This window comes from Daucus carota, chromosome 7, assembly GCF_001625215.2.
Source record: "Daucus carota subsp. sativus chromosome 7, DH1 v3.0, whole genome shotgun sequence".
In the NCBI taxonomy this organism is placed as follows: Eukaryota; Viridiplantae; Streptophyta; class Magnoliopsida; order Apiales; family Apiaceae; genus Daucus; species Daucus carota.
This window is the reverse complement of record NC_030387.2, coordinates 13,390,483-13,532,301: the sequence shown is the minus strand read 5'-3', so window position 1 is coordinate 13,532,301 and position 141,819 is coordinate 13,390,483. Positions and strand designations below refer to the sequence as shown.

Below are 141,819 nucleotides of genomic sequence, written 5' to 3'. Positions count from 1 at the left end.
GGAAAACAGAAAGAGAAGTGCTATTGAAGTGAATACCATGATCTTTTAAGCACTTCTGAATGCCATATTATCATTGTTGCTTTCTTAAGAATTGTGCATTGCATATATCAGTCGTGTCAAGTATGCTTAATAGATCATGGATTTACATTTGTTAATACTTTTGCTTGTTTTAATGGTTTATACTCACATGCATCATAAAGTTACCCCTACACTATCTAGACAGTTTTTTCATTTCTGTGCAGAGATTATTATAATAAATACACAGCTAGATAAGAATCTGAAGTTATGAAGTATTGAAGTCCATATGCTGAATTGAGTTAGTCTGAAATTGGTTTATAAATTTAGATAAAGTATTGGCTCAGGCTTTAACTGAACTCCTATACTGAAATGAAAGACTTATTGACTATTGAGGATAATAGGTTTGAGTCACCTTACCAAAAGTGTCACAATTGTTGAACAACCTGAGAGCGGAGCTTATTATATATATGTTCTAATGCGGAACTAATGTAGTAGGCATTAACTATGAGGTCATCCATACAATTATAACTTTGGTACAAGTATATGTAATTTGAAGCAAACTTCACGAGTGAGCCCCCGGCTGTGAACAGCCTACTAGACCCGATCCCAGGTAAATCAGTGTTTCCGGTGGCCCCCAATAAATTATCTTGCAAATCATGCCCCTGTTATATCATTTAGCTGCCCCTGCACCCAACTTCTTTGGAATGGATGGTTGAGAGGCTGTAACCTTTGTTTTGCGAGGTTATGCAAATGGCTATTTCTGACTAGTATTGCTATACATTGCAATTCATATCAATCCTCATGGTAGGTTCATGATCACATATATGATCACTCCTTGCTAATCTGAATTTTGCAAGTGCAATGATATTCTGATTGGAGGGATGATTTGAACCTATGACTGTTGGGGGAAGAAATACTCCTTTGCTTAGGCTGTGAGCCCAAACTTAAAAGTTGTTTTAACTTAAAGCTGAAAAATGGTTGTTTCTGACTTAAAGTCAAAAGTCAAGTTAGTTTGAGATAACCCATAAATTATTAATAAGTCAAAATTACTCAAACATGTATTTTAAATTCTCAACTTATCACATTAAGTTATGTTAAGTTATAAGTCACAATTTTAAACACAGCCAACAAGTTTAGACAGATCCGTTGCAGAGAGGTACTTCATTTTTTCTTGTCAAAATCAAATATCAATTGCGGATATTAAAATATTTGGACCAAGGCAATAACCTTTTGCTAGGGTAGTCAATTTTGTCATTGGTAAATACTGTCAGAATTCTTAGTCACTGCCACACTGGGATCTGGAAAATCATAATCCACATGCCAAAGACATGGAAAGCTTATAAATGAAAAACATATAATATAAATATTGAGAAATCAAACAAGTTGAACATAATCATTTCAATCAATCTGATTGTTGCATATATTTCTGAAAAACTAAAAAAGTCAATAAGAAATTCAAAAAAGAGTAGGATATAGGGAGAAGAGAAAGGGCAGCAAGATAAGCTGTTTCAGGGCCAAATATCCTTTCTTTCCATAATCTCCTCTGCTACACAGATCGACTGAAACAAGGAAAAGATAACTTAAGCCATATAGGTCCAATACAAGGAAATTTAGTTATTCATTTTATGTGCTATATCCATATATTACCTGCAAATGCCAATTAACTAGTTCAGTAGCTTTTAAAGTCTAACTTTCACATAAACAGAGTCTAAACATAGAAATCTGTTCTTCAAAGTTTATCTCGAAACTAGCAACACAAATATCTGCCAGCTTGTGAACTGGAAACTTTTGTCCTCCCTCCAGTCGTTTGTTTCTACAAAAATTTAAACAACTACGAGATCAGACCTATTTCACAAATGAAACAGGAGAGTCCAAGTAACACAGGATTAGACAAGGATAAAATTATAAAAGCTTTTTATTAAAAGTCATTTATATTTGCATATAAATTGAACACGAGTTTTAACATATAGCTTTCTAATTCAATTCTAAACTCCAAAGTATCATGCTTCAGCATAAGAGTAGCTGCTTTACTGTATATCAGATTTGCTGCTAAAGGAGCTATGATTAGTTGACACAACACTTAATTTGACAAAAAAAGAAGAGAATATCGTACAATCAGACGTCTTTAGATATTGTAATTAGAAAATGAGACCCAGAAGTAGAAGCATAATACAAACAGAGATTCAAGGCAAATAATATTTATTATAAAGGAGTTTATAAGCCTGGAACAATTGGTAATCTTTTGCAGAACTCTAATTAAACAACATATGACACATTTTAGAACAGAATATAGGGGAAGTTAGATGGAAAGGTGGAAGGTGGCAAGTAACTGTGCAGTTATGTTTGCTTTAATACAGAACCTAGGAACATGCTACTCATTTAACAGTAATAAGTAACTACATGGCCTGTGATTAATAATATCTCTTTTTAAATCCAACAAAAAAAGTTCCAATCTTACCTGCTCAAGAACAGAGATAAGGTCCATCGCAGAAGCTTTGAACTGGAGGAACAGTGCTATGAAATCTGGATCTTGCTCTACTAGCTCCATCTCTATTTATGAGAAGAATAACAGTATAACTGAGTCATCAGAGATCAGAGACAATATAATACGGTGTTGTTATTACAAAATCACCATGAGCACTATATAATTACGTAGTAAAAACAGAAATAAGGTTAGACCATAGGCATGACCTCGAGATATTTGTGATTCTAGGTGTTCCTTATATAAATGAAATCAACAATTGAATTTTCAGTTTTCTGTACATAGTTGGTTTTTCCTCTATCCTGAAGTAGAAATAGCTACCAGAAACTAGCTTTCATTGTTTCGTTTCATGTTTCATAAGAACATGTTGTAAGCATTTGGAGGGCCAAAACAGTTAATTTTGCAACAATTAACCAAGTGTATACGTCTAGTTCTGACCTCCACCTTCCCATATAGGATATACTTTATCAACTATAAAAAAAGATACTGATTGACATATAAATAATAGAAAGAAAATAAGATTGACATATAAAGAATAGATAGAACATAAGACTGACCAGGCTTTGTCATATCCAGAGAAGTAATTTGTGCAGTATATAACTGTCTGCTATGTCATGGGACCAAAGGTTTGCTGTCCCAAGCCTCCCGTGCTTCAGTTAGTTCTGGACGGTATCGCTTTGCCAGAACTTCAACTTGCTCAGAAAAAGACTTGACCCCATGTAAGCCTATGTGAAGCACCATTTGGTCCCAACGCTTCCTACATACATCACCAGACCTATGATCCATCAGGTCATCCCAATCTACATCCTCTATGCAGCATGCATCTAAGTTAAAAAGTGCATCAAGCAGACGGTAATCATCAGAATCAGCCCATATACCCTGAGCAACCATAGGAGATGTTAACTGATTGTACCATTTCATACAGCAAAGTGAGTCGGCTCTAGTTGACAATTTGTCACTGATTGCAGTCCAACATATATTATCTCGTAACATTCCATGCTTCGATTTCTTCTCTTCATCAAGCTTAGCTCGCAAATCAATATTCACGTTGTCAAACAAGGTTTGGTATTCTTCTTGGGACCAATGTCCTCTATTTCGTTCCCTTTTTATTCTACGATATGTATCCTTCACCTGAAGTCTATGTCTCTTAAATTCTTTAGCCATCAGCTTCCAATTGTTACCATGCTTTTTATACTGTTCCAGAAGCATTTCTTTTTCTTCTTCAGTCCATTCATGTGTCTCACCTCTCTCAAACAATGTATGAGCACGGCAATATATCGCTGATTTAGGCCTATATGGTAACGCTTTATTTATTTCATTCCAACAGTTCCTTACTTGTCGGTGAGAAATACAATTCATGACCATTTCCACACCTTTTTCACCTAAGCAATGTGACTGTATATACTCTTTAACAGCTGCTCTCAACTTCTCATCTTCTTCCGGAGTGAATCTCTTACCTTGAACTAGGCTATTAGATGGAAAAACCTCTAAATCATTAGAAAACCTAACTTTCTTCTTTACTTTTGATTTAGGATTTTCAGGATCCTTATTTACTGACTTGGTCTTATCCTTTCCTGAAACATTCGTGGTTTCATTATCTTTTGCCTTACTTAAAAGCCCGTCCTTTTCCGTTATTTCCTCATTCTTCCTCTGCCGCTTCTTCTTCTTCTCCATCATCTTAACCTTCCCTATAGTAACCATACCATTGTCATCAGGTAAAGAATTTACATGATCTTCTCCATAGCAACCATTCGTCTGTCCTTTGTCATTATCATCTTCTTCTTCCACCGTCCTTTTCCTCTTCTTTTTCTTCTTCTCCACATTCCCTGCAATGTTGTTCCTCTCTTTAGCTTCAGTTTCAGTCTTCTTATTTAATGCATCTTGATTCTCAAAGGTTTTTGTTTTCTTCTTCTTCTTCCGTTTTTCAACTTTATATTCTTTATCTTGAGGATCAGTCATTGATTCCCCGCCAGCAACCATGTCATTTCCCTTATTCTTCTTTTTCTTATTTTCTACTGTAGATTCCAAGTTTCGATCGTTTTCCACATTAGTCTGATCATTCATCTCTTCCGCCCCATCCTTCTCTTTACTTTTCTCCCCCTTCTTCCTACTCTTTCCAATTCCATCTTCTTCCACATCCATACAATCAGTTACCTCTCCCACCCCATCCATCTCTTTATTCTTACTTTTCCTCCCCTTCTTCCTACTATTTTCAATTCCATCTTCTTCCATATCCAGACAATCCATTACCTCTCCCACCCCATCCATCTCTTTCTTCTTCCCCTTCTTCCTACTATTTCCAATTCCATCTTCTACCACATCCATACGATCAGTTTCCTCTTCCACCCCATCCATCTCTTTCTTCTTACTTCTCTTCCCCTTCTTCCCACTCTTTACAATTCCACCTTCTTCCACATCCAGATGATCACGTACCTCTTCCTCCCCGCCTTTCTCAATCTTCTGACTTCTCTTACCCTTCTTCCCACTCTTCCCAACCACATCACTCTCTCCCACCCACACACTCATGTTCACTTGCCCTCTGTCCACTTCTCCCTTCTGCCAAAACATCAAAAATACAAACACGTCAGTAGCAACAAACAAATTCACCAGCACCGACAAAAATTCAACACCAACATTCTCCCCGAAAAACTAAATCCCAAACATCAACCTCTAACAAACATTTCACACCACACTAACTCAAAAACAACACATAGCCCCTTTACATTAACTCCCATTCTATCCTAACTTAAACCACATCGAAAAATTCGAACCCAAAAAAGTACTAATTCACCCACCAACACACCCACATAAAATTTCATATCCTACTTACATACAACTAACTAATTACATGTTAATACTCTAATACCCTTAAATAAAACACAAATGTGCAAGATTAATTAAGCTAGAACGCATATTATGAAAATGCTCAAGATTCAAGTAATTACAACATAAATATGAAATTGATTGCACAGAAACATAAACAAGAGCATAAAGAACGCACAAAACATAAAAAGTTAGTACCTTGATGAGAATCAAATCAGATTGAAACGCAATGTGAGGGTTTTAAATTAGGGTTTTGTTTGGGGGAAGAACTAGCGCTTATATATAAGCAGCGGCATTTAAAATTAAGAAATAAACCTAAAAAGCTTAGTTAGAGAGAAGAAAAAATCATAATTAAATGATTCGTTTCAAAGTTATTATTTTTGATTCGTTTCTGGCTTAAGTTGCACCAAATTTTAGTAAAATTCAATGTCAAATTTTCGATTAAGATTTTTAAACTTCTCTTACGTAGAGTTTCTTACGTTTTTCGTTTGATGATAAGATTAATGTTTAATCCGATAAAATCGAAGATTTGGCATGTGTTTGATCGAGTTTATCTATAAAAAAATAATACAAAACAATTTATTATTCTATTATTATTAGTGATATATATATATATATATAATAAAATTGAAATTACTGCTATATTTATCTAAATCAATTAAAAGTTAACTTTTAAATTAAATTAGTTGTTTTAAATGCTAATTAAAAAAAAATATAAACCAACATGTTAAACGACATTGAAACTGATGATTTCCATGCTTTCAACTTGATCCGCTGTGGAAGAAATGGTCATTGAAATGACGTAATAGAAGTCATGACCATGTTTAATACTACCATTCACACAAATAACTTCAAATTTGGGAAAACTGATCGTATTGTCACTCAAATTTGGGAAAACTGATCTTATTGAATGTTATATTTTGAGTAAAATAATCTAAACCTTGAGATATAAACTCAGTAAAAACGTAAAACACTTTTAACAAAAGTGGGAGACTTGAAAAAAGATAAAATCGTTTGAAAATCCAACTCGTATTGTTGAGGAAATTAATTTTGAAAACTTGTTCTATGAAAAACTCGAGCTCTAATAATCATATACTGCATATAACTATATTAGAGTCTTTACAAATAAATTTCCCATAAAATCTCTATCTTGATCTTTCGATATAGTGGCCGTTTGACTGAGCTTAAAATAAATGCTTTTTGCTTACAATAAAAAAATGAAGTAGAAGTCAGAAGCAAGGTAAGACTTATAAGTGATTAAACTGTTTGGGAAATAAGCAGAAGTCCTGAAACAAAAGCTAGCAATCCTAACTTCTTTTAAGTGCTTCTTAACTTTTTACACAAACGGTACAAATAAGTGCTTATAACTTATAAGCCCAGAATATTCCATAAATTTTGAGCATTACTTTAAGATAAATGTAGTACCAGATATAAAATGTTGAGAAATTTGTAATACCTACGCAAAAATTGTAGTTGCAATCAAGTTGTGGGAGAATCAATAAGAATGAATTAGAAAAAGAAAGAAGAGAGAAAATTACAGTTAAAGTTTGTAGAAGTTAAGGATTGATAAGAATCGAATTTTTTTGTTAATCATCAACATTATTATGTATAACTATAAACAAGAAAATTCTTAATATTAAGATTAGAGGCCCTTGATTTTTTTTTGATTTTTTTTTTTTGGGGTGGGGATGCTCCTGCCCAAGAGAAAATAAACCCATGGTAAATCTCTGCCACCTAGAAATCACGAACATATATGATGCAAAACTATGGGTTATGCTTGTTTTGGTGCCTCATTTAGTGGCTTAGGCTGAATGACAGTCCTACATGTAGAGCATCTTTAAAATGCCAACTTCCAGTGGTATCTATAGCTGCTATTATGATGGAACTGTAGATTCCAGGACGTTTTTTGTTTTTGTTTTAAAATCTTGATCACACTTTCATGTTATTTCAGGTACCACGCAGATTATGTGTTACTTTGTGAATTAGAAGTAATGACACATCTTTTATGTAACTTATCTTATCTGTATTCATCGCGTAGTCTGAATGACAGTCCTATGTGTAGAGAATCTTTGAAAAGCCAATGTCCAGTGGTATCTATAGCTGTTGGCTACGATGCAAGGGTAGTTTCCAGGACGTAGTTTTATGTTTTGTTAGGAAATCTTGATCACCTACCTCATGTTCTTTAAGATATCATGCAAATTATGTGCTACTTTGTAATTTAGAACTAATTATACATTTTTGTAACATATGATTTGTTTGGGAACTTGGATTTCATTTTGAATCCTGAATTTGGACAAATGACATGATTGGATAATCAAGAGAACTTTGGATTTTGATTTGATCAAATTTTACATTCATTCTTTTAAATTCAAGCATAAATTTGAGAATTTAAAATGACAAATCAATTCATGTCACTCAAAAAAATTCTATATTCCCAAACACAGTCTTAGGTTATTTATATAAAGTGTTTTTTATTAATATTTATCAGTAGTAAGTAAAGGAAATAATTGAATTGCTCCTTATGAAAGCAGTAGTAAGAGTGTAGACACAAAAAATCAGGGCACCTCATCTCCAAGGCATTCAAGCGATTAGTGACAATTGTAAAATACTGGGCACCGTAACATCTATGACAGTATACTGTTTAATGGCCAAACATTTGTGGACAATAATCATAATGTATACTGGTAAACTATATTTCATTTGATCTCATGTAACAAGCAAAGCATAACTTAACAGAAATATTAATCTACAAGTGGACAGAAAACCTAGAACAGTGACAGGACACTCTTAAATGTTACAACTATATAGATCTGTTATGCCTCCAAAACATTATGTTAAAGTTGATTATTTATAGATTACTAACCACAACTTCGGAGCTGGTGTATTCGCAAGGATATTGATCAAAAGATGGCACGGCGCAGTGCTTTTCTAAAAAGCTTCCATGTTGGCACAAGTGAGCCTTGCGTATAAGTTCTTTAAGATGCTTAAGAAGTGAGTGATACCTGGTTGACCAAACATTCAATCAAACAAAAGTGTTAATATAGAAAGATTGATAACAGATCCAGTGCATTCTGCTTCATATATACTATTCCTTCTATAAGCATTTTATATCACAGAAGATGAGTAAAATTGACCTTTTAGATCGTAGTCAGGTACTAAAGTATTGATAAAGAGCAAAGGCAACTGCATGTTATTACACTTAGTTACTGTATATTAAGTTATTAACATAGAACACACACTTTTATGATATGATATAATATTATTGTAGTCTTCTTTTCTTTCAACCTTTGCAAATAATGTTTCTGATCAAACACTCATAAAAATTAAAGAGAATATTTGAATGTTTTGTAAAACGTATCGACAAGGAGAATAATAAATATAGATGATACGAATAGTGAAAGCCCTGCTTCTATGTCTAATATCATAGGTAAATTAAATTCTTTACTAGAACACCTCTTTAAGGAATATATACAATAGCATTAGTTAATTAATATGCACCAATTATGGATATTTTAGGGAGTTGATCAATAATATATGATCCATTTAAGGACGCCCTCTAACACACCTCAAAAATTTAGATGAGTTGGTTACTTAACATGGTATTAGAGCTCAGTCTCGAGTTCGACCATTTCTTTAATTTGGTCAATAATGAGGGGGGACTTTGAATAATAAATGATCCATTTAAGGCCTCCCTCTAACACTAGAAATCAATCAAGATGTCATCAGATGTCAAACCAAAATACATCACTCCAAAAGAAAGCTTTTATTAGAAAAAGTTTACAGGATCTATAGGTTTTGACAGAAACAAGTACAGGCTTTTATAGTGAAGTGTATGCTAGAAAGTTGTTGCACTTACAAACATTTGGATCCAGTGATACAACTATGATTGCTGTGGAAGCAGCACGTTGCTTGAGAATTGATATTGGCATCGGATACCCCAAATATATTCTTGAATAGAATATTTGCATCATATAGATTGGGTTTCAAGGAATTCAACATGTCTACAGATAGATAAGGACTTAAGGGTAGATATACTTGTGTTTTCTGTGTAGAAAGAAGCCCATATAAAATGAATCATGACATCTAAAGTTAGCATCTTTTTTGTGGGGGGGGATGGGGAATAGAAAACATGTTTTAAAGGTCTACTTACCTCCAAATCACAACATGGGTGGACACATTTTGCATTGTACTTTATTAATATCACATCAGGATTTTCGTATCATTTTGTAAAATTATAATCATAAACTAATAGGAATGATACAATTAATCAAATTTTATGTTTACTACGTAATGTCAAAAAGCTTCATCTGATATGAACTGACGAAACAAAAAAAAAATCAGTAAAGAAGGATACATTTGCTCGGAAAACCTGATGCATTTTCCAACTTATAGAACATTGATTGCCTGTCAATTTGAGATCTACGGACTTTATGCATGCATTGGAAGACGGAACAACAAGAGCACGTAACCTGCATTTGTGATATAAACCATGTGAATATATGCAAGTGTGTTCCCAACTCCCCTTCCCCAAAACCCAATATCGATAGGGAACTCTGACATGGAGTATTCATAACCAACCTTGGGTAAAGTTCACACTAAGCACGTCGCTATTCTATATGCTGGACTTCCAACATAATCATGGAGGTCGAGATCAAGCATTTTGCAGTGATGAAAACGTGTGTTATTAGTGACAGTGAATTCCAAATTTAATATATTCATTTTATCTCTAACTTGCACTGGATCCATGCGGTTGGATTTCCAAATTTAATATACACAAGGTAAAACTCTCACTTTATCAAGAAATAAAAATATCTTATGAATTCAAAGCACTAAAATAATGTAATATGATTTCGGCTTGGCATATAAAATACTTAAAATATGTGTGACACCTAAACATAAAGATGAGACAAATGCACTACATCCTTGTAGATTCTTCAATAGAAATACCTTTTTAGGATCTGTGAGCAGATCACCGTTTGTGTTCTGTTTGGGGCATTGAGACAGATTCGATGCCTCTTGAGAGGACTCTAATCTACGTTTTTGGTGGCGCTGCCACCTGTATTGCCTTGACCGCTTCCCATTATTATCTTTGTTGCTAAAGGACTTGACTTCTGGGCATACATTACAGGCCTCATCCGAAGCCAACAACTTACGTCTTTTTTCCCGCTGCCACTTAGATGCCTTTGAATGCTTCTTCTTATTTGGCATGCTGGTGGTTGTTGTTGCTGGACATTCACCAATCGACAACCCTCCATTATATGTGTAAGCTGCACCGGCTGTAGTTTGAGTTCCATGTACACTTGTCTCACTGCGACATTCAGCGTGAGGGGGGCTGGAGGGAGTAGAATAAGTTGGACGAGCACATCCAAAACAGCTTGAGAAAGCATGAGCATCCAAAGAATCAGCATTAGATGTCATCAATGTTGAATCAACATCAATCCTTTTCCTCTTTTTTGAGGAAACTGAGGAAAAGCTCAAAGCAATTGTTATTTCATAAGGTATATAAAAAAGCATAGTTAAAGATTACTGGAAAAAATGAGTAAAGTAGAAGCAGGATAGCCATACCTGGCGGGTCATGGGTACGCTTGGGACACTTAAAGACTGACTGAGTCATGGGAAAGCCAGTAACATGATGGTATTTATTACGTCCAAGAGGCAGAAAGATACAAGTCGATTTGAGTAAATAAAACATGATAGCATCTCCGAGCTGCAGCATATATTATTATATATATCATATGATGATGATGACGACAGTGTTTTAAAATTTAAGAAAGAAGAGCAGTCGTAAGTAAGTAAGTTGCTAACTAACCCTTTGGGAAAGAAGAGTCCAAGTGGGAGATGTTAATAAGCTTATGACTGGACTTGAATGTGTATACTGTGAGTGAATTTTGGTGAGAGACAGACAGACAATGTGAGGAAAGAGGTTAAATTAACGGATTTTCTAGTATGTGCCCAATAAACAACCACTTTTTAATTAGGTGGTGGATTTTTATTGGCTCTCATCCCATTAATAATGATGCCTCTTGCACGCACAAAAATCTCCACTAATCAAAATCTCCCACCTAACTAAAAAGTAGTTGTTAATACACACTAGAAAATCCTTAAATTAAACTATTTGACGAAGAATAATAAGATAGACAATGTGGCGTGGCGTGCCTTGTCGTAGTCATAGCATAAAACATTTTGCTGACGATCAAGTCGATGTTGAGATAACATGGTTTCAACACTCATCCGCACAATCTGAAACAAGAATCAAGTTGAATAACAATACTAGCACTAAACTGAGAGAGAAATAAAAAAATAGCTAATTGAAGAATGTTGCCTGAGATTGAGACCAGCGAGAGATGTAGGGAGGAGGAGGAGAAGGAGAGGCATTGTCGGAGATGACGACGAAGCAGTGGTTCAAAAGGTAGCGATAGTCAGGGGGGTCATCAGCGGCGAGCAGAGGCAGAGACTGGTGGTTGGGGCTTAGGAGTCTCGAGATAGTACGGCGGAGAGTGGAAGCTTTGCTGCCGTATTTCCTCCACAACACCTCAGGGACCCTTTTCTTCTTCCCCATTCTACTCCTTTTCTCCTCGACGCTTTCCAAATTTCAAACCACGCCAGGATCCGTTTGGATTGCTTTTTAAAGAGGGAAGTGCATACGGGTTTCCTTCAAAAACGATTATCTCATAATTTTGAATAATTTAAATCTTATTCGGTTGTTTCGATCCATTAAAAAAAATTTGTATAAATCGGTTTCATTTAACCTTAGAAATCGAGGATCAACATGATAGTAAAACAAAATATAGTTGAAACTTGATTAATAATCGATAAAGTTATCCTCATTAAAATAATATTTTTTTCTCGTCCCAACATAATGTACACAGTGTATTTTTACTCTCAATAAAGTAATAAACTCGACAAAGTAATATTTTTCGTTGGTCTTAGCGTTATTACTTTAAAGAGGTTTAACTGTAAGCGATGATTTCTTTATTATTATATATATTATAAATTAGATCTACTTTTAAAAAAATAAATGACATTAATCAGGAAATGTTACGTTTTGTTTTCAAAATTTACAAGTTTATAGTTTGAAGTTACATAAATTTTAATTCTTTTTACACAATTTCAACTTGTTTAATATATTTAATTAATGTAAGAAAATTGAGGTATCATTTATGAGAATAATTAAATAATTTATCATCTTTTTGAAAGATTTTATAATGTAAATTTTCAACATTTTTTATATAATTTTTTTAATAAAAATAAATAGTAATATGTGTGTATATAAAAAGCAGTTAAAATTTTTGGAGCCTTTGTATGTTTGAAACCCTCAGCGACCATTAGTTTTGCTTTACTGTTAAGCAGGTCCTCAATTTTTAACGTTAACGGCACGAATTAATGCAAAATTGACAGAAGGGGTGCAAACTGAATTAGGGGCTTTTTTCGTAATTGCCTAACTTTTAAAATTATTTACAAAAATATTGTAGCCAAGTTTCAATTTTTAAAAATACCATTTTTTTTAAATTATTTACAAAAATACGACTAGCAACTTCTGCGACCCCATTTGCAACAGTTACAAACTGCTGTTCAAAAATGAGTTCGCAGAAGTTGCAAGTCGTATTTTTTGTAAATAGTTTGTAAAGAAAATAGTTTTAAAAAAATCAACTTGACAATATTTTATAAATAATTTGTAAAAAGGTGGTATTTTTATAAAAAAAAATCCCTGAAGTAATGGGGTGCAATTTGAATTATTCAAAATATATAAAATCATTTTTGAATGAAAGTAATGGGAAACGATATAAATGAAAGTAATGGGAAAATCTAGGTGAATTTCGATATAGTAACACACTTGGTCACAGGAAAAATGTTGAAGGAGTTAATTTGTTTACATATCAATAAATGAACATATTCTTTGTTATACATCAAAGAAGAATTTTTGATTTCAAGTGTGTATATTGTTATCTCTTGTAAGAAAGAAGAAGACGACCAATGTTTACAGTTGAATAGGGTCCATGCCCATGCAAAGGCCTTTCATGATAGAATAGCCAGTTATGTTAGCAAAACTAATAGCAAGAGAGCCACCGGCCAACTCAACTTTGCCCATGTGACCCAAGTACATCATCGATATTATGGACTTGGAGAACATAAATAGAGTTGTCATTGCTAAAAAGATATACGCCCTTTAGTTGCGCCAAAGGTCAAGTACTTTCAATGTTTATCACAAAGCAGAACTGTATTTAGGAGTAGTATTCAAAGTTATTTTGATGGATCATGCTGATAAGGTTACAATTTAGTATCCAGCGGCAGTGTTGCTGCGTAGTTGTAGAAATCGAGAATCAGAAATAATTGCTTGATCTATCGATACTCGCCAAGTAGTTTTGTTGTCATAAGATTAGGTGCAAGTAAAATTTAGTGGTTTTGTGAGATTAATTATATATATATTATAAAAATTAATAATTTATCATATATTATCAAGATTTTTCATTATTACGATATTAAAAACGAAATTTTATAATTTTAACTCAAATTTATGAAATAAATGATAATAATATTATATACATCTCGATGTGAAACCAAAATTAATATAGTAGTCGTACAAAATTTTGGTACAAAATTTTGGTTTCGTCATCTCCTTTATAACTACAAGTCTGTTACATATAGACTTCTTTTACTCTTACAATATTAAAGAGTTTTATACCGTTTAAATTACAAACACTTGAGATGTAGTACAAGATAAAAACTCCACCATTATTCTTTTAAATATAATTTATATACTATTTATATACTATATAATAATAAACCGATTAAAACGCGTTAATTAATTCACACGGTTATAAATTAAATCCGAAATCAAATTGAATTAATTTAAAACCAAACAATTAAATTCAGCAAAACTAGTCCGTAATTCTTCGGGCCCAGATTTTGCTGCATTCGTGTCCGCAGGTCGCACACGCGGAAAAGCCCGAGGCTTGCGAAGCCACGAAAAATGTAAGACTCACACCATATATGGAATATATAACAAATTGGTGGATAATACAATCTCTCCGTAGTTTCAGATGTGCATGCTGCATTAACAGATATATCAATAGACTTGAACGTAAATCAACTGCCAGGAACTGGGAATGGAAACATTGCAAGTAAAAGCTACACTTTAAGGAATATGATGATAGTACTTGATGTACATAGCACCAGATTAACAAAAATACTTGTGTTGATTGCAATATTTTGAAGAACACTAAATAAGGTAACTAAAAGAATATTCTTATTTAGGATAGTTTTTATTTTAAATTTATGAATTCAGAATTGGACGTGTAACTAAATCTATTTTAAAAAAAATATAGATATAAGAATATTGTCAAAGACATCAAATTTGATATCAGAATATATATTTAAATGATGTAATTTTAATGATATATGAATTTGAAATATTATAACTTGTGATTTAAAGTTTTTTTTTATCAAACTTGTGATATAAAGTTGATTTTAGGGAAATTCTATATTGTTAAATCATTGTTTGAGATCTAATTTATAAAAATTATATGAAAAATCATTTAAATATATATTCTGATATACATGCATCAACTAAGTATACACGAGGAAGATCATGAGGCAGCATATGAGGAAGACACCCCTTCTGTTGTAATTCCAGATCACCTGCAAGTACAGAGTGCCGACTGCTCACACTTGAGTTTTGGTAGCTTTGGATCTGCTCTTACAGGCTATTCTGACCCTTTTGCATCTAGGTCCTCTAGAGGTAACATTGAAGAGACACATTTAGAGACAGATGCTCCAGCAACTGGGCACTCAGATACTAGGTGTTTACTATCTTCATGAATAGTTGTTCATTTATGTCATAATTTTTATATGATGTCTCCCTAAACGAGCTTTTCTGTGCAGAAATTCTGAATATTATGGAGATGAGTCTATTAGAGCGGCTGCAGATGCAAATTTAGTTCTGTTTTGCAAGAGTTAGGGGAATATGTATACACCAAGCAAATGTCGAAAAATCAGCAAGAACAGGAAAACAAAGGTTGCTTAGATAAGTGGTACTGTCTAACTAGTGTCTGAACTGTCTATTTACCGTCCAAGAACCTAGCATGTTGGGTCATTGTTGCAGGGCTTAGGGATAGAACCTTGAGGTTCCAGGCGAATTGGTCATTTAACATAATATCAGAGTTCAGACTCGCCGGAGACTCAAGTTCGACTTTCTTCTGCCCCCTAATATTCACTAGACTCTCGAAATCTCTTTTCGAGTGAGGGAGAATGTAATGGATAGAATGGTCAAATTGACCCCAAACATGAGATCTAGCTGTGTTGTCTATGCGAAAAGATTCTTCGTCTAAATAACACTACTTATTCTTTAAGACCTTATATGACATATTTTTTTGTTTCTCAATATTCTTTCATTTATTAAATAAATTGTAACGGGAGAGTTAACTGTAAACTATTTTCTTATGATTTATGGGACTATGTGACTACGAGAATCTGTTATAGCTTGCATATTTGCTGTAATTTACATAATTTTTCTTAATATAGTTTGTTTATTTAATTGCACATCTGTTTTATATGGGCCAGTGGTAATAGAGAAGATACCGATGATTGCTTCCATGAAAAAAATTGGGTCCAGGAGATATCTGATCTGATAAAGAAAGTAGTTATAGATGTTGAATAAGAGCAGCCGCTGCTCCTGTAGACGCCAACAAAGCAGCTACTCAATTTGTTTTGTGTTTCCTCATGTAACCTACATGTTAATGCAGCCTAATAACATTTTACACAAGCATTCTTTTTATTATTGAGATTATTACAAATCTCTCGCCAAGTAGTTTTGTTGTCATAAGATTAGGTGCAAGTAAAATTTAGTGGTTTTGTGAGATTAATTATATATATATTATAAAAATTAATAATTTATCATATATTATCAAGATTTTTCATTATTACGATATTAAAAACGAAATTTTATAATTTTAACTCAAATTTATGAAATAAATGATTCCACTCAAAGGCCAATTAAACCAGTAAAGTGGAAATGATTGTATATTTATGTATATTATATTGCATATATTGGAGCAGCCGTTGTAATAACAGTATTAACAACATTCGAGTAGCCTTTCTACTAACAGTGTTTGTCTGAGTGGATGTTGATGAATCTTAAGGTATTTCCGTAAAAACAACTCCCACTAGATATCTTTTTCCACGTTCTTATTAAACACGGGTATAGAATCCGTAATTTATTAATTACAATTTAAATTTTAACATCATCTTATTAGTATTTTAGTATTGATGGATTGGATTTTAACAAGATTATATTTACCAACTAATTATATTTTTTGTTCGACTACAAATTATACCAATGTCGGTTTATTATTATATAGTATATAAATAGTATATAAATTATATTTAAAAGAATAATGGTGGAGTTTTTATCTTGTACTACATCTCAAGTGTTTGTAATTTAAACGGTATAAAACTCTTTAATATTGTAAGAGTAAAAGAAGTCTATATGTAACAGACTTGTAGTTATAAAGGAGATGACGAAACCACTGTTGGATTCAGATATGGATAATATCCACTTTTTCTCGGATATGGATGCGGATATTTCGAACTGATGTCGGATATTTTTTATGGCTCTACTGTATTGACTATGATTTTGCAACAATTTTTTTACGACTAAGCTCAAATAATATATTTATATATGTATGTATAAAATATTTGAGTATTTGTACAATTATGTAAATTTATATAAATGTATTATTTAATGCATATACACACAATACAAGCTAATAAATTAAACTTTTAATTACATATAATTATATAATAAAAAAATAGTGTGGACATCATTTTGATATATCCTTGGTCTTTTTTACATCAAGAGGCATCTGAGCATCTATCCTGCTTTTTGCATCTTCCATCGATGTATATCTGACAATTTATTTAGAGCCTTTTTAGATGAACTTGAAAAAAAATTCGCATGACTTGAAGTTGATCAAGTCAAAAGTGAAAAAACTAATTTTAAGTTAGTATTAATTTGGACAACGTTGTTGTTCTGTGTAACTTGTGAATTATTAAAAGAATAAATATAAAATTAAAGTAACCCGCAAAGATTTTTTTGTACACACTACTCGATGAAACTTTTCCAAAAGATATTTATCACTTGAGAAGAAATCTTCCATCACACTAAGCAACTTATCTTGATTTACTGATTCATAAGCTTTCGATACATCAGCAACAACTATAAATAACCTAGGCATGATGAACAGCCATTTGATTTCATCTAATATTGCAACTCGTTCACCCACAAGTTATGTATCTATATATTCGATGCATCTAATTTTTAATAATCATAACATATAACAACGTCACACTGATAACATCATATAAAATGGAAGCATATATCATCTAAAGTCTTCTATGTCCGCAAAAAAAACTTTAAATCACAAGTTATAATATTTCAAATTCATATATCATTAAAATTACATCATTTAAATATATATTCTGATATCAAATTTGATGTCTTTGACAATATTCTTATATCTATATTTTTTTTAAAATAGATTTAGTTACACGTCCAATTCTGAATTCATAAATTTAAAATAAAAACTATCCTAAATAAGAATATTCTTTTAGTTACCTTATTTAGTGTTCTTCAAAATATTGCAATTTGATTGATGAAAAAGGGAATAAGAACCTCCAAAATATACCCTATACATCATGTGATTGAGATCAGAAATTTGTTTTCTATATGTATTTTTTTCTAATTATATGTTGTCTAAGTTTCACCTTGCCCACATTCTAAGAAATTATGCATTTATTTTCAGATTTTGTTCGTTTTAGCTAAACAATCTGGTATGATCCATTAGAGCGTGTAAGGTGCTAGAATAGCTGAACTGATTTATTTGATTTGCAGAGAATTCTATTCTTCACTCGATGTCCATATCGGTTACCACTCACACTAAAAATTTGAAGCCACAGACATGGAAAGAGATGGCTTTGTACACTACCGCGCTCGAGTGAGGTATGTTCTTTCACATGCTTTCTTAATACTCATACATGATGCATGTCATCCATGATGCTATGTAATTTGTATATAATCATACTGATTGTGTGATATATTTCACTCTGTGATTGTAGACTTAAAGCCCGAGCTAGCAATATTACATGAGCCTCTATGGTGGCAGATGTTAATTTTCTAGCTAGCCGGATGACGGGCCAAATCACACCACATCTCCTAGATATCGGTTTGCCTCTCTGCATACAGTTTAGCAGATATCTCCAAGTGCAGAAAAAGAAGCATATCAGTGTCGCTATTTTCGCAGTTCTTCCAAGTTGCACTTTTTTTTTTTTGGACAGAAAAGCACTTGCCCGTAATGAGATACACCAATACTCCGAGGAGTTTAATTCATTCAAAAAGCTTATTATATAACCCAAAGACATGAAAATGTCTCCGGAAGTTTAGACAATAAAACTTAATGTCCGAAAAGAAAACGTCCTAACTTGTAAGACCACGCTACCTGAAACAAATACAATCCATTAATAACAAGAAAATAATAATAATCCAAGTTGCACCTTTGATTTAGATTAGCGTAAATAATGTATATAAATTAAAAGGGTTAATTATCAAGTTGGTCACTGAAGTGGGCTTAATGTATCAAGTTGGTCACCGAACTCAAAACGGTATCAAGATGAAGATACCGATGATTGCTTCCATGAAAAAAATTGGGTCCAGGAGATATCTGATCTGATAAAGAAAGTAGTTATAGATGTTGAATAAGAGCAGCCGCTGCTCCTGTAGACGCCAACAAAGCAGCTACTCAATTTGTTTTGTGTTTCCTCATGTAACCTACATGTTAATGCAGCCTAATAACATTTTACACATTCACTTTTGTCAAGTTTGAACATAATGGGCTCGAAAATAAATATAAACCGATTTTATTTAACGGAATCGAATTCTTTTCTGTGATTTAAGTTAACGAGTTATGTACCAGAATTTTGAATTACTTTCATCTGAGACAGTTTGGCCGAGTGGTCTAAGGCGCCAGATTTAGGCTCTGGTCCGAAAGGGCGTGGGTTCATTTTAAGAATTTGGGCCTTCATGCTCTCCTTAAAGCGTATTTCGCCCTCACCGTGTGTGATGAACGATCGCCTCCCAGGATAAAACGGATTGAACGATGCAACAAGCACCTTCGACGAACAAGAACAAGACTGAGAACTATCACCGACGCGGCTAATATAATCTGGTTAAAATCTAATTCATTAATACTAAAATACAAATAAGATGATGTTAAAATTTAAAGTGGTAGGGGTGATCGCGGTGCGGGCGGTGCGGTTTTTCGCTAAAACCGCGAACCAAACCGCGCATGCGGTTTGGTTGAAAACTCAAACCGCAACCGCACCACGCTAGCATAAAAACCGCGTAAACCGCACCACAAAAATGCGGTGTGGTGCGGTTTGTGCGGTTTGTATTCTTAAAAATAAATATATTAATATTAAAAAATACTTATAAATAAATGTATAACTAATTATAAATATGCAATTTTGAATATCTTTTGTCTAAAATACATATAAATAATTGAAAACGCTACTTTTTAATTATAACAAGTCATAAGTTACCCGTAAATCATTTTAACTTTAGGGTTAAATCATTAATAAGTTAAAAATATTTAAACAAACATTTTAAACTCTCAACTTATCACAGTCAAGTTAGTTCATAAGTCACGATTTTAAACTCGGCCAAACAGGCGCACACCATCTTATGGTCTTTTAGTTTATAACAGTGGTGTTTGTGTTTCATGTTTTCAGTTGAAGATAGATATGGAAAGGTTTCTTATCCTGGGCATAAGTTGTAATTTAGTAATTTAGTGGTGTTGTTATCTAAATTTGATTGCAACTCAAGCTGGTGTGTATCATTTGAAACCCTAATTTTGATTAATTTAATGTTAATTAGAGTGATTTTTGGATTTGCGGATGTTTCAATTGTTGATGTATGCATCTTTTTTGTTCGGTTTGATAATTTTTTTGATGTGTAAGGCTGGTTTGATCATGTATTGATTGGTTAGAGGTCATAGTAGATCGGATAAGTTAAGGTGTTGTTAGGGATGTATTCGAGTTCATGAGCATTGTGATAAGTCTATGTAGTGTGAGGTGTGTGCTTGTGTGTGGTAATATCATACCTTTTAATTGTTTAAATTTTATTTTATATTTCATAAGCAAGCATAAGGATGCGAAAATGTGTCTCCTCTATCAACAAATTGGCGCTAGAAGGAGGGGCTATTCAAGATCATCATCTTAAGAGGAAGAGATGTCACACGACGGAGATTCGCACGTAGAGGAGGATCGTTTTCCGGCAGGGCGATGGCTAGAGCACAAGAGAAGAGGAGACCTTCATCGGGAGTTTGAAGGAGGACGATCATCAACGAAATTCTAGGAGGTAACCTAATATGCGAACAAGGTATTCTGGACCGGGGAGTCGGTGAAGGATGTGATTTTCGGAGACCTAACACTTACGAAGAGGGTACACCTCCCCCGAACAGGGTACGCCTCCCCCGGACAGAGTACACCTCCCCCCGACAGGGTACGCCTCCAGGTGATGTGGTGTCCGTCGACCACCGTGAGGAATGCATCCCTTGACACCTACGAAGAGGGTACGCCTCCCCCGGACCGAAGAACCTAGGTGGAGGGAGTATGGACTTTTCCAAGCTTATACGGTGGCTTGGAAGTTTTTAAATACTTGAAAACGATTTAGGTTGTGTATCTAGAGCCTGGTCAGAGCTTTGAAATGGCAGCAAGTGATGGTTCTCGGGTCAAAGTCAAGGCTACAGCCGGGCCGGTTTTGGGTCCACCTTGGCAGCGTCCTGAGAATGGGTATGTACATTACACTCGATCTTGCGTCTTAACCAGTTCTTTTAAGTGCTGACAATTTGGTTTCCTTTGTATGTAAATACATTACAGGTATCTTGTCACTTCTCCACAAGGACAACTGACACTATATCTTGAACCTCACTGTGTCTACGACTGCCACTGAGGTTTTGGCATCTTCCACTGTAAATAAGTCACACGAACGATTTCTATTAGACTATATAATTGAACAAGCTAGCAGCGAGTAACCCATGGAAATAAAAACTAATACACAGCGGAAGTGAAACTATTATCGCAGAACTGAATCAACACTATTCACATAATCTAACAACATTAATCAATTTAAACTAATATTATATCCAAAGTTATTCAAATAAAAACACCAATCTTTTGATAATCTACAACTATATCAATATTAAAACAATACGCAATCCCTGTTAAACCCTAAAATCCCCTAAATCACTAAAACCCTCAATACACAATCACAACCCCATTAAAAACCCTAGAAACTCAATCAATCCAACCAAACAATCAAAAACACACAAAACCTACACACGCATGCACAAAACATAGATAAAGATTGAGAGAGAGAGAGAGAGAGATAGAGGCCGAGAGAGAAACAGAGACAGACAGAGATAGATAGATAGAAAGGGGGGGGGGACCTTGAGAGAGAAGCCTATTAACCGCTTCATCTGGGTCCATATGAGAGTCCTTGAGAGTGGCGTAGATCTCCAATTCAGGCGACATGTTATATATCATTACAAATATGAACCATTACATAGCATATGAAGATATATGATATATGAAAATTTTGATTTAAAATTAATTGAATAATAAACTGTCACATATCAATATCAGAAAAATATTTATAGATAGATAATAAATTGTGAAAGCTAAATTTCTGTTAGAAGATATAATCAGTTGGTTAATATAATTTAATTAGAATTCAATTCATTAATACTAAAATACTAATAAAATGGGGTTATGATTTAAATTATAATTAATAATTAATAATTTAAGAATTATATACACGCCCGTGCTGCCTCCACAATGCTATAAAATATCTCATGCTTTAAGAGTCAATGGAGTTTCACAAGCATTTCAGCGAAGTTCATCCCAACCTTCATTTGCCTTTGAATCTCTGATATTTGCTTCAGCATTTCCTGACTTCATCTATGAGCCTTAAAATGCGTGCCATGCCCTCCACAACTTATTTTTAAAGTTTTCTTTTTCTGAATAAAAGTTTAATGTTTAAATTTTATTCAGAATTTTTTAAAAAATCAAATTATGGAACTATACTTTATATGAGCCTTAAAATGCGTGCCATGCCCTCCATCGCCAAACGTAAACAATTGGATGGGACAGAGGGAGTAGCAGAAACCGTAATTTATTAATTACAATTTAAATTTTAACATCATCTTATTAGTATTTTAGTATTGATGGATTGGATTTTAACAAGATTATATTTACCAACTAATTATATTTTTTGTTCGACTACAAATTATACCAATGTCGGTTTATTATTATATAGTATATAAATAGTATATAAATTATATTTAAAAGAATAATGGTGGAGTTTTTATCTTGTACTACATCTCAAGTGTTTGTAATTTAAACGGTATAAAACTCTTTAATATTGTAAGAGTAAAAGAAGTCTATATGTAACAGACTTGTAGTTATAAAGGAGATGACGAAACCAAAATTTTGTACCAAAATTTTGTACGACTACAAATTATACCTATGTTGGCTTCAGAAGCGTTTGTAGCCAGTGATTTCGCAACTGATGGTGCCACAGAAACACGACTTTCTCGCATTTTTCAGATACTTGCTTCCAGAACCAAACACACTCGGAAATAGGGCGTGATTTAACTCTGCATCAAGATATGTTAGTAAAATATCACACACACATATATAATTAAAATATTTAAAGAAACCGGTAACCGGTAATATAGAACATATCTGCTGAAAATGTGGAAAATATTAAATTTGTACCTAACTCATTAAGTTGGATTTGAATTTTTCTAATCTATTATTCATAATGTGATTAACTAGTTGAAAAGAGGGCCGAATTGGTCTGCTTTGATCAATTTTGGTAATATGGTTTGAATATAATTTGAGAGTGTAGAAGAGAGATAGTTCTGTAACTTAGATATTTGTTCAATTTTAAAAGCTCAAAGATATTTAATACATCCACAGATATTCAGATTTATTGAATGAAATTTTACGTGTGCATCTTTAATTCTAAAATTTGATTATATGTATCAGATTTTCTATCAATTTATGAGATTTTGCATAAATTTAATACACCGTTTCTTATGATTTGTAATCATATCTGAAATTTGGGTTGATATCCTTCTAAACACTCACAACGAGAGGGCTTATCAATGTTACAGCTACCATATGCTCCACAGTGTGCATAAACATCACAGTTATCTGCCTGGAGAAATATAGACTGCTCCCACAAATTACTTTGGTCAATCCATGTATAACGTATTACTCGTCCATCAGGCTCTATAGTTGCCCTTGTAAGCATCGTACTACTAACAAGTTCATACTTATAATATATTTCATCCTCATTAAAAACAAAATCGCTCATAATTGTGTCATTTTGACCGGAAGTAGGAACACCGCTGAGTCTAACACCATTCCAGGGACCAGTGCGGAAATATCTGGCAGAACCATTTAATAAAAATACTTGCGGGTAACCACTGATATCAAGCTCAAAATGGAAATTGCCTGGAGAAGGGTCATCAAAGCTTTTCCATGACCTGCAGGACCAATCTCGGACAGTTGATGAGTTCTTTGCTATCTTTTTTCCTAGCTTCATGCCTGGTAGGAGAGTATTGTCAGGAAAGTCAAAACTTTGCCAAAGAAAATTACCTGCATCAGGATCATCACCTGCCCTGATTACAAGATTTCCTGTCTTCAATAACTGTGCCACGGGATTCTTTATAGATTTTGACGAGTTTGATGACCAAATTGTGCTGTTTGTGCCATTGGAAATTTTGAGAGTGCCCTCACTACTTAAAGCTAGAGTCCCTGATGCATCAGCAAGGGGAGCATCTCGATTGGCAACCCACACGATTGCCTCACCTGCCTTCTTGTATCGTATGCTCAAGTACCGATTCTTTGAACTCCCCGGACTAAAGAAACCAAGTTCAAACTCATCACCAGCTGAAACAATGGTTTCATCATTTTTTAATGTCTGATTTGCACGAAGAACGTCTCCTGCACTGGATGTTACTATAAACGAGCACAAAAAGCAGCAGAACAAGACTAGCATAAAGCCTTTCGTCATTTTATTCATGCTTACAAGCACTTTGAACTTCAAGGCTATAATGCTTACCTTCATAAAAGAATGGAAGTACTTCAAGACTTAATGTTGCATTAGCATTCTATTTTAATCCTCTGAAATTTCCTTCATATATGGTGAGGTAAGGTTGTGAAAAGATTCTATCTGCCACAAATTATTAAACTATCCCAAGGGTTGAATCCATAACTCATTTAAGATTCTTATGTTCAATTAGACAATTTTCAAAAAGAAAAAAAAATAGTTATGACCTTAGTATGAACTTCCTCGATGCTTCGCTGATAGAGATATTAGTATAAGATACCATATTGAACCGTTCTTCTGATACTCGAGCTTGAGAGACCTGGTAACTTAACACAATGCAATGATATATTCGACCAAATATTAAAGTGCTCTAATCTACAAAGAGTAAACTTCGTCAGGACTTCGTGTAAGATTATTTATGCTACTGCAGGATTATTTTGTTATCAGGTAAGATGACTTGACTCCAGAGGATTACAAAATAAGATCACATGTATCAGGGAATGACAGACAACTTGTTTTACTTTGTGTAAATCATACTTAAATGTGAACTAGAATATATGGGGGCTTATTTAGACATTTTAACAATATTTAGTCAGATTAGAGCAGATAATACATTCTTTCTAGTTGAAAAGGGAGGTGATAATATGGAAAGGATATAATCCCTGATAAAAATCCATTGTTCTCGGAAATTTGATTTCGAATTTGACAGACAACATTTTGCGATTTTTTTAGCAATTCATTGTCTATCGTCTTTTTTTACCATATTTCGACCATGTAATTAGTAGATTTTACAATGTAGCCATAATTTTTATGAAATTATAAAAATCGGAAATCGCAGTGGTATTTTTGAAATCCAAGTACTCGGTCGATTTCCGAGTAATCGTTGAAGTCGGCTAAATTTGACTCGGTTGACTTCCGATTTCTAAGTACTCGGCCGAGTCAACTGCCGAGTCAACCGACTTCTACGACACTAGTTTTTTCTAACACAAACTATTTTGAAATTCTTCCGCCATTCATGATAATCTTAGTGGACTAATGGATGGACAAAGGAAAGAAACAGTCTGAACCTCAAGATATGAATTACATTTGTTTCTGAAACATTCTATGCCAGCCAAATAAATAAAAATTATATCTAGGATATATGAGATGTTCCAGATAGAACAACTGATAAATCGCGTCATCAGGTAATTTCTGCTGCTTTCCTCACTTGCTACTAATAAGGCTTCTGGAACTCAGCTGATCCACATTGTTATAATTCTCCGTGATCACGATCTTTTGAATGTTTTTAGGTGCCTAGTAATTATTAGGTATTTAGATCCTTTGTTTCTGTAAACTTACGATTGATTGCAGAAAATGATCATCTCATTGGAGGGCAAGGCATGATATATTTCAATGGTAGAACCAAAATGAGCGAAAAGAAAATTGGCTGTCTATGCAAGGCAAATCATTTCCTAATTAAAACAAAGCAGTTGGTCTGCTAATTGAAAAAAAAAAACCAGAATTCCATATTGCTTGTGAATTCTAGCGAGGTGCAACAATTGTAATGGTTTGGTTCAATGAAGACAAACAAAGCGTGCTATGGGAAGTATCTGCTTCGTCAAGTTTTCTTTCATTGAAGAAACCAGGCTGTTTCGGATGAGGCAGCGTGGCCTTACTTGTCAACATCATTAGTACTGATGACATGTTCGGTCTGTCCTCTGGATATTGTTGAACGCATAGTAATCCTATTAGAATAACTCGAAACACTTCATCTTGGTCACTTGACAGGACTGATACATCAATGAGTTCTGAAAGCCTGTTTTCTTTATAACTCTTCCATGCCTGGACAAGTAAAAATTGCCGTTTTGTAGTAAGCTTTTGAAGGTAGTATTGTACTGAAAGGTACAAAGGGAGTTGCCAGATTTTTACTTACATGGCCCATAAGATTAAGGTTGTGGTCCGGATGAGTGAAGAATCTGTTTTTCTTCCCACTAATGATCTCTATCACCAGTACACCAAAGCTATAGACATCGGATTTAATTGAAAATGCTCCATCCATGGCATACTCAGGGGACATGTAGCCGCTGCAGGTTGGATGAAGATATTATTTAATGACTTGAAAAAATAAAGAAAAGAAATTAAATATTAACACTGTTGTAGAAAGTCTTACTATGTTCCGACCACCCTTGCTGTGTTTGATTCAGTTTCACCATCTCCAAAACTTCTAGCCATACCAAAATCTGAGATTTTGGGATTCATATTGTAGTCAAGAAGGATGTTGCTAGCTTTAAGATCTCGATGAATAACTCTTAGTCTGGAGTCTTCGTGAAGGTAAAGTAGTCCCTTGGCAATGCCGTTTATTATGTTGTAACGCTGAGGCCAATCTAGTAATGCTTTATTTGCATTATCTGCCATGTTTGACAAGTTCATTGTTTGTTTGAAATATCTTCATGAAAAAAGGTGAAAAGAGTGTGCAAATATTGGTACTCCAGATAATGGACTAAGAAAGTCAAGATAATTATACCTCCAAATATAAAGTAATCTAAGCTTTTGTTGGGCATATATTCATAGACTAACATCCTTTCTCCTTCCTCAGTGGTGGACCAACCAAGCAGCCGAACCAGATTCCGGTGTTGAAGCTTGGCAATGCAAGATACTTCATTTCTGAACTCTTCTACTCCTTGCATTGAACATGCTGAGCGCTTCTTTACTGCTATTTCTTTCCCGTCTTCCAGAGTACCCTGCAATTCATGATTATGGTGCATATACTAATATCATAATATGTTCATCTTTTTCTCCTTTTTTATTTAAAAAAATCCCATAAAATTTTAAATTGTGATTGTGTTTAAGGTATCTTCATTAGGTAAAGACACATAAGGGTTTATAAATCAGAAATTCATAAACAGCTTGCACTTAAAAGTTGGAACAGTATGATTACCTTGTAGACAGGTCCAAAGCCACCTTCCCCGAGTTTACAATTGTTAGAGAAGTTGTTGGTGGCATTAGAAATAGTTCTGAAGTCAAAGAACGGTAAATCTTCCTTCTCATAATCCACTTCATTTTCAAGCATTTCTCCTGTAAATTAATGAGAAAATACATACTGGTGAAACCAAGGCCTCTGAAGCGAGTAATCTCATAATATGTTTATATCTACCTTCTGTAATTTGCTTTCTGTGCTTGCATACACGCCACATGTAGAAGCCAAGTACAACTGTTGTAATTAATATTATGGATAAAAATACAATTAGTGCAATTCGCCTTGCTCTGGAACTATTATTTGCACCTGAAAAACCAAAAGCGGTACTAAGTTTTCCATAACTTTTAACAATGACCTGCAAGTATAAGGCTATAGTTACTGGTCATATATGTTTTACCTGATCCAGATGCAGCAAATCGTACATAAAAATCTTGAGCAACCTCTCCTTGATCTCTGATATCAATTAGGTCACCGAACCAAAGCAAACATCCACTACCTTTTCCAGTAATATTTGTATTTGCATATGCTGTACAAGAGCAGTCTTCAAGGCACTTCTTCTCGCAAGCCTTGAGGTCCAGGCTGAAATTATACTGCGAGGTGTGTGTATCTGGTAAGTTCTTCTTTAGTTGTTTCACAAAAGTATCCTTGCTACTACAGTTTAATTTTGTCTTTGGTTCACACCCCTCTGCAAAATTTAAATGACTCCAAGCAGTAAGATTTTTGGGATGAAATCCCTTTAAACACTCGCAGCGAGAGGTGGTATATATATTACAGCTACCAAATGGCCCACAGTGTGCATAAACATCACAGAGATCTGCCTGGAGAAATATATACTGCTCCCACTTATTACTTTGATCAGTCCATGTATAACGTATTACTCGCCCGTCAGGCTCTACAGTTACCCTTGTCAGCACTGAACTACTAACAAGTTCATCTTTATAATATATCTCATCCTCGTTGAAGACAAAATCAAACACAAATATGCCATTTGGACCCGAAGTACGAATACCACTAAATCTGACACCATTCCAGGGACCACTTCGGAAATATTTGGTAGAACCATTCAACAGAAATAGTTGGGGGTAACCACTGATATCAATCTCAACCTGGAAGGTTCCTGGAGAAGGATCATCACTGCTTTTCCATGACCTGCAGGACCAATCTCGGCCAGCTGATGAGTTCTTTGCTATCTTTTTTCCTAGCTTCATGCCTGGTAGGAGAGTATTGTCAGGAAAGTCAAAACTTTGCCAAAGAAAATTACCTGTATCAGGGTCATCACCTGCCCTGATAACAAGATTTCCTGTCTTTAGTAACTGTGCCACAGGATTCTTTATAGATTTTGATTTTGACGAGTTTGATGACCAAATTGTGCTGTTTGTGCCATTTAAAATATTGAGAGTGCCCTCGCTACTCAAAACCAGCGTCCCTGATGCGTCAGTAAGGGGAGCCTCTCGATTGGCAACCCACACGATTGCCTCACCTGCCTTCTTGTATCGTATGCTCAAGTATCGATTCTTTGAACTGCCTGGACTAAAGAAACCAAGTTCAAACTCATCACCAGCTGAAACAATGGTTTTTGGTAAGAATGAAATTGGGAGGGAATACAAATTAAGTTTGTGCAATTTTATAATGATCACTACGCAGTTATGATATTTTTCATCACATTCCTAACAAAAATCATCAAGTAGAGGTGAAGTTGACGCATTCTTAATCTTTGTTATCAAAATGGATATCAGATGATTAGGTGGAAATGCATATTCAAATTCCGACAACTAATAACTTTTCTTGATTGAACGGATTGGAGATTTGAATCAATCGGGAGCTCAAGCTCTAGGCACAAAACTGTTCAGCCACCATTCAACAGGCTTACATAGTGTATCGCAAACACAAACATTACCTTTAAAGTATTAAACAGAGTGTCTCAAAGAGAACCCTTGCTCAGAAAAGTAAGCCTACTGCTGTAGTATGAGTTTAGAGGATGAGACTTGCCAAGGAACCTTCTCTGGTGAAGGAGCAATTTTACTGTATCATGATAACACAACAAACAAGCTTTTCACAATGTATAGTAATCAATTATTTTGACCAGTATCTTCTTTCAGATTATTATACATGGGAAATTCTCATCAATTTGAAGAAAACCACTTATGGTGTGAGTAGTTTGGCAATACTTGGTGAAAGAAGTGGGCTATAAGATGTAGGATTTTGATATGAAAAGAATATAGTGTGCATTTTCTTTGTGTAAATGATTATGTCTTTTGTTTAAATGAATATATTTTAGCAGTACAAACATTCTCAGTTTGTAAATATGTTCATTACTTCAGTTTTTACAAATGGGAAGGGATTAATGATATAAATTTTTTTAATGAGAATAATATTTACCAGCTTTTTGTTAATTGAAATATATTCCCTTTGTTAGGATTCGTTTGTTTCTCAATTTTTTCACGTATTTTTAAAAACAATAAAAAAATGACACTAATATTTTTATTCATATATTGTTTTATATAAATTTATTAAAAATAGAACTGTTAAATTTTATTTATTAATTAATTAAAATTAAACATTTGTTAAAGGGGTTATATATCAAACTGGCCACCCATTACGTCAAAATGTCTCACTTTACCCATCCATCTCATCGGGGACTCGTTTAAGCCACTATAAACCAAATATATATCATTTTACTCACAACCCTATTTATATCTATTTACTTAATCATTTATAAAAAATTAACCGTTTGTTTTTTTACTACAAAACCACCTTGAGTACCTTCATAATTGTCTCTATTATTTATCAAAATAATTTAGAAATTTCTAAGGCAACATACTCAGGGTGATCACATAAATACATATATTTATTTCTAAATATTTTTTTTAATAAATAGCTATGTGGCTTTATTAATTTCCAAATTATTTTGATAAATACTAGAGACAATTATGAAGGTACTCGAGGTGGTTTTGTAGCAAAAAAACAAATGGTTAATTTTTGATAAATGATTAAATAAAAAAGTATGAATAGTATTGTGGGTAAAATGATATATATTTTGTTTACAGTGGCTCAAACGAGTCCCCGATGAGATAGGTGGGTAAATTGAGACATTTTGACGTAACGGGTGACCAGTTTGATATAAAACCCTTTGTTTAAAGGTACTATTATATTGCGACAATGCTGGCCGAAAATGGCAGGAGAAAGACAAAACGGTACAATTCAAATTCCGGCCCGCTAAAACACACCTCCGCCGCTGAGAACCACCGATTCGAAGGGGCTTATTCTACGGCAGTTTTATCACTAATTGACAAGTATGTTTTGTCTTTTGTTTTCTTCGTACTTTACTCCATTCCATTTGAATTGGGAATCAGCGTTAGGGTTAGGCTGTTAATTAGAATTGGTGGTTAGGGTAATGCTTTAAATTGTTCAAATTGACAAATTGTGTGTGCTTATTTGTGCCTGTTTGATGCATTTCTTGTTCTGTAATTGTTAATAAGCATTGTTAGTGTATATTCTAGACACACTAGAGTTGCGGTGATGGCAGATTTTTTTTGGAGAGACTCGATGATATAAAAGTTCTGCAAACGTTTTTGCCACATAATTTATTTACAGCTCACCAGAAGCTGAAAATAGAATTAAGGGTGTTCGCGGTGCGGGCGGTGCGGTTTTTTCCGCGAACCAACCCGCGCATGCGGTTTGGGAAAATTCGCAAACCACAACCGCACCGCGTGATATAAAAACCGCGTAAACCACACGACAAAATCGCGGTGCGGTGTGGTATGGTTTATGCGGTTTGCGTGGTTTATACATTCAAGAAATTTATACTTTTGAACGACAATATAAATATAATTTTAAGTTGTATGTACTTAAAAATAATTTTCATAATATAAACATATATACAAATTTCAGAATTACGATGCTTACCAAAAGAAATATAAACTAAAATATGAGTATGATAATGATGAAGATTGAATAGATTTGAACACTAACAAGTTATTTTATAGAAAACGAATATAATTATAATATTTAATTTGTCGTCTTAAAACTAACCTTATTTTATTGTAAAATTATTAAGATTAAGTTGAGTAACTTGAATATATATATGGAAGATAACATATAATATAAATATTTGTAATTATATGTGATATATTTTTATATATTAGAAAGTAGCGGTGCGGTGCGGTTTGAACCGCATTTGTATAGTGTTAAACCGCAACCCGCACCGCACCGCGCGGTTTGTTAAAATTTCAACCCGCAACCGCACCACGAAAAAGAAAAACCACATTTTGCGGTGTGGTGTGGAGCGGTGCGGGCGGTTTATGCGGTGTGGGCGGTTTGATGAACACCCCTAAATAGAATGGTTCTGAACTCCTGAATATTTACTGGTGTGTTAATTCCTGCAGGAACTCCAAGATAAAAATATCAGAAGTATATGGCTCCGAATTCTCGGTCCTGTATATTATTAAATCTTTGTGAAACCGTTATAACTTTAGTCTTGAGTCTGAACATAAATCCTCAATATATTGTCTGATTTATATTGAAATATAACTGTCATACTTGGTCATTTGCAAGACAGTAGCATTATGTTAATATTGTTTGATTTCAGGCATTTAGACAGAAGCATTACTAGTAGTTTGATTATGGTCTTTAAAATCATAGCTATTGGAGAAAACTGTAAAATCATATTGTTTGATAATGTAAGTCTAGTGTACAAATACTTCGATCAACAGACTGTTACTAATTAGGCATATAGTTCAGTGTGAGGTGCATTAACAAACAGTTTACGCTTACATTTCTTCAATTACATTGCATCTTATTTGTGCATCCAGTCCCTTCAGTTACATAATATATTTGAGTTTCTTTTAATCTGCTTATGGATTTTAAAATAGCCTTACCTGCTATAGTTTGTAGTTTGAAGCATTAAACTCTTTTCTACAAGAACTTCACCAGAAAATCTTGTACTTTTTGTTCTTTTATAGTACGTCAGAGGCAGAAATTTGAAATTAACCTACCCGCTATTTTTAGGAGCAGGAAGGCAATCTTCCAGCTAAACAGTAGATTGTCTTCCAGCTATGTAACTAGTAGCCGGGAACAAAATCTTTATCTCAGCCGTTGGAACAAAAAGTAGCCGGAAGCTGATGTCTGGTTAAAATGTCCCTGGCCATCAATGACCAGGAACCAGGACCCAATAAATATTAGCTATGTTGTTATTGTATCTTGTAGCTGAAAGTATAATACTCATGTAATTGAATGTGTAGCTTTACAGGGATTGTTATAAATATAACAAGGTGAAGATACGAGTTTTGCTAGTGCTAAACAAAATTGTGATTTTGCTAGGTAATCTATAATAGTTAGTGTTGATCAAGGGCGTTGTTATGATAGGCCTGGATGGCTGATTGAATTTAGTTTTCATCATTGGGTGTTGCTTTTGACCCTGTCCTTTATGTATGATATAATTAACATGCCTGCTTATGCTGTTCAGCGAATGTGTATGGTGCAATTTGTGAGAATTTCTAAATATGCGAGACCTCTATTGCATTTTTACATTTTTACTTGAAACCAATTGCTTAGATGGCAAGTAGTATCAGTGATGAGCTCTATTCCGACATTTTGGAGCCGTCAAGTGCTGTGATGGGTTCGAAGTCGACTTCTGTAGCTAATCATTTGAATTCAAGTGGTATGCGTCTTTGATTATTAATTCAGCATAGTAAATAACTCCTGTGAATGTTTCTATTGATTGAAGATAAACATCCCTATCTTACATTATATATTGAGAAAATGTATGTATGCATGCTGAAATTATGGTACTTAATTATGATATATGTGTACTAACACTTTGGTTCTCGAAATTTGTTATTCAATTGTTTCCCTCTAGTGATTTGTATGGCTCCTATGCTTTAATTATGTTCATTATTATCCTTGTAATCCTTGATTCTTTGTTATGTGCTTTATCTACAAGTTTATTATAATTTATAGAGCACATATTTCTGTTGTTTCAGATAGTCTTGGAGATGTGTTGTCGAATGAAGATGGATCGTCATGGAATGGTTCTGACAACGATGTAGAAAAACCATCTGATATGGATAGGGAATGGTGGAGGAGGAGAGACCAATTCCATACAGTAACTTTACAAACTGAAATTGATTGAGTATTACTAATTGAGTTTATGCATAGGGACTTTTTTGATAATTCCCTTTCAGTATCAAATGATGACATATTGACTGGCACATTAAATTCTTGAGTAAAGTACAAATTGGTTGCCGGACTTCTATTCATTTTTTTCATTTTGTTGGCCGGAATTTCAAATTTGCAATATGGCGGCCATATATTGTTTTAATTCATCAAAACAGTGGTTAAGGGCCACTTTTTGAGAAGAAAAAAAAGATTAGTTTGTTTCTCAGGAAAGTGGCCCTAAACCAATTGTTTAAAACAAAAAAAATATCTGGCCGTCCATTTGTAAATTTGAAATTATGGCCACTAAAGTGCAAAAGCGGATAAAGTTCAGTCACCACTTTGCATTTTACTCTAAATTTCTTAATTCTTTAATAATGTACCAGATAGGGTACAGAGATGGTCTCATTGCTGGGAAAGAAGCTTCTGCACAAGAAGGGTTCAATACCGGCTTCAGTGAATCCGTGTTTGTTGGATACAAGTGGGGTCTTGTTAGAGGTGTAACCAGGTAACCAGATATATGTCCTCTAAATTCTAATGCTAAAAAGACAGCCTCATATTCCTCTAATGTGTATGCATTAAATAGTTTGCATTCAGCATCTTTTAATCTGGTTTTCCATGTGTCGTGTTGATGAAGTGCTCTAGCTAGCCTTCCTGGTGCAGCAGGGAAAATGTTGGTAAAATCCGAGGAAAAGCAAAATAAATTTCTTCAACTGCACAAGTCTGTTGATTCTATATCTACCTCTGATGCACTAAAGCTTTTCCATGATGATATGTGCAACAAATTGGAGAAAGAAAGAGCGCCTTCCGTGCCCACTTCACAAAAGGACAAAGAGTCTGTTACAGGTTCAAATGACAACCTCTTAGAAACTCTTTTTGAAGATATTGAGGCACTAATTTTTGGATCTGCTTTAGAAGTAAATCTTGAGACATCCAAGTAGATAGTTTGTAGCTCTTCATAGTACTGTACAAAATGGGTTTGGGTTGATTTTTTAATATATTCATGGCTTGTGGAATCTGTTGTATTTAAACAGTTAAATATTTGATGTTCGCCTGGAGCATAGACTTCAATATATACATATTGAAGTGTAGGCTATTTATGGTTCAAAATTGCTCAGTCGTGAATCGTCCTGTACTGCAACTGTATAACGACTATTATAAATAAACTGTAATCGAAGGTCATGAAATTTGATTACAACAGCACTTGAATATCCTCCAAGTGAGTTTATATCAATCTCCCTGATGATCTTGTTAGTACCAAATAACACAACTTAAAAGTTAAAACTGAGAAATAATAGAGCAGATTTAGCAATAATGAAATATATAACTTAAAAAAGTCGACACAAACAAGTCATTTTTATTTAACCTACAGGCCACAAGGAATAGGATCAACTCTTAGGTGTTGTAAATTTACGCTAGCTAGTAGCTAATGAACAATAAAAAGGGCGGACCAAGTAAAAAAGTGTAAAATCATGTGGTGCCATTGGGACACGAGGCAACAAGGTCATCTGTACTCCTAACTCCTACCAACATTATTTTAGAGTCATTTAATTCCTCACAAGAGTTGCCATGTGACAATGCGAGCTAGAGCAAGACTCAACACATATATTTATTTTCTGTTCTGTACTCTGTCTATGCTTACAGCCCGGTTAATTAAACCACTTCAACTTGTGTTAGCCACAAGCTAGAGAATGTGATCATACTGACACATTCTGCGCAAAAGATCAACAAAAGTACACTTCATTTTTTGCTCTAAGGTCAAACTTATTATGGGGTAAATTTCTTCACGGCTTTGCTTAATCTCTCTTTTCCCTCTGGGAGATTGGGACATTTCCATGGCAAAATAATAAATGTAACAAGTAACCATCAAATAAATACACAATCAAATTCATTCCTAATCACAAACAGAAACACGTGTAATGCTGGTATGAGCGCCCGCGGAGCCACTCAGTAGCTAAGGTGGGCCATGTGTTACGCTGAGTTATGGACTAATTTGTTGCAATATAGTATCACATAAAAACAGGCCCAGTAATATTACGATTAGAACTCATCGTAAAGCCCAAGACCAGTTTAGTATAAATCTATTCGAACCCCGAAATGTGAGTCAGAAACCCTAAGATAAACAAGCCGCAAGGTACTGCACAACGAAGATTGGAGTTTGGAGAAGGAAGCTTATGTCATCTTTCAGTGTGCTTGCCCGACGAACGTGACAGAGGTTCTATTCTTGGCTTCTTAAATACTACCCTAGATTCATATATGATTCTCACATTCATATGCAGAAATAGTATTATACACAAAGCATATATGGTTATCATCATCAATCATACTATTACTGCCCGATATGATTCAATTAGATGTATAATTACAATAGATTGAACTATCAGCATTTGGAAATATTATATATTATAGCATAATACCAAATCTACATGACAAATTTCAATGTTTGTTTCTGTTCACTTGTGTAATTGTCATTAGATTATCGTTCACTCTCAATTACCCTATGTATTTGCAATTAGGACCCTACCATACTGATTTGCCTAAGATTTTTCTACCTATGCTCAGGACTTGAAACTGAGCTGTCCAGCAGCTTTTATTAGAATAGATAATTGATAAGGGTGCGCCCTATTCCTGGGCAAAAAACTTTTGAATTGGCAAAATACCTGATAGCATAATGCAAAATATGTCATTAATTTTCATCTCCGGCTTCCCCTTTTTATAATAGCATTCCTCTGCTCACCTTTTCTTACAACTGAAGTTTTCAAGACCCGGGTAGAAGATGGAAGTGAGCTGTGACCAGGGTAAATTCCGAACTCGGAAATTGGTTCAAATTTACCCAATTTAAATGTAATCTTTGCTTTCTGGATGTTATGTTTTAGCAACTGGAAGTCCTCCATATATTCATACAAAAGTAAAATGTGATTCTTCCAAGTAGTTTAAAATCCAAATACACATTACAATTTACATAATACATGATTGGCTAGTCCATTTTGTTTTGCTTCAATATTATCTAGCCATCGACATAGCATGTTAACAATGTGTATTGCACATACTTCTTATATACATAACCATCAACTTTTGTGCAGTAGCAGGCTAGCAGCAGCTCCAGTGTCGCTTCACATTGAACAATTTGCAATTAAGTGTTTATAAGGAGAATAGGCGCTGGGAGAAAAGGTGTGTTCCCCTAATTTGTCTAATAACATTCACCATCTTTTCTATATCGTTGTTGTGGACTTTAATTTTACTGCTACATGTAATCTTAACGTCAGTTCAGTCATTTCTTTGTTAATAGCCATTGTTGCTTAAAATCCAGTCATTTTCTCTTGTTTTACTGCTCCTCTTTCGTTTTGTTTTCAGTTCTGTTGTGCCTGTCTGTCTTATTGTTTCTAAGGGGCCTTGTTTATTTTCAGTTAATAAACATTTAAAGTTTTAAACTACAAAATAACTTAAAATTTTACCACCAGGTCTCGATTTTGGCTGCTCAAACCAAAATTTTCAACAACTCAAAGAAACCCAAAATTCATGTACACTTGAACTTCGATTAGGCTTACAGAATTCGATTAATCTCAAACAAGATGACATGCCCACCAAGAAATAATAACAAAAATAACAAAACCCTAACAAACCACCAAGTAACAATAAGAAACACACTATAAGCAGATATGAAAGGAAAACAAAAAAACATAACACATAACAAATTTATACAAACAAATATACACAACATGATATTAAAGCAAAAGGGTGACCAAAGATTGAATCTTTTTTGAATTTACCTTCACCATCTTCACGGCTCTGAATCTTCAGTCCCTCTATACTATAATATAATAAGGCAACATAGGTATAATTGGTAGTCGTACAAAATTTTGGTTTGGTCATCTCCTTTGTAACTACAAGTCTGTCACGGGTAGACTTCTCTTGCTCTTATAATATTGGAGAGTTTTATACCATTTAAATAAGATAAAAACTCCTTTTTATTCTTTTAAATATAATTTATATACTATTTTATAATAAATCGACATTGGTATAATTTGTAGTCGTCAAAAAAATATAAACTCCCCTGTATTCTTTTAAATATAATTTATATACCATATTATAATAAATCGATATTGGTATAATTTGTAGTCGTCCAAAAAATATAATCAGTTGGTAAATATAATTTGGTTAAAATCCAATCCATCATTACTAAAATACTAATAAGATGATGTTAAAATTTAAATTATAATTAATAAATTATGAATTTTATATCCGCCCGTGCTTCGCACGGGTTAAAGGCTAGTATATATAATAAGACAACCAAAGGCAAAAGTTGTCAAGAAAATGGTCGCGAAAAGTCGAATATGCCCCTATTTATCTCATAATTACAGGAAAGCAATCGATTAATGCATTTATTACATTTAAACTATTAAATACTATTGAATAATTATATTCCTTTCTTATGTTAATTATATTTATTACATTCATACTCACCCATTTATAACAGCGTCATTATTTAATTATTTTTAACACATGGTTAAATAGTCCTGATTAATTACTTTGCGCAAAAAAAATTCTTTTTGAATTAGAATCATGTCATTGAACTCTACAGTGTGCACTCCTATGTACGAGACCTAAAATAGACCATAAAATGAGAGTGAAAAAGTTCATCTATATACAGTTGATCAGTAAATAATTTAGTGATTTTGAATTGCACATTAAATTTATTTAGCTTAATAAGCGAGAATAAGTACTTAGACTTGAGAACTACAAGAACCAGAATGAGATGTATCAAACTTGACAAATATGGCCAAGTTTTGTTCAAGTGGCCAAGAGTTAGACTTAAAATCAAGTTACGTGTCATGCAAATAATGTAAAAAATCAATTTGGAGAATGATCTGTATTTGAATATCGACTGAGTAATTTCGTAACACCAAATCTAATAAATGAATGATAGATAAATAATCTGTCATAAAATTTTCTTAAAAAAGCATGTAATATATAGATACGTTTTCATTAATAATAGAGTAATAGATGATCAATTAAAGGTGATGAATGTATCTTCCAGTCGACGAGTGACAAACTGTAAGTATATATTAAGGAGTTTAAAATTAGTGCCGACTATGCACGTTCCCTATATAAAGCTCAATTAATTGTCATCTGTCATATGATTGTATCAAATCAATTTTAACTATCGAATTTTGATTAAACAATCTACTGGACAAATTAATATCAGTATAAACGTCTTTGTATACAAATTATGTTGTGTTAATTCAAGTTGAATAAAAATATTATTAACATTATTAGTTGAATTTTAAAATAAATTTATATTTATAAAATTATAAATGAAATATATTATACAAAAATTAAATTAAAATCAAAATACATAATTTTAAAATAAATATTTATTATAAACTGCGGGCCCGTGCCTCGCACGGGCTTTTATGCTAGTTATCATAAATACCAGAATTTCACTCACCTTATCGTCGACCCACAAAACTCCGGTTAAAACACTTCTTATCTCAATTACACATCTAAATACTAACATCCGTGATTTATATAAACTTACGATTAATTTCAGAAAATGATCATCTCATTGGCGGGCAAGAGATGATTTATTCCAAAAGTGAAATCAAAACACTTAAATATGTGCTCAGAACTATATCTGACAATTTATTTAGAGCCTTTTTAGATGAACTTGAAAAAAAATTCGCATGACTTGAAGTTGATCAAGTCAAAAGTGAAAAAACTAATTTTAAGTTAGTATTAATTTGGACAACGTTGTTGTTCTGTGTAACTTGTGAATTATTAAAAGAATAAATATAAAATTAAAGTTCAAAATATTAGGTTTCTTGAACTTAAAACTAAACAAAGATTTAAATAACTAAATATCAAGTAGGCTGGAGATAAAAAAAAAACCAAAACATAGTATAGATAAATGCAGTAAATGTTTGTGCTTGATCAATCTACAAGCCTCGCTGGGAGCCCTGCTATATCTTACCCTGATCTTGGTATTGAAACTTTAGCGATTGACATGAACTCCGAGCCTACTAAGGCAATTGTGCCTGAGATTACCGTTTTAAAAGAAGAGGCAAGAGATGGAAGCTTGTCTGATTAAAATTTAATATTTAAATTATTATTAAGAAATTTTTTAAAATATAAGTTTTGAAAAAATATATGTTTTAGAAAATGTATCAAGTAATATAAAAAGATGTTGACAATTCAAATGAACAAATTTTTATTAATTTCTACTTTATTACTAATAATATTCTCGCACAAAAATTTCGACCAACTAAAAACCTTTCATCTAAATAAAAATTAGCTATTATACATTTTTGCTAGCGTATTAGAGCATCTCCAAAGATAATCCCTATATTGATTACTTAAAAAATAATAAAATAATGGTTACCTAAAATATAAGTAAGCAAAAAGTTGTTTTACTCCGATGATATTACCTATACTTGTTACCTATAATTTAAAAATTAATATTTATTCAATATTTAAGGTAATATATGTGAGAAGAGATAGAGTTGGAGTAAATATATGTTATATTATACTAGCCTTTAACCCGTGCGAAGCACGGGCGGGTATAGAATTCGTAATTTATTAATTATAATTTAAATTTTAACATCATCTTATTAGTATTTTAGTATTAATGAATTAGATTCTAACCAGATTATATTTACCAACTTATTACATTTTTTGGAGTTTATTATAATATAGTATATAAATAATATAAAATTATATTTAAAAGAATAATGGTGGAGTTTTTTATCTTGTATTACATCACAAGTGTTTGTAATTTATTGCTGAATCATCTTAAATCATTTCTTCCTGTATGATTTTAAGGCCAGAAACAAATCTCTCTCATGACATTGTCTCCTTCTCCTGGCAAGAATGATTTGCCTAATACCTTTCATAAAATTTCATGTTTTTGAAGTATTCACGTGTGTGATATATTTCACTCTGTGATTGTAGACTTAAAGCCCGAGCTAGCAATATTACATGAGCCTCTATGGTGGCAGATGTTAATTTTCTAGCTAGCCGGATGACGGGCCAGACAAATATAATTTAAAGTCAACCATCCAAAATTTTTAGTCAACCCATAATTAGGATTCCGTGTATATATGTTTCAAGTTTCAATTATGTAGCGGTACTATCCGAAACTGGATCAGTTGGAAATGTACACCCTGCATCCCAACTTTCATTCTTAATCGCTGTTTTCTTACCTAAATTGTGTCTAGTGAATACAGATATGCCTTAAATGTCATGTTCGAGTGTTTTTTTGCAAAACATGTATGGGAAGCTTTTGGCCTTCTAAATTATGCTCAAATCTTTTCAAATGAGACGGTTGTAGATATGTTCAAACGGCTGTTCAGAAATGAAACAATGGAGCAGAATGTTTTAGTAGCATTGTTTTGCTGGAGCATGTGGAACCGATGAAATAAGTGGGTGCGAGAGATATCCAAAGATCAAATTTCTATACAGACTAACCCCCGCGCAACACACAGTCCCTCACAACAATATGCAAACATGAGGGCAAAAAAAAAAAAGTGAATTCAGAAAGATAACCTTGATACTCCCTAATGAACTTGCCCAGAAGCTTTTCACTCTGGCCATTCAACTTCCCAGTTCCAGGATATCAAAGAAATATAGAGAGATGAAGAGAGAAGGTCGAGCGAAACAGAGATGTGAAGATGAAGAGAGATCGATAGAGTAGACAGAGAGAGATAGGACATACCTGAGTGAAAATGACGGCTGATATACAATAAGTTGTGAGGAAGTAGTTTATAACTTATAAAGATATAAGTAGTTTTTTTTTAACCTAAGGGTATTTCAAACCTTCTATACTTTTGCGAGTTTTTGCGCTTTTTATTGCGAGTTTTGGCGAGTTTTTGCGAGTAATCGCGAGTTAAACGCGATTTTTGGACAAATTATGAATTTTATCTCACAAACTCTCAAAACTAATATATGGCTACACCAATTTACAGACAATATTAGACTTTTATGCCATATGAACTAGATTACTGGTGATCATGTCATATTTCATGTTATGCTATACCCTCAGCAGGAGTTCTTGCCTTTTTATTGATAATAAGTTGCATCTTATCTCTAGTGATTTTGTGGCTGATGAAAAGAAAGCATCAACACTAAGCATTATTTATAAAATTTTACACATTATTTTTTAATGTTACCAAAACCAAGTAAAAAGTTATGATTTCTAATATTTATGATAATATATTTAGATTTTATCAAGTTTATTTATTATTTATTTTTAATTAAAACAAAAAAAATAACTATATAATAAAATATAAATAATAAATAAACTTGATAAAATATAAATATATTATTTTAAATACTAGAAGTCATAACCTTTTAGTTGGTTGCGGTAACATTTAAAAATAATGTGTAAAACTTTATAAATAATATTTTTACTACTTGAACTCATATTTAAAGGTACTTGTTTGATATTTATGATGACTTTAGCGACCATCTTGATACCGTTTTGAGTTCGGTGACCAACTTGATACATTAAGCCCACTTCAGTGACCAACTTGATAATAAAATGCCGAACAATATAATTAATCATATCATCGAGAAAATTAAAAATTATATACGTCTGTTATTTTCCATGTGCGAAGCACGGGCAATATTTATAGATGGTTTTACTTCGCAGCATATAGTTATATAGTTTTCTTGCGCTTTTACTAGCTGTTTGAATGAACTTTGCGTGTTTGAATGAAGAGATTATGATTAAAAAGTAGCGTCTCTAATTATTTATATGTATTTTAGACAAAAGATATTCAAAATTGTATATTTATAATTAGTTATACATTTATCTATAATTTTTTTTAATATTAATATATGTCATTAACAGTAGTTTTATCTTTTTCAACTAATTATAAATTATATTTAAAAAAATATTAATATACATAAGTAGTGTTTTTAGTAGGTATTGACAGAGTTACTTATTTTGTTCCTTGTACGCTCATCCTTGACCATCTTCTCAAACACATCATTAAAGTCTTCTCTTATTCGGGAAGCATAGGCAGGATTTGTTTCAAGAAGTTCAAAATATTTTCCCGGACTGAGAAACAAGGTAGATTATTTCAACGATCCCCAATGATCTTCACTGCTTTATTTCTAATTGCATTTTTTCCACTTACAATATTTTCTTGATTTGAACTTTTACATACTTGAACAACATTTTTCTCACCAATTTTCTTGACATTGCTTTTAAGTAAGTTCGCCAACATTTGTGCATCATGTGATTCGGTTGAATCATTAATCAAAACCAAAATGAAATTACCTTGAGGACTATTAGTAAGGAAGTTTATGAGACCACTCCTTTGTCTATCCGTCCATCCATCTGACATAAGTGCGCAACCATACATCTTCCAAGTTTTCTCTTGTTTCTCCTTCAATTCACAAGTTAGGACGTTTTCTTTTCGGACATTAAGTTTTATTGTCTAAACTTCCGGAGACATTTTCATGTCTTTGGGTTATATAATAAGCTTTTTGAATGAATTAAACTCCTCGGAGTATTGGTGTATCTCATTACGGGCAAGTGCTTTTCTGTCCAAAAAAAAAAAAGTGCAACTTGGAAGAACTGCGAAAATAGCGACACTGATATGCTTCTTTTTCTGCACTTGGAGATATCTGCTAAACTGTATGCAGAGAGGCAATTACTGAACAAAGAAACAGCCAGCAGGAGCCAATTACTAAAGAGTCCCAGGGTGAAGGAGTTGGAAAGAGTTAGTGATGGATGAAGGTCAGGGTAATTTCAGTGCACTGCCTCCATTTATAGCCAAGACTTATGAAATGGTGGATGATTTTTCAACGGATCTCATTGTATCTTGGAGTATGAACAATAGAAGTTTTGTTGTGTGGAATCCGCCAGTCAAAAGATCCAGTGTTGTCAATCACTATATCTGCCTTGGTCTTTTTTACATCAAGAGGCATCTGAGCATCTATCCTGCTTTTTGCATCTTCCATCGATGTACCATCTCTTTCCATAAGCCGTGTAAGCTGAGTTTCTGGATCAACCCATACAACAATAGTGGGACTTGTCCACTTGTCCATCTTAACCTCGAACAACAAGGGGATGTCGAGGACGATAACCTTGTAACCCTTCAGCCATAATTTTATAATTTCTTGAAAAATACCCTGTGATATATAAGGTGCAAGTAACCTACAAAATGGAGTAAAATCCTCGAATCAAAACATAAATGCATATTAAACGCAGAATTTTTGCGAATCGTCATTAAGAGAAGCATAAATGCAATAAAATATTAAATTAAAATGAGAAGGTAATTCAAAAAACTCCACCAACAAAATCTGTTTTAAATATTTATTTTAATTGTTTAAAGTATACTTCGGGCTTGCAGAAAAGGTAATCATCTGTGGATGGTTTAATTGCATATTCGTACTTATTCGTACTATTCGTATAATAAAATTATAAATCAACATTTGACTTATAAATCAGAATCTAAAAAGTTGAAAATCTAAAATTTTTTAGTGACTTATTTTTACTTTTGAAATTTGACTTTACAAAAATATATAGCATCACCTCCAAAGATAATTTATAATATTTTATTATTATATCTAATAAGTTATAAATATCAAAACTATTATTTTCTTTTCATTTTTACGTAACTTCTCCATAATAAGCAATAAGGACTTAAACAAGCCAAATGTCCACGTAAAATACTGGACGACTTTACATTAACTAGGTTTTTTTATGCACACATGGCTTTTCCTTTTTACTTCCCTAAATAGCTTTTATTGATTTTAGTGTTTTATAACTAGAAGGAAATTAAATTCATGGGCATGCGTAGACTTCTGGAACAATAAAAATTACTTTTTGTAATTTGTTTATGGATTTCAGATTAATGGGTATCGTAATTCGTAACGGAGGTTCTTTGAATGCAAATCATAATGATTACTCAGACATTTAAACAAAAAGTTTGCTAAAAGCGTCTAGTTGTGCGTATATACTAGTAATCAGAAACAAAAAGGCATATATCAGGATTCCTGGATTCCTACAATATAAAATGGCAATCCACAAGTATGCGTGTTATAGAGTTCAAAACTACCTAATACATTGAACCATCAACAACATTATGTACCTAAAATCACAAGCCTTTACGAATCGATGGTAGTGCACAATCATTTCTAAGCTAGCTAACTTTAACCATCAACAAGAGCACTAGAAGCGTATTACCCTATAGGATGACAGTTGATACTATCCCGAGGAGGCCTGCTAAGGATGCTTAGAATGAATAGACTCGACAGGAGAAAACCCATTCATGTTAGAAGGTAGTATATCAGTATCGACAGAGTTTGAAATTAAATTGTTGAAATACACGGAGGCTACTTGAAAGTACATAAACCTTGCAGCACAATGGAATGTCTCAACTAAAAATGCATTAAATCCACTAGATTTATACTTTTATGTCATGTCTAAGATCCCCTCAAATTCCAAGTCATGTTTAAGATCTCCAACATTCAAACTGAATGATACAGTTTATAGAGTAATATCTTAGGAATCCAATGATAAAATGGCAATCTAAAAGTATCCAAAGTATATATTTCCATATTACCCGATCCATCAAGCCATAAAGTACTCGTTAAACCTTGAATAACAAGCCTTTACATATTAACAAGACTGCACAATCATCTCTAAGCTAACTTACCATCATCTCAAGACAACAATAGGAGCACTAGATATACTAAACCCGTGAGCAGAAGGCTGATACTATAAAAGAGGCCTATAATTGCCAAGGATACTTAGAACTACTAGACTCCCCATTCTTATTAGGAGGTAGTATATCAACTTGAATAGACTTTAAACTAGTAAACACAGAGAAGCTACTTGAAGGTTAATATGCTTTCTAGGCTCCTTAATGTATACCTACTTATCAAATCGAGCAACCTATTAGGCTTTTTTCAAATATAGCCAAGTTGCGAATTTTTTTTCAAAAATACGATGCAACCTCAATTGCAACTCCCGTAATTTGAAAATCAACTGATTTCAACCAAAATTGCAACCAAGTATGCAATTTGGACCGTATATTTGCAAATTTCCCTAAGTTGTTTTAGAATGGAATCACTAACAACTAGCAAACAATCCAACACATTAATTACGTGGGGAAAAACTATCAGCACAAAGCAATATACATTCTAAATCCGATGACAGTGAAATTAGCACAAACAATCACTAGCCAATTGTTAACAAGAATAAAACGTCGAATTACAACACTTACATACAAGTCAAAGATGTAATATACAAACATATACTTATATTACATACAACAATTACATACCAAAGAAAACTTTACCTCGAAGAGCGGATTCTCTCGTGTTGATCGAACCCCACACTCGCAAGTAGGAGGTAAGTTTGGGCGTTTCGCTATACCAAACAACCAAACAAAAAACAAACAGCATTTACTACTGTATCTCATTTCTAACTTTAAATTTAAAACAAAACAAAGTAATTATGATTTATAAAATTATTCGATAACTTACTAACTTATAATATTAATAAAATTTAACTAAAATCCAATTTATTAATACTAAAATATTAATAAAATGGTGTTAAAAATTAAATTATAATTAATAAATTATGAATCATATATCCGCCCGTGCTTTGCACGGGGTTATGGATTTTAGTTAAATTTTATTAATATTATAAGTTAGTAAGTTATCGAATAATTTTATAAATCATAATTACTTTGTTTTGTTTTAAATTTAAAGTTAGAAATGAGATACAGTAGTAAATGCTGTTTGTTTTTTGTTTGGTTGTTTGGTATAGCGAAACGCCCAAACTTACCTCCTACTTGCGAGTGTGGGGTTCGATCAACACGAGAGAATCCGCTCTTCGAGGTAAAGTTTTCTTTGGTATGTAATTGTTGTATGTAATATAAGTATATGTTTGTATATTACATCTTTGACTTGTATGTAAGTGTTGTAATTCGACGTTTTATTCTTGTTAACAATTGGCTAGTGATTGTTTGTGCTAATTTCACTGTCATCGGATTTAGAATGTATATTGCTTTGTGCTGATAGTTTTTCCCCACGTAATTAATGTGTTGGATTGTTTGCTAGTTGTTAGTGATTCCATTCTAAAACAACTTAGGGAAATTTGCAAATATACGGTCCAAATTGCATACTTGGTTGCAATTTTGGTTGAAATCAGTTGATTTTCAAATTACGGGAGTTGCAATTGAGGTTGCATCGTATTTTTGAAAAAAAATTCGCAACTTGGCTATATTTGAAAAAAGCCTAATAGGTTGCTCGATTTGATAAGTAGGTATACATTAAGGAGCCTAGAAAGCATATTAACCTTCAAGTAGCTTCTCTGTGTTTACTAGTTTAAAGTCTATTCAAGTTGATATACTACCTCCTAATAAGAATGGGGAGTCTAGTAGTTCTAAGTATCCTTGGCAATTATAGGCCTCTTTTATAGTATCAGCCTTCTGCTCACGGGTTTAGTATATCTAGTGCTCCTATTGTTGTCTTGAGATGATGGTAAGTTAGCTTAGAGATGATTGTGCAGTCTTGTTAATATGTAAAGGCTTGTTATTCAAGGTTTAACGAGTACTTTATGGCTTGATGGATCGGGTAATATGGAAATATATACTTTGGATACTTTTAGATTGCCATTTTATCATTGGATTCCTAAGATATTACTCTATAAACTGTATCATTCAGTTTGAATGTTGGAGATCTTAAACATGACTTGGAATTTGAGGGGATCTTAGACATGACATAAAAGTATAAATCTAGTGGATTTAATGCATTTTTAGTTGAGACATTCCATTGTGCTGCAAGGTTTATGTACTTTCAAGTAGCCTCCGTGTATTTCAACAATTTAATTTCAAACTCTGTCGATACTGATATACTACCTTCTAACATGAATGGGTTTTCTCCTGTCGAGTCTATTCATTCTAAGCATCCTTAGCAGGCCTCCTCGGGATAGTATCAACTGTCATCCTATAGGGTAATACGCTTCTAGTGCTCTTGTTGATGGTTAAAGTTAGCTAGCTTAGAAATGATTGTGCACTACCATCGATTCGTAAAGGCTTGTGATTTTAGGTACATAATGTTGTTGATGGTTCAATGTATTAGGTAGTTTTGAACTCTATAACACGCATACTTGTGGATTGCCATTTTATATTGTAGGAATCCAGGAATCCTGATATATGCCTTTTTGTTTCTGATTACTAGTATATACGCACAACTAGACGCTTTTAGCAAACTTTTTGTTTAAATGTCTGAGTAATCATTATGATTTGCATTCAAAGAACCTCCGTTACGAATTACGATACCCATTAATCTGAAATCCATAAACAAATTACAAATAGTAATTTTTATTGTTCCAGAAGTCTACGCATGCCCATGAATTTAATTTCCTTCTAGTTATAAAACACTAAAATCAATAAAAGCTATTTAGGGAAGTAAAAAGGAAAAGCCATGTGTGCATAAAAAAACCTAGTTAATGTAAAGTCGTCCAGTATTTTACGTGGACATTTGGCTTGTTTAAGTCCTTATTGCTTATTATGGAGAAGTTACGTAAAAATGAAAAGAAAATAATAGTTTTGATATTTATAACTTATTAGATATAATAATAAAATATTATAAATTATCTTTGGAGGTGATGCTATATATTTTTGTAAAGTCAAATTTCAAAAGTAAAAATAAGTCACTAAAAAATTTTAGATTTTCAACTTTTTAGATTCTGATTTATAAGTCAAATGTTGATTTATAATTTTATTATACAAATAGTACGAATAAGTATGAATTAACTAATTTTTAGTTATAAGTAAGAAATCCGGGTATTTTAAGCCCATCCAAACAACCACTAAATTAGTATCACAATTTTACTTATTTTTTAACTATTTTATTTACTACTCTACACCAGCTTTATAAACAGGTAATTAAGATTTCAAATTAGTCATGTAACACTGTCCTGATCAATTCCATTTTAAAAAAACAATATGAATTTGAAAATTGTACTTCGAACTCGAACATAATTTCATGTAAATGAAATTTAAACATAAGCTGAATGATCAGATTTTCCTTTTGAGTTGAATTTATCAAAAAATGAAGATATATTTTAAATTTAATTTTAAAAATAATGGACTTGAAATCTGAACATGCGAATTTAGCTATAACATATATATAATACACAATGTAATTAAAAAAATAAAAATAAAAATAAAAATTATTATATCGATTTAAAAAAAACAACTTCCAAAGTGTTGAAGTGAGAGAGTAACTTCTAATTTTTTGCCAAATGCCCAGACATACTTCCAACTAGTTCCAATCGTTGGGTTGGATCAAGAAGAGAGGATCCCATTCTTCGAGGTAAAGTTTTTCTTGTATGTAATCTATATTGTATTAATTTGATTGTAGTGTTTTGATAAAATGACTACTAGCATAGAGCAGGATTTGTGGTACACTGGTAGTAACTTGTTGACAAAAATCGAGATCATAATTTCATAAATTTTGGACACAACCCTTATTATGTTTTAGAGACGCTGACATGCTTATGTGTACATATTTGATTAAGTTGCTAGTATGATTGTCATAGTTAAGGTCTTACTTTCAACTCTTGTAAGTTGTAAGTCAAAATGCAAAATTTCTTTCTACCAGTCTAAGGTCCTTATGTTATCTTAATTGTGTAGTGATCTGGAGATTTGAAATTTGTTGCCTGTAGGAAGGAGAGATCAAGAAGCAAAAAGGCAATTATGAGGATTGTCGGATTGACAGGTGGAATCGGATCGGGGAAGAGTACTGTTTCTAATCTCTTCAAGTCTCACTCAATCCCAGTCGTGGATGCAGATCTTGTTGCTCGTGTATGCTCTTGTTCTCGCTTGTTTCAATGTGTTTATACATATAACCTGTGAAGATTTACTTAAAAATTCAATAATATATTTGCCTGTTTTCCATTTTTATTCTGTTGCTGATTTATGTGCGTATATTAAGAGATACGAAAGGATTTACTTGTTTCTCTTGACAAAAAAAAGGAAGAAGAACGGTTATACTTGATATTCGATAAATAGATTTTCTGCTGTATTGTTTATGCTTTCACTTGGTTTTGAAATTTTGGAACCTTAATTCAATTTCTTCATCTCGTAGAGGTTTAGAATTAGAAACTTTTTTAATGTCTGTTTGTAAAGCATTGTTTTTAGTTCTCTATATATTTTTCTCGTACAAATTGATTTTTGGCTCAAATCCATAACTACAACATAAAAAAGAAAATTCTCTGATGGATATATTTTGCAACTACATACTGATACCTATTAAGATTGTATTTTTCAGATATGTTTACAAGTTGTCAGAATGTAATTCTTCATGGAACTTTTTATTGGAGCAAAATATTATGATTCATAATTTTGGTTAGCATGTTTCATAATTTGCTTCACAGGATGTTTTGAAGAAGGGAACTGGTGGTTGGAAAAAGGTAGTTGAAGCATTTGGCGAGGACATACTTCAGGCCAATGGTGAGGTTGATAGGCCAAAGCTAGGCCAAATTGTGTTTACTGATCAAGGGAAACGCCAGGTCCTTAATAGGTAAGTTGTGACTTGTGAATATGCAATTAAACCATCCACAGATGATTACCTTTTCTGCAAGCCCGAAGTATACTTTAAACAATTAAAATAAATATTTAAAACAGATTTTGTTGGTGGAGTTTTTTGAATTACCTTCTCATTTTAATTTAATATTTTATTGCATTTATGCTTCTCTTAATGACGATTCGCAAAAATTCTGCGTTTAATATGCATTTATGTTTTGATTCGAGGATTTTACTCCATTTTGTAGGTTACTTGCACCTTATATATCACAGGGTATTTTTCAAGAAATTATAAAATTATGGCTGAAGGGTTACAAGGTTATCGTCCTCGACATCCCCTTGTTGTTCGAGGTTAAGATGGACAAGTGGACAAGTCCCACTATTGTTGTATGGGTTGATCCAGAAACTCAGCTTACACGGCTTATGGAAAGAGATGGTACATCGATGGAAGATGCAAAAAGCAGGATAGATGCTCAGATGCCTCTTGATGTAAAAAAGACCAAGGCAGATATAGTGATTGACAACACTGGATCTTTTGAAGAGCTAAAGGAACATTTTTTGAGGGTACTAAAACAGGTCACAAAGCCATTGACATGGACTGAGTTTTGGCTTTCCAGACAGGGAGCTTTTCTAGCATTTGGGTCGATTTTTATCGGGGTTTTAGTATGTAGGAAAGCTTTATAAATGAAATGCTTTTTGACAAAAAGTTGCGCTGAAGTTCATAGTGGTTGTGATTATTTCCTCCCACATGGAAGCATGCATTCTATACTGCTAAACCAAGTAGACAATTATTTCTAGTTATAACACTTTATTACTGTAGTATAATACACTCTTTGTTTATGAAGTTGATTGTGAATGGATATATGAAATGAACACATTGCCATTGAGGTGAAAGTTGCCAAGGAGATAACACATTGAACTAATAAACTGTAATAAGCCTTCACAATTCACAGTTTTAGGTAATGAAACCAAATCTAGCTGGTAGTAGATACTAATTGGGCGCTCTCACCACTACCATATATCATATGTGAGACCGTGTTGACGTTTAGTAAAATAAACCAACTTTTCATAGTCTCAGTAAAATAGACCAACTTTTCATAACTATCAACTAATATGAAGGTGATGAGTGGGGGAGAAAAGGCCCTGCATGTCACAAAACCCACAAGTAATGCGCAAAATAACAGAGTTGAGAAAAATAACTCCAAAGTAATGCCCAAAATAATAGAGTTGGAAAAAATTACTCCAAATACCATTTATTAACGCTAGATAATCTAGCGAAGGTTTTTGGCTAGATTTCCAACCATCAGCGCAAAATCTGGTACAGATAGATTTCCAACCATCAGCGCAAAATCTGGTACAAATACAACTTATTGTCCAAACGAAATAGAATAAAAATTGTCAACTGGGAAATGTTAATCTTTAAAACTTGTAGTGCTAGTCTGCTACTACACAGGGAACTTCAAGGGAAGATGTTTAAACAGTTCTTCGCTGTCATTTAGCTAAAAAAAAGAAGAAAGAAAGAACTTTTTTGTCACTGTAGCCACCCAGTGCAGGACTACATGGAATTTAAAAGTTTCTCTAAGATTCAAGAGGCCTTCGATTATTACTGCTGCGGGTGTTTCGGACCATAAGTAAGCACCATGACAAATTCTTCAGCATAGTCTCCCACCACTGTTGGAAATTTTACTGAATCTGACATTGTTTGCGACCACATATCAATTAATTGATGCAGCTTCAAGTCATGGGGAAGACGCATGCCCCATAAGCTAATCTCCACCTATGTACACCGCAGTTTGAAAACAATCAGTAATGCTAATTGACAGTTCGTTCCAGCATTATATCTATATTACACTTTAGCCGATATATACAACATTTATGTTATCATCAACTGGACAGTGTTTGGGAAAATATATAACAGAAGTACAATATAAGATGATTTAAGTTACCTCATCTTCTCTGTTAAGTCCCAGTTTCTGCACAAGGTACTTATTGATAAATGAAATACTCTGAGTACCATTCCTGGGACACGAAAATAAAGTTAGAACAATAGTCACTGGTTTGCAAGATGCTAATTAAACAGAAAACACAATCAGTGGAGAGTGTCACATCTAAACTCATCAGCACACAGGTATAAATGCATATTCATGCCAATTAGACAATTGCAGTGCTAAAGGAACACCGAAGCCTCAAAGGGTTGTTGCAATACATTAGGTGACAAATATTTTTCTGAAAAACTAGTGCATACAAGCTCATCAGATACTTGACAAGATAGAAACCTTCTTGAATGAGGTGGCATAGTGCCTAACAATCAGCTAGGCAATTGACATCTACTAAATACCATATATGTCAATATATTTGTGACTTACTAACATAATAAATGAAAATATTGTTCATCTATCAAGCATAGTATTGTGAGGAAATCAATTTTTCTTTACAAAGCCACTACTAAATATGCGTTTTAGGCATATTAAAGAAGAAGCATGGCAGGAAAATTATATAACTAGTCAAGCCATTCACATTGTAACTTGATAATGGGATCTGAGGACTATTAGTAACTCACTTTATCATCAAATAGCCGGGAGGAATCTGTGGCAGCGGTTCAACTCCTTCCCTACAAACATAAATAAGCATTAACAGAGCTATATCACTGAACTAAACCAAATTACCTTCTGTAGATTTTTTTTAGCACAAGTATAAGCTCACTGGTTAACAGAAGAAACCAAGGAAAGCCAAACTGGAGCTACTCCTCTGGCATGACTGCCAACAGCATCAACGATGGTTTGTGCAGAAACCAATCCTTGAGGCTCGACTGCCTTTTTGGGCCGACCACGATTCTTCCTTACTGGTCTTAGTGTCGGAAGTGATGGTGGAGTAGATTTAGTTGCTCCCTCAGCATTGTAGCTTTTCAAGTTCTTTTCGGAGCTCTTGCCTTCACTATCCGATATGTCTATAACCTTACTTGACAAATCTCCCTCTGAAAACGTCTTATTAATATTCATGACTTTTCCTGCTTCTGCTATATCATCTAGAGGTTTCAACAAATTATTCACCAACTCAACTTTTTTGTCACTTCTTTGAGTTTTCTCTCTGCCTATTGGAGGAATTTGTTGCTCAGAGGACTTCACAGCAGAAGAATTCTGCACAATCAAAATATATATGTAAGCAGTTCATCAACTAGAGGTCTATATAAAATGTAGAAAGGTCGGACTTCAGAATTGGAAACTGTTTGTATTAAAAATATTTGCATTTATACCAAAACTTCAGTACCTAGTAAGTTGAATACTTGTATCACTAATTTTACCTGAGAATACCGTTACAATCAAGAGAGAATAATGCAAATACACACACACTAAATATCAAATTCACATAAATGTTAACCTGCTTATCATCTTCAATACAGTTTTTCAGATCCATGGAAATCTTTTTGCTCTGTGAGTGTGCTTCCGCTGATTTTTTTGGGTTCTGAATGCGGATAGCTGATCCTGCAGATGAAAATGCCTTTCTGGCAATGGATTTTCTTCGTCTACCCACTAATTTCTGTGGGTTCTGAATGCGGGTAGCTGATCCTGCAGATACATTTATTTTGTTCTCCAGAGAAGAGAGAGACTTCTGTTTCCTTCTACCAGGCAATGAGTTAGGTTGCTCAGCTTCTCCATTTGAGGGCTCACTTTCCTTGTATTCTTGTTCATCATCTTGTTGTTCTGCTTTTCCTAGAGAAGGAAAGAGCGCCTCTCTAATGGAATTCCAGTTGTGGTCTGGCCTGAAATTAAAGTTTGATGTACATTGACAGGTTTTATTAGACCTTTAATCGCCTCATACTATTTTAGACAATTTGCTTTAATTTATATCTTGTACTCTTTCATTTCTATGCACACAATCACAAGATATGAATAAATAAGAATGCTGTTATATATTATATGCATGTGTAGCCAGCATAGACAAAATTCATTCAGTTGCTTCATTGCATGCAATACTTATCTGGAATTTTGATCTGTCACATTTGAATTAAATGAAAAATGTACTTTGTTTTCTGCTTTGGATTAATATGAAAAGAATTCTGCTAACCTTATTTTATCTAAAGGCACACAACCAAGATAAACTTTGCACTCAGGGCAGCTGTTGAGATCTTCTTCTTGTATCTTCTTGGTTATGCATCTGTTGCAAACTGTCGAGCAGACTTAATGAGAATCAGCAATTCATTATATTTATACAGATAACAGGATCAATCAAGAACAGAAAAGAGCTGAGAAAATACACACTCACTATCTTGTAATCATCATGCACATTCTACCTGACAGTAAACTCTATTATAGCCGAACAATCATCATAAAATTTACATCAATTTAACCCTTATCAACTCTCTTTTCCATAAAATTAAAATAAAATAAAATAATCTACTACCTATTACCCTTCAAATCCCAAAAACAAAAGAAAAACTTAATCACAGGATCATGAACAGATACAAGGCAATTCACAAACTAATTATTTAAACACAATCAACATATATGTCCCCCTCATAATCCATAACCCGGGCCTGGAACAAAAATCTGTTTCCCTCAGGCATGAGCTAATGAAACCGAAAACACCCCACTCGGGGCATGGCAGGCATACAATGTAAAACCTAACATAATCTACAAACAAATTTTCCTTACATAACATTCGAAAAACACACACTGAAAAAAACACACACACACACACACTCACATATGTGAAGACACTCAGTGATGTTAACAGGGTCCTTGCAAATGTTGTCGCAGATGCGGCATGTCAACAGCTCAACAAAAGTTCTCTTCTTAACTGCAGCATCTCCTGGACCAATCTCCTTGAAACTCATCACCATCTTCACAAAATTCAATTGTTAGCAACCCCTCTTAAACAAATCTATCTATCTCTACACGTACCAACAAAATTTATTGCATGTTGATCCAAAAATTTGTAACACAACATAATAAAATAAAATAAAATAAAAAAATTGTGCAATGAAGTCTCCGCCAGAACATATACCATGAAATAAAAACATCGTCGTTCATCAAACAAATCAAGAATATTTCAAGAAACTGCAACAAATAATTATATACTCCACACATACCTGTTCTTTTCAAGAAATCCAGGGGGGTCTAGTAGATTTTATTTATGTGGGTGCCTCTATATGTATGTAAGTAGTGAAGGGGTTGAAGAGGTGATGGGGGATTAGAGAAGCGACATGAATTGAATTGGGATGTATATACTAAGCATGGCTTCTCATGTCCTGGCTTATATAATATATTTTGCTTTTGGTGAACTCAGCCTCTTGAGTCTCGACTGATGCAGCAATTATTTTATTTATAAAAATTTATAAATTTCTGAATTTTAATTTTCCAATCTTTATTTAGTTTTTATTATTATATTAGGAAAAAATGGTATATATTTTTTGAATGTAATACTAAGTAGATATGGAAAATATTTTTAATTATATCGTTCCGATGACAATATTTTTGAACCGGATTGATCAATTAAGCGTGTATGATTTTGGGTGAGTAAAAACTGGTTCAACTACACGTGTTTGTACACAATAAGGCGAGTATGCGTGTATATTATACGACAAGATTGCATAAATATATGCGACAAGTTGCATAAATACAATCAATTGCAAGTTTGACGTTACTGAAAAACTGAGATACGTTACATGCGGTTTTATTAAATATTATTTAATAAGGGCCAACTATATATTTTTTATAATTTATTCTAATCGTACATTATAATAATTTTATACAAAATGTTTGTGATGTATACTTATAATATCAATAATATATATATTAATAACAATTTAGACACAAAAATAAATAAAAAATATCCATTTATAATGTATAATTATTTTATGAATAGAAAAAGTATATATATTTGAAAAGCAATAATTAAAGACAAAATGTGGCATAAAGGTATAAGATTATACTGGTATGTGTGTATAATATATATACATATAGGGATATGATTAAATAAATATTTTTTTTTAAGTTACAAACTTACAAACTTTTTTTTGAATTTATTTTATTCTCCCAACCTGTTAATCCTTAGTTATAGACTGTATCTACGCTGAAAATTATTGAAAAAACATCACAATTTTAAAAACAACGCATAGATAAATTGTGCATTCAACACATTTGTATTAATTATCATTGTGTTGAATATATTTATGGAGATGCTTAAATTATACCTGTGGGGTTTGAGTAGGGTCTAGAAAGATAAATATTGATTATATGTAATACGTTTAACTTAGTTCTTACATTCCTGACAAAAAAAAACTTAGCTCTTACATTGAAAAATTAGTTTATTTACTTCTTCAGCACAATTTAATCGATGTTTAACAAAATATCTTAGAACAATGTTGAACTCAAGTTATATATGTGTTAAACAAAAAAAGTTTGTAAGTTTGTAAATTTGTACCTGAACCCTTCCTATATGTGTGTGTGTATGACAGCTGCTCTAGAGTATACAAATGTTACCAACATACGTCCAACAGAAAAAAAAAAAGGCGCTTCACGTGAAAAATTCCAGAATGAAACAATTTTTCTCTAGATGATAATATAGAACAAGTTGTATATACATAAAATTCTTAAAGTTAAGATGTCCCTTTGTAATCTTGCCAGTCTACACAATTCGTTAATAATTGCATTTTGAGCATTTTTTTTAAGGGTTAAATAGCTAATACATAACTAAGCTGGTTAAAAACTTGCAGTTTGGTCATGTTGTTGAAAAAACTTTCAAACACATAACTTTGCTTCATATAATTTTCAATCGAACGATCTTGCTAACAGAAACTTACACGAACGTTAAAATTCATTGACTTTTAACGTTCTCCGTTAAAAAACCCGTTTACCCGACCCGACCCAATCTTAATTAAATTTAAATTCAAAATAAAACATAAAATCACGTTTCATTAGCCGCCGTGAATCGAGAGAGTTTTGATTTTGTGTATATGTTGTTGTTGCGTGGGGGGTTGGGTTTGACAACAAAGGTGTGGCTGATGGCGGTGGAGCTCGGATTAGTCGAGATGGCGCGGCGGATTCCACCATTACAAATGATGATGAGATGGGATTGGAAAGAGATAGAGAGGTGGAGGAGATGAAGGACGGCTGTGTATGCATAATAGTGGCGGTGATAGTTGTTGTTTGGGCTGCTCTTAATCGAAGTTGAGGCGGGGTCGACTGTTGGTAGCCGGAGGCTTGCAGTCGACGGCGGGGGAGTCCATGGCCGTAGGAGATGATGGAGGTTGGTGTTTGTATAAAAGAGCTGCTATTAGATGTTGTAACTGGAGAGGGTGATGCTTATTATTTTTGGGTGATGTTTTTGTATTATTGTTCTTGTTATAGTGATCTTTTTTAAAGATGGCTTATTTCCGTTAATGTTTTTAACGGAGTTAACAGCGATGACTGATATGTAAGTTTTTAAATACTTCATTAGTTGACTGTGAGCTTTTTTAACAACATGATCAAACTGCAAGTTTTTAACTAACTTAGTTATGAATTAGCCATTTAACCCTTTTTTTTAAATTAAAAAATACTATTATATTAATGGATTATAAATTATTAATAATTTGTTTATTATTTAGTGTATAATTAATAATATTTATTTTACAATTTTTTGTATTTGCATTTTTATAAGGTGATTTACAGTTTTTTTTGGTAAAAATAGTGATGGTATTAGTTTTAAATGAGGAATTGATCATTGATAGTATAATATTGAAACTTAATTTTTTATATTCCATTTTTACTTTAGCACTGGTAAAAAGAAACTATAACCGTGACTGACTGATATGTTTAGTCTTTGAATATTCATGATTTATAATAAAAAATAAATTACAAGTCAATTTGATATTATCCAAATAATGATAAAGGATCCTTATGAATAACTAATATATATATGTGTGTGTGAGAGAGAGAGAGAGAGAGATTCTATTCTAAATTCTATAATAATTCATAATAATAATTTGGATAGTTTGTTAGAATTTATATAGCAAGTTTATTTGTATTTAACTATGTATTATAATCTTAACGAATTATCTTTTTTATAACAAATGAAGTGTTATGCAATGTTCTGTGTTGTTCTTTTTTTTTAAATGTTCTATGTGAAGTGCAACCCATATAGGACTCATGTCATGCACATGTGATTTATACTATTTTTCATTCTATAATATATATTTTAATATTTATTTATTTTGTTAATGTAAAAATATATTTGAATAATAAGCATTTTTTTCATCAAAATATATTTTTAAATAATTTAAAAACGAGTTTGGGTTAATATAATTTTATTGGATGTGTTAAATAAGGTTTGTATTTAACATATTGAATAAGGGTTTATAATCAAATGAGTCGCCAAAATGGGCTTGATATATCAAGTTGGTCACCAAAGTCAAAATGGTCTCAAATCGATCACTTAAGTCAGTCACATGTAACTCTAAATACGAGTTCAAGAAGTAACAATATTATTTAGAGATACACATTATTCTTGATTGTTAACACAACTAAGTACAAGATTATGATTTCTAGTATTTACGATAACATATTTAGATTTTATCAAGTTTATTTACTATATATTTTTAATTAAAACAAAGAAAATAATTATATAATAAAAAAATATAATATGCATGGCTTCTCATGTCCTGGCTTATAGGGATTGAGGAGCTCTAACATGAATTGAATTGGGATGTATATACTATGCATGGCTTCTCATGTCCTGGCTAGTGGCTTATATATAATATATTTGGTTTTGGTTATCTCAGTCTCTTGAGTCTTGACTGATATAATAATATTTACTTATAAATTTTTGATTATACTTCTAAGCAGATATGAAAAATATTTTTAATTATATTATTTTGATGATAATATTTTTAGACAAGAATGATTTAACTGAACGCTATAATTTTAAGTGAGTAAGAACCGTTTCAGTTACACATGTTTATACATCATAAGACGGGTATACGTGTATACTATTCGACAAAGTTACATAAATACAATTCAATTGCATGTTTGAGGTTAGTGGAAAATTGAGATAAATCTTATTTAATAAGGACCAAATATATATTTTGTGACTTATTCTAATCGTGCAATGTAATAATTTTACACAAAAAATTTGTGATGTATACTAATAATATCAATATTATTATATTTGTAAGACTAAAAAATAGATAATAAAAAAGTTATCTTTTTATCATATTTCTGTTCTAACAAAAGCAAAGTACTTAGATTTGTATGTATATCACATGTCTCAAGTCCATTTATATCAGAGATGTAATGACGAGATTAATATCCTACCGATGAATCTCAATAAGCATCTCAGGAAATCACTAAAGGATTAAGAAGTCGATGTCTTCACCTCCTCTTCGTCACCATCATCCAATATTTTCCACAATTTTCCAGTCTTGTTGGAAAACATAATGATCAACACCTAATTGTGATACAAAAACATAAAAAACATGTTTGAATGATCTATGATTTTTATTTTATGACAGAGAAGATATCACATCAACAACAAGTAAGGCTGTCAAACGGATAATTCGGATACGGATATGCCTATATTCGTATTCGTATCCGCAATGGTCGGATTCAGATACGGATAATATCCGCTTTATTTCGGATACGGATAATATCCGCTTTTTCTCGAATATGAATGCGGATATTTCGGACGGATGTCGGATATTTTTGATGACTCTACCGTATTAACGATGATTTTCGAACAATTTTTTTATGACTAAGCTCAAATAATATTTTTATATATGTATAAAGTGTTTGAGTATTTGTACAATTATATTATATTAAATTTTTGTAAATGTATTATTTAATGCATATACACACACTACAAGCTAAATAAAATAAAATTTAATTACATATACTTATATATTATATAATTTAAATATCAAATATGTATATAATTTCGGATTCGAATATCACGGATTCAGATACGAACAATATCCACTTTATTTCAGATACGAATAATATCCGCTTTTTCTCAGATACAGTCGTGGATTTTTCGAACGGATATCGGATCTTTCGAATTTTTTTGACAGCCCTCTCAACAAGGATACCTAAATTCATGTTTATAACCAATAGTTTTAAACTTGAACTAAGTTTTGTATTTTCTTTTAGCTGTTTTTCTAAATTTTCACTGCATAAAAATTTAAACCTAATCAAATATGTATATAATTTCGGATTCGAATATCACGGATTCAGATACGAACAATATCCACTTTATTTCAGATACGAATAATATCCGCTTTTTCTCAGATACAGTCGTGGATTTTTCGAACGGATATCGGATCTTTCGAATTTTTTTGACAGCCCTCTCAACAAGGATACCTAAATCCATGTTTATAACCAATAGTTTTAAACTTGAACTAAGTTTTGTATTTTCTTTTAGCTGTTTTTCTAAATTTTCACTGCATAAAAATTTAAACCTAATGAGACAAATTATGAATCAAAAGAAGAACATATGACGATCTCTTAAAAGAATTACCCTTGAATATTTCCCATCATTAATCGTCTCCATAAAAAAACTTCAAGGTTTTGAAGTGAAACTGAAAAAAAATATGAGAATAATGATGGAAACAATTGATATTTAATATATAAAATAAGTAAAGTGAAAAAAATAATGAGATAGTTGATTTTTATATTATAAAATTTTATAATATTCAATAAATTTTGGAATAAAAAAATTGAATGTGACATTAAAAAAGAAAGTTTAAATAAATGATTAGGAGGGAATATTTATAGACTTTGTGCTTGATAGTCTAGAGGGCTATCATCTACACTTTTCCATAACACTTCAAATATGTCCAATAATAAATTAAGGTGTATCATTAAAGATAAATGTGCTAATCTGTTGTAGAAAAGACTTGCAAGGATTTCAAAACTCTTCCTTGCATATCAATTTTTCAGTCTATCTTGAACCTGCATAAGGTAATGTATCATTGATCTAAACAATATTAATTAAATTTTAGCAGTATCTTCATTCTGTTGAAAGTCAGGAGTGGAATGTCACCGACTGAAATTCTGCTCATTGTTATATCCTCTGCTCGATTTTATTGTTTAAGATCCAACTAAACCTTTGAGGCGGGCGTATGATATTATAAGTAGGAAAAGTACTGCTGAAGCAATCCCTGATAAACTGACTACCTGTGGACAAGTAAAAATTAATTAAAACGACTTAGCAAAGAATTCTTTTAAGGTTCTGCATATACTGAGACTTCTAGGCTTACCCATTTGAACATATAACCATGATTATCGTTCCAAGTATATGGGATATTCATGCCAAATATTGCAGCCACCAAGGAATATATCGACAAACAGACAGTACCTGAACTTAAAAAGAGTTCTAGCTGCAGTATCATGCAAAGGACATGTATTAGCAGCTAATGAATGGCATAGTAGCAAAATACAAACACACATAGGTTTGAGTGCAGTAACAGTGTTTGCAATAACAAGAGACAGCAACATTGACTAAATATATATGGTAAAAGTTTAGTACAAAAACCAGTAAATGCGTCAATGAGAAATTAAAGAAGAGATTCACGCGGCACCTGGATCAGCTGATTACGATGATTGTCAAGCTGCAATTAAATTGCAGAAGTTGTTAGACCAGTAAGTACTGGACAATAGCAAATAACTATATTTGCATGCAAGTTACCTGGATGTTGATATAATCTTCTGTATCATCAATATACTCGCGCAGCTGCATTGTTATGGCACAAAAGTTAATAAGAATGCACAAAAGTTAATAGGAATGAAACAACCCATGTAGCTGTATATAAAATGATGTGAGAAATATTCATGCAAGTAACATATTATATATAATAGAGTGAACGTGGATGGATGCCTATCACACTCATGTTGTTGATACTAAAAAGTTACATTTTCATGTAAACTTGATCAAGTATTACACGGCAATTTAAAGTTTCAAGCTATACATCAGCTTCGGTACAATGTTAGATATATTAATGAGATAAATCATCATGTCTCTCTGCTCGTACTTCTAGGAATGGAGTATGTAATTAAAAACTGACAAGTAGGACAAGCAAACAGCATTCTTATGGGCACAAAAAAGCTCTAAAATACTCGATTGAAGTCCAAATGATATAATTTTGTAATATACCAAGTGAAACAAGAATATAAATGCACCAACCAATGGTCAATCCCATTCACAACCTCATTCAGCACAATTATTCTCAGCTGCATATAATATTTACAAACGCCCTTCAAATAAAGCACTCTGTTCTGCGGAAACGGTTACAAGTTAGCTATGGCTTATGACCCAATTGGCATATCCTTATTCCATGTTATTTTGATGATAGACACCAATAAATAAACTTAAATGATTTACAAAAGACTTCTACAAAAATTAGATGTGCAAAACTACTGAACATTTTATTTATTTAGGTAATCAAGCTCAAGCAACATGTGCGGACTCCTTAAAAAAGCTAAACTGACTAGTCTTTCATATATAATTCAAATTAGAAACCAAACCTACTATTACAACCCTATCTACAATGTATACTTTTGAGTAGAAACCATGAAATAATTATGGACATGGCACGCAGTTGGTTCACACATCAAAATTTTATCAACTAAAAAAGATGACAACTTGTTATCATCTCCTTTTGTTGGGGACGCGTATAAAAATGAAGCAGTCACACAGTTAGTTGGAAATTAGAGTTTATAGCCACTGCAACAATAAAGTTAACTTTCACAAAGGGAAACCTCTGCAAAGTAGGATAATTCCATGAACACAAAACAAACATTATCATTCATTGATTTACAAAAACTTACTTTTGGAGGCTTCTTATATATTGATGCAAATTAGAGATCTGATCAGTGATCACCAAGGAAGTACACTATTTCAATATACAGTGGAATAATGCCATTCTAGAACAGGAAAATTCAACCCCACTAAAGAATATATATATATATATGGCTTAATTACTTTTTAACCCTCAATGTTTGGGGGTATATACCGATGCGGCCTCGATGTTTTAACTCGGCCGATTCAACCCTCCAAGTTTCACAAATGTTCCTTTTAGCCCTCATATACCGGTATGAAGTCAAAAAACGGTATATAATGGAGGGTAAACTTAACACTACTATTGAAGGTAAAGTTTGCGCGTTCCTTTTAAACCCTAAAGTATATATCTCGTTCCTTTTAACCCCTAAAGAATACATTAGATGTTTCTTTTAACCCTCAATTTTTAATGCACCTTTTAACCCTCACGTGTGAAATGTCATGATTGTCCATCCATTATATACCGTTTTTTTCATTCATACCGGTATGAGGGTTAAAAGGAACATTTGTGAAACTTGAAGGGTTGAATCGGCCAAGTTAAAACATCGAGGCCGCATCAGGACAACCCCCAAACTTTGAGGGTTAAAGGGTCATTAAGCCTATATGTGTGTGTGTGTGATCAAATACAAACCAAAAATAAAATTTAAACTACAAACTAATCTAAGCCATTAGATCAATCTAATCTAATGGCCCCCCCTAGCATTCACCACACACAATAAACCTGTACCCTCCCACACATGATTCCACAGAATCCATTCGTTTTTAATATGATTTTTCACATCAATCGGTTCACTTTAATTGAAATCCGACTTCACTGTATTTTTTTTCATCTCCCAACAATCAATTTCCATATACCATATTTGATATATTTTGATGTGAGTTATAAATTTTTTATTTTGGTTTTTAGTTTTTATTCTAAGAGAGGTTTGTAAGGGAGTAGCACCTTATATATATATATATATATATATATATATATATATATATATATAATATATACATACAAACTTATCAGGTCACAGAAATTTCGTATTCTTTTCAATTTTAGAATCTGTCAAAATACATTCATAATTTGATATATAGGGTACATCTATATAATCAATATTGAATCAGAACAAAGCTAACATCAAAAAGATGATGAACAAACTACTAATAAACATCAGCATTTGCACCATACTTACCGTCGTCAGTTTGTTTAATGTCCCATCAATTTGCATAAAGTAAGCCTGAAAGAGAACTACCATGTTATTAAAAATTAGTGTGGCTTTAAATGGTAGATAGCAAATAAGTTAGCATCTGACCTCAAGTAACATCTCAAGCTCCTCAACATCATTTTCATCTCCACGTATAGTTGCCATGCTTGCCCTACTAGCTCTAGATATTTTTGAGCTTATGTTAGGAGAAGAAATAAACCAACTTGCAGCCGCTGAGCCGCTCAAAGGGGATGCACTAGACAACTTTCGGGACAAATAAAGATCAGCCATATCATCGTCATCATCCAATAGTTGTTCAAGTTCATCCCTCACCTACAACTCGTGAACAGAAAAAGTAAAGCCAATGCATGCCCAAATACAGAGAGTTATGAATATCAAGAATATGACCGATACATGGATCTGCTTCTAGAAGTCAGCTTTTTAACCAAATTATCAATTAACTATAGCCAAAAAATAATCACCGACTGATTTTTATGGTAAGAAATTTTGGTTGAACTACAACATGACCGGTGAGCATAGACTTTAGGTGGCACAAATGCCTTTGAGGAATAAAGTGTATAAACTACCTTGATAAGAACGTCCAGCTCTTACTATCAAATAAACAAGATCCTCAAAAAAAACAAGGCAGTATCAAGTGTTCAATTTGCCAGTATGAAATGCAATGAAAACACGGCAGTATCAAGTGTTCAATTTGCCAGTATAAAATGCAATATATAGCTCTTAATACTTCTATCATGTAGTAGACTGCAGAACAGATCAGCAGCCACAGCAGATTATAGACAAGCTTAAAAGAAGTGCCCACACCAATAAATTTTGTTAGAACAACAGAGTTAAGAAAAATGATCAACAAGCACCAGAAGCTTCTCATATTCAGCTATAGGCATAGTGTTTTTTAAAAAAAAATTAGAAAGTTAATGCTTTACTTAATATCAAACTTTTAAAAGTATGAAACAAGGAGTCAACACCTTTTGAACACGAGCAGTCAACCTTGTCATTCCACTCTTCAATTTACGAACTCTGTCCAAGTTACGGCTGCTAATCTGCATTTATCAACAACCGTAAGAACATAAAAGGCAAGAACAATCGCACTTATAACAAATGAATATCAAATTTACAAAACAGATACACCAAATGTAATTCTAGGAACCGTCCTCGCTCCCAGCGACAAAATCAGAGTGCACATGACGTAGAATCCATTTTATAATGATCAATTATGAATATACATATACATATAAGAATCCAAAATATCAGAATAAATGTATACTCCCTCCGTTTTTGAATATCTGCATTTTCAATTTTTAGCACACATTTTAAGGTACTTTGACCACATAGTTAGAAATGTAATTTTCAAGTATATCTTTTTGTGAAAAAAAAAATTGCTATAATATTTTTATTCAGAAAAGGAAAATTTCAAAAACAATATTTCTAACTATATAGTCAAAACACTTTAACATGCGTGCCAAAATGTCAAAAAGCAAATATTTAAGAACGGAGGGAGTATTGTCTCAGAAAATGATATTACATTAATCAACCAAACATGAATAGCTGTAAGAACATAAAGAAGGGACACATATAACTGGGATATCATAATTACAAATATAGAATAAAACAAAAATGATGTGAACTTGAAAAATTTCAGAAGTTGTCATTGCTCCAGGTGGCAAATCCAGACCACATGGGCCGCAGGGTCCAATCAACAATTCTCATCACGGACGATAATGCAATATTTTAGAGGACACCCTAAATATATGGTATATATAACTTAAGCTGAAAATTTTGCAATAGCCCCTTCTGATTAATGTACCCTTCTGATTTGGTGAAGCAATCACTTCACCAGATATCTCAAATATCATTAACAACTATACTTCTTATCCAAAAAATGTATGTGATGACAATGTCCCCTTTCTGATTTATAATATAGTTATTATGTATCCAGATATACACGCATAACCACAAATAATACCGTTTGTTGGGTCCAGTTACACACAAAACTATGAATAACATTGTTTTTGGGGTATAGTTTCCACACGAGGCCACTCTCCTTTAGCCAATACCTTCCACTTTGCAAGTTTTAATGAATCCTCTGAAATCGTTGCAGCATGTCTGGCATTCAAACACATCCTATTTGTATTAAAAAAGCAGATTTTTGAAGTGGCTGTGAACTGAATAAGATTCGAAGGTGTCTTTTTTCTTTTACTAATAAGAGTATAACCAAGTATAAACCATAGAATGGTAAGTGTTATTGGAATAGAAATGCTATAAAGCATGGTGCGGTGAAAACATGCATCTTGAATCTTGATGCTGATAAAGCCTATCCTTTATAAATTGTTTCGGACAATGTACAAATCGATAAGGGCCTATCGGTTAAGATTTATCCCATATAACAATTCAAGTTTCATATATGTATTTTCTTGAGCCACTAATGTAATAATTGATGTATATATAATGTGTAAAAGTTGTGATTCAACCTTAGACGTAAGCTCATCCAAGGCAGGATAAGCAGAAGTCTCCAGTTCAGTTGTTCGGGCAGCTAGAAAACTACATATGGCTTCCAAAGCAACTTCAAGGGCCCGGAATTCAAAAGGAGATTCTGTTGCATTGTCATTCAGAATGTCAGACATAAGATTTAATTAAGCTAAATTAAGAACATTGAGATTGTTAATTGTAAGGCCTATAGAAAAATTCATCTTAGATTTATCATCTAAAGATAGAACTTACCATCTTCTTCACCTGCTTCCCCATCATTCTGCCCCCCCAACTCCTTTCCTTCTCCATGATCTTCCCGCGTATTGTTTAGTAAAGGCAACCGCCTCCGTAATTCTTCAACGACAGGGATGACGTTATCGTCAGATGGATCTCGAAGTAAAACCTATCAGTAGTAGATAATGTATTGGACTAATCATTAAAAAACAAAAAAAAAAAAAAAAGAATGACGAATACTACTTTATCTCAATTTCAAAACACATTAACCTCACAGGTCCACCCTAACCATCAAATATTATGGGAAGTAGTACAGACTAAGGTGAGGAGCATTATATAAATTAGAATTTATATGGTAGCCAAGAAAAAAATATGTTTGTACTTTCAGATTGGCCAATACACAGTTCAATGTGTCTGACTGAGACACATATTGCAAGCTAGTACTGTATCAAATAACTCCGAAAGAATAACAAGCATGAATATCATTGACATGAATATTATTGACTAACATTTTCAATTTTTACATTGTTACATTTCAATATGTATTTAGTTTGGTTACAAGCAATTCCATATGAACTTACTAAGTAACAAAGGATTAGTTCCAAAAAAAATTTCACGGGTCACCTTTTTGTTAATCAAACTCCAAGAATGCAATTTTTAAATGTGTGCAATATCCCCTTACCATTGATTCTAAAGACAAAGTTGAGTACCACATGCCATTAATCCACATAAGGAATAAAGTCAACAAAAAAACAGAGACAAAGCATGTCAAATTACAACATAAGATGTTTTTGACCTAGTATCTATTGTGATCATACTGTCTTCCTACATTGACAATTTAAACAAACCAGGCAGCCATTAAATTTGTCACCAATACCTAAAACACTTAATCATATTCCAATTCCGATTTCAATTTAAATCACAGCACCCAATTCCCATACTTTTAACTTATCTAAGAACTTCAGACCACAAAAAAACAAAGAACAAGACAGAATCCAATACACACGAATCAAATTCAGACACATACCTCCTCCGCAGTAATAATAGCTTTAATATGCTGCCAACACAAAAACACAAACATAAGTCCAAACACAACCTTAAGTATTCGAACAAAAACAAAGACACCCACATAATAAAATGAGAAAAGAAGAAAAGGGGTACCTCAAGATTAACAACAATAGCATTCTCACGACCCAGAATAGTAGAAGGGTAAGACAAAAGGGGATCAAGAATACGAAGATCTCTCGCATGAATATGAACTCTATGCATAATAGCATACTTATCAACATCTAGAATCGTGTCCTGGCCCGAAGAATCCAAGCGAATCCAGCCCCGAGCTTTGGTTTTCTTGAGCCCAACAGCAGGCTGTGATGGATCCACAGGCACCACATCGCGACCCATCTTCAACCATTCCAGACTCAACTATACAAATACAAACACATATGCATATATAATAAGGGATTATATATGCATATATGAATAGAGGGGGCTGGAGAGTAAGTAGCTTAAGGTGTAGTCTGTGTAGACAAAAGTAGCGGAGATCTGTGATTACTGAGTAGTTATTGTTTGATGTTTAGGTTAATTGGTTGCATGGGTTTTGCTTTCTACCGTCCTCTTCCTGTACAAACAAGCCCGACTCACTTTTTCTCTCGGCCTATGACCCATATCACTACGGGTAATAATATCAACACCTATGGTAATAACCAAAACTTAACAATAATAATCGTCACTTTCCTTTTTCAGAAGATCTTTTTTTATTAATTTTATTTTATTTTCATATATTTCATTACATTATGATCCTTTAGAAAATATGAGAATAATGAAGTTGATATATTCTTTTCTTTTTATTCCGAATAATTTTGATATACTTCATTTCTCAATAGTAATAAAATTTTTATTTTCTTTTCAGAGTCTGAGCACGCATTCCCTAATTTTATAAATATTTTAAATTTAATGTTGTGAATTTTTAGAATTGACTTATACCAAAAGCTATCATTGATGATATTTAGGGAATTTATCAAATATTCTAACTTTTAAATCTTATTTGCACATATGTTACCTCCTCTAAAATCTTGCAAATATACTATTTTTTTATAATATACAATCAATTAAATTGCCAAAATAATACCTTCACTTTGCCTCCACACTGAGCCCCCACATGTGTTAAACAAACAACGCATGTTAAATCAACAGCGCACGTTCTAATGTTTAAATCCGAAATATCTTCTTCTATATATAATGCACGATGACTAATTCATTTCTCTCCTCGCCGATTTTTACTTCGACCCATTTCTTGACGAAATTCTATCTCCTTTACCTTTCTTCCCTGGCATCCATCAACATCTTTTATTTATCCATTTTTTCATATTAATCGGTTGCTTTTAGTTGATTTCATGATTGCTTTTAGTTGATTTCATGGTTACTTTTGTGATTTTAGTATCGGCCCTACAAGGGCACCCACTTTCACCATTTGCAACCACTTGCAATTTATTATGCAAATAAATGTAATTTTTAACAGATTTTTTTAAAGTTACATTTCTGCTTGCATATATGGTTGCTAGCAGTTGCAAATGTGGTTGCATATGCAACCACCGTATTTTTGCAAATATTTTTTGGAACATAATATTTTTATAATTTATTTTAAAAAGTGACAGTTTTTTACAAAAATTCTTTTAAACTTGGCTATTTATGGGAAAAAAATCCCTAATATTTAAAGATATTATCGATAATATTTAAAGAGAGGGGTTAAAGTTCTAACACCAATTAATTATCAGAATTAATTTAATCGATATTGTAAGAATTGCTAAGAGTTAATTCAGAGCGGAAGATATCACTGATGATTTCTAAAACATGGAAGAAATATTCTACATCAATAAATATAAGTTGGTTTGCACGATCTTTATTTTATAACTAGCGTAAAAGCCCGTGCGAGGCACGGGCCCGTCATTTATAAATTATTTTTCATATAATATATTTTGATTAATATTTCAAATTTTGAATTTTTTTTATAAAATATTAATTTTATTGAATTTTTAGATATATTTTTTACAATAAATTAATAATATCCATGATAACTGATTCAACATAACTGACAAATTTCCATATAGCTCGAATTGACACTTTAAAATTGCATATGAAAGAGGTTTATATTGCAATTTTTCAGCGTGTTTTTAAATCAAACATAATTAAATATGTTTATGAACGATAAAAATTATAGGCGCATTTGAGTGAATCATATAAGCAAACCCATGAAATAGTAGGATAATTAAAATTGATTTAATATGTTCATGTGCTACGATCATTAAAAAGAGATAAGTTCGAAAACTGATGGACATACTATATAAAACATGCTTATTATAAGAGGCAACCATATAGTTAATATAAACATAATACTTGTTGATACTTTTTATTTTTCCCTCCCTCTGTCTTTCCTACTCCCCTTCTTTTTCAAGTAAATCTTTATATATTTATATATCTTACTCATCAGCGTGTTTTACTAATTATCAATCAATTATCAGTTAGTGATACATGGATTATTAGTCGGTCGTATTAGGGATAATAAATACGAGATTCACATTCGTATCAATAATACAATCAATCAAATTATGCTGATCAAGCCTTACATACTCAAGCATTCGCTCTCAGGTAATACCAAAGTCTACATCTTGAAGACACATAGTAAAGAAAATATGATCATATATATATATAGTCATCTTAAATTTATCTAAATCACAATCTATTTCTAAAATACCTAACTCCAATTCCGAAATCTCTAATTCAAATCAGAATACGATTATTATTCATATATATATTTAATATTTAATACCATCCAAGTCCATGCTATTATTATAATGAGTAGATATCTAACACGTCGATAGACTGTTAAATACTCTGTTGTTACCTTATGATCGGAGTTTATCGATATCTAACGGACTTTTTTTATATAATAGTTTATATATGATTATTTCTTTAATAGTTAACTTTTTGAATATATTAACTAAAATTCGATTAATTTGATTGGTAACTCGACCGAGTAGCTGCACACCGAGTTGGACATAGTTGGATCATAACTCGATTTTGAATTTAACTCGGATAAAGCTCAACATAACTCGAGTCAAAAGCTTCTTTTCTCCGTTGGAAATTTTGTTATTTTAGTTTCCATTGACACTCCCTCTTTGAGATGTGTTCGTCGAGATTTTAACTTGAGAGAAGTCCTCTGGTTGTAAATTCTCTTTTCTTTGGTATAAAATTTTACAAGGTGTAGCCCTCATTTACCAAAATAAATAAATAAATCAGGGCAACTTGGATTATACATTAAATTGAAAAATAAAGAACAAGCAAAAAACGGATAAAATCTCACATGATAACATAATTATCTAACATTTGTAAAATTTTATATAATATTATAACATAAACTACAAATTATTATATAATTTATATATATTAATGATTTAATATCTAAAATCAATTTATAAATATATCCATTCTTTTAAATAAGTAATTTTCAACTAATACGAGTATTTGTTACTCAATAGGCTTATCAAGTCAAATCGAAATTCAAATTTTAGAACATTAGTTAGCTGTTAATTGACTTGCCACTTGAGTGTTAGAGTTTTATTGAACACCATCACCAATCATATTTTTTAGATCACAAGATATATGCCTAAAACAAAAAGATTTTGTACTCCCGCTGTTTAACACAAGACGTAACAAATCTACTATTTGTTATGAAATTTAGTGTCAATAATTAATATAAAACTCTAAATTAATAAATATGATCTGTGTGTGAGATTGAAAATAACAAAATAACTCCATTCAATATAAAAACTAATTAATTATAATATTTGAACCAACACTAAGTTAAATCGAAATTAATTTGAGGTATCCGCACATGTAAAAAAAATTATAATTTTTTTGATAAAATGAGAATGAAGATATCTTAATTTAATAAATATCTCAATTCTCAATTTCAATTCAAATATTTCATTTTTTTAATGAGCGGTCATAAATAAGTGACAACTGTAATTAAATGGATATTTATTATGTAAATGTATTAATTACTAATACTTAATATTTCAAGTATAATAAATGGATCATCTATCGGTAATTTTGTAGTTACAATTAACATAGGGGTATAATAGATATTTCACAGCCATTTTATTTGCTTTTTTTGCCCTTAGTTTTCATTTAATATATAGAAGTAGATAAAATTTTGTAATTAATACAGATGTCTAATAGGTTATGTGTAATATTGTAATTATTACAATTGTGCAATAGAGAAAATTAATATTTTAGTTTTGAGTACAATCTCATTTAGTATATATTTATCGTATCATATTTTTAACTTTGCTATTTTAATTTTTTTTATCATTATTAACCTCCATATATGTTTTGCCAAGTCATGATAGGAGTATATATTTAATAGGTGTATCCCGGTTAATTTTGGCTAACATCGTTAACTTTATTAAGAAATTTTCACAATACCTAGGCCGTGACCAAGTCTTCACGGATTTTTTTTGACTCCTCCAAAAAATCTTATACTAATGAAGTTTTTTGATTGTTTATATTCAGGACAAATCTTCTTTTATCCATGTGAGTTTTTTGATTGTTTATATTCATGACAAATCTTCTTTTATCCATGTGTGACAGTGACTTGGGTTGACTCTCACACAATAATTTGGACTAGGGTCACACTTATTGGCTAAAATAGTTTGGTTGACAGTGACATGTACAACATAATTATGATATTATTAATTATTTTTTGTCAGATTATGATATTATTAATTGTTCTAACTTATGTGTTTGAAGTTATCAGATTAGATGTTTAAAATAATCAAATTAGGTGTTTTCATTTACCCGATTACTCCTACTCTTTACAAATAGAAATTCTTGTAAGTAAGATGATTATAAATGAAATAATATTATTTATCCTCAATTAATAATATAATACATCCATCTCACCTTATCATAATCATAGACAATTGATATACTTACAAAATATATCAAAAAATCTGATAATAAAAGAAATGAAATGAAAGGACATATCAGAACAAAGAGGCGCAAGAAAAGAAAGAAGATGCGACTAAACTAGTAATATTAGGTGCAGAAAAATGTGTATATAAAATTTATATATAATGAAGTGGCAATTGATACAGTAGATTTTAATTGGGGGTTGTTGATATAAATAAAGGAGGGTCATTCCAATTAAAAATCCACCGTAAACAAGAAAACAAAAGAGAGCACCGCATCTTCTTCAATCTCTTAATACTCGTTTTCTGTATATGGAAGAACGCCAATCCGAAGACGAAGAAGAAGACGACGTCGTTCTCATCCATCTCCTCCCTCTAATCTCCTAGATGTACAAAATTTTTTACACAATTATTCACACCAAGAATTTTCCTTAAACTAACCTGGACTCTTTTACGGATTTTCGAACAAAGTCCATGTTGGTTCTTGAAAATAATGATATCCTACCAGCAGAATCAGAATGGTAATAACATGGTCCGCCCACATGATTTCATATTTAAAATCCGAAGGAAGATTAATATGCATAATTTCGCTCCAAATATTCTTATTGCACCTAATTGTCGTAACTTTGATTGACCTTTATAAGAGGAAGAAAGTCATAACTGGTGGAGTCAGAACATTCTCACAACATGCTTTAACTAGTATTAGATTAAACCAATCAATTTATCCTCAAACTTTAAACCATTATTCCAAGTAAACACATTCATATTAAGAGTCTGGCATCTGAAGAAACAAACCCTTGAGACCAATTCAGCTTCATAAAACTTAAACAGGACACTACAAGAAAACGCGGGATTCCCAACGGAATTTTCCGTTGGTAAACACAAATTCCCGTTGCTAAAACGAGGTACCAACGGAATTACCAACGGAATAAACTGTTAGTAAAATCATGGTTGGTAAACTATTACCAACGGAAATATACTTTCCGTTGGTACTTTTGCAACGGATTATCAACGGAAAATTGGTGTGTTGACTTTGCTGAGATGCCCAATATGCCAACGGATTTTCGGTTGCTAATTTGCCAACAGAATTTCCGTTGGTAATTTGCCAACAGATTGCCAACGGATTCTACTCTGTTGCTAATATTGCAACCACAACTAGCAACCATCTTTTGGTTGGTAACTTGGTAATTTACCAACGGAAAAATTTACATGTTTTGCTTTTATATTTGGTTGCAAATTCGTAGGGAATGTTAAAAATTAATATTTTATAATACATTTTTTATTAGTGAAATGATTGGGAAAATTAAGCAATAACTTTTTTTGGATACATATAGTTTTTTTAGCTAATACTACATTATACACTACATTATATTATTAACAAATACTTGTAGAATCAAAAGAAAGACTAACTTTGATTAGAAATAAAGTACCTGATCACAAGTATCCAAATATTCACAAATACCATTCATTAAGTTGGTACAAAATATATAGCAGAATATATAAAAGCAGGAGCTTGCTATTGTCTTTTGTACTGATGAACTTGCCTAACTTGTGTTCTGATTTTTAAATACCAAAGCAAGTTGGCTCTTCATCTCTTCCATTTGGTTTCTCATATCTTCAAGTTCCTTATCTCTCGTCTCCTGTAACTCCTTTACCTGTTCCTTCATTTCTTGGAGCTCAACCTGCATTAGCTCATATTCTTTATTGAAGTTAGAGCCACTGTAACGGGAAGTGGATGTACTGCTCTTGCTTTCTGGCCCATATATGACGCTTTGCAAAGAACCCAAGCCATATATTCTATTTCTTTTGTCCAGCCCTCCAACTGCCTCCAAGAATATTTCGTCTTCATCAACAATCTGAGGTTCATCAGAACCTTCAATAGGTTTAGAGCGTTCCTCACGAATTTCAATAACCTTATTCTGTAAAATAATGAAAACACATCATACCAATTAATTTTTGTGCAACAATAACGACAATAAAAATATTAAAACTCCTACAGCACTCGCAATTGCAATATTTCGGAATACTACTTACATATACTGCTTCCGCTTTCTTAGTAACAAAGGTCTTTTTGTCACGTTTCTTAGTATGTGTAAGCAAATACACATCGGCCGGAGTTGGATCTTTACCATTAGTCTCCGCCTGAAATTAAATTTAATTTACAAGTTAAAAAAACACATACTAGTATGTCCTGCATTTCTGATCACAGGTAAATTCCAAGCCAAGCCAGCAACAAAGCTCATTACAGTATATATTACTTCACCAGAAAACTATTATCTGCCAGTTTTCTGTTCATATTTTTCAGATATCCATATATTAATTTAAGTACACTGCAACAACAGGAGTGCGATCTTTTAAAGGTTCTCTACAATGTTATTCCATATAAAAATTAAAACAAAATGTTCATAATAATCATTTGACAATAAAAATTCTAAGATTCTAAAGGCCAAGTGAATCTCATTTGTTATCCTGCCAAAATCACTATCAAGCTGCTTTCAACAAGTTGTAAATAGTATAATTGGCATTTATACATTTGCCCGTGCACCACAGCCTAGCACAACAAACAATTACATGTTCTGTAATATAGTAGTATTAAACTTGATTATTCCTAATAGCTCAGTGTTTATCTATTTGCAGCGGAAATGTTTGATAAATTCAGGCTAATCATTCTTTCTGACGAACGCGCAAAGATAATTAGTGCAAAATAGATAAACATGTACTCAAGGAAGAACCAGAGCCTCAATGGATTTCAAAACCGCATGGTATATTACTTCATTCAGAATAATTAAATCATATGAATTTCAAACAAAATTATCTTAGTCGATTATCCTCTATCACAGGCTGTCCATATAATAGTCATTACAATAAAAAGCATTAAACCAAAACCAAACAATCAATAAAGAATAACAAAATAAATTAGATTAGTTAAGTTCAAGCTCTTACCAGAACAGCAGCATGAGTTCTTAAGGATGCTGAACCACCTGTGTGAGTTGGAGGGTAGTGGTCCGTCCCACCACGACGATTTTTCTTTTGAGTTTTTGATTTAGTCTGGAAATCTGGAGTTTTCCAAAACTCAACCCAAGGTAGCCATACATGCATGGCTACTCTATTGTCCACTTCACCAGCTTCCCATTTTTTCCGAGCATCACTACAAAAGTTGGAATATCGATTTCTTGCTTTTTTTACCCATGCTTTGTATATTTGTTTGTCTTCTTGTCTCCAAACAAAAGATTTCTGCAAAAAATAATAATATTATTTGGATCATCAACATGATCTGCCCCGGTGTAAACAAAGCCATCTTGCACTTAAACAAGTGATTTGACTGATATTGTTTGATAGTTTTATATTTCTATTACTCAGAACTTGGTTTCCCAGACCTTCCGCAAATTAATCTAACTCTGTAGTTTACTTAGCGATCATAGGGATTACGTCGATTATTTTTCTTGACCACTGACTGAAATAACATGTTGATATTTTTACCAGCAAATGCATAGTACAGGGCTAATACAGCCCATTCAGAGTAATAATAATGCCTATGTTTATAGTTAATTAGCATGCAGAGTGACGAATATATATAGCAAATTTGCAAGGCTAGTTATGTTTCTATTAAGGAGCCACAAGAATTGGCTCAACTTCTAGATCACAAGAGGCAGAGCCTCAATCAAATAAAATAGACTCCAAGCAAGATAAAGCTAAGTTGTATATTCCCAATCAAATAAAATACACAATCACTCGTTCATGACTCATCTTCTCACAATTCTAAAGTAATTAAGATAATATTATGTAATATTATCTATGTAATATCAAAATATTTGACACGAAATAAATGAGATATTTACCTTAAACTCCTCGAAATAAAAATCTTTAACCTCCTTCGACACTACCTTCCAGTTAAATCCAGTGGGATCCTGCCTCTCGGATATAGAGTCTGTGATTGCTCGTGAGCATGCACCCGAAGGCTCCAACCTGATAATATCATTTAAACAATATTATACAATCTATTAATTGGCTGCCGATAAAAATGATCAATAATGAGAGAATGCTACTTACAATCCACTAATTACTTCGATCCTTAAACGCCCATCGTTATGCATAGAGCCAACTACCCAACCTTCATCTGCAGATTCATTTGCAGATTCATTTGCGGATGCTGTAGAAACATTTGGGGTGTTAGGCTGTGATTGTGCAGGTGTGTGTTGTCGCTCTGATTGTTGTGATCCAACTGGTGTGTTTTCTGTCGAGTTCCTTGGATTGGAGCTACTTGATAGTCGAATTCTTCGTGTACTCATCCCTGAGAATAGAACACTGAGGGTTCAAACATTGGACAGGGGTGAGTATTTATAATTTCTAGTTGACTGTCATATAAACACAACTGGCTAAATTGCTAGTTACAGGTCATATTCAACTAGCTAAATAGTCCAATCAAATAGCATGACATCCCACTCGGACGTAATAAGTACAGTAAACAATTGACTATGTTGCTTCAATTCAGATTTCAGGCTACTAGTTAAAACCATGACATCCAAACTTTAAAAAGCTGCAGCTTCCCTTTACCAAATTTTAATCTTAATTTTATCTGATACAAAAAGGTGAAATTCAACAAAACTTAACAAGGTAATACCAGATTCCAACAATCTAACAAAAACCCACAACCCTTTAGGTAAAATCAAGATTACAACTTTAGGGTTTGAAAACAATGAACAAAAACTAAAGAACTAAAGCAGCCAAATCAGAGCAATCACTGGTATGAAGCTCACTGGTCTTTAAAAGTTAAAGAATCAGAAGTCATAAAATGCACACATGACGCACAGAAAATTTACAGAGAGCAATCAAATCAGAGATTTAACTTTAAATCGACTAATTAAGCATTCCAAGAGTGATAACATGCTGAAACAGAAATTAGAACTACCCCTAAATCGACTAGCAATGAACTCTAAATCGATAATACCTAAATCATCCTAAATCCTATGAATCCTAGCAATTAACCCTGTGACTAATATACAGAAGACACAGAAGCAGTGAGAACAAGACACCTGAAGATTTTGCCGCTTGATAGATTGTCGTTTGAGAGAGAATGAGAGCTTCACAGTAACCCTAACCCGCTTTTATGTTCCTCTTTTCACAATGTGCCGCCCTTATTTTTGGTCTTGCTCAAACAGGCCGCTCTTTTATTTGGTTTGGCGGTCTTGCAATAATCAGTACATGTAAATTTATATTAGTGCAAATAAATTATTTTTAAAATTTAAAAAATTAATAAACTACATACCTAATTAGAAGAATTATTGCTATCAGAGCCATAATTATGAATATCATCACTTTGTGAAGATCTTCCTTCTTCCGAATCCGAATCAAGCTCAATCTCTTCTTCCGGTGATCCTTCACCGTCATCTAAATCTAAAATGCCTTCATTATCATTTAGATGTGTCGGAATATCTCTTATATCGATCCTATTTAAGTTTTCCGGTGTTTCATCTTGATATGGCTCTTGGTGTGATTGAGATGCTTGTGACAATTCAACAAGTGGACGAGCCTTAATTTTGCATACAACCAACCAGTCCATCTTGTCTCGCCTAAGACTTGGATAATTACAAAAATAGACTTGCATGGCTTGACTTGCCAAGATAAATGGTTCGTAGACGCTCAATTTTTTTTTCCGATTCACTTCAACCATTTTAAAGCGGAGATGAACTCTTGTTCCTACACTTGGTGTAGGATCAAACCACTCGCACTTAAACAATGTTGTTTTCTTTATCGGAAGACGAGGATACTCAAGGATTAAAATCTCATCTATGATTCCAAAATAATCATTAGATGTCTCACTGTAGTTTGATCCTTTAATGCATACTCCGCTGTTGAATGTGGATCTGTTTGCCCCATATTTTCGCGTATGAAACTTGTACCCATTTACATAAAAAATAGGTACAGATCTAACTGAGCGAAGAGGTCCTGAAGCAATGTCTCGAACAATTTCATTTGGAACCAATGATGGATTTTGTGCCTGCAAATAGTATTAAAGATAATAAGAATATACATACATATATACATACATATAACACATAGCAAAATCACTTACATATTGTTTAAACCACAAAGCAAAATCACTCTCTAAGCATTTGTCAATCTCAGCATCAGTTATACTTTGATTGTTCTCCCGCACCATATTTATAAAAATCCTGATTTGACACACTTGAACAATATTAATAAAAAAATATTGAACATGGACATATATATATTTTTTAGGAAAAACAACACGTACTCGGTATATGGCGCAACCTCGGGACAATTTAACAAGACATAATTGTGGGCTGCCATGTACTCCCGATCATCAAGATAACGAACATTAGCACAACCAGATGCTCGTCCAGGATGAGAAAATATAGAAAAATTCCCCTCAAAGTTTTCTCCACCTCCACTAGAATCATTTCGAGGAACTTTTCTATGTTTTGTTTGAACATGTTGTTCAAAATAATGTGAACAAAATGTTGAAGCTTCTTCCACTAAGTAAGCGTTACACATGGAACCTTCTACCCGAGCTTTATTTTTTATGTTATTCTTTAAGTGACGTAAGAACCGTTCAAAGGGGTACATCCAACGATACTGTACAGGACCTGCTATACGTGCCTCGTATGGTAAATGCACCAAAAGATGTTCCATTGAGTCAAATAAAGCTGGTGGAAATATGCGTTCCAATTTGCAAAGTATCACTGGAATCTGTTCTTCAAGTCTGCACATATCGCTAACCTTCAAAGTGGCTGAAGTTAGATCTTTGAAAAAAAGGCTCAACTCTGTTACAGCCTCCCAAACATTATTAGGAAGAAATTCTCGAAAAGCAATTGGCATAAGTCTTTGCATAAACACATGACAATCGTGACTTTTCATCCCAAATAACTTGTATTTTTTCATGTCGATGCAACGCCCCATATTCGACACATATCCATCCGGAAATTTAAGATCTTGTAACCACTTACACACTGCTTCTTTACCCTTTTTATCTAAGCTGTAACAAGCTTTTGGATATTTTCGTGTCGACTCATCAATTGCTAACTCAGGCCTCCGACAAAGAAGTGCAATATCAGCTCTTGCTTTAGCATTATCTTTGGTTTTACCTTCGATGGCCATAATAGTGTTGAAAATATTTTCAAACACATTTTTCTCAATGTGCATAACATCAAGGTTATGTCTAATTGATAATGTCCTCCAATATGGCAAATCCCAAAAGATACTTCGTTTTTTCCATCCACAATTATAAGTTTTGATGATTTTGGCATTATGCTCTTCACTTCCCAATTCAGTAATTTTCATCAAACCAAGTGACTCAATTTCTTGTAAGACATCTTCACCTGTCCGAATAGGTGGAGGAAATTCAGACACGACCTTCCCCTTGGTAAACCAGTTTTTATTCTTTCGAAATGGATGATTTGCAGGCAAAAACTTCCGATGATTATCGAACCATGTTGGCTTTCCTCCATGTTTGAGATTATAAGCATCATGTTCATGAGCACAATGAGGACAAGCTAAATGACCAGCAGTTTTCCATCCTGATAACATTGAATAAGCAGGAAAATCACTTATAGTCCACATCAATGCAGCTCGCATTTGAAAATTCTGCTTTAAGGAAGTATCCCATGTCTCAACACCAACCTCCCATAACATTTTTAACTCGGAAATCAATGGCTGAAGAAAAACATCTATCTTCTGCTTTGGATTCCTCGGGCCAGGCACAAGTATGGATAGAAACATGTACTCTTCTTTTGAACACATCCAGGGGGGTAAATTATATGGAGTCACTATAATTGGCCAAGAAGAATATTGCTTGCCTGAACTACCAAATGGCTGAAATCCGTCAGCAGAAAGTCCAAGTCTCACATTTCTGACCTCCGAGGAAAATAATGGATGTGCTCTATCAAATTGCCTCCACTCCTCTGAATCTGAACAATGATGCATTACACCATCTTCTTTGTTCCCATTAAAAATGTATGACTCTCCGTGTCGACTCCATATATAATAATCTCTCACAAATCCATTCTTCAACAAATGTAGCTTCACGATATCTGAATTCCAAAATTTCCGATTCTTACACTTTGTGCACGGACATTGTATACTCGTACCATTCATAGACGTTGGCTGAGATATAACATGATTCATGAATTCTTCCACTCCAGAAATAAATAGAGAATTCAAGAAACCACTCTCATCCGTCCTTTCGTACATCCAAGATCGGTTATTATTCATGTTTCAAGACCACCTACATAAAAATTCAGTAACAACAATATTTTAACTAAAATTTATTTAGTGAAATATATCAAGTCAATATAAATGATTCTTCCAAATCAATAACTAACACATGTTAATATAACTAGAACTATATTGTTTTCAAACATCATGTTTAGATTTATGTATTTGTTAAATCTTATTACACATAATGTAGTGCATAATTGCTAAAAATTATATCTAATTAACCACTAATTAGACTATCACATTATCAACACATATATACATGGTCAATTATAAATTTTTTATAAAATACTATCAAACATGAATATTGTTTTAATTCTTCACAACACTAAAAGATTATCAACATAAATAATTTATATTATAATAACGAATAAATATTAGAATGTACATGAAGAATAACTAACCTTCTTGTAAATAGCTTCGATCCAAATGGGAAAAATTGAGATGATTTTAGCTATTTTCAGTTGCTATGAGGAGAGAAAATGAGAGGATATAAGTTTAGAAAACGTAGAAAGAAAGAAGAAACTGTCTGTCAATCTTTTTAATATGTTTGAATACTGACGGATTACCAACGGAAAATATGACAGCTGTACCTTACCAACGGTTTACCAACGGATATCGAGTTGACCGATCTCCTTTACCAACCGATTGCCAACGGTTAAAAAGGTGACTGAGTTAAATTATCATCTGTCTGCCAATATATTATTTAATATGTTTTGGATACTGACGGATTACCAACGGAAAAATGACCGTTGATCTTTACCGACGGTTTACCAACGGAAGTTGAGCTGACCGATCTAGTTTACCAACCGATTGCCAACGGATGAAAAAGTGACTGAATAATAGTACCAACTGTCTGCCAATGTATTAAATATGTTCAAGATACCAACGGTTTACCAACGGATATCGAGTTGACCGATCTATTTTACCAACCGATTCCCAACGGTAAGAAAAGGTGACCGATCTAAAATACCAACGAATTACCAACGCCTCTATTTTGTAAAAGTCACCCCCATTTACTGACCGATTAGCAACGGAATTACCAAATGAATTAATGACGAATGTACTACCACATTACCAACAGAATATCCGTTGGTAATCCGTAAAAACTCCGTTGGTATTCCGTTGCTAAAATTTTCGTTGGCAATTCGTAAGTAATTCTGTCATTGCCGAGCAGCGGGTGATTTTGGCGCCAACATTTCCCAACGGAATCTTCCGTTGTTAATTATTGGTTGGGGAACGGTTGGTATTCCGTTGTTGAGTGTTTGACCGTGGCCTGCCTACTAATCAGTCAGCATTCCGTTGGGAAACTGCAACCAAAACGATTCCGTTGGTAAATTTGGTTGGCAGATTCGCGTTTTCTTGTAGTGGGAGCCTGCCAACATCTTGAATAAACGAGCCTCGACATGAATTTGGAGTTTGGTTCCTCATTTTTATGACACTAGCCGCTGAAGCAGTGTCTGGTTCCTTACTTAACAGAAGCACCAGCATCTTATTTTTATTGTTGGTGATGATAAAACAAGGGAACTTAAAAAGAAAGATGCTTGAAAAGTACATTTTGACACACTTTACAGCATAACAATATTTTAAATCAATGGCCAAGCATCAACATTCTGTTCTTGAAATGATATTTTAAACCTTCTGTTAGTCCTTGCAAGATGATCGAACAGGGGAAAGATGCTGCTGACTATATTTAGATGGTTTTCTGACCTTCAAGATCACGTCTCTCCAGTGACGTTCTCCATGTTGTTTCTGTTAGGCTCTATGTTCTGAGTCCCCCACCAATTAGGCGGAATTGATAGATAGTCTTTCAGAAAATCTGCTGATTTGTTTACCAAGGCAATGTTCCTTCCTGTCGAACGCCAGAATTTTTTGCCCTTCCCATGGTACCTAACGAGTCACAAATGAAAAATAGACAGCAACAATTGTATAAGAACTCAAACCATCATAGTCCTAAGGACATATTTATCTGAGGACAAATTTAAACACAATAAATATAAGAAATTAGCGGCAACAATTTTGTAAGAACTCAAACCATCATAGTCCAAGTCATAAACAGAAGTACTAACCCGTCAACCAAATGCAAGAGTGCTTCCAAGTTATGGCAGCATCTCGGGTCATTTGTTTTCTTCAAAAAGGGGGAGTTTTCGTGATCCAAAGCAAGCTCCTCACCTACATGCGAATAGCACCAAGGCAACAATTCACCAACCTTTCTCATTATCGGAGACACATGCTCATTGAAGAAAATTCCAGGCATATAAGGCACCTTGTCATGAATGTTGACCACTCTTAGTACTTTTACACCAAGCCATTCAAGTCTTTCTTTAAACCTAGCATTCCCAACTCTTGGCCCTGAGAACGAAAACACACATAAAGGTATGTCACGCCCATCTTTCGTCAAATCTATTCCAGCCTCAGCAATGTCATAGGCACTCAGTATTGCTAGAGCGCTACCTAAGCTATGCCCCGTGATTGTTATGCTCATCTCCTCATTTTCATACTTCTGAATCAATCTACTGAGTTCTGCTATAATCTGTTCCCTTGCAGAGTACTCAGAGAATTTGCATCTCTCATCTTTATCAGTGTAGAGTTGAAGAAAACCAGCCTCAACTCTGATGGAAGGGTCCCGACTATCTATCTCCCGCTGAGTGACTGGCCTCAGAAAATCCATCATATCTGCAAGCCATTCCCTCTTGACAACGGTTCCCCTCCAAGCAATCGTGATGTCTCTACGACCTAAACTAGCCGATGTTTCATCATTTGACACTGCAACATAACCGCTCCAGTTTGCTGAACTACTCCAGCTATTAGGCCATAGAGACTTTGAATAAAAAATTGGAAAATTAATATTGTAAGCTGAGTAAAGATAGGCAGTTACATCATAACCAAATTTACTCAAGCCAAGATCTTCAAAAAACATGTCAGGCTTAAATTGACAACCACCACAGTACTTTGAGCCAGGATCTTGATCAAAAGCATCATAACAAGCTTGTGCCATATCTCCATATCGTATCAACTCAGACTTCATGAGCGGTTCAATGGGATCAAGCATAGCCTCCCAATCATTTTCCCCGTGAATTTCCTTCCATGTTTCTGCTAAACTCTTAGCTTTCTCCCCGATCACAACAGTCATGTTGTTTTCTGACTGGCTACTCTTGACCATCGTAGACATATTGCATCGTCTTACTCTACTAGAAACCGCGAAGCTCCCCCCTCCAAAAGCCACTGAATTTTGACTCTGACAAACATTTTTCTCTTTCGAATGGCTCCCAAAGAACCATCCTACATCAGAAAGAGGGACGGCCATAGAAAATTATAAATTTGGATGCTCAGACTAGCTAATACTAATGATAACAATAAGATTAGAAGCACTGATAGAATAAAGGTGTATTCCCTTTCTGGTCCAGACCAATAACTTTATAAACGATGATACATTAAGACCATTTCTCTGTAGAAATGTTGGAGACTTTTGGAATAGCAACCTCAAGTCTTTCTTTATTGAAGCATCAACTAGTCAATGTAACATTCCATCATCACACAAGTTACAAGTTGACATGATACTGTTCTGGTGAGTTGTCAGCTCCCTGTAGAACTTGTTTTGGGCTATGAACATGAAAAAATTCTTTCACTTCACAACATTATTCGAATAAAACAGGGTTTTTTTCTCACACAAAGTTAGGTAGAGGGCCGGGTTATCAAGATCTTTTTTCTGTTTTACTATATCAACATGCAAATAAAGAGACTTTAGTGATTATTTGAAGTTTATAAACTAACACATAACTAATTCTACTAGAAACTCATTACAATCGTCTAAGTTAATTACTTCTTGTGAGTTTCGGTATAATGAAATATACTACAGTTGTACGATTCGTACATAAAATTTAAAATTGATGTGACAAGGGGAGCATGATCCTTGAAATGTAAAAAAAATAAAAAATTATTACAAATTCTGAAATCCTAAGGGTTTATAAGCACAATAGGTGATGAGATAATCATTCTATATATATACATTAGATTTTGTGTGTGTGTGTTCCCACACCTGTCAAAGAGTTTTAAAAGATCAATCATGCAAATATGCAATACAATAGTAAAATGAACCTTTGCTTTCATTGACATTGAGGTTTTATCTAAAACCTGGTCATAAGTTTGTTCTATTGTCGTGAACATCAATACATCATTGCTTCTGTCAGCCAATATTTTTTTGGCCAAGTGTTAGCCAAATTAAATAAGTTTATTAGCAGTAGAATTGCTAATTATCTTGTTAATATCTTTTGGAAAAAAAATGAAACACAATCCGGTCAATTCAAAAAATATGGAGGGTGATTATTACTTCTTTGTTTTGAAATATGGAGGGTGATTATAACTTATTTCATATAAAAAGGTATTCATTTTATAACAAAAATATATATGTTTACGCATCTTTTTCTAACTAAAAATTGATGAGGTTTGACATATTTTTATTAAATAGTTATTTATCTTATAATAGTGATAAATGCTTATATACTTTTTAAAAATAACTAGCTATCTAGCTAGAACCTGTTTGTCTAGGCTTTAAGTTATTTTTGACTTTAAGCTAAAAAAATGTCTGTTTGTATAATAAATCAGAAGTCGGCAGAAATTCACTTAAAGTCCGAAGTTAGTGGGCCGTACTGGTAAACTTAAAAAAAGTGCTTATTGCTAAAATAAAAAAATGGATTAAAAGTTAGAAGTAAATTAAAACTTATATAATGATTAAACTTTTCAGGAAAGAAGCAGATTCTCCCGTCCTAAAGCATCACCATGCTTCATGTTCGTGGTGTCTGCACTGGTCACACCATCCTGCAGATTCTTCTGTCCTAAAGCAAGGCCATTTAGCAGATCAGCAATTTCCAGAGTAACATCAAAATTCACTAGATCCCTAATTTCGGTCTGGAACTACAACATCCATAAAGTCAGGATGGCCTATTTCCAATCCCATGTCTCAGTCGAGAAGATCCTCTATAGGACTAATCATCTGGTTGAGTGCGTATAATCTATCAAAGACAAGCTTCTCTAATCTTGCAAGAAAGTGAGCCACATGGTTGCGAGCTGGGAACACGTATGAGATTACACATGTCTAACTTTGAGCAGAATATCGATTTGTGAGACCAAATCATAAACACCAGCAGAAGCATCTAGGTGAAAAAGTCTTTGATAACTCGAAATGCTCCAAGGTTATCCCTTTAAAAGATAACCGATCTTTACCCTTTAATCCTTGTAACTTTTCAGGTCAAAACTTGAAACTCCATAAATTCGCCTCAACTTCTTCGACAGATGCAAAAAAAAGCCAAAATACACCCAATCCTGAGATGATTAATCCTTATTGGCAAAGAAAACACAGTTACACACTTAAGACCAAGCAACAATCATATTTCATCTTCGAGCACATTTTTAGGAAGCCAGTTTGCCACCTTATTTAAATATCTCGGAAAGTCGGAATGAACACAAGATTGCTCTGTGACTGAACTCAATTCAGTGGAGATTCTTAAGCTCCTCATCTGAGTGAGATCCACCCTTAAATTTTACAGTATAAAGTTATTGTTGAAATTATGACACTCAGCTCAGAAGTTATGGCAAGATTATTCTAGAAGTATTAAATGTACTTACATTGAATCTGATTTATAAGTTAATATGTATCAGTCTCTTAGAGTTCTGCAGACATAGTAAAATGTAAAGTCTGGAGAATTCTGAAGAACTCTCTTGAATGACATACAATGTACTATAAAATGGAAAACCATGTAATGCATCTGAAATTAAGCAATTAGTTTTATAAAAATCCTCTCATTCCATAAACATATTTTCTAACAAGTGGTATCAGAGCACAAGTCGATCCATTTCAGCACAAACATTCTCTGCACTATCTCTGCACTATAACATTATTTTGTATTTCATGGCAGGCGTAAGCACAAATCTTATCCCTGTATTCAATGGAGAGAATTACGAGTTCTGGAGTATAAAAATGAAAACTATCTTACGAGCTTATGACTTGTGGGATATTGTCGAAAACGGAGTTCCAAAATCTGCAGATCCTCCGGCTTCCCCACAATCATCCGGGTCATCAACAATTTCAGTAAATGAATCGCTCAAAAGGGACGCAGATGCACTAGCCAAAATACATCAAGCTGTTGCTGATTCTATTTTCCCAAGAATCATGAACAGTACTTCTGCAAAACAAGCTTGGGACACATTGCAAGATGAATTTCAAGGTACTGCAAAAGTTCGAATAATCAAACTTCAAAGCTTACGAAGAGAATTCGAAAATCTCCGAATGAAAGAAAGGGAGTCGATCAAAGATTATACGTCACGGGTGTCAGGAGTTGTAAACCAGATGAAGACCTATGGCGACAACATCTCAGATCAAAGAGTTGTTGAGAAATATTTAATTTCTCTCACTGATAAATATGATTCTATAGTTGGAATTATTGAAGAATCAAAAGATATCTCTAAACTTTCAGTCACTGAGCTAGTTGGTTCGTTACAAGCTCACGAACAACGAATCTCTCAGCGAATGGAGCATACTGTAGAAGGTGCATTAAAGTCGCAACACAAGAACTGGCCTCCATCTAAAGGCAGGAAATTTGTAAAAGGAAAAGGCATATCAAACAGGTTCAAGGAAGGTGAAGCAAAGGAAAAATATCCTCCTTGTTCTATTTGCAAAAGGTCAAATCATCTTGAAAAGGACTGCTGGCATAAAGGCAAACCTCAGTGCAAAGTCTGTAAAAAGTTCGGACACAGTGAACAAATATGCAGGTTTAAAAAAGGCCACCAAGCAAGTGTGACTGAAGCAAAGGAAGAAGATGATCAGCTTTTCTATGCCTGTCATGCAGCTAGCACAAAGAGCGACGATACATGGCTGATTGATAGCGGTTGCACAGCACATATGGCGAAAAATCAAAGTCTCTTTACTGATCTAGATCCTACAGTAAAAGTACCAGTTCGCATCGGTGATGGAGCACTGATTGAATCTCAAGGAAAAGGTACCGTGACTGTTGAAACTAAAAAAGGTACGCGCTTTATTAAGGATGTCCTTTATGTCCCAGGCTTGGATAAAAATCTGCTAAGTGTTCCTCAGATGATGGTAAATGGATATTCCTTATTATTTGAAGGCAACAATTGTGAAATTTTTGATTCACAGAAGAAGAAAATAGCAAGTGTGCAAATGCAAAATAAAACATTTCCTATTAAATGGAATTGCTCTTCTGAAAGTTCAATGATGACAAAGGCTGAAACAATTACTTCTTTGTGGCACAAACGTTTTGGACACTGCAATATTCAAAATTTAAAGCTTCTCCACCAACAAAACATGGTGAGAGATTTGCCAGTCATCAAAAATCTGGATAATGTTTGTGAAGGCTGCCAACTTGGAAAAATGCATCGCCAGCCATTCCCAACAGGAGAAGCATGGAGAGCATCTCGGAAACTTCAACTGGTGCATACCGACGTCTGCGGTCCAATGAGAACGCCATCTCTGAACAATAGCAGATACTTCATTCTTTTTATCGATGATTTCACCCGCATGACTTGGGTCTATTTCTTAAAAGAAAGATCAGAAGTATTCCGCACATTTTCAAAGTTCAAAAAACAGGTGGAAAAACAAAGTGGATGCTCAATAGCAACATTACGCAGCGACAGAGGTACTGAATATACTTCAAATCAGTTTAACAAATTTTGCGAGAATGAAGGCATCAACAGACAACTTACAGTCTCCTATACGCCTGAGCAGAACGGTGTTTCAGAAAGAAAAAATAGAAGCATCGTTGAAATGGCGAGATGCATGATCAAGAATAAGAAATTACCAAATGAGTTCTGGGCTGAGGCAGTTTACACTTCTGTTTATCTCCAAAATAGAAGTGTCACCAAAGCTGTTAAAGGTAAGACTCCATTAGAAGCCTGGTGCGGACATAAGCCTTCTGTCAAACATCTTAAAGTTTTTGGTTCTCTCTGTTATATGCATATTCCATCAGCAAAGAGACACAAGCTAGATTCAAAGGCGGAAAAAGGAGTATTTGTTGGTTATGGCTCTCAATCTAAGGGTTATAGAGTGTATAATCTACAAACTAAAGAAGTCACTGTCAGCAGAGACATTGTTTTTGATGAAGAAGCCTGCTGGAATTGGGATGAAGACAAGCAGGAACCGACAAACACAATTCTTCCTTCATTTAATCACAGCAAAGAAGGTACTTCTCAGAATAGTTCTGATGCTTCACAAGAAAATGAAAAATCGACGCCAGTTAAGTTGAGATCATTAGATGACATTTATCAAAGTTGTCCAGAAGTTGAGCTCTCTGAAAATTGCTTTCTTGCTGCACACGAACCTGCCAGTTACGAAGAAGCTTCAAAACATAAAGAATGGCAACTTGCAATGGAGGAGGAGATACGAATGATTAAAAAAAATGAAACCTGGGAACTGGTTGATAAACCAAGTCACAAGGATATTGTTGGAGTAAAATGGATTTATAAGACAAAAACAAATGCTGATGGATCAATTCAGAAACTCAAAGCACGCCTCGTTGCTAAGGGTTTTACGCAACAGTTCGGGGTAGATTATAACGAGACGTTTGCCCCTGTCTCAAGACAAGAAACGGTGAGAGCAATTCTTGCACTAGCTGCGCAACAAGGATGGAAAATTTATCAGCTTGACGTTAAATCCGCTTTTCTGAATGGATACCTTCAAGAAGAAATATATATCGAACAACCACCAGGTTTTGTGGTAAAAGGAAGTGAAGAAAAGGTTCTAAAATTAAAAAAGGCCTTGTACGGCCTCAAGCAATCTCCACGAGCCTGGTACAGCCGAGTGGATTCATTCTTTGCAAGCTATGGTTTTAGGAGGAGTTCCAGTGAACCTACTCTTTATATTAAGGTTCAAGGCTCTAACATCATGATTATCTCCTTATATGTGGATGATCTAATTGTTACAGGAAACAATTACAGCTTGATCTCAAAATTCAAAGAAGATATGAAAAAGGAATTCGAAATGACAGATCTTGGATTTATGAATTATTTCATTGGTATGGAGATCAATCAAACAAATGAAGGCATTTTTGTGTGTCAAGAAAAGTACGCTAAGAATTTGCTGAAAAAATACAATATGGAAGGATGCAAGGCTGTAGATACACCTCTAGTCCCAAATCAACAGTTAACTCTTAAAGATGGAGCTCCCCATGCAGATCAGAAATTATACAGAAGTATTATTGGAAGTTTGTTATACTTGACAGCAACTCGACCCGACATTATGTTCGCGACAAGCCTACTGTCAAGGTTTATGCAAGAACCAAGTCAGAATCATCTTATTGCAGCAAAAAGGCTACTAAGATATGTAAAAGGTACTACTAATTTTGGCATATGGTACAGACCAACAAAAGATGCAGAACTAGTTGGCTATACCGATAGCGACTGGGCTGGAACAGAAGCTGACATGAAAAGCACATCAGCCTATGCTTTCTTTCTGGGAAGTGGTGTTTTCTCGTGGCTATCACAAAAACAAGATACGGTGGCACAATCAACCGCTGAAGCAGAATATATTTCTGCATGTGCAGCAACAAATCAAGCTGTTTGGCTAAGAAGGATCTTGGAAGATATGGGCAAAGCACAGCAGAATGCTACAAGGCTATATTGCGATAATAAATCAGCAATTGACATTGCTAAAAATCCAGTCCAACACCGTAAGACAAAGCATATCAAGATTAAATATCATTTTCTCAGAGAAGCACAAAGTGAAGGAGAGATTAATTTGATTCATTGCGGTACTGCTGATCAAATTGCAGATATTTTAACAAAGGCGTTATCAAAGACTAAATTTGAACACCTTCGTAGCAAGCTCGGAGTACATGAGAAGAGTGTCAAGGAGGAGTGTTGAAATTATGACACTCAGCTCAGAAGTTATGGCAAGATTATTCTAGAAGTATTAAATGTACTTACATTGAATCTGATTTATAAGTTAATATGTATCAGTCTCTTAGAGTTCTGCAGACATAGTAAAATGTAAAGTCTGGAGAATTCTGAAGAACTCTCTTAAATGACATACAATGTACTATAAAATGGAAAACCATGTAATGCATCTGAAATTAAGCAATTAGTTTTATAAAAATCCTCTCATTCCATAAACATATTTTCTAACAGTTATTAACCAACTTCGAAGAATCTGTAAATGCCAGGCTAGAACTAATACCAATATTATTAAGATTTAAATGAGTTAACATCACCACTAGAGCTTCTACGTCCGCCCTGTAGCTCGAGTCCACCTCAACTGGGCCACAGAAAATCAACCTTACCTTCTCAGGTTTGTTTAAAATGAACCTTCCAAAGAAAAATTCAGCCCAGCAGAAGTATAATGGGCCGGTTTGGGGACAACTGTTCTTAAAAAATAAGGGCTTATTTTTTTTGGTAAAATGCATCTTTTTATAACTTTTCGGGAAGGTGTTTCATATTCGTATTTGACAAAAAAAATAAGGGCTTATTTCAGAAAAAATAGAAAAAGTAGAGTACTGTTACGTGGCCTGGATTTATTCTGATCGGTTCTAATTGGTTGAGAAAATAAATGAGTGAAAATGAAAGAGGGCAGATGACATACTGACATGCGGTAAATAAGAGGTGATGAGTTCATTTGTAACAGATAGCTCAAGCAAGGAGGAATGATCACAGAAGGCACATAACACAACAAAGTCATGGCGTCAACTCCATTTAAGGAAAATACAGGATGCGCATGGTTTTGTAAACCACAGGATGCATTCTACTGGATACTAAACTTGGGATACTCTAAACACAAAATGCATATGTACTCGGTGTGCATTTATTCTACTCTATTTACATTATATAAATGTTTACTAGTTTTAAAAGTTTTAAAATATAAAAAAGTGAGAGCATCCTCTCTTAAAAGGGAAATGTAAAGAAAATGGATGTCAAGGGACAGATAGTAATTTGTAATTCTCAGAAGAAAATGTAGCAAGCATAAGCACATAACTTGGTATGATCTTGGTAGCATTGAAATACATGCAGGAGATAATATTTTCAAATTAAGACATAATATTGCATGTAAACAACATCAAAGTAGCTGTTATAAGATCAAACCGATCCGATCGATACAGATATGGATCTCATACAGTAAGCATATCTTCTGAAGTTTGAGGCTATTTGTTGGATTATAATTGAGGAAACCAGCATTTGTTTATTATGCACGTTAAGAACACTTCTTTTCTTCATCCTTCACCGTGAATTAATGTGTGGAAATATATATCCTTCTCATAATTTGCCAGAATATATACTTATATTAAACACATGCAATATTCTATAGGTAAAAGTATATAAAGTATATTGAATATATATATTGTCAAAATTCTTTCTATATCTGGTTTTAGTATATATTTTTTTAATCAAAATTTTTCTATTACCTAGCCTGTATCTAATTGGTTGAGAAAATAACGAGTGAAAATGAAAAAGAGGGCAGATGACACGAGGTCAATAAGAGCTTATGAGTATACATGTACTCTTTCCTTCTCATTTTAATAGTCTTTTTGTTAAAAAATTTATGTTTTCGTATTATTTATCCCTCTTTTTTGTCTAAAACAAATTTTATACAAATTCCAATATTAATATTTATTAGAGTGATTGACACTTTGCACCCCTTATGTTTAGGCGCTTTTTTGATTTGGTCTCAAACAATTTTTTTTGGCTGTATGCACCCTAAAGTTCGAAAAGCGCTTCGCTTTGCACCCCTTTGGCCACACTCCGTTTAATTGACCGTTAAAGTTAACAAATGTGGGGTTTACACTTTGCACCCCACAATTTTAATTTTTTTCACGAGTATTTTGAAAAAAAAAATTGTTTGAGAACTTTAGGCTATGACAATTGCAGTGAAATGGTAAAGTTGAGTCTTGGTGGAAGACTATAAATGTACAGTTTATAGGCACAGAAACATGAAATATAGGAGAAAATCATAAACAAAATGAGAAATGTATCAAAATAAGCACTATAGAGGGAAAATTAGTGCAAAAATAGGATGATCAGAACCTAGATATTAACATACACTTATTGCAGAGTTCTCAGTAGAAAATGTTTCATTATGGAAATGGAATATATAGTAAGAGGTGAACTGGAGGATGAGATCGTGAGGGTTTGTTGAGCTATGGCAAGGGAGACTATAGGTTCTCTGGTTTTCAAAATTCATGATCCATCAGCTAGCAACAAAATAAAAATCATAGTCTATCCTACAAAGCAGGGCTTTATAATTTCTGGTGCCGGAGGCCGGAGGGCGACCTCCGGTCATCGTGTCCGTCCAACCCTGTGGATGCTTATAGTTTTCTCAACTTCACAACAACAACCATTATGATAAAATTGTTCAATTTCCTTCAAGTCTATATGTCTACGATTTTAGAGCAACTTAAATAATTGTTATTAAATGATAGAATGCAATGTATCGCGAAAAGGTAATTATTTTTTAAACAGAGAACTAAATACAAATTATACGTACCCCATCACTTGCAAGCACAATGAACTGGTCTCTGACAGTAATCTGTCTTCGAGTCACTTGAGGCACAGAAATGAGTCCAAAATCCTTTAAACAGTAGTCACCAAAAGCTCTAGACATGGCAAGTCCAGGTGACTCTTCATTCGGCAGCCACACTCGGTGAACGCGCTCATCATCTAAACAGAAAACCCGACCATTACACTGAACTACACGTTCTGCCTCCTCTGCAGACCATGTCATAAGAAAAACCATTAAGTTCATATTCAAACATTATACAATAGAGAACAAAAGGCAATTGAAAAAGATACGCACGAGGTATATTAGGCTTAAAATCGAGAGTAAGCTGAACTAGTATCAAGCTGCCGTCATCAGAGATTGTAGCTAATCCAGCACGAGAATCAACAACATTTGCTACCACTAAGTTCTCAAACAATTTTTTTTTCAAAATACTCATGAAAAAAAATTAAAATTTGTGGGGTGCAAAGTGTAAATCTCACATCTGTTAACTTTAACGGTCAATTAAACGGGGAGTGGTCAAAGACTCGAAGGGGTGCAAAGCGAAGCGCTTTTCAAACTTTAGGGTGCATTTTGCCAAAAAAAATTGTTTGAGACCAAATCGAAAAAACGCTTAAACACAAGGGGTGCAAAGTGTTCATCACTCTATTATTACCCCATACAAATTTCATGATTTATAATATAAATTATGTATGATTTGTAATGCGTCTACAAAGTAAATTATTAAAATGGGAAGGAAGGAGTAACCGATAACTCAAGCAACGAGGAATGATCGATCACAGAATGATCGATCACAGAGGCACATAAACGCACTACAATTACCGCGTCAACTCTATCCAACGAAAATACAGGATGGGAATGATCTTGTAAACCACAACATGCGCATTCTGCTGGATCGTAAACTTGGGATACACAAAATACAAAATGTATTTATGTGATTGGAGGTACTCGGTGTGCCTAGCTTTATTCAACTCTCTTTATAATTATACATATTTATTATTTTAAACAATTTTGAAATATAAGAAAAGTGAGATAGCTCACCTCGAAAATTATTAAAACAGATACTAATGTGGTTCGAATCTGATTCACTCCGAAAATTATTAGAAGAGATACTAATTTGTAAGGCATATAAGCCTATATTGTCAAAAATATATATATAAAAAAGTGAGATTATTCTTATTTAATAGGGAAATGTAAAGAAAATGGACATGAACGAGGAATTGTAATGAAAATGGATGCGAGTAATTTATAAATATAAGAAAATGTAGTAATTTATAAATTTATAATTTATCTTTATAGCATTGAGATAAAAATTAGGTATATGGTCGTATTCACTTTTTTGTGTTAAATAAACTAATTTTAAATATATTGATTTATTTTCTTCCAAAAAAATATATTAATGTATTAAGCACCAAAATAAATATTATATATTAATTTTTTACTGAGAATTTTTAGCAAATCAATATAAAAGGCTCAAAGCCATATTTAAAAATAATTAAATTTAAAATAAAATACTACCGTAAATATATATAATATCATTTTATATATAATGATGGTATTAGCAACAATCGATTAACTATAAAATATTATATAAATAAAAGATTCTATTCAATATATACTAAACAATAAAATTAATTATACATGTATATAAATATTATGGACTTTGAAGTTAGGGCCCTCTTGAGGTCTGTGTTGAAGGGCTTCTTGCACATGTTCACCGGCGGCTCAAAAATGTTATTCACCGGCGGCTGAAGTTTGAGGCGATTTATTGGATGATAATAGAGGAAACCAGCATTTGTTTATTATGCACGTTAAGAACACTTCTTTTCTTCATCCTTCACCTTGAATTAATGTCTGGAACTATATATATCCTTCTCATAATTTGCCAGAACATATATTATATTACAAACAATGCACTGATTCAGATACTCTAGATATTTCATTTCTTCAGTATTTGAATTCTATATATTATTTAAAAGGAATTTGCTAACCATACCAGCTGTTTTTGACTATAAATATAAGGGTCAGGGTTGCACCAGTAAAGCCACAAAAGTAGCTTATAAGTCCTTGCATTTGACTACTCCTTTCTGTTTTAAGTAGGTGGAGATGGCTGCAATCAATGGCCTGGCTTATGAGGATGAAGAAAGTTCATCAGAAGGGATCAAAATCCAGCCTCTCTCCTCTGCAACAATGTAATCAATTTATATTTATGCTCCTTTAGTTTCCACTACTCATGCATTATGCATACTTCTACGATTCTACTCCAGCTAACTAGAGTACTTATGCTGTCACTTCAGTATAATCTTTTTAAGAAAAAAAAAAAACCTTAGGCTTGAACGCGATAAAAATGTTTTAAAAGTAGCGACATTGTCAGATTCTGATCGAAAATATTTCTGGTCGAAATTAGTTATTTTCGACTGCTAGAAATCGGTCGAATATAAGCTAGTCGAAATTATCAATCCGGTCGAAAAATGCGGTTGAAATTAGCCGCTTTTCCTGCAGTGTTTGTTTAGTTTATGTGTGCATATGCTTCAGTTTTAAAGCCTGTGCTCATTGAATATGTTTTACCATGCAGGCCAGAGCAATGGAAAGATGATGCAGGAAAGAATCGAACACCCCTTACTTTTAGGGATAGGCTGGGAATAGATGACTTTTATGATTTAAATGTTAGTTTCTATTGAATGCAAAATAGCTTTAGGCTTGTCACACTATGAGATGATATTAATCCTATTTTTGTAGGTATGGAGAGCATCAATTGGAGAAATATTCGGGACTGCAGTTCTTGTTTTCGCTGTTGACACCATTGTGATTTCCTCTGTTCAGACGGACACCAAAACCCCAAACGTCCTTTTATCAATCCTGGTCGCGATCATCGTCACAATCTTACTTCTAGCCATTCATCCCGTCTCAGGCGGCCATATTAACCCCATAGTCAGCTTCTCAGCAGGCCTAGTTGGGCTCATCTCAATGTCGCGCGCAGCCATCTACATTGCTGCACAATGCATTGGAGCTGTACTAGGTGCCCTGGCACTCAAAGCTGTGGTCAGCAGCAGTATTGAAAACACATTTTCACTTGGAGGATGTACTGTGACAGTAGTCACACCAGGGCCAGATGGGCCTATTACAATTGGGCTGGAGACAGGACAGGCCTTCTGGCTTGAGGTGATCTGCAGTTTTGTGTTCCTGGTGGCTTCAATATGGATGGCCTATGATAAGCGTCAGAAGAAGGAGCTGGGCCAAGTCATAGTGTTTGCCATAGTGGGTACTGTGCTGGGGCTACTAGTGTTTATCTCGACTACGGTGACGGCCCAGAAGGGGTATGCAGGGGCAGGGATTAATCCGGCAAGGTGTTTGGGCCCGGCGATTGTGAGAGGAGGCCACTTGTGGAATAGTCACTGGATTTATTGGGTTGGGCCTGGGATTAGTTGTGTGGCGTTTTATATTTACACCAAGATTATTCCCAGGGAGCATTTCCAACCTGCAGATCTGCAGAGACATGATTTCTATAATGTGGTCAAGGCCTTTTGAGAGCTGAGGTTTTTAGCTGTGTGTATTCAACTGGTTTTTTCAAGTATTGCACCTCCTGGATTATGAACAATATATAGTTTGTTAAAGATTTGAAGATATTCTATTGGTAAATTTGTAAACAATAATCAAAAGCTCTTAAAATTATGTAAGTTTGGGTCCGAATAGTGTTGGTGGAAATAAGTGTGATTGAGCTATCATCTATGGGATGAGTTTTTGAACATGTACAGGTACACATGAGTTGAGAGTTGAGTTGCTAGACAAAAACTAAACAAAGATTGACGTGCACCACACAGGCACACACGGTGTAGAAGGATTGATGGACCCTGATGATGAGATTTATGAAACCCTGAACATCGATCAGATACTTCAGACCAGCGAATCAACAACCTTCACTGTTGCACTGTAACGTCCTTGTCTTATTCGGTATTTCTTACATTATATGTTCATTAACGAGTTAACGAGAAAAGGCCCTCAGTGAAAATGCCCCAGTTGTCACGATTCAAAAAAAAGGCCTACACTGTCACTCTAAATCTGAACTTAAAACCGCGTTTTGTAAAAAAAACCAAAAACGGGACACGGAGTCACGTTTTAGGCTTTTAAAAGGAACAGTAGCAGTATGTATTGCTTTTCATGGAAAAGGAATAAACGTGAGTTTAACTCACGTTTTAATGATGGAAACGCCAGTTTAACACCCGTTTTCATGTAAACTCAAATGCGTGTGGCGTTTATTTATTAAATAAATAAATATTTTAATTATAAACGTAAGGAGAACTTGCGTTTTATTTAAGCTGTGTTTTATAAACATATCAGAACGTGACACGAAGTCACGTTTTGTCCTAAACACCAGTTGAAAATGCGTTTTGAAGTAACACTCACGGTCATTTTAATGGATCGTGTCTAACAGGGCCTTAGTGTTAGTCATTGTGACTAACCGGGCCAACACCCGAGTTAATATAGTGTTGGAGAAAGAATCTTAAAGATCTGTAGGTTAAAATAGCTTGGCGAACTAAATACATAGACTTCGTTCATGGATCCCCGCAAGTGATATTCATAGTATAACAAAATTTTGTTAATTCAAAAATAATACTTGACATTGAGTGATGCATGCACTTGTAATAGGAGTAAATTATATTGTAAGCATCAGAGAGCGATTCGATAATTTCAAGAATCACGAGCCAAGAGAAATATTAATTAATCGGCATGGGATCCCTGGTTTAGAAATTTTTAACACAAGAAACCCAGATCAAGGTCAATGGGTTAAGTAAATCATACTCCATTTCTTATTTTTCTTTGTTATCTAAGAATTTAAGATTAGTTATTTAACTTCAAGTCAACACACATATATGATAAGTGATAAGCACACCGCATGATGTAGATAAGATCCAGTTTCTGCGTTTTCACCAGAGGAATGGCCACAAAAACAGCACAACTAAATTATTAATTCTATATATACCGGTATTTGGTTTGTTTTGCTTTAAACAATTAAACTTGTTACTTAAATTTAGTTTGAGGGAAATTGAACACTTACCTTGTTAAGCATGACTATATCATAAACAAATTAGTCCGGATTGTTAATTAATACATTGTCAGGTATACTGTATGATAGTGCAGGAAATCGTAAGCCGGGGTTCGTTGCGAGTTTTGGACAAATTTTTAATAAGACCAAGCTAATATGTGTGTGTTTATGAAATGAAGGTTGCAAGCAGCACGGCCCTTTGGATAAGGCGACCAAGCTGAACGTCTAAGACACCATTATCTCAGGGCATCAAAAATTCTATGCTATGTGTAATATATAATAACAAATTTATGCATTTATATTATTACATGCATTTGAATTGACTGTGTTACTAATCTTAAAACAATGTTTTAAATTATGTCATTATATAATAATACGGTCATGAAAAATAGAGACACCATTTTCAAAATTCACTAGGACATTCAAATCTATAGAGCGGGCCTTCACTATAAAGTAACGGTGAATTTATCAAACGACAGATGCACAACGTCGTTTACAATGATTATGGATCCATTAAATGATACATACGTGTCAAATTCGTTTCCCATGACTACGGATCCATCAAACGACACATACACAGTAGTTGTTTGTGGAACCAGAACTTTGATAGATCAACAACACACACAAAAAAAAAAAAAAAACTCGATTAAATTCACACGAGGCTCGAAAAATCTGTTAGGCCGTTTTTCGAAGGTGACATCTGTTACAAAACCGTGTAATATCTAATTTTCGATGATGAAATCCTGTTTGAACCTTGGCCAGCCTTGCCCGGTTCCACGGCCTGTACCAATGTAGCCTCCATGAAATTTCCAAGATCGAACCTACCAAGTCCCACACAGGCATGAACCAGAATCACCCGCACTCACACCCATGTGAACCCCTTGCTTGAATTCACATGGGATGCTCAACAAAATTTAATTCAACGCCCCTGATTATACTCCCACGAACCCCTATAACGCATCTTGACCCCAACACATTCAAGTCCTCAGCTCTTCCCCTACATTTGTCCAACTCTTGTCCCCTCTTTGTAGGAGCACTTGCCTCTAACTTGCTTCCTTTGCTACCGACACCTTCTTTTTCATTTGCCCTACTTTTATTGCGTTTCATACCCATTCTAAGTCTTCCATGCATTCCATCTTTGCCTTATAATAACACACCATCTTTCTATATCCACTCCTCAGAGTTTTTACAAGCATCAAATATGGAAAGTGTTATTACTCATGAAGAAGGTCTCAACCTTAAGGAAACTGAACTTAGGTTGGGATTACCGGGAAGCGACGAGTCGTCTGAGAAAGAATCCATATCCATATCCAGCTCCAGAAATAAGAGGGCCGTGCCTGATTCTGTTGAGGATAGAGAATCAGTTTCAGATACCAAACATGCAACTGCACCTCCTGCCAAGTAAGCCACTGATCATGTCCTATGTCTAGTTCAATTTATTAAAGAAAATGTGTGTTTTAGGATTTCGAATCATAATGGAACTAACAGGGTGAGTGAAATTCCAGGGCACAAGTGGTTGGATGGCCACCAATCAGATCATACCGGAAAAACTGTTTCCAGCCAAAAAAGGTCGAGACAGAGACAGGAAGTTATGTGAAAGTAAGCATGGATGGAGCACCTTATCTAAGAAAGGTTGATTTGAAAGTTTACAAGTGCTACCCCGAGCTCCTTGAGGCTTTAGAAAACATGTTCAAGCTCACCATAGGTAAGAGCAACTATTTATTTTGCATCCCTAATGGAATAAATTACATGATAAGTACTGAATTTTTTAATTTTTCAATTTTTTGTTATAGGTGAATACTCCGAGAGGGAAGGTTACAAAGGATCTGAATATGCACCTACTTACGAAGACAAAGATGGTGACTGGATGCTGGTTGGAGACGTTCCGTGGGAGTAAGTTATCTCTCCTTCCTTATGTATTGTCCGTTTTGAACCGAGCTCACATTGCTTTGTTTTTGGACATCTTCAAAAGGCCTAATACTATTGTAGTTATTCTGACTGCTGATATTCTAGCTTTTTGCCCCTCCCACAACTTGTGGGACAACTCCTAACACTATGATCTATGCAAGCTTGACTAACTAATTTGTATGTTGCAGAATGTTTATGTCAACCTGCAAAAGACTAAGGATTATGAAAGGATCAGAAGCCAGAGGACTGGGACACGGTGCCTAAATGAACCTACAAACCGCAACATAATTCTACATATTATTTTTAGCAGAAACGGAGATTAGGATCTCTGTTGCGGAGACAACATCTGCCAGCTCAGGGTCTCGAAGAACTTCAATACAGTTTTCATCAATTTGTCTGTAGACTAGTTTTTTCTTGGTTTGGACCGCGGACAAAAGCAGAATTCTTACAATACCTCATCTGAGGTTCTGTAAGGAAGACTGCTTGTGGCTCCAAAGGTTTATGATATGTTGTTTTGTAATAATCTGATCAGACCAGAACACTGTATACATGCTTCTGCAGCAAATGTATAAAGAACATATACTAAAGTTCTGGTCTTGTATCAAGAAAACGATAATACATACTTTAGATATTCACATACGGAGTTTATTAAACAAATTTTCATAGTTTGTGTAATTTCACTTTATAAAAGGTCTGTTAATTATTTTGTCAATAGACCAAGTTGCAGAAGAATCATCTTCAGATTCATCTCTTATCTTCTAATCACTAATGCATCACTACGACTTGCCTAAAATCTCTTGTATCTGTAGTGGCAAACAATTTTTCGACACCTAGCTAAAATATATTCCGCTTATCATGCAGAGTTGACAAGATGTATAATACAGATCTGGGCTTCGAGATCATATATTCCCTGGATCAAATGCTAGCTAAAAGCCTGAAACTATCAACTCACTGCCTGATTATTAAAATTACAAATAATTTTAAATTGCAAAATGTATTCCTTTAATTCGGGCCAATTGCAATTCTGACCTAAATTTTAAATAATTACAGAATGCATCCTTTAACATATTATGGTGTCTCATCCTGAACGCCCATTTTTGTATGTTTTAACCTATCACAATAAAAATTAAAATGGTGAAATAGACTTAAGAATTAACTAAAATATAATGTTAAAGGCTATTAAATCTACTTAAACTATTTAATCTAACATATTGATAGGTCAAAAAGACAAAAATAGGCTAAAAGGGTCCAACATGTAACACTAAAATATGTTAAGAGATGCATTGTGCAATTATCTAAAGTTTAGATAATAATTGTAATAGGCCCGAATTGTAATAGGTCACTAAATTTTGTAATATTTATTACAAATCAAGGGTCTAATTCTCAACCGGTGTAAAACAAGATATCTCATAGCATGACCATAAACCTACTGAAGAACAAAGAAAAGGATATATAATTACAGAAAAAACAATTTGGAATAAAATGATGAAGACTTATCATAAATTTGAAAGCAAAACACTAATGATTAAAATGTTGATGATCACATGGTGGAACAGGATGTAATTTCCATGAAAGTTGGTTTGAACAGCAGGACATGTCCCCTCCAAAATTCAAAGAGACATAAAAATCACAGCTGAGTTGTTTATATGGTTGTAATATCACAGAAAATTATAATAATATACATAATTATTTATTTGAAAGTCATCATAAGTGCATAGTTGGGCTTCCAGAAAATATGAATACTGATTAACATGTTTGCTAGTTGGTAGGAAGCTTCTTGCCTTCATGGAAGTTGAGAATCTTTTTAGGCAGTGAACAAATTTAGTGAACAGATTTTTGTGGTTTTTATGAATAGGGATAATTAATTTATACGTCCTTGAACTTTGGCCCATTTTTGATTTGCGTCCTTGAACTAAGTTTGTCAATTTATGCATCCTCAAACTTTGTAAATTTCCAATTCAGGTCCTTCCGTCAGTTTTTGACTAACGGAAGTTAGTCGATTAGGGTTTTCAATTTGAGGGTTTTCGATTCGTTCATGGATTGATGAAATTGATGGTATGGGAAGTTTCGGGAGGTCAAACCGAAGAGATTCATGTAGGTTTCAATGGCGGAGGATTGCCGGAATGATGGCCGGAATCAATGGCCATTTTCCGGCCGGCGGAGACATTGCCACCATTCCGGCAATCCTCCATCATTGAAACCTACATTAATCTGTTTGGTTTGAGCTCCCGAAACTTCCCATACCATCAATTTCATCAATCCATGAACGAATCGAAAACCCTCAAATTGAAAACCCTAATTGACTAACTTCCGTTAGTCAAAAACTGACGGAAAGACCTGAATTAGAAATTTACAAAGTTTGAGGATGCATAAATTGACAAACTTAGTTCAAGGACGCGAATCAAAAATGGGCCAAAGTTTAAGGACGTATAAATTAATTATCCCTTAGGAATATTCACCTGCCAGGGACGAATAAATGATCACTTTTGATCCCTCATTCCTTCGCCAGGCCTAAACAGATGAAAATACCTAATTAGACTAATTATAAGCTAATATTCAAAAATTAAACAAAACTACATATCTGATAGAAAACCTGAATTTAATCGTCTCCAGCATTTTTTTATGGAATTATCTGTTTCGTAAAATATGGAGCATCTTATATTCAATTATATGTCATTTAGATGAGAATCCAATCTCATTTTGAACCCAATTTTTTAAAAGAATCCACTCTCTTAATATGAATCTCATATTCAATCTCATCTTATTAATATAACAGTTAAGATTCATAAAACATATGTACAATTCAAATTCAATTTTTCATGCAACGTCTACATGATAACGATCATAAACCAATCATACATGAAAATTTAGTCAAAACAATACAATGACAATAACGAATATAAACTAGTCATACATAGAATATTTACAATTGTTTATTAACAAATAGCCCCAAATGAAAAGAATTCGATATTCTTATTATGAAAATGCTAGGTTGTCCTGTATGCACATCAATCACACAATTCTGCCACATCATTTGATAAAACATTTTGGGAACAAATTTTGGGATCCGTAGGAGCACCCTTCTTATTAACCAACTAAGAATCTGACTCGAAAGTTTATTAAAAGCTGAAACTCAACTCAATTGTTTGCAAACTCGAGTTCGAAAGAAGGAATTGACTGATAATCTAATCAACTTGGGGCTCAACTCAACTCAATTGTTAGCAAACTCAAGTTTAAAATGAAGAAATTTGACTAATAACCTAATCAACTTAAACTCGACTTGATACGAAAACAACTCAAACTTGAACTTGGTAAAGAAAAACTTAACTAGGGTCATCTACTTTCCTACTAGTACAACTCTGCCTGACAAAAAAGAAGACTGTAATATGGTACAATATCAAATCTCAAATACAAAATTGCTAAAAGATGTAGCATACAGACTATATAACTCTATGTTGACTAACTTTCAAAATGCTAACTCTCAAAATACATTTTGCAGAATCTTTGAAATCAGAAAATTTCTCAATCACTTCACCAAATACACATTAATCACAATATGTTCCTAAAGAAATTCTCATTTTCCCCACCATGGTCATTCTTTAAATATCACCCAAAATCACTCTGATTTACGAAGTGCACATTAGGCCCTCTACTAAAAACATAATTTACAAGGAATCCCTGTAAAAAAAATTGGGACAGACAAATTTTCCCATGATATTGTACAACGCTTTGTTATATATCCTGTATATGATATATCTTCACGAGTTTGCAACCTTGGTTCTCAAGTCCAACAGTTCGGCATCGGTTAAACGGTGTGCCAAGGAATTCTAACATCACTTCTTAATTCTGATACTGCACTCATCACTAATGTGTCCTCTAGATGCAATAAGTATATCCGTTCAAAATGTTGATTATGGATCTGCAGGCAAAGCGGTAAATCACTTTAACTCTTATTCCCTAAAAGTTTCACTATCTCCTTTACTACTAGGTTCTGTATTATTCTGGAGATTGACTGGTGTACTAATAGCACTGGAGTCCGAAAGTAACACCACTGAGTGACTTTGAACTACATCACCTACTCTTTGGTCTACAGGCTCGTCTCTGGGGGTTGTACTATGTGAAGCCACATATGAGATGCCATACTTCTGCCCATGAGATAGCCCCGGACAGAGTCCCTGCAAAATAATCTTTTTAATATAAAGAGTCTTTTCAGCTGTCCTGATAGTTATGAAGATAAATCCAATTCTTGGGAAAATCACTTTGCTCCTAAATATACTTGTACAAATAATAAAATTCCCATATATCAGAGAATTTACTATGCAATAAAAATACTAAACTGTAAATGGGCTGCGGGCTTGAGTATAATGTGAACAGGTTCATCATCCATGGATTAAATATAAACAGCTTAAACACTTTAAAGGGAGTCCAAGGATTATGTATTGAAGCTTTCTTTGTCACGATGACCTTCTTTAATTAGAGATATTAAATGTATATTTCATGCTAGCACAAGGGTAGACACAACAACAAAGAAAGAAGAGGAGAGATTCTAAAGTTTATAGCATCCCCAACAGACTTTTTGTTTACACTCTTCAAATATATTACCAAAAAACATTCCTTATAGCCCACTGCTTTATTAAATTTCTACTAATAAAAGTAAGTCAAAGAACAAAGGAAAAAAGAGAGAGAGAATATGCCTGTATTACTTCATTACAAAAAAAAATAGTAGTGGGAGGCTCTTTATAAATAAACAAGAAAGGGAAGCTCTCTTGAAGCCCTATTTTGTCACCCACTCCCCAAATTTTAATTTAAGAGCAAAAAAAGTCTCTTGCAGATGCTACTAATTTCTATTAAAAGACCCAAAATACACCTCATTTGTATTGGCTACAATCACTTCTGACCAAAAATTGTCTACGGGGTGCATATTGCAGATGGTTTTGGCAGATATGGATGTCAAGTCAAAACTACTGATTGATAGTTTGATAAAAGTTTTGCAAGTGTGAGTATATGTATTTTAATATTATCCTGTAAAAGTTGTGGGATATAGTGCAGATAATTGTATCCATTTTCAAAAGATGATTGCTATTTCTATACCTACTATATATGCATTCTGATTCTATTTTCGGCTGCTGAAGCAAAAAATATAACAAGCCCAAAATGAGAAATTGAATTGATAATTGTATCCATTTTCAAAAGATGGTTGCTATTTCTATACCCAATATATATATGCATTCTGATTCTATTTTCGGCTGCTGAAGCAAAAAGTATAACAAGCCCAAAATGAGAAGTACTTATTCAACGAGGCCCAAGATAAGCTCGTCAAGAATGAGGTAAGTGGGGTTAACTTAGTTGCTAAGAGAAGTTTACAGATAAGTGTACCTAGAGTAAGGTGAAATTACTCAGAGTGATAATTACTTTCTATATTGTGTAAAAGCTTGAATACATTTATGGAGATAATAATTTTTCTCATTTATCGTAAGAATTGTGTAGAATATTTAGGCTGTGACTTTTGTTTTGTGAACTTATTCTTTGTAATCATTTCGGTAAATTCATTTGAACATATATCATAAGTTTATCTTTACTACATCAGTCATACTTCGTCATGGAGTGTGTGTTGTGTGCTTGAATATCATCAGGTAGTAGCATATCCAAAACACAGTCCATGGATCAGGGAATATTAATCTTGCAATAAAAGATGCTTCATCTCTGTAGTGAGCAAAATCATAAATGAAATGAATTTCAAATATGAGACTCTGCTGGTGTATCAGGTAGTCTGTCCTTTGACTTTGTGAATGCACGCAATCAAGTTGACAGTGGTCAGCACACCAAGAGGTCTTATATTAAAAGGCTTTATAGGAATCAAGGGAGGATAGATAGATGCCGAAGTGTACATATAGAACACAGAGTAATTAATAATGTTGATAAGGATACTCTAATTATAGTCAACACTGTCTCAACTAACCTTAATTACTCCCGACACTGAACTGGACTTGTGGCCATCGGAATGCCCGAACAGACTTGTGGTATCCAGAACTGTTTTAGTGGCATTACTTTCCTGGGAATCCATTGGAATATCAAATGTAGGGGATTCATGTCCAAAATTGCTTCTCGGACAGAATGCTCCAATATAAGAACAATGTTCCTGTACTAGAGAAATTTGGGGAGTAGCCGGTAACAAGTGGCCTTCAGTGCTGAAGATATACCTGAATATTAAGAAAATTTAGGATCAAGGGAAGATTAGAGAGGATCATTTCACTGTAAATCAAATTTCAAATTATATGCCGTACTTGGAAGAGATACTAAAACTGAATTACTGAAAGGTACTTGTACTTACTTGTATGGACCATTCTCAACCAAATTATCAGAACCAGCAGCCAGATCAAATAGAAGCCACAGGTATTTCACCTGAAAAAGTTGATAAAACTATGTATACTTGGCAGGGAATTAAAAAGAATAAAATATAAATTGGTGCATAATTATATACTGCAAACAATCAACAGACGGTACTGGGCTCCAAAAACAAATCAACAGATAATGGCAGCATAGGAAAATAATATATCCCAAACTCTACCATTCTAGATAGAACAGTACCAGAAACATATATGTGCATTTTAAAGCATCATTCACTTAGTACAGGAAAATTGAATAGCTTAAACTTTATCAATGTTACAACAATCAGTGTTCCACACATCATATATACTAGCTTATAGCCCGTGCAAGGCACGGGAGCTTTTTAATTATATATAAACTTTTTAAATATATTTTAAATGGTGTGAAGAAATTTAATTTATAAATAATAAATTAAAATTTTTAATAAAATAAAATTCGAAATTATAATTTGTTTGTAAGTTAGAACTATGGTAAATACATCATCACAACCATTAATGGCTTCAAATAAACTATTGTAATGAAGCCATTCCTTTTCTCGTATGTACCCTGCCAAAGTATTAAATTCTTTCTATCAAATTTTAATATATTTTGAGTGGAATACGTTATTGCCAACTCTTATTAGATTATATTTATAAATGTATTTTATATTAGAATTATTATAGTGTGATTTAAATAGCCCGCAAGGGTTGGTTTAGCTGGTTAAAGAGAGGACATGTATCCTCTTGCGCACCCGAAGGGTAGCGGCTGCGGGTTCCTAGGTTAAAAAAATAAATAAGAAAATATAATGTGATTTAAATATTTTTCAAAAAATTTATATGGTTCTAAATTAAAATTGATAAACATAATTTGTTTTTGAATTAAGAAAAAGAATCATAAACATGCAATAAGAAGGTAGAATCTATTTTGGATTAAGAAAAAGTTTTTGTATTTGCTAATCACATAAATACGGCTTATTAATTTTAGAATATATTATAAAAAAATTGTGACGGTGCGATTTATATGATTCTACGAATAAAATTGGTAGGAAATATTTATTTGGTATTAAAAAAATCATATACACGTGAAACACAGAATTTGTTTTGGATTCAGAAAAGGAATTATAAACATGCAAGGTGATATCAGTTGCCTTGTAGAACAGAAGTTAATTTTCCAATCTAACGGTGCTTATTTGTTCAATATAAGATCCAACGGATGATAAGCTTTTGTACCAGAGGACCATGCGACCAAATTATCTCCCTTACGCTTATTATATATAAGTATATAATGGTATAGTTCTGCTCTTAAACGATACTCGAAACGAGTCCTGTGTGGTGGAAAAGGTGTTCTTAGTTCTAGAAGAGTTCTAAAATCAAATGTCACTCCCCTTCCCTCCTCTTGTACTTAATTTATAACTACAAAAAATGTCCTACAATCCTATAATATAAAAAAATTATATTTTCAATGGTTAAAGTTTAAACTATGGAGCTACAGCTGAAATTGTTGCACAATTATATGTTTAAGTTATAAATACATATGGAAGTATAGGTCCAAGTTCTATGGAGTCCCAAAAATATTGGAGTATTGAAGTCCAAAATTGGAGAAAATATAATCTGGCCGTTTTATTTATATTTGTTTTTTGTTTTACAATATTTGTAAACATTAGACAACCTACATATTATCTTCTACAACATAATCATTGTAATCAAAATGTTGAATAATTACTTTTATAAATCACAGGACACTATATTATACAATATACTCCCTCTGTCTATAACAACCCGTAAAATTTTAGATAATAAAATATAAATTTTTAATTAGCCATAAATGATTGTCGGGTATACATAGTTACATACTATCCGTTACGTGATTTAATTGTACCTGTATGTGCGTTGGTTCCTACTCTTGATTTTATTATACTATTTTATTAATTTTCTCGTAAATGGATTTGTATTTTTGGAAATATATATAATCAGAAAAGAAAAAAAATTTCATTGCTTTATAATAAGCATGTATATTTTAGAAAATTCTAAAAATATTAAAAGTAGTATTTTGATAAGAAAATAATTTTTAAATGTTTTCAGAAAGCATTAACTTCTAAATTGCGTATAAATTTCAATAATGCTTTATAAATCCCGAAATCTTTATTTTATTAGTTTTATAATATTCCGGGATTTATAGAATTATTTCGATAATTTTCGGGAGAAGTTTTATTGATAAGTTATCTCCGTAAATTAGTTAAAAGCGGGTATATGTTGTTTGATGAGTCAGCTTGTTTGAACAGGTGGCGGCATGTGGTTTATACACGTATGTGAGCCTCTTTTCTTTTAAGTGTGCCACGTACCCAAACAACTGTACAACTTCTGTTTATTTGCACAGCTTCAAATCTTATTCTGCACGCACTTCATCTCCTCACACTGTCACTCAACCCACCATCTTCATCTTCTCATCTCGATTCTCCACTCTTCACCTCGAATCCGCCACCGCTGTAGCTAACCGCTGAAATCATCCCAGCAGCTTTGTTCTCCGCCACTGAGTCTCGCCAGAATCACTAGCTGACGCCAAGTAGGGGTGTTCATGGGTTGGGTTGGGTTGGGTTGGTTTTACCCGAAATCCTAACCCAACCCATTATATTCGGTTTTAATAAATTCTAATCCAATTAAACTTCGGTTGAAATTTTTATCGGTTTGGGTCGATTAGAATTTAGTTCGGGTGGGTCGGCTCAAATACCCTTTATTTTCTACGGTTATATTTTTTATTTGGGTCGGTTAGAATCTGTGTGTTCTGATTGATAATGCCGTAATTTTTGGTTAACTTCAGAGTAAGCCTCCATCAATCTCTTCCGCTACAAAATAAAAAAAACAAATGCATGTTTCAACCGTCCCTAGTGCCGTGTACACTACAATACATAAACTCATATAAATACGTGTGCTTTCAAAAATAGATCATAATAGACTCTGAAGTTTCAAATATTGAATATTAGATTATGAAGCTTTAAAAATATAAAATAAATAATACAAGTGTCCTATATTTTATGTAAATTATATCAAAATAGGGATGTAGTGCATAATTAAATGTCGGGTTGGGTTGGGTCGGTTAAAAATTAAGTAAAACCTCAATCCAACCCATTTAATTCGAATTTTTAATTTTTAACCCAATTAGTTTTCAGTTTTATTTTTTTTCGGGTTGGGTTAGAGTCGGGTAGGGTCGGTTAGGTCGGGTTTTGAAACCCATGAACACCCCTAACGCCAAGCTTGCACCGCCGCTCCCCTTTGTTCCGATTTCTTCCAGTGTTTCAATCCCTTCCTGGTGGTTTTATATTGTTCCCGTTCCGTCAGTTAACAGGGCATCAATTCATTCTCAATCTCTCCGATCAATTAAACCTTGCTACTTTGTTTCGGTTCCAATCAGCGCTCTACATCCAAGCCAACCTAGTGAGTTAGCTTATCGAGGCAAGTGTGCCTATCCCTACTTAATTATATTTGATTATCTTTACTTATGTTTATTATATGCCATAATTTAACTAGTTTCTTCAACAAAAATCTTAGTTGTTTAACACTAGTGGAAAATCTATATTCTTTAGGGAGTTAAATGAATTTTCGAAAACAACCATTCCTTTGTTCCCAGAATTGGATACTAAATAGAAAAGCATTGTTGGCATGTGTTTTCAAAGCTCAAATTAAATAGAATTTAATAGTTAAACATCTATTACCTTTGAACGGTTTAAGTTGAAATAAAAGCAAGGATTTTCAAATACCGGAAGTAAAAATAACAGATATTGGAGTTGCGTAAGAGGTCCGTTATCCTGTAACGGCCCAGCTTAGTTTATTGTGTAAGAGGTCCGTTATCCTGTAACGGCCCAGCTTGAATGGTGCGTAAGAGATCCATTTTAGATGGCCCAACAATGTATAAAGACCTAGCTAGTCTTTAGTTCCGGAACAAATTTTAATATAGGACATTCGTGTAAACAATGTCCGAGTTATCAATGGACTGATCATCTATGATAACTTTTAAAACACAAGTATATCTGAATAATTTGAAAAGTTGATACAAGTCATATTCCAAAAATGATTGTGAATTTGGATTCAAAAGCATGTTTTAGTATGTCTTAATATGCGTGTCGAGCCCCGGTCCCCCGAAATAAACTATTGACGGGGACAAAGGGAGTAATCCATAAGCAGGACAATGATCTTAACGATTGTTAAAGTTGAAAGATGTTAATGATTAATTGTTAATTATGTTCAAGACCACTTATAAATGATAAATTATGTATAAATTTAGATAATCAAATATATTATTTCTGATTAAACTAAAAAATTATAACGGGTACTCTTATACTCCAGTTTAAATGCCGACTCCATAGAACCTAACTCTAGAAGTATATTATTATACATTATAATAACATATTATGTTATACATTTTTTGAACATAATATTATGTATTGATGATAAATTACGGAATATGTAATTACAAATTACAAAATATGTAATATATTGAAATTTAACGAGGTCATGTGGCGCAGTTTGTTGCTTCTTTACCTCGCACATTTATAAAAGGAGTAATAAACAAATTAAGCTTCCAGTAGGGCTTATTGTTTGTACATCTTACATCGATCGAGTCAAAAAAGGTTTGAACAAAATATGGATGAGTGAAAACATATACAGATTAAAAAAGATAAATCATGAAGGGGCAAAAATGTGTAAGATGAACACGGTGACCAGAACACTAGAGGTTTCCAGAGCTAGGATGCCATGGTTGACGTGGCAAAAGCATGATAACAAGGACAAACATTTTGAAATATCAAATATAATGTATCAGTAGCAAACCAATACAAATCTGTTAAAAAATCAAGCAAGAAGCTAAGATGTCAAATTGTAGAGGTCATTTAAATTCCAACTGAGGTGCTAAAAAATGCAACAGTAGTATTCTATATTTGTCATCCTCACAGAAGTTAGTTACATCATTCTTACCGATAAGTACAAGTTCCCCATATATTAAGTACATGACAACAAGTTTGTGGTTCAGATCATCCATGAAAACAAGAAATCCCAACAAACTTCCAAGTGTTGTACAACATGCCAAAACGGCAGGCAAGAGCATGTTTTAAGAAGAAATAAAAAGTACTATTGTAGGTTTTCAGCTAGATCACCTATAGTGATTCTTAATTCATGCAATCAACATTACTAACAATGATCAAAGTCAATTTTATACACATATGATTATCAATTCGATCTTACATACCGTTTCAGCTAAAAAAAAGCTCTCCATGTGATCTTCCTGTTTGTGAAACTCGACATCTGAGATATGGCAATATCCACAAGTGCATCGAGCACCATACTGTAAGCTGGCGACCATATCCCTTCCAGCATCAAGATACCTGTAACGAGGGGTTGTGACAAGCTTTTAGTTTACATCAAGTATAGAACAAATTTCAGCTTGGTAACAAGTCATATATAGTATATTCATTTACAAGGTAAAAGTAGATAGCTAACAAGTGATAAAAAATGATAAGCAAGCGGTTATTAACAAAACTGGTCAAAAATTTATGATTCGTCAATTTAACTGAGTTTCTACTAATATCATTGCAATAAAACCAAACAAAATGATTCCTTGACAATTTAGGTTAAAGCACAAGAAAGGACCACAACATCCAAAATAAATCAAACAAGTTTAAGTTTTCTAATATAAGATTGACTTGATCAAAAAACTTCTTCTATAGATTAAAGTAACTAATCAATGAGTAATTTAAAGTTTAGCTCCCATAACTCACATCGTAAATTGGACTCTGGTATATTAGATTTGGACAAAGATACTAGTAATGCTCAACTACAAATAGGGGATTTAAGTCCAATATCTCCATCTGGATCAGATGACAAGGACAAATTAGCAATAACCACAAGTAACAATCAAATAAATGTATGAATCAAAACCAACATCTATAAACCAGGTATAAGAAGAAAACAAAGTAGTTTAACATTCACGAATTTTTTTATTAATATTTTTATCGAATAGAATAAATAAATTTATAGTTTCCAAGGGTCGTTTGGTTCGAGAAAGGTATAGCCGTATAGGGTTGGAAATGAGATCTCGGGTTAAGGTGGTACAGGGTTGAGGTATCATCTTTGATATCATGTATTTGGTTGAGTGGTGGAATGTATATGGTTGATTTAAAATATATTTGAGGGACTAATTATAATTAATGTAAAATTATTTTTTAATTAATATTTTTATACATTTTTTAGTCATTAATCTCATTTTGTATTAATAATATACCTGTAATGGTATATATATAGATGAAAATAAAAAGAAAAAAAATGATTTCTCAAAACTTATGCTTCATACCACCTCCCTTTGGGTATGAAAAAATCATAACTTTTTCCAACCAAACACCAAATATAGGTTTGGAATGAACTAAACACTACCTGATTCCTAAAAGTACGAATCAAAAAGAGCTCGCTTTGACAGTTAAGAGCCCCTTGATTAATTCTATTGGCGAACACTTTAATTTTGTTTCAAATCAAGCATAAATATATAATTTATTTGGTTTAATTTTTTCGGTCAGGCCAACTAAAAAGAACATATATTCATGCAGACATGTTGCCTCCACTGAGGCTCGAACCCTTGCTAAAAGTCGAGGGATATCCTCAGGCTAATTCCTGTAGACTTGTTAGATTCCCAAGTCTTCACAGTTAACACGGACTCGCAGCGTGCTAAACAGGTATTAATACTTCAAATTTTGCAATGTTCATATTATTTAATGTTTACTTATCTGTAATCATACAAGGAATATTGTCATAAGAATTTGATTTAACTATTAAGTTCCGCCAACATCCTAACATAACATATACCTCCAACTTAAACCTATAATTCTGAAAAAATTGCAGCTGTAGATTAAATATTTTTCTTAGTAAGATATTCCTAATTTTGAATCCAAGGGCTATATCAGTTGGTTGGTTGTTTTACCCACTTTGCTTTGTAATCTTTGTGATTACGTAACTCTATTCTGAATAAAAATTCATATTTATCATAATTCTGCAGAATTATGATAGAAAAAGTTATTACCTTTGTGCCCTGTAATTTTGCACAGACTATATCAATAAACTATATGTATTGTTTTTGTGAACTGTAATAAGGCGCAAGGGGTCACCTAAGCCGCCATTGGTCAAATTAACTTGTGTTGTGTTTGGCTGAGAAATAAAAGGGAATGGAATGCAATGAGCGTAAATAAAAGGAAATAATGGAGTGTAGGACAAGGAGGGAAGATATGAAACAAAAATGAATGAGAACAAAATTTCAAAATTCTATAATGAGATTTGATAAGAAAATGGATATGAGGGACTAGGGAGAATTGAGCATCCCATCTTAAATTGGTGATTTCATTTTTAGTTTTAAGTTGTTATAATGTGGGCTTACTTGCATGACTTAAAAGACCAAGGTGATCTTTATTACTCAGCAATATGGTCCGAAACGAGACTCGTGATCAGCTCACATGTCATTTACAAAATAGAAAACCTGAGGAAGCAGGGATTGCATACCAGCTCATATCGTGTATCATATATTTTGAATGAAGGCTGATAATGGAACACAATTATTGCTCATTGATTTTAAGACAATATCTGGTTTACTAATATTTTTAGGTGAAATTTTCTAAGCTAGCAAAATTATGAATTTAAATTGAGGGTCTCATTTGAATATGGATTTGGACCATATGGACTTGTTGAAAACCCTAGCACAACTAGGTAACTTCTTCATGAATAACGTGAATTTTGATGCCTACAAATACAAATAGATATGTAAGAGCATCTCCAGTGGTATTTTTAAATCATTCATTAAAAAACAATATAATATATACCTTATAGCAAGTTAATACATTGAATATCGTAACAACTCCAACCATACTCTTTATACTTGCTCTTTATTCATATTTGCGCTCAACTTAGAAACAATCCTTAAAATAGAATCTTGAAACCACCAAGGTTCTGCTGCAGAACCCTAAATTTTAAATAGACTTTCACGATCTAAATCTAAATACATGTTTTTTGTATCACTGTGTGTGTTTAAAAATAATTTCAAATTAAAATACATAAACACGACATTTTGCATGTGCAATATAGCTGCGGAACCCTAATTAATTAATACTAAAAATAAGGCAAAGTTCTACACGTGAACTCAGTCTAGGTAAATATCATATTAATACTACAAAATAAAGCGAATTTTGCTACAAAATGCATGTTTAACACCTGAACCGTACGTAAATAAAACATTATTAATACTACACAACAAAGAGAATTCTGTTGGAGAACCCTAATTAATACTACAAATAAGGCAAATGATGTTGCAGAACACAAAATTTTGAATAGACTCTTTGAATTCAATTGTTAAAATATCTCATATTTTAATACAAAATACAAAGTTCAGTTGAAAAATACAAAACTACAAAATAAGGCAACATCTGCTGCAGAATCTTAGTTAACTTACCTAAGAGGTACAAGTTCTAAGAGTTCTTAGGTTAAGGGCTCTAACAGGAACGTGACCCTATATATATAGAGAGAAAAGGGGGGGAGGGGGGGGGGGGGAGGGGGGGGGGGGGATGAAAGGATGAGAGGTGGTCAACATAATAGAGGGACCAACCTAGAATCCCTGGTAGCTTTGTAGAGCCAATATGTGCTTTCTATTAGTTCTGGGCGCAGGGGGTAGCTTCTTTGGCCATGCTGAAAACAATTGAAATAGTTATACCTGATTGTACTTATACTTGAACTGTATATAAAAGAATTACTCGAGCACACATACACATATACCTGAACACTTAGGGTTGCGAGATTAAAACCTTCTGGGGTGAACCCGTATCTTTTCCAGACGCTAAAGAACGCGGTATGTGTTCTAATAGCAGGATCAACATCCCCTGCTAGAACCTAGGGAAGATATGTAAATTTCGTACAACTTTTAAAACGATGTGGCATTGAGCAGTAGGTAGAACAAAATATTTTTATTACCTGAAGACCAGGCCAGAAAGCCTGTAGACTATTAAATAATGGCCAGACAAGAGCCGCAGAATTCATGTTTACTTCTACATACCTACAAACATATTTTATCGTCCTCATTCCTATGAGTATCTTCAATTTAACATGTAACCATGAAGAAAAATACAAAGATAAAAGAATAGACAAGAATAGAAAATCAAATTTACACATCAATAGTCGTATATCTTACCAAGGATCATTGTAAAGGTAGTGCATGGCAGCTGCATAAGCTTCTTGAAAGATAAAAAGATATTCTTCATCTCCAAATAATAGGAAAGCCTGACATTATAACCCTTATAATTTGCATTTACTGGATAAGCAGCCAAACACATGATAAAGGAACAGTTAAAGCCAACAAACCACTATGTACAGTAACAAACATTTAATAATAGCAGGGGTTAATACATGTATGTCAAATAATAACAATATTGTCAGCCCCTTTCCCCCAAAGGGAGAAAGTAATGATAATATTCAATCAACAGTTTCCAGATAAAAAAAGAAGAAAAAGAAATCAACTAAAACAGACTGCCCAAGTACTGGGAGAATAATCCATTCCTTACGAAAATATTTGATAGTAAAAAGAATCAATTATGTAAAAAGCGCATCACAATTCTAGCAAAAAAAAATTAGAGTATCATGGAAAATTTGGGGACACAAGTTAAGCTTGAAATTAATTTAACAAAAGCTAACCTGTACAAGTCAATATCTTAATAAATTAATAAGCTGAGTTTATAACATAAGAGAATACAATTAATTTGCACAAAAAAAATTAAACTTTATGCTCCTCCTTTTTTAATTAATATATTTTACTATGAAAGGCGAAGAGAACAAAAACACACTACGTTCTTCAATACCTATCATCAAATTCAACGCAGAATTGAACACTGCTATTAGATTCAGTCTAGAGTCTAGACAGATCAGATATATAAGAAAAGCTGAAGGGTGAATTTCATTCTTGTTTAATCGAGGGAATCTATATTTATTAGTTTTAATATGAAAAGAAAATTGATATATAGTTATAAACATAATTACTCGAGGAAAAAACCCTGTTTTAGAATTGACCAAGTGAAAATATGTAAAATCAGGTAGTTCATATAATTTCTTTCATCCAAATCCAAAAGGCCAAAGAGCTACTTCAGGAAAATCTATTACTCTTTATTAAAAGACAAAAGGCCCTTTAAATGTTAAATGCAATGATAGTTTCTTTTATAATTCACAAAGAAATTAAAAAAAATTAGTTTTAGTATATTATAATTTAAATTACTTGATCAATTAACATTCTACTTGAATTGCATATAAAAAATATATATGTGTATCTACATATATTTCAAACCAAGCCTATCTTTTGTCTATATATTTACAATTTCATTAAAAGGGGAAAAGTCAAGTACGAAAAGCTAGTTGTCTATACAAAGAAAGCCACATCTTGCACGTACCTTAAGGAGATACTCGTAAAATGAGTCTATGCTTGTTCCTATACCAGCATCCTGAAAAAGAAAATTTTGTAAAATATAAACCACAAACAAAAGCAAAGAAAAAATTTAATAACAAAGTTGTACACAACAGAAGATTTAGCAAGATGACTAATATCTCATTTGTTTTCATAAAGATAAGTAATACTATCAAAGGAAAGACAGGAACAGCTTGATATAATGAAACTCTTTTGCCAATTCTTTATTTTAACAATCAATGAATATAGCTTTTACTCACCGATCGCCACATATAATATAATATATAGTAAAATTTAATGAAGAAAAGATGATTGTAATTTATATGATGTTTAATTAGGTAGATTACCTATATATTATCATCAGCTATTCACTGAAGTCTGTTAATACTTTACTATCATCGAAGAAAGCTAATTTAAAGATTATTGAAGAATGATAAAAATTAAGTTAATACTCTATAAAAATAAATCCAACAGGAAATACAGGAACAGAAGGGAAGGGAGTCAGAAATAAAGTTATATTGAAAACGTATTCTTTAAGGACAAATTAAAATGCTCAGTAAGATATGAGTGGTGTCTGTGCCACTAAGTGCATTATAGTCTCCTACAAGTGCATATACAGTCAACCAGCAATTGGCACAAAAATTAGTCCTCTAACGATATCACTTCTACTCTTAGATAAACTATTAGATGTCCAGTTCACATAAAACCTACAGGATATATAGAATAAAGGAACAATATTATGATGCAAGCATGGGCAGCGTGCACACATCAGGACAAGATAGCATTCACAACTTCAATTTTTTCAACAAATTTTGCAAAATCTACTCAAAGGCACTCAGCTGTTGATATCTTTGCAAATATAAATTATAGTATACAATGTTATATAACAAAACTTAGAGATTTTAGCCCAAGTCGTGAGACATACATCATAGGAGACCTTTAGACAGTTTTAGCACTGGCCACTTTGCATAATAAAAATAGAAAAAACCATCAAGATGCCAACACCTCAGAATTAGTACAATTTTACCAAATAAAAACTATGTGAAAATACCTTCTGTGTCCATTCGCCAGTAAATACGTTTATATGAGCACCAACTAAATTGATTCTTGATCTCCGAGCCCACAAAGCAAGCACTGAATTCTTTGTTACTTGCTCAAAAACTGCAGCAAAAAGAAAAATAATAGTTGATAAACATTATAATGTTTTCAGCGATATGTAGCCAACTACTTTCTTTATTTCATTTTTATGTGATTTTTGCTATGTTGCTTTAAGAGACATAGAACTCAATCATGGGCCTCAATGAGGCCCTAACAGGCTACTGGTAAATCACTAGCATTTTAAACTTTCGCCTACGAGTCCCTCATAGTTGCTGCATTTCTCCATCAAAGAATAAGAGAGATACATTGAAGCAACTCATATTTAATCAAAAGAAACACCTGTAGGTTTTAATTAAGGTAACTTGCTATTTCATACCAACTCATTGAGGACCTTTTCCACTATCCATCCCATCACCCACAAATATCATTAAACTGCTAATTAACATACAATAATATAGTAGGCACACTTCTTAATATGTCTTTGTTGGACCTGGAAGCACGACTGACATTACTCATCACTCAGACTCTGCCACCATTCCTCTTGCTGCTCTAATTTCTTGATGAGCTAGTATATCGTGTATTTTTTATCCATCAAAGAACTATAATTAGTTTGCGTAGAAGACAGTTTCACAAATCGAAATATATAATGTGTTAGGAAAGTGGGCGAGGGAGATAGGAACACAGAAGCACAACAATGCTAATAAGCAGCTCTTCAAGTTAAATACAATTCGCTGCTGAATGTAATACGCAGTTTCTTTCCTGAGTGGAAGCTCTTGAATATTGATCAACATTCATATATAATTATCTCGAATTATCACTTTATTATTGTCTTCCTAGGCTATTAAGTAATTTCCACTAGAACATGGCATCCTGACTCCTGAAGCTGAAAAAAATTGCTTTGAAGTTAAACATGAAGTGGAGGATTTACAACATGAACTTGCTACAATGCATTTAGAGATTGAGAAGTTATTTAGTCTAATATAAAAAGTCCATGCACGAAGAGGATGAACCGAAAAGAATTCTTTATTCTGCTTAACTCCTGTTGATCAAAGGGAAGACTTCAATTGCCTCAAAAAGCTTGCAAATCAAGGGAGTTCTATGAATTTTAATGAGTGTTTCAAATCAATGAAAAATGTCAAAACTGAGGAAGCAGATCCTGTAGCATCATGGGTGCACGGTGAAGAGAAAGGTATTCAGTAGGAAGATGTTCCTGCTGAAACTAAATTCTTACAAGATGAGTCTTTATTTGAAGTGAAGGCGCGTGATGATTAGCCATACAGCCAATATATAGGTGTGGTGCCCTAAAACGTCAATATCAGTTGTGTTTTATTTATATATTTCTGCGGAACTCATATGTGTGGGCATATCGTCATAAGACGCCCCGTCCCCATGGCAACCTGGGGCTCCTTACGAAGGCCAAAGCACCTTAACAAGACAAAAGTAACATCCTACTAGACATCATACAACTTCTGCATCATGTAATATTCATTTGGCAATTTGACATTTGTATACATAGTGTTTTATTCTTATAAAATTTAATATTAAATGTTAGTAGAAGTGCCTACTGACTTGAATTTTTATCTCATCTATGTAATATGATTGTGGATCATCAACTTCCTTTATTTCCAACTATAGGCTCCATAATCAACACTCTTTCCATAAACTAGTAGATCCTTTCGATGTTGGGTCTACCACTAAAACTTTAATTCCGATGAAGGAATGTGCCATAACTTTTATTCCTACTTTCTCTGTGTTTCTAGAGGGGATGTACCCGATATACTAAGCAAACCACCATTGAGAATCTAGGAAAAATCATATAGATCGCTGAATTACCTGCATCAGATACAATTAAAGATAAAAAAACCATGTCGTTAAAATAATAACTAAATAAATATTACAAAACAATGACACATCTACAAAAAAAGATATACAAATGCTCCTTGGGGCACCCACTTCTAACTCTAAAGCTACCACAATTTCGAACAGACCAAAGCCAAAACTAGCAACACGTTATGCTATATACATAAAAGAGAAAAACATTATAACTGCTAAATAACCTTCATCATACAAACCGACGCAAACAAATTGCAAAAGAAAATCAAATGTGATAGAGTAGTTGACTGGTCTCTTATATTGTATAGTTTTAATTTTCTGAATCTGGCTTCAGATCACCAAGTACCATACAGATTGAAAACAGTGACATGTCTTTACAAATTCACAAATCCAACACCAGAAACAAAACTGGCTACATTAACATGAAGCATACATGAATTACCATTACAATCCTGGGCATATAGGTGTAATTAAATACACGAAATGGAGCCTATAACCTATGACAGAATGATTTCGCCAAGAACTAATCTAGCACAATGTCTACACATTGAGTTACATGTATCACATAAAGAAGGTAATTTTTTTTCCCAAAAGAAGTCGAAAAGAAATGTCTTTTTCTCATTATAACATGTGCCTCATGGCACAAAATAAGCAACATTAATTAAACTTTACTGACCGTGCTTTATCCACGGTTTCGTAGATTAGTTGCATGCATTCATACTAACTAAAGCTGTCATATACTCCTGACTTAATGTGTTTGAACATAATTATAAAACGGTGCTTTTTCTTTCTTTTTCTCCACATAAATAACTTTTTCTAAACACACTTAAGTATAATCATAAATACAATAACAAATGTTATTATTGTTGTGTTCGGATAATTTATTTGACATATACTGATCATCATCAAAATAAATATAAATGTTCTGCGATTTGGACATAATATAAAATCATTTTTATATTTCAAATAGATATATAGGGGAGGGTTCTGGTACAAACTTACAAACTTTTTTTGTTCAACACATATATAACTTGAGTTCAACATTTTTTTAAGATAAACATCGATTAAAATTGTGTTGGAGAAGTACATAAACTAATTTTTCGATGTAAGAACTAAGTTAAACATATTATATAACCAATATTTATCTTTCTAGACTCTACCCAAACCCCAGAGGTATAATTTAAGCATCTCTATAAATATATTCAACACAATGATAATTAATGTTCTACACAATGTTGAACCCCAGTTACAAATGTGTTGAATGCACGATTTATCTGTGCGTTATTTTTAAAATGTGATGTTTTTTCAATAATTTTCGACAAAGATACTTTCTATAACTAAGAATTAACAGGTTGGGAGAATAAAAAAATTCAAAAAAAAAAAGTTTGTAAGTTTGTAACCATTGTTATTGAGTCGACGACTAGTCGCCGACTAGTCGGAAAGTCGGCCCAAGAGAAAAAGTCGACCAGCGACTGGGCTTAAAAGTCGTCCACGGGTAAAACCTGACCCGACCCGGTACCGACCCGGTCCAATTGAGTTTTACCCGACCCGATTAGGGTTAAAAAACGATGCTTACACAGATTTTTGACTTTATCTTGAAACAAAACGGGCTTGCGGCGGAGGCGGACTTCAAAACGGGCTTCCGGTAAGTTCCTCTCCTCTCCTATCTCTTCTCTTTCGTCTCTCTCTCTTATCCTCTCTTTTCTCTCCTCTCTCTTCATCTCTTTTCTTCTTTTATGTTTTTGTTTGGCTGACGCCGATGGGTCAGTATATACACACGACGGTGTTTGTATATACTGGGGGCTGCTTTGTTTTGTTACTTTGTACGTGTCATGTACGTGGCCAAAAATCAGTCTTTTACTTTTAAAACCAAACTTATATTTTACTTTTACTTTAAATGTTTTAATATTAATTATTGATTATTTATATTTGATAATTTATTTTCTCTTCTCATTTAAAATTTACATTTTAGTTTTATTTTACATAAAATATTTCGATATTTATTTATTATTTATTTTATCCAGGTTTATTTTATAAAATACATTTCAATAATTAATTTTTATTTAATATTAAAAAAAATTAATATTTATAATTTATTTTTTCTATATTTTATTTTTTAAAAATATATTCTAGTTTTGTTTTGCTTAAAATATTTTTATATTTATTTTTTCTATCCTGTTTTTTTAATTAAAAATATTTAATAATTAATTTTACTCATATTTAATAAGAAAATATCACTTTTTTTTATTATGATCTTTTGCAATTGATAGGGGGCTGGGGCTGGTCTGTTTCTTCAGTACTCTGTTTCCAAGTCTTCTGTTTTCCAACTAACATGCTGCCCTGTCCTAAATTTGTGTAGGGACTATGATGAAGATGTTGAAGAAATACCATCTGTGACAGCCGCCTCTAATAAACTTATTGTCCCTTGAACTTATTGTCTCTTACTTTTTATTTGAAATATGAAATAATTTATTTTTATTTATATTATATAATCTTTACTAAATAAATATATAAATATATATATATTTATTTATGTATATCACGACTTGTCGACTTATTTCGACTAGTCGGGCGACTTGTCGACTAGTCGATTCCAAGGTGTCGGGCCGCCGAGGCTCGACTTGTCGACTTAATAAGCATGTTTGTAACTTAAAAAAGTTTTTATTTGATCCTATCCCTAGATATATATATATATATACATATATATATATGGTCCTACTCCAATAGAAACCAGTTAAATAGAAATCAAACACAAATCACTGCTATTAAAGAGAATGAGAAGGGTTGTGGAGCCCGGATATGGGGATATGGACCTGAGGTGGGCCTTGGTGGAGCCTAGAGGGGACCCGTTGGCTTGTATGGAGCATGAGGCCTAGTGGGGTGGGCCTCGGGTGCGTGATGTCATAATGGGGGTGGGTGATGTCATATGGGGGGTTTCTCTTGGTTTCATTTTAGTTTCTATTTGATCATTTGCATTTATATATATAGGGAAGTGCTCAAATACAAACTAAGTTAGTGTACAAACTACAAACTCAATATAAGATTTTGGATGAATCTAATCCAATGGCCCCGCAGGGGCAACCACACACCAGTTAATATACACCCTGTCACACATGATCCGCAGATTCCCCTCCGTTTTTAATTTGAATTTTCCCGTTAATCGGTGAACTTTTTTTGAAATCCGACTTCACTGTATTTTTGTTCATCTCGCAACGATCAATTTCCATACCATATGTGCTATATTTCGATTTGATTTAGAGACTTTTTAATTTTAATTTGTAGTTTGTACGCTAAGATGGTTTGTACCAGAGTAGGACCCTATATATATATATATAGGGGCTGTTATACAGCCACCGTTGGATAGGGAACCACCAGATCAAGGCCGTTGGATGACAAAGACTCCCCGCAATGAAACATTGCGGGTACTTCAGTACCCGCCATGAAACATTGCGGGTACTCAAGTCCCCGCAATGTTTCATTGCGGGTACTTAAGTCCCTGCAATGAAATATTGCAGGGAACTCTGAAACATTTTACTTCCCCAAACTATCCTTCCATTACTTTAGTTTTAGTTTTAGTTAACATTTTTACTTTCATTTTAAATTTTAAATTATTTTCATTCATTTTAAATATACGATTATCTTTATTAATTCAATATATATATATATATATATATATATATTAAAATTAAAATTTAAAGATTATTATTCATAATAATTATATCACTAGAATGTATAATAATATTAAATTATTTGTATATCACAAATATTTTAATATATTTAATTGTTTATAATTTTAAATTACAAAATTACTTTTTCTTACTATTATTTGAAAATTATAATTATTTTATATGATATATTTGTTTAAAATTTTAATTTTAATTATTATACTAATACATTAGATCACTCGAATGTGATAAATCAAGATCCAACCCTATGCCTATAATCCCGATAAAACCTTTCCACCTCATCTAAATTATAATTTTAAACCGCTCACTTCTTCCAAAACTTGTATCATCATTCTTTTTCCCACTATTATCATGACAATCATCTTCATCATCGACAAAAATAATCTTTTTTTTCCCTTTATCAACATAATTATCATCTTCAACATAAATTACCTCATTCACAACATTACCTTTTTTCCTAAGCATAAAAGGATTTGTAACGGAAGCATAATCAAAATTATCATGATCACTAGAAGAACTAGAATCATTATCAAATAAATATGCCATAAGGTAAGGAGGAGTACTTTTTTTTTATTTTCAAAACGTTCAAAATCAAAGAATGAAATGGGTGAAAGAGATATAGTAATTTTGTTGTAAATGGTAGGTAAAAAACATTGATTACGGACCCCGCAATGAAACATTGCGGGTATCAATACTCCCCGCAATGTTTCATTGCGGGTACCAATACACCCCGCAATGTTTCATTGCAGGGATCTTTTACTCCCCGCAAAGAAACATTGTGGGTGTCTTTTAAAAAGTAAACTACCCGCAATGACTCATGGCGGGTGTCTTTTAAAACAAATAAACTATCCACCTCACCCAGCCACCTTTCAAATGAAGATTTAACACCCCACAATGATTCATTGCGGGGTACATAATCCCCACAATGTTTCATTGCGGGTATGAAATTTAGGTAAACTGTCCCCGCTATGCTTCATTGCGGGGAAGATAATATTACTTATTTTATTCAAAATATTTGAAAAAGTTCAATAAACTGTAAGAATTTATTCAACTTTAGCTGGAAAATATTAATATATGTGTTCTTATTAATATTTAACTAATTTAAGTAACATTTAATAATAATTTAGATATTTCTCTTTGATTTGTATTTGTTCGAGTATATTTGAAAAAACTACCTGTACATATGAGAATTGGAAAAAGTTAATAATTTGTCAAAAATTATTAAATTCTAGCAAAAAATACTAATTATATGTGTTCTTACCAATATTCAACCAATTTAAGTGATGTTTATTTATAATTTCGATATTTATCTTTGATTTAAATATGTTCGAGTACATTTGAAAACACTACCAGTATAAAAGAGAATTGGAAAAAGTGAAAAATTTGTAATAAAATAATTCAACTTTAGCTACAAAAAAGTTAATTAACCTTAAAATAGCATGTGAACTACATAGTTCAAACATGTGTTCGATATATTTAAGAAACAAGCATCAGTATTCAAAAATTATTAGTATAGCAAAAAGACATAAAATAGTTAATAAGATAAAAATATGTAGAAATTCGATTAAAAATTATTCATATATTGTATTAAGAAAAATCAAAATTTTCTCACTATTTCTAACCTTAACAATATTTTTAATTTAATTTAAAAATGTTAAATGATAACAATTTAATATAATAAACTTTACAAGGCATATGATATGTGAAGGGAGGGGTAAATGGGTCAAGGGAATAAAAAGAGACTCCCCGCAATGAAACATTGCGGGGACTTGTATACCCGCAATGATTCATTGCGGGGTCTTTCATACCCGCTATGTTTCATTGCGGGGTTGCAATGTTTCATTGCGGGGAGCCTTTTTTTCAGCCGTAGGATCACAGAATGGAGGGACTTGATCTGGTGGCTGGAAACCGGTCCCTATCCACCGGTGGTTGTGGACCGGTTTCCTATATATATATATATATATATATATATATATGACATCACATATACAGCGCTGTATTAGTTTATGTCATTACCGAGCACATACACATTAAGTTAACAATCATTAATGGTCTTTATCATGTACTCAAGGGCACAGGTTAGCCCGACCCTATAATTATTCATCAAATGTGAAGAAACAATATGAGAAACATGTTAAAATACAGGGTACATCGGAACCAGAACTTACTGGGATCATCAGTCAAGCGGCTAAGCACACCAAATTCTAGAGTCAAAGTTCCTCCACCAGCTGTCGATGTTATCTGTATACACCAAAAATATTCAACTATTTATTATATTCTTACATTTATAAGGAGCCAAGGAGGTGAGGGGTAAGTCATTGCAACTCAAAGAATTCCAATCAGGCAATATCAAATCATATTTATGGAATAGTGGTTTAAGGTTTAGAAATATAGTATATAGGACTCGAAACACTAGCAATAATATAAGGGTCAATGAGCTTACAGAAAATAACATAATGAAGCAAATACATATATAATCGCATCTCAGTAAAGTATATCTAAAAATAAAACAGAACAAATGAACATCTTCCTGCATCCAAGTATTAAGGTCAGGCTGAATTTTAATGTCTCTTCTCTTCCTTGTGTGAATCTAAAGACAACTAATGTGACCAAATGACAGGAATACTGGTATCTATTTCTTTACTTTAAGTACAGCTATAACAATGAGGAAGGGAATTTCCGAGCAGTGGAGACTTGCAAACATGACAAGTCATTGCTACTTAAGGCATTCCAAGCAAGCAACCAAATCATATCATATTTATAAATAGTGGTTCAAGGTTTGAATCAAGTACATATACAATTTTGCATCTCACTTACTAATTTATTTCAAATAGTATAACAGAACAAATAAACAATTTCCGGCATCCAAGTATCGAAGCCAGGTTAAATTTGAATGTCTCTCTCTTGTGTAAATCTAAAGACGACTAATGTGACCAAATGACAGGATTACTGGTATCTAGTTCTCCACTTCAAATACAGCTATAAGTATGAGGAAGGGAAACTCCAAGCAGTGGGAGACTTGCAAACATATCTTCCACCTTATACTCATATTACTGTCTCATGGCATGTCTAAATATATAGAATGATAACACATAAAATCTGGGCTGAAGCCGCGTACAATTAAACAAACTTAAGGTCATCGCACAGCACATTGTTCACTTTAATAGCATAACTTATCACCATTTCTAGGAGTAACAATAAGGTGTCACATATTATTCGGGCTAATAGTATAACTCATTGCCAGTTTTAGGAGTGACAACAAGATGCTGCTTCACAATTGAAGAGGATTTTTACAAGGTGATTACTTCTGTGACTAATATTGTGCTTTTTACAAATTATTTTAGATTGAAAACAAAAAAAAATTCCCTTACGAACAAGAGATTTAGGGTCAGAGAGAGCTTGAGAAGAAGCTAGCATATAGAGAAAAAAGATGGCAGGATATTTTTATTTTAGAGAGAGAACTCTGTGTGTGTTGTTGCCTATTGCCCTATTCATTATAAAAATCCGGGTTACTTAACTCTGCATAATGCATTTTGACAACAAGCACTACAGATATAAATAGTAACCACCTAAAGACGGAAAAGGTATTAGTTTTCAACCTTGCTTTCATTTTCATCAACTCCGTACAATAGATTGACCGACCCATATGGTATACCTGCAGCACATAACTTAGGAAAATCAGAGCATGATATATGAGAACAAAATCCAGAATACATCTAATGAACGAAAAATTAGCGACCTTTGCAAGAGCAGTTAACTAGAGTCCTAGACATTTGACAAAACAGAGTTAAATCACCAAAATGGCATTCTACTAATTTCCAGGAACCATCTTTAATTATTTTAATGCAAATTATGAACTAGCTCATGGGCAATAGCCTCCTTGTAGATCAGGTCATATTATATCATGCTGTTGTATACTCGACAGGTCACAACTCTGGGATGTTTTTGTCATAAAGATCTTGTATGCACAAATGCATAAGCACTCTTTAGTAACTATTTTAATATATATTAAGCTCAAAATATTTCAAATAAACACTAAAATTTGAATTTAGAAAAACCTATCCCATTATTAATAGTATAAGCAATAACGGCAGCGATTATAAGTGCAAAAAAATATTAAATCTCTAAATGAGAGTAACAACCAGTAGGAGTATCGAAGGCAGGTAATAATCTTCGGGCTAAATCCTCGGCTAAGTGAAGCAACTCATCATTATACGAGGGTATCCTCATTCCCTGTAATGAGAAGTATAAGAAGTTTGACCACACTGTAATGGCATATATGAAAAGTAAATGATATACGGTTTGACCGTAGACACCCCCTTCCCAGAGAGAACAAATTGCAAATTGAAATAAACGAATAATAGGATCCCATCATCAGCAGTGGCATCTTGTGCTCAGCTCAAACATTTGGCTTCTATTTGTATACATAAATACATACATACATATGTGTGTGTGTGTGTACAAGTTCTATGGATACCACTATTTCATCGGAGACAATATATTCTCTGCGGGAAAAACATTACAAAATGTATTATATTAGGAAATATATTTTAGGAAGACCACTAAGGCCTAATTTGTTTTATTCTTAACAGGTCAGCTCTTGATGAAGCTGTTCTTAATCATTCTGATCACTAAGACCATTTGGCTTGAATTTTTTTTATTTTCTGAGCCATTCACAGTAGCTGAAGCGCTGGGACCAAAGTCTCCAACCTGGCGATTAAGTCCAATGCAGCCCTCTTAGCTTGCTTGCACTTTAATATTTATGTGTATTTCTTTTATATAAAATTATAAATTATTTGGATAAACTATGTCGATATATACGTTTAATATATTATAATTATAAGTTCTCACAGTTGAAATAAGCTCAACAAAATCAATATTAAATAGTAATGTTTTTTATTTAATATGAAATAAATATAACTTAAAATATTTTGTTTTTTTAAAGAAGTTGTGTGATATTTAAGATTGAGCATAAATATTATTTCAGAAATATCACTAATGAAAATAAAAAAAATCGTAATGCTCAGATATTTGAAAATTTTATATACCAAATGACCTTAATTCATAATTATTCAGATTGTAATTATTCAGAAATTTTAATTATTCAGATATCTTTGTTCAGATTTCCCAAATGATCCCTAAATCTTCAAATATCTTCAATAGTACGTATATTTTGCAAGCAAAATATTGCAAAATTTATTGTTCTGCGGCGTATCTTAATTGTGTGTGGTGACTTCTAAAGGGCCATTAGATTAGATTCATCTAATGGTCTAGATTAAGTTTGTAGTTTGTACACTACTTTGGTTTGTATTTAAGCAATTGACTATAGGCAATTGCTCAAATACAAACCAAATTAAAACGAGAACTACAAACTAACATAATGAATCTAATCTATTGGCTCTCTATAAGTCACCACGCACAATAAAAATACACCCTTTCACACATGATCCAGCATAATCCCCTCCATTTTTAATTTGATTCTTCTGGTCAATCGCTAAGCTTTTTTAAAATCTTACTTCTTATATATTTCTTCATCTTCGAATGATCAATTTGCATACCATATGTTTAATATTTCGATTTGATTTAGAAATTTCTTATATTTTAGTTTGTAGTTTTTATTTTAACGAGGTTTGTATTTGAGTAGGACCATATATATATATAGAGTCACACTCTATGGAGAACCACCTTATATAGAGTCTAGTAGAGAACACCTATATATACACATAAAATTTTTGTATCAATCTCATTATTCGTAAAATATATAATTAGTGAATCAAAAAATAAAGTTTCATTATTTTTTCTTCAAAAAAACGTTGGAAATTAATCATAATATACAAACTGGTTCTACAGTAGAACCATATTCATCAAGAGTGATTCTACAGTAGAACCAAATTTAAAAATCAATTTTTTTTACTTAGATTGTATGTGTTAAATTGTTTATACATGTTATGTATGATTAGTATTCTACATTAGAATCAAAATTTATGCATAAGTATGTCTAATTTTAAAATTATTAATGAAATTTTAAAGTAGAATCAAATGGTTCTCCACGGGACTCCATATAAGATGGTTCTCCATGGAACAATAGCCTATATATATATATATATATATATATATATATATATATATATATATATATATATAGGGTTGCACTCCACACAGAACACCTTAAAAAGAGATCACAAAACACTATCATAACACCTTGTTTTTCACAAAAAATGATTTGTTAAGATCATAATTACATAGTTAAACACCAATTAAACTCAATATATAAAATCTAAAATCCAAACTCATCCAAATTATTAATATGAAATATTATAGAATCCAGAATACAATCCAAAGCAGAATCTAGAATGGAAACATATATGTATATTTTGCACGATTAATATTACATAGAATCATGTTATTTTTAATCCATATTTATTGTTAAACATGGTAGATAATATTATTGTTCATAATAAAAGTTTAATTAGCTTAAAATTAGAGTTTAATTCTAGTTTTAGATGAGATTACATATTGGATTCTAAAATGTTCTTCTTTGTTTTTCTTTTAAGAGTGTTCTTCTTTGAGCAATGCCCTATATATATATATATATATATAGACACATAGGCAATTGCTCAAATAGAAACCACTAAAATTGAAAGTAAAATGGAAACTAAGAGAAACTATACCTAAATGACATCACCCACCCCATATATGTCATCATCCACCCCTATATGTCATCACCCACCTAGGGCCCACCCTCACCCCCACTCAATCCACGTCGGGCCCGCTAGGGCCTCGCCAAGACTCCTCACAGGCCCTGGACAGGCTCCGGACAGTCTTAAAGAGCCAAACCTTGGCCCCACCATGGTCCCACTAGGACCCGACCCGGCCCTATTAGGCCTACTTAGACCTCGTCTGGGCCCACCTCGAGGTCCATCCTAGGTCCTAAAACCCGCATCATTCTACTTAATCGCATCGGTTTCTATTTAGTTTTTATTCTAGTAGTTTTTATTTTAGTAGGACCCTATATACATATTTGGGTCGCGCTCAAGAGAGAACTTATCCTTAAAATTGAACCTTAGAACCACTTAGGTTCTACTGCAGAATCCTAAATTTAAAATAGATTTTCAGGATCTAAATCTAAATACATGTTTTTTGTATCGTTGTGTGTGTTCAAAAGTAATTTAAAAATATAATACATAAACACGACATTTTGCATGTGCATTTCTGGTGCTAATTGATACTAGAAATAAGGCTAAAGGTTCTAAGGGTTCTTAGGCTAAGAGTTCTAAAAGGAACATGACCCATATATATTAATCAATAAGTCATCATAGTTTTTACAAATTACAACTCAAGTCACTGGATCCCAATTTGTTTCTATACATTCAGAATACTGTTATAGCATCCCATAACAAACCTTGTGAAACATTCGACGAATTATCTCAAATCATTTAAAATGATTATAATATGACATCCACTTGCAAAGAGAAAATTAAGACCATGATAAATAGAACCATCAACTCAAAATGCATCACTCTCTCTTTTTTGTCGATTATTAAGTAGATTGTAAAGTACATTAAGCCATATAATGTGTTACCGTAGCATAATCACTTGCAATAAGATGAGCTGAAAGTAATCCTCCAAGGATACGGATAGTAGTCTCGAAAACAGATACTGTCTTGTTCTGCATATATACAATAGGAAACTTTAATTCAATTGGGCTAATAAAAAAGGAGCAAGAGCAATTTCTCATGTCACTGCTGATAATTTTATAACTGATAAAGACAAGAAGGAGGCCGAAAAGTAATCTGTTGTATACAAAAGATTTAACTGTGATCGAAGGAATGGCATACCAAAGAAAGTAGTAAGACTTCAGAGAGATACACTAACATGGGGCATGACTTAAGTGACAAAAACCAAATATATCTCGGTGGTCAGAAGAATTATTTTTACCACAAACACAAATGCAACAGATTCACAATGAAGACAAAGAGGTAATCACTAAAAGAGAAGTACAAAATATCAAATAATTATCAATAATAAAAATGAATCACAAACCCTTGAACTAAAGAATGATGGTGCTTATCTAGTAGTAATTTTACAAGTAATATAACTACAAATAAAAATTGGGCTTATCATATTGGATTGATGCACCAGATTTTAAAAAAATAAAGATATTACATATATCACAATAACAAAGAACCAAATTACTTTAATACAACATGTTAGGACCTTGATACTTTTTGAAAAAGCATATCGATATCATGTGACCAACTAGTACGACCCCTTAACTTCTATCCAATCAGCACATGTGTGTGTGCATGTGCACGAGTTGTGCGTGTATAGTTAATTTCAGCCAAATGCCCTAAAATTAAAGAGATGCAACCGACAACCATGAAGAAGGCTCGGCTCCTATGAAGCAAAATGTTAAGGCATTTGATCTGTCAAAATACAATATCATATACTTTCAGGTTTAACAGAAATGATCTAGGTTAATGTCTTGAAATTGCATACTCACAATATCAAAACGAAGATTTTTACCGATCCATTCAACAGAGGTAGTAAAATGTTCCAGATCACCCATCAAAGCCAAAGTGTCCAAAGAATCGATCTGCAATTATCTCATATTATGTCAAGTCAAGTTAACAATAATAGACAACACTGATTAAAGACAGATCTTACCAACGTTAAAGCATAACCTCCGAGTGTATCTTCTCCACTACACGACAGTGGTTTCAATTCATCACGTGGAAAAGCATGATCCATATAACCGTCAAATGCATGATAGAACATTCCACGAACCTACACAACAATATAATTAATAGACTAAACCTTCTTCGTTAATCAAGAATTTCACCTAATGTTGGTATTCCATTTCCCAATTTTAAACCTATAAGGACCCTAACCACAAAACTAATCTAACTGAAGTCAGAATTGAAAGCTAAATTAAATTATATTTCCCTAACCTCCAACAAGTCATATTACCATAATAGGCCGATGACAACCGTTTCAACTAAACAACTAAAGAAACAAAGTTTTTTCATGAAACACGTAATTCACATGAATCCCTAACCTTGCTACGAGCCAATTCACATTCTCAACCACAAATGTCCCAAAACCTAATCACAATTATGACCTGTATAATCATTAACCTTGCATACACACAACTCCAGATACAATATCCAGTAAACCACCGTCTCAAAACACATATACACATCATCACATATCATTAGTTCATTGCGTAAAATTGTATCAAACATATGATCTATACATCTATAACTAATACTCCCTCTGTCCCAATGAATTGTATACAGTTTCCTTTTTGGGACGTCCCACCAATTGTATACATTCCCAAAATAGCAACTTTTTATAATATAAAACATCATTACACCCATTACTTTCTTCCACTATCTCTATTTTATAATAATATAAACACTATTACACCCACTACTTCCCTCCACTAATTCAAATCTATTATTAAATATAAACGGGTCCCACCATTATACCCACTTTTCATCCAACTTTACTCATATTTTACCCAATTCCTTGGTCTCCGTGTCCCAACCATTTGTATACAAATGGCTGGGACGGAGGGAGTATATCGCAGGCAAACGCTATTTCTTTACATGAAATCAACAATTATTTTAGTCCAATTCAACTGAAAACTAAGCGAAAAGCGATGATTAGAGATGAAACTATAAAATTGTAACAGCGAATTGAGAAGTACAACTAGAATGCTAAAAGTGATAACCTCATCTCGTAAGAGCATGGCTTCCTCGGGAGTGACGCTCTCGGCTTGAATTCGAGAGATGAAAGTGTTGCTACACAGAATTAACATTAATAAATATCGCATCAATTGTTTTCGAACTTCCATATTGTGTGTATAAATATCAGTTTTTACACTGATCAGATAAATAGCTTTTGGATTGTTGAAAACAGGAGACTTCGTTTTCTGATTCAAACTCAACTGGGTTTTTCCGGTTTAACGTGACAGGTGGAGTAAGGTCTGTTTGGGTTTGCCTGTGGTTTTTAACAGTTATGCTTCATCGACGTCATTTGCGCGTATCAATTCTCAGAACCGGGGCTGAACAAAAAATCGAAAAAAAATTGGAAATCCAACCGAAAAGCCAACGATCTGAAATTGAAACTGAAAAATAAAAAACCGAACTAAGGCAAGGTCTGTTTGGCTGTGGCATTTTATTATATGTTTATTTATAAACGGAATTAACAGTAAATTAATAGTCGTTAATATTTAAGATTTATTTTTAGCTTTTATAATGATAAATTTATACTTTAAATTAAATTGGATTTAGGATTAAGGGTTTAGGACATTTAGCCCCTAAACACTCAAGCCTAAACCCTAATTAATTTGAGACTTTGAGGTCCAAGGCACAAAGTCGAGAAACCAGTTTAAAAACGTAAATTAACTGTCGTTAACATTTAGGGGCCGTTTGGTTCGACTCAAGAAAACGGAATGGAACTCAGAAAGGGAAACGAAGAGAAAGGAAAGGAATGATGCTAAATTTTATTACCTGTTTGGTTTTGATCCGGAAACGGAATGAAAAATTATATTATTATTTCTTATATTTTATTTTTAAATATTAATTAATTTTAAAAGAGTCAAATATATTTACGTTTATAATTTGATATATTTTATTATTTAAAATTTTCATTAATTTATAAATATCTTGACTTGTAAATTACATTAAAATTATTTTTAATATGTAAAAACTAAATTAAAATTTATTTTTGAACTTGAAAAATATTTTACATATTATTTTCTAATGTTATTGACTTCTGAAATAAATTATAAACGAAAATAAAAAAAAAAGAAACAAGAAAGGGAAAGGAAATACCTTATGGGGGGTGGGGAATGGAGTAGGAGGGATTTGGGGTAAACCTAAAACCAAAAGCGGGGAAAGAGAATGACAGATTTCATAAAACAAACAACAACAAAGGGAATGAAACTCATTGTTTCCCTTTCCCTTTGTTAGTTACCCCTAACCAAACGGCCCCTTAGGGTTTATATTTAGGTTTTAAAATGATAAATTTATATTTTAAATTAATTTGACTGACGGTTAGGGTTTAGGATAGAGGGTTTATGGCCTTTAGACCCTAAACACTCTAGCCTAACCTAATTAATTCGAGACTTTGGGCCCGAAAGCTCTCAAGCCGATAAACAAGTTTGAATTAAAAATAAGTTAACAATTAGAGTTTATGTTTGGGTTTTAGCTCAAAATTAAATTAGTTACACTTTAGGGTTTGCAGTCGAGTTTTATAATGATTAATATTTGAGAACTAATAACTAGGGTTGTCAAAAAAAATCCGAAAAATTCGATATCCGTCCGAAAAATCCGTTACCGTATCCGGGAAAAAGCGGATATAATCCGTATCCGGAATAAAACGGATATTATCCGTATTCGAATCCGGGGATTGCGGATACGGATACGGATATAGGCGTATCTGTATCCGAAATTATTTATTTATATATATATATATATAAAATAATATTTATATATATTTATTTTATCACATAAATTTTGAATAAAAATTAATATTTAAAATGAAAAAGAAACAATAACTTAAAATAAAAAGAGAATATAAAGTACATACATGGTACGCACGGACCCAGCGTATGTAGTCTAACCCACCAAACTCTAAAATATAAATACCTAATATGATCCTAAAACTCTAACCGCCGCACAGCCCCCCTCTGTTTTAACCCTAAATAGGCCAATCAAATCCCAGATCCTAAAATATGTTCATTCTCTCTCCCTTTTACAATGGCAGAACCCACGCTTTCTTTACTAATTGAGACTGATATGTTTCTGCTCAGTTTCAGCGTCCCAAATCTCCCTTCATTAGTACAATTCTCTAATTTGCGTCAGCATTTGTTGAGGAGTCATTCAGTTTCCGCAGGTTGGTGTTGATTTGTGTTTCAGGTTTTGGGTTTCAAAGTTAATGGCCTAAGATTCAGTTTGAGATTAAGTTTGGCTTTTGGTTTCAAGTGGGAATGACCGAAGATCCGGAAACAAGTTTAAATTAAAAATAAATTAACAATCATTAACAATTAAAGTTTATGTTTGAGTTTTAGCTCAAAATTAAATTAGTTACACTTTAGGGTTTGCAGTCGAGTTTTAGAATGATTAATATTTGAGAACTAAAAAGTAAAAACAAAACAAACAATAAGAGAATTAGAGTTTTTTTTTTTTTGACAAATGCAAGAAGATTTCATCAACTTGAATATAGTACAGCTGTGACACACCCTCAACTGTCGATACAACCAGGTGGTAAAACAAATAACATACTAAAAACAATTAGATGATTTGTTTCCTGATCGTTTAACACGTAGAATTTAAAAATTCTTAAAACTAAAAACGAAATCAAAGATATCTCAAGCGATCCAACTTGCACCAACATCTCTGGAAATAGTAACATCGCAATTGACCATATCACGTAAAAACCATTGTTAGCCAAATGTTCAAAAACACCAATAGCATAAATTGAGATTGGAGAAGCGGCACCACAGCTTTCTACATGCCGAACACCAGCTATAGACATGCCGAAAGCACCCCAGCTATCTACATGCCGGATACCAGCTATAGATATGCCGAAAGTGTAAATCCGTGAAGGATGAACAATCTTTAATTGTGAAAGGTGAACTCTTGCAATAATCACCACCGTCCCAGAATCGATACAGTCTTTGCAGATCACCAAAAATATCAATAAACTCGTTCTCAACAGATCCAACACCAAATAAACCCAATCACAACTAGACCAAAACATAACAAAACACTCCAAAAAGAGAGACGAAACACACACTCCAAGAGGAGAGACACACAAAAACTCAAAATTTGGGTTTAATTGAAAGGAAATTAACGAGAATAAAGGATAAATGAAAGGGTTGGGGCTCTCCACCGGAGAAAACCAATGGAAGCCCCTTGATTTACTTGACAATGGACAAACCCTAGAGGGAGGCGGCTGCTGACTCGTGGATGATATTAGTCTAAAATTAAGAGGCGAGAATTAGAGTTTTATCGGGGTGTATTCGATTGGGATTTTAATGCATTGTTTTTAGTCTATGGATTTTAATAGATTATATGGGATTTTGATTTTTTGCGGATTCTTGATGAAATGTCGCAGAGTTGATAGGATTTAGGTACAATGCTTCAAAATCCCATTGAATTTGGTGGGATTTCAAAAAACTTAAAATACATCGAAGAATGCCACAAAATCCATCATTTTATGAAATGAAAAAAAATCCATCAGCATTTGAATACCATCAGATTTTAATGGATTTTAAACAATCCCAATTGAATACCATCGGATTTTAAAGCATAATTTAAAATCCCAATTAAATACCACTAGATTTTGTAGCATAGTTTAAAATCCCAATTGAATACCTCAAGATTTTAATGGATTTCAAACAATCCCAATCGAATACCCTCGGATTTCATGAATGCAAAAAAATGCTTTAAAATCCCAATCCAATACACCCCTCTTAGTTTATAGTAAAAGAATTTTTGTAATCATTTTTATTATCAAGAATATTTATATTATATCTATTAAGCAGTCTGAAAACAAAACGGCTATTTGTTTAGCTCGTTTTTGTTTCACAATCAGGTTGTAGTTGTCAATTTGGGGGTTTGTCTCAGCTGTGTTCCAGTGTTTTATTTTCAGTAAAATCTTATTGTCCGTAAAGAAAAAAAAGAACCGCCACACGAGCTCACGTTTAATCTAGAATAGCAACAAAAAATTCAGCCTTAAACGCTGGTGTGAGCGGCGTTTTATATTTTCTTAAAAAAATTAAAATCTTAAACGGTACACGATGTAGCGTTTTGATTAAAAATCAAACCGCTACATGATGAGGCGCCACTAAATGGTAACCAGGATCATATATTCAGCATGTTGATATTTGGAGTCTTAATCCCCCAAATTAGATATTCAGGGCAAACATCCAGTTTTATCAGACCGATAGATACTGTCATGTCCCCGGTCTGATTTGGATTTGAATCTCATTTTTAGACAATAACAGAACCGAGATCCGACCCGAAACCCGATTAAAATCTTATCTCAAGCCGAAATCCGATATAAAATATTATATATATATATATATATTATATTAAATGTAACGTGTACATATTAAACTATTATTAGTTACCTATATTAATATTTTACTTAATTTTTAATGTGCGGATACATAATTTACATTTATTTTGTCAATATTTAATTTTTTCTTAATTTGTGTATTAAATAATCAAACTATAATGGAAATATGAATGATAAATCGAATAATAGTATACAATTAAATTAACATGCTTTATTTATATTCCTAAATTTAAAAAAAATAATCAATTATCACATTTTTTATAGATATATAATCTCTATTTTTTATTTAATTTTATTAAATACAATATAATTTATTAAATAATACCTAAATATAATTTGAGTTACCAAATTAACCTCATGGTCTCTCCCTCATCTTGCAATCACAGGAGTATATGAAATGTAAATTCAGATTAAGCTAAAACTGAAGGAACTAAGATGCTCGATATCCATTTCTCAAAACTTGCATATCCAATTCAGTGCATTTATTATTATTGATATGTACACTGCCAAAAAGATAGAGCAGAACAGTTCTGCAGAACAAGGCTTAATTCGCTTCTATTGCAAGTTTTATATCTAAAATTTGTTCGAGTACTAATCTTTGGAAGTGTAAGTTTGCATGCTAAATCCTTGGAAGCAAGGACATCCATGCAAGCGTGAAGAGGGGGGCAAAATTTTTTATCACTGAACACATTCTATACAAGAACTGGTTGAGCTCCTTCAAGTTCCGAAATCACAATCAGTGAGTCGGTCATTGCAAGGAAGAGAGGTTCAGTCTTGGAAATTGGATTTATGACCTGCAGTGATTCAACGTATATGAGTAAAATTCACTAGGCTTTATCCATCTCATACACAAATCGATGTAATGATACCTTCTTATTGTTTTTCAAGTAACCAATAGCAACCTCCCTTCTCAGCTGTGCTCTTTCAGAAAGTTCTATGAACGATGGATTCTCTCCCTCCTTCATGTAGAGGGCAACATCCTATCAAATGTGAAAAAGAGGATATGAAGCATTTGGTGGCCCCTTTTACGATAGCATTTTCTCTATAATACATGTACTAACTTGCATGAATAGTTGTAGATTTTTTTTCTTGGTGTTTTGATGGAGGATTCAGTGACTTCAGTCAGGGGGAACAAAAGAGATGTTTCAATAAAGTGAAGCTATAATAAATTTAGAACACCCTCATTTATGTCGTGATATCATATGCCAAGTTCAAACACTCTAGATGGACTCATTATGATCACAGTGCATCATTTTATAAGCGATAATCCTCCAACATAGTTTGTTACCTTCACATAAATTTCATCTCCTTCTGCATTTAGGATGTCTTTCCAAACCACACCTAGATCGCTATTCTCTGCAACTGATATGAGTAGATAAATAATTTACTACTATAAACAAATATCAAAATTTCTTATTAAGCTATATAATGAGAGATAATGCGCCATACCTTGAGTGGTTACCAGACTCATCACTTCCTCTGCTGCAATATAAGTAAGTGATGGCTTTATTTTCATAATCTGTAAAGTGCAGTAGTTTTATGATTTAAATATTACTGTGTTTCCAATTTAATAAAAGCTACACATATTTCATAAAAAATGATAAATTTACAGGGATGATTACTTGTTTGCCCAGTTGTGAGTCAACAATTTCTGCAACTAGATTTTGCGCCTGTAATCCAACCATATAACAAGAATATTCGATAAATAAGCAGATTGTTATAATGTCGAACAGCTATTACTGAGGGAGGGAGGGAGAAAGAGGGGAAAGCTAAAAGTACATCTTGATTAGGACATGAAAAAGCTTGATAACCTATCTCAGCCAAATAAGAAAAACAGAACAAGTAAAAGTGAACTATAGTTACACAGATCATGATGACTGGATGCTGAAATGTTGCCAGAAGGCAATTAGAAAATTCTACTTGGGACCTGATGAAATGCAACATTTTCTAATTCTATATACAAGATTGATGAGTTTTAACAATATTACAATATGTAATAGTAATACTTGAAAACAAGTTTGCAACATGCTTTACTCTAAGATTTAGTATTAGCACAGATTGGTGGATTTATTTACACTTCAGGAATTTAACTCAACTACACTTCAGGAATTCAGCTCAACTATTCCTATAATTTTGAATAAATTGACTGTATCATCTAAAGCTGAAGGGGCTTCTCTTTAAATGTGCCAGAGAATTCAAAATATATAATGCTAAAGAAGTTGATAGATATAGTCTACATAGAAAAACAAAAAAGTGGTACCTCTGTAATGAATATATATAAGTGCACTCACCTTCACTCCAAGTTTGGCACAGATGTTTTCAGCAAGAAGAAGAGTATATGCTGATTGCTTGTCTGCCCTTAAAGGATCTGAATATAGAGCTGTTAAATACTCAATAGCATGCTTCTAAAAGCCAAAAGATGCACAGTTTTATTACCTTGAAGAAGCCATTCCCTATCAGATAACACAACAATGGAAAAGGGAATATCGTCGCCTCTAATAGTTTTTTGAATATTTGTAATGGCTTCTTTCAAAATATCAGTGTCCATGGGATCTCCAACCTGCATGTTTTAACCATAAATAGTGCAGACCAATTACAGAGAAAGCAGATAGGTACTAATAACTTTGAACTGAACTTAGTCAGTACCATGTGGAGGACTTTAATGTTTTTTAGCTTGCATTGAAGAGCAACGGTTTTTGATCTGTTTTTATCATGCATTGGCACATCTGATAACACCTCCTACACATTTGGACAGAGAGAGACTATTAGTATGGAGAAAAATAGGCACATACCACAAAGATGTTGTTACACCTTCAGGAACAATGCATTTATACTTTACACTATAATAGCTTCTTGACAGAATTCAGAAATCTTCTCTCTGTTAAATGTACCATCTAATCATTTCTGTGTATTAGGACTACTGTTTCACCAATCAATATTGAAACTCTCCAACTTGTGAATGTTCCGCATTAAGCTGTTTACCATTTTCTCTTCCTTAGACTTGTCTATTTACACACGTCCCACCTAGGAGCCCTACTCAATTGAATAGCAACCTGCTGTCGATAAAAGTTGTACCTTATATTGACATTTTCACGAATATTGACCAGTATGGCCTTGATAAGAACGTCCATGGTTGATATGAAATTGAATCGCTAGACTTCCAAAGAGTCAAATATACCCAAGCCTTAATATCCCATTACAGAAGTAATGTTATAATTTTTTGTCATATAACAATCTCTCAAAGTTCTCTGTGAATCTTTACTCATTTTTAAAAACATAATCACTTGGAAAAACAAAAACTAACTCCAATCAGAAAATGGAAAAAGGCGATAATTGCATTGTCACAAAAAGATCTTTATCTGGCACTTTAGGAAACCAAGAGAAGGAGGCAATGCTAATAACTATCTAAAAAGACTGTGGCACGTACTTAAAATAAGGGAGGCTTTGTACTTGAAACGTTCAAGTGTTTCAATTCTATCAATAAGTCAGATACTTTAAAATTAGAATTTGTGATAATGATGTGTATAAAATCAGAAACTTACCAGTACACTGCCAGGTCCAAGATAACTATCGTACTCCTGTATCATTTCCATAATATCTGGTCGCCATCCAACCATTAATATCCTTTCTTTGGGTCCTAAATTCCAATCTGATGCCTACAACCAAAATACAGGGGGAAAGGCTGATACCTGATAACACATAGATCTAACTGGTCCCAAAAAAATAATACCTTAGAACCTGATCTTTTG

At 33.2% G+C, this 141,819-nt stretch overlaps 15 protein-coding genes across 34 annotated transcripts in view; 4 read left to right on the top strand and 11 right to left on the bottom strand.

The window, feature by feature from the left end:
• Window positions 1–2,476: 2,476 nt before the first annotated feature.
• Window positions 2,477–11,975, bottom strand: LOC108196546 (uncharacterized). Its single transcript, XM_017363868.2, has 10 exons — window positions 11,646–11,975; window positions 11,480–11,563; window positions 11,133–11,198; window positions 10,889–11,030; window positions 10,271–10,785; window positions 9,678–9,792; window positions 9,180–9,324; window positions 8,187–8,325; window positions 3,058–5,056; window positions 2,477–2,568 (listed from the first exon to the last, which is right to left on the bottom strand). Exons 1-9 carry the CDS (start codon window positions 11,880–11,882, stop codon window positions 3,113–3,115), a joined length of 3,387 nt encoding a protein of 1,128 aa, XP_017219357.2. The 5' UTR covers window positions 11,883–11,975; the 3' UTR covers window positions 2,477–2,568; window positions 3,058–3,112.
• Window positions 11,976–23,486: 11,511 nt separating this feature from the next.
• On the bottom strand, window positions 23,487–24,458 carry LOC108194623 (G-type lectin S-receptor-like serine/threonine-protein kinase At4g27290). The gene has a single exon (XM_017361577.1). It carries the CDS (start codon window positions 24,456–24,458, stop codon window positions 23,487–23,489), a length of 972 nt encoding a protein of 323 aa, XP_017217066.1.
• Window positions 24,459–25,556: 1,098 nt separating this feature from the next.
• On the bottom strand, window positions 25,557–28,792 carry LOC108194622 (G-type lectin S-receptor-like serine/threonine-protein kinase At4g27290). The gene is made up of 7 exons (XM_017361576.2): window positions 27,848–28,792; window positions 27,628–27,756; window positions 27,412–27,548; window positions 26,998–27,214; window positions 26,644–26,881; window positions 26,407–26,557; window positions 25,557–26,315 (listed from the first exon to the last, which is right to left on the bottom strand). The coding sequence occupies exons 1-7, from the start codon at window positions 28,656–28,658 to the stop codon at window positions 26,016–26,018; spliced, it is 1,983 nt and encodes a 660-aa protein (XP_017217065.2). The 5' UTR covers window positions 28,659–28,792; the 3' UTR covers window positions 25,557–26,015.
• Window positions 28,793–30,586: 1,794 nt separating this feature from the next.
• On the top strand, window positions 30,587–34,720 carry LOC108195846 (uncharacterized). Of its 3 annotated transcripts, XM_064081297.1 has the most exons (4): window positions 30,587–30,743; window positions 33,432–33,553; window positions 33,990–34,111; window positions 34,241–34,720. In XM_064081297.1, the coding sequence occupies exons 2-4, from the start codon at window positions 33,512–33,514 to the stop codon at window positions 34,542–34,544; spliced, it is 468 nt and encodes a 155-aa protein (XP_063937367.1). In that variant the 5' UTR covers window positions 30,587–30,743; window positions 33,432–33,511; the 3' UTR covers window positions 34,545–34,720. The 3 variants fall into 3 exon arrangements, with proteins under 3 accessions (XP_063937367.1, XP_063937365.1, XP_063937366.1); XM_064081295.1 differs by having other exon boundaries at window positions 33,432–34,111; XM_064081296.1 differs by lacking the exon at window positions 30,587–30,743 and adding an exon at window positions 33,082–33,109 and having other exon boundaries at window positions 33,432–34,111.
• A 936-nt stretch (window positions 34,721–35,656) lies between these two features.
• Window positions 35,657–51,047, top strand: LOC108195844 (dephospho-CoA kinase). 10 transcript variants are annotated; one of them, XM_064081290.1, is made up of 7 exons: window positions 35,657–35,818; window positions 36,687–36,774; window positions 46,388–46,458; window positions 48,880–48,942; window positions 49,295–49,433; window positions 50,006–50,151; window positions 50,402–51,047. In XM_064081290.1, exons 5-7 carry the CDS (start codon window positions 49,326–49,328, stop codon window positions 50,835–50,837), a joined length of 690 nt encoding a protein of 229 aa, XP_063937360.1. In that variant the 5' UTR covers window positions 35,657–35,818; window positions 36,687–36,774; window positions 46,388–46,458; window positions 48,880–48,942; window positions 49,295–49,325; the 3' UTR covers window positions 50,838–51,047. The 10 variants fall into 10 exon arrangements, with proteins under 10 accessions (XP_063937360.1, XP_017218325.1, XP_017218326.1 ...); XM_064081293.1 differs by having other exon boundaries at window positions 35,659–35,818; window positions 36,690–36,774; XM_064081294.1 differs by having other exon boundaries at window positions 35,661–35,818; window positions 36,693–36,774.
• A 236-nt stretch (window positions 51,048–51,283) lies between these two features.
• LOC108195626 (E3 ubiquitin protein ligase DRIP2) lies at window positions 51,284–55,390 on the bottom strand. Its single transcript, XM_017362609.2, has 8 exons — window positions 55,243–55,390; window positions 54,858–54,993; window positions 54,219–54,318; window positions 53,532–53,913; window positions 52,857–53,290; window positions 52,714–52,764; window positions 52,100–52,172; window positions 51,284–51,930 (listed from the first exon to the last, which is right to left on the bottom strand). Exons 2-8 carry the CDS (start codon window positions 54,991–54,993, stop codon window positions 51,757–51,759), a joined length of 1,350 nt encoding a protein of 449 aa, XP_017218098.1. The 5' UTR covers window positions 55,243–55,390; the 3' UTR covers window positions 51,284–51,756.
• A 5,570-nt stretch (window positions 55,391–60,960) lies between these two features.
• LOC108196360 (magnesium transporter MRS2-2-like) lies at window positions 60,961–68,524 on the bottom strand. Of its 2 annotated transcripts, none has more exons than XM_017363615.2 (11): window positions 68,036–68,524; window positions 67,902–67,931; window positions 66,893–67,043; window positions 66,643–66,764; window positions 65,140–65,214; window positions 64,262–64,486; window positions 64,142–64,186; window positions 61,815–61,859; window positions 61,708–61,737; window positions 61,387–61,506; window positions 60,961–61,303 (listed from the first exon to the last, which is right to left on the bottom strand). In XM_017363615.2, the coding sequence occupies exons 1-11, from the start codon at window positions 68,273–68,275 to the stop codon at window positions 61,217–61,219; spliced, it is 1,170 nt and encodes a 389-aa protein (XP_017219104.1). In that variant the 5' UTR covers window positions 68,276–68,524; the 3' UTR covers window positions 60,961–61,216. The 2 variants fall into 2 exon arrangements, 1 of the variants encoding a protein (XP_017219104.1); XR_010285650.1 differs by having other exon boundaries at window positions 61,201–61,303; window positions 61,662–61,737; window positions 68,036–68,422.
• A 5,704-nt stretch (window positions 68,525–74,228) lies between these two features.
• Window positions 74,229–78,091, bottom strand: LOC108196036 (uncharacterized). Of its 2 annotated transcripts, none has more exons than XM_017363102.2 (6): window positions 77,877–78,091; window positions 76,894–77,148; window positions 76,683–76,809; window positions 75,787–76,077; window positions 74,878–74,985; window positions 74,229–74,762 (listed from the first exon to the last, which is right to left on the bottom strand). In XM_017363102.2, exons 2-6 carry the CDS (start codon window positions 77,130–77,132, stop codon window positions 74,388–74,390), a joined length of 1,140 nt encoding a protein of 379 aa, XP_017218591.1. In that variant the 5' UTR covers window positions 77,133–77,148; window positions 77,877–78,091; the 3' UTR covers window positions 74,229–74,387. The 2 variants fall into 2 exon arrangements, with proteins under 2 accessions (XP_017218591.1, XP_017218590.1); XM_017363101.2 differs by having other exon boundaries at window positions 76,894–77,134.
• LOC108196033 (uncharacterized) lies at window positions 77,889–81,598 on the bottom strand. Its single transcript, XM_017363098.2, has 5 exons — window positions 81,483–81,598; window positions 79,100–81,088; window positions 78,917–79,016; window positions 78,110–78,841; window positions 77,889–78,028 (listed from the first exon to the last, which is right to left on the bottom strand). The coding sequence occupies exons 2-4, from the start codon at window positions 81,073–81,075 to the stop codon at window positions 78,110–78,112; spliced, it is 2,808 nt and encodes a 935-aa protein (XP_017218587.2). The 5' UTR covers window positions 81,076–81,088; window positions 81,483–81,598; the 3' UTR covers window positions 77,889–78,028.
• A 1,008-nt stretch (window positions 81,599–82,606) lies between these two features.
• LOC108196034 (phospholipase A1-Igamma2, chloroplastic) lies at window positions 82,607–84,586 on the bottom strand. Its single transcript, XM_017363100.2, has 2 exons — window positions 83,148–84,586; window positions 82,607–82,968 (listed from the first exon to the last, which is right to left on the bottom strand). Exons 1-2 carry the CDS (start codon window positions 84,383–84,385, stop codon window positions 82,797–82,799), a joined length of 1,410 nt encoding a protein of 469 aa, XP_017218589.1. The 5' UTR covers window positions 84,386–84,586; the 3' UTR covers window positions 82,607–82,796.
• An 8,899-nt stretch (window positions 84,587–93,485) lies between these two features.
• LOC135147905 (probable protein phosphatase 2C 34) lies at window positions 93,486–94,013 on the bottom strand. Its single transcript, XM_064081948.1, has 2 exons — window positions 93,872–94,013; window positions 93,486–93,783 (listed from the first exon to the last, which is right to left on the bottom strand). Exons 1-2 carry the CDS (start codon window positions 94,011–94,013, stop codon window positions 93,542–93,544), a joined length of 384 nt encoding a protein of 127 aa, XP_063938018.1. The 3' UTR covers window positions 93,486–93,541.
• A 1,613-nt stretch (window positions 94,014–95,626) lies between these two features.
• Window positions 95,627–97,283, top strand: LOC108194620 (uncharacterized). Its single transcript, XM_017361575.2, has 3 exons — window positions 95,627–95,766; window positions 96,150–96,240; window positions 96,314–97,283. Exons 1-3 carry the CDS (start codon window positions 95,681–95,683, stop codon window positions 97,100–97,102), a joined length of 966 nt encoding a protein of 321 aa, XP_017217064.1. The 5' UTR covers window positions 95,627–95,680; the 3' UTR covers window positions 97,103–97,283.
• Window positions 97,284–99,525: 2,242 nt separating this feature from the next.
• LOC108193894 (auxin-responsive protein IAA4) lies at window positions 99,526–101,183 on the top strand. The gene is made up of 4 exons (XM_017360739.2): window positions 99,526–100,019; window positions 100,124–100,323; window positions 100,412–100,511; window positions 100,715–101,183. Exons 1-4 carry the CDS (start codon window positions 99,820–99,822, stop codon window positions 100,788–100,790), a joined length of 576 nt encoding a protein of 191 aa, XP_017216228.2. The 5' UTR covers window positions 99,526–99,819; the 3' UTR covers window positions 100,791–101,183.
• Window positions 101,184–103,890: 2,707 nt separating this feature from the next.
• LOC108193261 (alpha-mannosidase I MNS4) lies at window positions 103,891–134,060 on the bottom strand. 3 transcript variants are annotated; one of them, XM_064081510.1, is made up of 17 exons: window positions 133,713–134,060; window positions 132,644–132,763; window positions 132,480–132,572; window positions 131,559–131,645; window positions 128,119–128,209; window positions 127,576–127,631; window positions 126,145–126,217; window positions 118,411–118,520; window positions 117,346–117,396; window positions 116,100–116,188; window positions 115,883–115,964; window positions 115,688–115,801; window positions 115,521–115,600; window positions 112,131–112,266; window positions 106,858–106,928; window positions 106,486–106,726; window positions 103,891–104,713 (listed from the first exon to the last, which is right to left on the bottom strand). In XM_064081510.1, the coding sequence occupies exons 1-17, from the start codon at window positions 133,833–133,835 to the stop codon at window positions 104,477–104,479; spliced, it is 1,854 nt and encodes a 617-aa protein (XP_063937580.1). In that variant the 5' UTR covers window positions 133,836–134,060; the 3' UTR covers window positions 103,891–104,476. The 3 variants fall into 3 exon arrangements, with proteins under 3 accessions (XP_063937580.1, XP_017215336.1, XP_063937581.1); XM_017359847.2 differs by having other exon boundaries at window positions 103,891–104,701; window positions 133,713–134,052; XM_064081511.1 differs by lacking the exon at window positions 133,713–134,060 and having other exon boundaries at window positions 132,648–132,763.
• A 4,432-nt stretch (window positions 134,061–138,492) lies between these two features.
• LOC108196154 (putative ion channel POLLUX-like 2) overlaps window positions 138,493–141,819 on the bottom strand; it is a 14,525-nt gene continuing 11,198 nt past the window's right edge. For 2 of the 5 annotated variants that reach the window (XM_017363299.2, XM_064081466.1), the window contains exons 15-24: window positions 141,801–141,819; window positions 141,613–141,726; window positions 140,717–140,809; window positions 140,507–140,630; window positions 140,362–140,438; window positions 139,693–139,740; window positions 139,520–139,589; window positions 139,359–139,432; window positions 138,940–139,050; window positions 138,493–138,864 (exon numbers count right to left, since the gene is read on the bottom strand). The exon at window positions 141,801–141,819 is cut by the window's right edge and continues 173 nt beyond it. In XM_017363299.2, coding sequence (XP_017218788.1) covers window positions 138,763–138,864; window positions 138,940–139,050; window positions 139,359–139,432; window positions 139,520–139,589; window positions 139,693–139,740; window positions 140,362–140,438; window positions 140,507–140,630; window positions 140,717–140,809; window positions 141,613–141,726; window positions 141,801–141,819 — 832 coding nt within the window. In that variant the 3' untranslated portion in view covers window positions 138,493–138,762. Of the gene's footprint in view, window positions 138,865–138,939; window positions 139,051–139,358; window positions 139,433–139,519; window positions 139,590–139,692; window positions 139,741–140,361; window positions 140,439–140,506; window positions 140,631–140,716; window positions 140,810–141,612; window positions 141,727–141,800 lie in introns of those variants that run through there. The other 3 variants (XM_064081465.1, XR_010285646.1, XM_064081467.1) reach the window with 3 other exon arrangements.

Excerpts from the sequence above, each read along its gene's own strand:
- LOC108196036 (XM_017363102.2), bottom strand. The coding sequence starts at position 77,132 with ATGAGTACACGAAGAATTCGACTATCAAGTAGCTCCAATCCAAGGAAC. Across the intron at positions 76,078-76,682 it reads TTTATTTCGAGGAGTTTAAG|AAATCTTTTGTTTGGAGACA; the intron begins GTAAATATCTCA and ends TATTTTTTGCAG. Across the intron at positions 74,986-75,786 it reads GAACTCATGCTGCTGTTCTG|GCGGAGACTAATGGTAAAGA; the intron begins GTAAGAGCTTGA and ends ATTTAATTTCAG.
- LOC108194623 (XM_017361577.1), bottom strand. The coding sequence starts at position 24,458 with ATGACGAAAGGCTTTATGCTAGTCTTGTTCTGCTGCTTTTTGTGCTCG.
- LOC108195844 (XM_017362836.2), top strand. The coding sequence starts at position 49,326 with ATGAGGATTGTCGGATTGACAGGTGGAATCGGATCGGGGAAGAGTACT. Across the intron at positions 49,434-50,005 it reads ATGCAGATCTTGTTGCTCGT|GATGTTTTGAAGAAGGGAAC; the intron begins GTATGCTCTTGT and ends TTTGCTTCACAG. Across the intron at positions 50,152-50,401 it reads AAACGCCAGGTCCTTAATAG|GTTACTTGCACCTTATATAT; the intron begins GTAAGTTGTGAC and ends TCCATTTTGTAG.
- LOC108195626 (XM_017362609.2), bottom strand. The coding sequence starts at position 54,993 with ATGGTGATGAGTTTCAAGGAGATTGGTCCAGGAGATGCTGCAGTTAAG. Across the intron at positions 53,914-54,218 it reads GTGCCTTTAGATAAAATAAG|GCCAGACCACAACTGGAATT; the intron begins GTTAGCAGAATT and ends CTTTAATTTCAG. Across the intron at positions 53,291-53,531 it reads GTATTGAAGATGATAAGCAG|AATTCTTCTGCTGTGAAGTC; the intron begins GTTAACATTTAT and ends TTGATTGTGCAG.
- LOC108196360 (XM_017363615.2), bottom strand. The coding sequence starts at position 68,275 with ATGGGTCGCGATGTGGTGCCTGTGGATCCATCACAGCCTGCTGTTGGG. Across the intron at positions 61,738-61,814 it reads AAGATTATATCAACATCCAG|CTTGACAATCATCGTAATCA; the intron begins GTAACTTGCATG and ends ATTTAATTGCAG. Across the intron at positions 61,507-61,707 it reads ATCGTAATCAGCTGATCCAG|CTAGAACTCTTTTTAAGTTC; the intron begins GTGCCGCGTGAA and ends ATGATACTGCAG.
- LOC108196546 (XM_017363868.2), bottom strand. The coding sequence starts at position 11,882 with ATGGGGAAGAAGAAAAGGGTCCCTGAGGTGTTGTGGAGGAAATACGGC. Across the intron at positions 11,031-11,132 it reads GGACTCTTCTTTCCCAAAGG|CTCGGAGATGCTATCATGTT; the intron begins GTTAGTTAGCAA and ends TATATGCTGCAG. Across the intron at positions 5,057-8,186 it reads ACACCAGCTCCGAAGTTGTG|AAGGGAGAAGTGGACAGAGG; the intron begins GTTAGTAATCTA and ends ATGTTTTGGCAG.
- LOC108193894 (XM_017360739.2), top strand. The coding sequence starts at position 99,820 with ATGGAAAGTGTTATTACTCATGAAGAAGGTCTCAACCTTAAGGAAACT. Across the intron at positions 100,020-100,123 it reads GCAACTGCACCTCCTGCCAA|GGCACAAGTGGTTGGATGGC; the intron begins GTAAGCCACTGA and ends GTGAAATTCCAG. Across the intron at positions 100,512-100,714 it reads GTTGGAGACGTTCCGTGGGA|AATGTTTATGTCAACCTGCA; the intron begins GTAAGTTATCTC and ends TGTATGTTGCAG.
- LOC108196034 (XM_017363100.2), bottom strand. The coding sequence starts at position 84,385 with ATGGCCGTCCCTCTTTCTGATGTAGGATGGTTCTTTGGGAGCCATTCG. Across the intron at positions 82,969-83,147 it reads CTCTTGCATTTGGTTGACGG|GTACCATGGGAAGGGCAAAA; the intron begins GTTAGTACTTCT and ends GTGACTCGTTAG.
- LOC108196033 (XM_017363098.2), bottom strand. The coding sequence starts at position 81,075 with ATGAATAATAACCGATCTTGGATGTACGAAAGGACGGATGAGAGTGGT. Across the intron at positions 79,017-79,099 it reads GAGGTTGCGCCATATACCGA|GATTTTTATAAATATGGTGC; the intron begins GTACGTGTTGTT and ends GTGTCAAATCAG. Across the intron at positions 78,842-78,916 it reads CTTTGTGGTTTAAACAATAT|GCACAAAATCCATCATTGGT; the intron begins GTAAGTGATTTT and ends TACTATTTGCAG.
- LOC108194620 (XM_017361575.2), top strand. The coding sequence starts at position 95,681 with ATGGCTGCAATCAATGGCCTGGCTTATGAGGATGAAGAAAGTTCATCA. Across the intron at positions 95,767-96,149 it reads CCTCTCTCCTCTGCAACAAT|GCCAGAGCAATGGAAAGATG; the intron begins GTAATCAATTTA and ends TTTACCATGCAG. Across the intron at positions 96,241-96,313 it reads ATGACTTTTATGATTTAAAT|GTATGGAGAGCATCAATTGG; the intron begins GTTAGTTTCTAT and ends CTATTTTTGTAG.
- LOC108194622 (XM_017361576.2), bottom strand. The coding sequence starts at position 28,658 with ATGAAGCTAGGAAAAAAGATAGCAAAGAACTCATCAGCTGGCCGAGAT. Across the intron at positions 27,757-27,847 it reads ATTTGCTGCATCTGGATCAG|GTGCAAATAATAGTTCCAGA; the intron begins GTAAAACATATA and ends TTGGTTTTTCAG. Across the intron at positions 26,882-26,997 it reads AGATTACTTTATATTTGGAG|ATAATGCAAATAAAGCATTA; the intron begins GTATAATTATCT and ends CAAACATGGCAG.
- LOC108193261 (XM_064081510.1), bottom strand. The coding sequence starts at position 133,835 with ATGGAAGTTCGAAAACAATTGATGCGATATTTATTAATGTTAATTCTG. Across the intron at positions 115,965-116,099 it reads TACCTTTACAATGATCCTTG|GTATGTAGAAGTAAACATGA; the intron begins GTAAGATATACG and ends ATATGTTTGTAG. Across the intron at positions 115,802-115,882 it reads CTTTCTGGCCTGGTCTTCAG|GTTCTAGCAGGGGATGTTGA; the intron begins GTAATAAAAATA and ends TATCTTCCCTAG.
- LOC135147905 (XM_064081948.1), bottom strand. The coding sequence starts at position 94,013 with ATGAGTATTTTGAAAAAAAAATTGTTTGAGAACTTAGTGGTAGCAAAT. Across the intron at positions 93,784-93,871 it reads TTTTAAGCCTAATATACCTC|AGGAGGCAGAACGTGTAGTT; the intron begins GTGCGTATCTTT and ends CATGGTCTGCAG.
- LOC108195846 (XM_064081295.1), top strand. The coding sequence starts at position 33,903 with ATGGCCACTAAAGTGCAAAAGCGGATAAAGTTCAGTCACCACTTTGCA. Across the intron at positions 34,112-34,240 it reads CTTGTTAGAGGTGTAACCAG|TGCTCTAGCTAGCCTTCCTG; the intron begins GTAACCAGATAT and ends GTGTTGATGAAG.